General features: G+C 42.2%; 1 protein-coding gene across 1 annotated transcript; it reads left to right on the top strand.

Moving 5' to 3' along the window:
• The first annotated feature begins 15,813 nt into the window (after nt 1-15,813).
• Cd109 (CD109 molecule) lies at nt 15,814-119,455 on the top strand. The gene is made up of 33 exons (XM_021656485.2): nt 15,814-16,135; nt 17,119-17,291; nt 33,212-33,240; nt 34,867-35,097; nt 37,979-38,104; nt 47,370-47,409; nt 51,111-51,195; nt 53,163-53,259; nt 54,622-54,763; nt 55,399-55,508; nt 57,618-57,842; nt 58,767-58,868; nt 58,957-59,019; nt 60,487-60,663; nt 62,547-62,699; nt 68,396-68,470; nt 68,892-68,952; nt 73,167-73,308; nt 74,688-74,805; nt 78,017-78,130; nt 81,368-81,586; nt 82,371-82,515; nt 83,680-83,856; nt 91,722-91,803; nt 93,929-94,157; nt 95,261-95,426; nt 96,963-97,150; nt 97,667-97,822; nt 99,052-99,117; nt 105,662-105,801; nt 110,566-110,713; nt 112,776-112,878; nt 115,502-119,455. Exons 1-33 carry the CDS (start codon nt 16,065-16,067, stop codon nt 115,666-115,668), a joined length of 4,320 nt encoding a protein of 1,439 aa, XP_021512160.2. The 5' UTR covers nt 15,814-16,064; the 3' UTR covers nt 115,669-119,455.
• The last annotated feature ends 13,427 nt before the right edge of the window (nt 119,456-132,882 follow it).

Below are 132,882 nucleotides of genomic sequence, written 5' to 3'. Positions count from 1 at the left end.
TGATGTTGCTATGTTACATTAGGCGCCAATACTGGTGCCTAAGCCCAGAACGGGTTACTTTTTAAAAAGAGTGGATATTTTGTTTATTTTTATTATTTTAGATTTACTTATGCACCTGAGTTTTTTGTCTGTGAGTATATGTGTGCGCCATATCTGTATCTGGTGTCCATAGAAAAGGGACAGCTGTCATATCCCCTGTTACAGATGTAACAGTCGATTGTAAGATGCCACCTGGGTGCTGGGAAGTGAGTGTGGGTCCTTCTTTGATCCCAGCACTTGGGAGGCAAAAGTAGATAGATTTCTGTGAGCTCAAGGCCAGCCTGGTCTTTATAGTGAGTTTCAGGCCAGCCAGGTCTACACAGTGAGACCATGTCTCAAACCAACCAACCAACCAACCAACCAACCAACCAACCAACCAACCAAGCAAAACAAAGTTGGCAGGAGGATTTTCTTATTAGGCACCAAACTTAATACGGAATCATTTACCAGGCAGCGGTGGCATATGCCTTCAGGAGGCAGAAGCAAGCAGATGTCTGTGAGTTTGAGGCCAGCTTTGTTCTACAAAGCAAGCTCCAGGACAGCCAAGGCTACACAGCAAAACCCTGTGTTGGAATACCAAATTAACAACCCCCCCAAACCTGAATGAGTTGAATTAAAGCATGTAGTCTTTGTCTCAGTGACAGATAACAAAAGAGAAAGATCCGAAAGAGACTGTGACTCCTACATCAAAAGTTAGCGGAAGTGTAGTATGGAATTCATGTTGTTTTTTCTTTCAGTAATAATAATAATAAAAAAAATAGCCAGTGGCTTGAGCATTATTAGTTTTTCCACCTAACATTCCAGAGAACACTGGGGACCTAGATATCCTTTATTATTATTATTTTTAAAAAGCATTTATTCTCTGTGTGTGTGTGTGTCTGTCTGTTCACAATTTCAGGGAATATTCTCCCACCTCTAACCTTTGCTAACCTCTAACCCCAGCACTCAGGAGGCAGGAGGATCTCTGTGAGTTTGAGGACAGTATGGTCTGCACAGTAAGCTCCAGGCCAGCTTAGTGATGTAAAACAAAACAACAACAAAAAGCTAAATTTGAAAAATAAAGTTGTAGACTGAAAGAAAATTTAGAAAACACGTTTTGATGTGTTTGTAGCTTCCCCCCCCAGAAGACAAATAAAGTACAACTCATTAAGTTCAAATTTGATAAATTTGCTGCTTAAGTAATAATTTAAAACTTCTGTGCCACAAGTGACAGAATAAACAAAACAAGACACTGAAAAAGACATCACATATTAATAACATTTACAAATATAGAATAGCTGGACAGTGGCGGCACACACCTTTAATTCCAGGACTCGGAAGGCAGAGACAGGCAGATCTCTGTGAGTTCAAGCCCAGCCTGATCTACCAGGACAGCCAAGGCTATACAGAGAAACCCTGTCTTGGAAAAAAAAAAAAAGCTAAACAAAAATAGAATATACAATCTTTTCAAAATTTCACAGAAAAAGACAATCTACTCTAAACCGGGTGAAAGATTTCCCAGGCTATTTGTGGCAGACGAAGACAGAACGGTAGCCTGTGGCCAAAGCTCTCTTTGTAGAGTCCTTGTCCATTTTGCACAAAGTTCAGGACTATATAAAACCAGGCATGGTAGTGCATGCCTGTAATGCTGCAATTCCAGCACTGCAGATGTAGGGGGATCAGACGTTCAAGGCCCTCTTCAGTTATATAACAAGTCTGAGACCAGCCTGGAAGACATAAACACTGTCTTAAACACCTCCTTCCCCCCAATCAGAATGGCAACCAATACATGAAAATACACTCAGCTTTAACAGAAAACAAAACAAAACAAAACAAAACAAAACATTAATTGGAAGGATGAATAGCAAATTTGCAGGTTGCTTCCACACAGATAGTACCAAGTATCTAGTGAGGGAAGGAGTAGGAGTGGGGAAAAGCAACAAAGAGAAATTTAAAATGTTATATGGCTCTTAGTCTTTAAAAAAAAATGAAGGAAACAATACAGACTCTACAACCCTTTCTTTAAGACGTCCTCCAACTTTATTTACAACTTCATGGACAGGGCCATTGAGGTCTCCTTAGCCACAAGATCCTATCTGCACCAGAGAAAAGAAAGGCCAATGTGAAGTGCTGTGACACCTTTTCTCCCTAAGAACTATGTTTGCCCTGTCTTTTACCAGCATTATAGAGGAACATGGTCCTCTTACTTCTCTATAGTTCTCTGTGCTACCATATCTCTGTGAAAGGAGGCATAGGGATTGGATCTTGGCTTTAAACAGGATATCCACTGGCTTCCTAGATCTTCCTCTCCTTCCCTCCTTTCTTTCCCCCTTCTCTTTTCCTCCTCTCTTCTTCTCCTCCTTCCTTCCTTTCTTCTTTTCTTCCTTCCTTCTTTTTTTTCCTTCCTTCTTGTATATCACCCTGAGCTAGGGATCTGAAACATAGTTAGTGGCACCTCATGCATGGGTTGGACCTAAATAAATTTTCTGAAAAAAAAAAAAAAAAAAAACACAAAAAGATAGCATATACTAATAAATTATTTCAGGAAGTGAAAGCAGCACCCACCACAAAGTACTCATTAATATCCACACATCTAACATAATAACGGCATCTTTGTGTCACAGACCAAACATAAGACTAGTTTGCTGGGAGCACTGGGGTGAAAGATCGTCCAGAAATCTAAGGAGCACATATTTTATCTGATCAAAGGACAGCAGCTAAGGTACTTTGTGGACAGAGTGGACCTCAAGAGGGAGAGTGGCATCCAGAAGGACCTAAATGGTGAACAATCAGGTTGTGGTCCAGGGTGAGCTGGAAATGGATCTCTAACACAAAACAAATCAAAACAGGGTGGATGAGAAACTTCAGACAGAATTAGTCCAATAAAATATATTGTATCAGCAGAATATTGTGTGAAGTTTAATTTTAAAGCTAGGGTTTAGAGAAAATGGTTATATTCCAAGTTTCTCAAGTCCACTTCTAAGCGTCTGCACTTCACGGTCTTGTCTCCTTGGGTAATTAATAAAGGAGGAATGTAAGATTTTGTCAGTGTGATGGTTGAAGTTGACTATCAATCTGACAGGGTTTAGAATCACCTACAAGACAGTCCTCTGGATGTACCCATGAGAGAGTTGTCTTAGTTAGGGTATCCATTGCTGTGATAAGGGCCATGACCAAGAGAAACTTGGGGAGTCAAGGGTTCATTTGGGATAATATTGGGTGCCTAAGTTATTTTTCTATTACTGTGATAAAACACCACAATCAAGGCAACATACGAAAGGAAGCATTTAACTGGGCTTGTGGTTTCAGACAGGTAGATCCATCATGATGGCTGAGTGTTGGCATGGCAACAGGAACAGCTGAGAGTCACACCTTGAACCACAAGCCTGTGGCTGGAGGATACCGGTGATGGCTGGAGATTCTGAAACCCCAATGCCCACTCCCAGTGACACACCTCTTCCAACAAGGCCACCCCTCCCAATCCTTCCCAAACAGTTCCACCAACTGGGGACCAGTCCTCAAACATATCAGCCTCTGGGGGCCATTCTTATTCAAACTACTGTGCCTGGTCACAGACGATCAAGGGAAGTCCAGGCAAGAACCTGAAGGCAGAAACTGAAGCAGCATGGAATAACAATGCTTTCTTAATTGTCTTCTTATACGAGTCAGGATTACCTGTCCAGAGTATCACTCTCTGCCCACAGTTGGCCGGACCCTTTTTACATCAACCATTAATCAAGGAGAATGCCCACAGGCTTGCCTACGGGTCTTTTTTTTTTTTTTTTTTTTTTGTGGAGGCATTTCTCAATTGAGGTTCCCTCCTCTCAGCCAGCTCTAGCTTGTGTTAAGTTGACAAAAACTGTCCGTTACAGGAGGTTTTTAGATTTTGTTAAACAAAGCGGGAAGACACACCCTAAATGTGAGGAGTCCACCGTTCCCTGGGCAAAGGTCCCAGATTGAGTGAAGGAGAAAACGGTGCTGGAGGGATGGCTCATCCGTTGAAAGAACCTGCATTTGGTTCTCAGCACCCGTATTTGGTGCACATAACTGCCTGTGACTCTAATTCTAGAGGAACGAACACCGTTTTCAGACTTTCTGGGCCTCCACACACTGGGCGTATGAGCACAAACGTAAGTAAAAATAAAGACACAGACAGGGAAAGTGAGTTAGCATATATGCTTTGCCTACTGCTTCTCGACTGCACGTGGGTATGTGCTCACCAGGACTCCCTTGCCTTTACAGACTGCTCCCCCCAACTATGAGCCAGAGTAGAGCCTTCTATCTTCCTTGCACTGCTTTGGTCAGCTTTTTAGTTTTGCAAGACAAGTAACTAAGTAACAGAAAGCTGGTACTGGGAGAGGCGGCTGTCCCTGTGATTAACTAACTCCTTGACTTAAAGGGTGTTGTCATTGTTTTCAGGGAGACTATGGAAGAATTTGGAACTTGGGACTAGAAAGTTCTATGGTGCTGTAAAGAGAGCTTAATGGGCCGTTCCATTGTGAGTCAGAGGATCAGAATGCTGAGAGAAATATGGACAGACGAAGCTTCCCTCATGAGGTTCTAGAGGTGATGATAACTGCTTTAGGAACTGGGCTAGAGGTCATTTGTATGATATTCTGGCCAAGAGTTTGTTAGATTTCTGCCTGCTGTGGGGTACCCACCAGAGAAGACCACTTTGACACCATTTGAAACTGATAGAAAATCTTTATTAGCCTGCCAGGGATCCCACTGTAGATGAGAGCCGTTCTCAGGGTGAGCTTTCAAGCACACACACACACACAAAAAAAACTATATCCTGGGTTGACATACTCCAGTTAACAAGAACAGTTAGCCAGAAGCAGAACTACAGAAGCCCAAAGCAAGGCTAGTACATTTAGAGACTTTTCCAGCACTAGGGACTTTGATGGATCAGGTCTTTATTTTCATTTTGGCAGGTGTTTGCTGTCTACGCGCTGAGTTTTATGGGCTGGAACTCAGCCTTCTATCATGTAGTCAGTGGTGCTAGACTCTAGTTACATGCCCATGTCTTGAGAACCCACGCAAAGCTGAATGGAGGCATAATGGGCTAATTTTTCTGGCAGAGGATCTTGTAAGGCAAAGTAGAATTCAGGCTGTGGCATGGGGACTGCTTGCTGCTCTCACCCCAGCCTGGAGTGCAAGAGACAAAAGCGAAGCAGTTTGGAACGAAGAAGTGTGTGGAGGAGTTTAAGCTTACCGACCAGGCAGGCTTGAAAGCAGCTGTGACTATTAGAGGGGTTATGGCCATTGAAGAGAAATTTGGTGCTTTACACTGGGACAACATCAGAGGCTCCATCTGGTGACAGTTCAAATTCAGAAGGAGCCTGAAATGAGAATGGCGTGGGAAGAGTTTTCCTGCTCAAAACCAACTGCCTCAGAAAGTTAATCTGAACACACACACACACACACACACACACGCACACACACACACACACACACGTATGTGCTCAGCAAGAATCAGTATGCACAGGCTGCTGCAATTATGACACCATAAATAATTTTTTTTGCTATTTTTATAGCTGAAATTTTGCTGTTATGAATTGTAATGCAAATATCTGTGTTTTCTGACGGTTTAAGGCAAACCCCGAGAAGGGAGTTGCGACCTACGGGTTGAAAAACTCTGGTCTATGAGGTCACACTCCATCTTGAGCTGGCAACGAAATTCAGCAGTGTCCTTCATTCGGTACTGTTTTTACAGGCACGAAAGATGGAGGATTTATGGAGTCATGGAGTCTTGAACCACAGTTCCAAAGAGGCCCTGGGGCCAGGCAATGTGTGTCGGGGTTGGAGTCTTTAAACAGGCTGCTGTGTGCAGCTGTGAAGGAGAAGCCTAAGGAGAATCTAGGATGGTGGACCATGGGAAGTTGAGGCAAAGCTGTACGCAAGGAATGGACCAGTCCGAGAGAGAAGCAGTCTGGGTTGTGGCGGCCGAGCTGGAGTGAAGGGGGCTACCCAAGCACTTGGAATGAAGGTGATTCCATCAAGAGCTGTAGAGGCTGGATATGGAGCTGCAGGATTTGTGTTTTCCCTACTGGGTTTCAGTTTTGCTTCGATCTGCTCATTCCTCGATATGCTCCTATTCTTTGCTTTTGGAACGGAAATGCCTGTTTGGTGCCATTGTATACTGGAAACAGAACTTATTTTTTATTTTATAGGAGCTCACAGTTAAGAACTGCTAGAGTCTCAGAAGATACTCTGCATTTAGTTATTTTATTTTATTTTATTTTTTTGAGACAGGGTTTCTCTGTGTAGCCTTGGCTGCCCTGGATTTGATTTGTAGACCAGGCTGGCCTTGAACTCAGAGTGATCCACCTGCCTCTGCCTCCCTGAGTGCTGGGATCACAGGCGTGCCTCATTGCACCTGGCTGCATTTATACTTTTGAACAGTGTTCTGGAACTGCTAAAAACTATGAGAACTTTTGAAGTTGAACTAAATGCATTTTGCGTCATGAGATGACAATGAACCTCTCGGAGGAAGTTATGGCTTAAAAGACATGTGTTGGGTGTCAGGTTGATAAGAAGTGGACAGACTGTGAAAGTTACTATTGGCTGTCAGCTTGATCTAGAGTCGCTGGAGACAAATCTTGACACAGGTCTGTGAGGAATTTTCTAGTGGTAGGGTAGATTTTTGAGTTCGTGGCAGAGGCGGGAAGACACATTCTGAATCAGTGCATGGTACTTCATGGACTGGGATCCTTGACTGAAGAAAGGGGAGACAGTGAGCTGAGTACAAGCCTTCTTCACTCCCTGCTTCTTGGTCCTGGCTACTGTGTGACAAGCTGCCTTCCTTCCCTGTTGCCTTCCTTGCTGAGGTGAACTGCACTCTCAAACCATGAGCCAAAATAAGCCCTTCACAAGGAAACAAATAGCTTAAGTACAGGAAAAGGCAGCACGTTTCGATGTAATGGTAACCCAGGAAAGCAACAATAAGAGTGTAGCTATGTCAATACTGTTAGTTGTGTTCTTAATGAACCATGCTGTACATGGGAAGTTTAAGATAGTGTTATTTTAGGGGAAAATAAAGCTACATAAGGTTGAAAGTTACCTGAGCCCAAGGTCTGTACTCAGGGAACAAAGAGAGTGAAGCTGGGACCATAAATGCAAGGAGCTGGGTGATTCATAGCTGATGTCTCCTTTGTTTCTGGCTGTTTTTATGCGTGGGTGCACACATGTGCTGTCACAGCTGAGCACACATATGTGGAGGTCAGGATAACTCTGGATGTCACCTTCAGGAATGCCTTTCAACTCTTCTGGGAAAATGTTCTTCCCTGTTGGCGCAGAGCTCCCCAATTAGGCTCGACCCCCTGGGCAGTGAGCCCCCGGGATCCTCCTGGTTTTGCTTCCCCAGCACCGGGATTAAAAGTGTATGGAACTGGGTCTGGTGAAATGGCTCAGAACCATTGGGTACAAGGCATTTGTTGCCAAGCCCGAGAACCTGAGTTCAATCCCTGGGACTCACATGGTGGAAGAGAACCAATTTCAGCAAGTGTTTCTCTGATCTGTACCCTTATACCACGTCAGGCATGTATTCTTACCTACCTCCAATCAACAAAGTTAAAGAAAAAAAAAAAGGTGCATATCACCACACCTGACATTTTTACGTATGTTCTTGGGATCAAACTCAGGTCCTCATGCTTGCAATGCTTGATCAATTGAGCTATTTCTCCAACTGCCAATTTTATTTTTATACATTGGACCAAAGGACACCTGTTTTTTATATATATTAGCTACAGGTTGTGATTAAATTTATATAATTTTATTATTTCCTCGATGTAACTTCCTCTTGAAGAGCAGACACAGTTTTTTTCTAAACGTACAACACGCAAACACATTTTAGGAGAAGAAAGTAAATATAATCTTGTCCCAGCCACTGCAGTATAATTGGGTGACTAAAATACGACTGTGGAAGGGTGAGCCATGCTTAAAATAAAACATAAACATGCTTAGGGATGGGTGGAGAAATTGCCACTGTGCCAAGGAGGCTTAAAGCAGTAGAAATCACTGACCTCAAGGATATTTAGTGTTTTGTGGGGAGTGATAGGGCAGGAGGGATTAGCTTTCCCACTCTGGACAAGTGGGAAGGGAAATGGCTGCCATGGGTTCTGACACAAGAGGCTCCTACTTGACCCATGAAGGAGTCCTGGCAGTCTGGCTCTGACTCACTCATTCTTTTCAATGGAGGGGAATGACTGGGGAAGGGGGCGTTTGGAACAGGGTGGAGCCGTAGGAAATGCTCGGTGGTCCACTCAGCCATTAAGTACTTTCCATCTTTCTGATTTAAGATTTTCTGAAGTGTGACGTCGGTGCTGCAAATGAAAGAGCCAAAGGTTAAGGCTCCACTGAGAGCCAGGGGTGGTGGCGCACATCTTTAATCTAATCTCAGCCTTCAGGGAGGCAGAGACAGGCAGATCTCCGTGAGTTCAAGGCCAGTCTGCTCTGCAGAGTGAGTTCCAGGACAGCCAGGGCTACACAGAAAAACCCTGTCTTGAAAACGAAACAAAACAAAACAAAACATAACAGACGCCACTGAGGTGTTACCTCTATTTAGCAGAGACTGCTTTCCTTGGAGTCTTCCTTTTCCAGCTCATCCAGAATGTCATGTGACATTTGTCTATTTTAGTTTCCAGTCTCTTTGGAAAGGAAACAGACAAGAAAGGGGAAGAAACGGATAGCTTTTCAGTAACCAATCTACTCATTTCTAAGGCAAGTTGGTAGTCTTACAGAAGGCGTTTACAAGTCAGAAGTGAACAATGAGGTTAAAAGTAAGGTGATTCTAAGACTCTAGAATCAAGGGTCTAGAGTGGGCACGTGACATGTCTGGAATCTCTGCACTTAGGAAGATGTCGAGTTTAAGGTCACCCTGAGCCCCTGTCTCAACTCACAAAAACAGCAGGCGGTGGTAGCGCACCCCTTTAATCCCAGAACTTGGGAGGTAGAGGCAGCCAGATCGCTGTGAATTTGAAAAGTCAAATATATAGCGAGTTGCAAGCTACCTAGGGATATATATCGAGACCCTATCTAACCCTATATAGTGGAAAGAACTGACTCCTGAACGTTGTCCTCTGACTTCTACGCACGCATACCACAGCGCACACACACTTCCACACAGGCATACTGGAGCACGCACACACTTTTTTTTATTTTTTATTTATTTTGAGACAAGGTTTCTCTGGGTAGCCTTGGCTGTCCCGGACTCACTTTGTAGACCAGGACGGCCTCGAACTCACCTAGGCTGGCCTCAGACTCACAGCAATCCACCTGCCTCTGCCTCCCTGAGTGCTGGAATTAAAGGTGAGCACCACTACACCCCAATAACAGGTTTGTCTGTCTGTTTGTTTATTTATTCATTCATTTTGTGTAGATGAGTGCTCTATCAGCATGTACACCTGCAGGCCAGAAAAGGGAATCAGATCACATTATAGATGGTCATGAGCCATCATGTGTTGCTGGAAATTGAACTCAGGTCCTCTGGAAGAGCAGACAGTGCTCCTAAGCACTGAGCCATCTCTCCAGCTCCTGCACATACTTAAAAAAGCTGGCATATGAAATAATAGATCATGGTATAGCATTTTCATACATATATATCTTTGTATCTTGTTCATATTCTTTCCCTAATACCTTCTTCGGTCCCTTCCTTCACTGGTTTCCCTCCTCCCTCTAAAGAGTCCCCACTCTCCCTCCAACAACTATTTTTATGTTGGTATGGCAGTTCTGATACTTAGGTGACATTGCCTGTTTTTTAAAATGTTGACAGAGTCTTGGCTCAGCTTCCTTTACAAATACACACATTACAAATGAAATTCAATGTTTTTTCAAAACGTGAAATTACGCATGAACAGCGCCTAGGGTGCACAGTAAAGACTAAGCAAAAGACTAAGCAAAACTCAGCACTCCTCTCCTCCTATTGTTTGAAGGAGCACACACACACACACACACACACACACACACTCTCTTTACCACATTGTCCCCTCTTCATTGGAGCCTTAATCTTGCTTAGGATATGGCTATTTGGGTTACAGTTTTGACCTCTGTAACATTTTTTTTGTTGTTGTTGAGTATCAATCATTTTTAATTTTAAGTTGGGCCTTTTCATAACCTTATTCCGTTTTAGTACAAAAACCATCATTGAAAAGGTCAGCCATCCAGGAAACACAGAAAGAAGTGAATCTGCTGGCACCTGTAGCCAGTTTTAGACATTAGCGCTGGGCTGGATAGTCTCCTGTCTTTTACACTCTCAAGATACTGTGCCCTTATTTTCTACTGTGGTAGGAGGTACTAGACTCAAAACCATCGCAAGCGTGTTCACATCACTGTGCAGACAGCCTGCGCCATGTCTGACACCAGCACTCTCCCGTCTTCTCTGTCCGTTAAAGTGGGAATCTCTCGGTTCCCACTTTCCGTAGCCCAGGTCAACAACCGCTTCACTTTAGGAAGCTCTCGTCCTTGGAAACATGTGATACTGACGTTTTAGGACTTGATTACTTAACAGCGAGCAATGACCACGTTGCAGTGCGTGTCAGAATTTCCCTCCTTTTGAAAGCTGCACAAGATGCCATTGTATTTAACCTATCTTATTTCTCTGTTGAGGAACCTCTAGGCTGCTTCCGCCTTTTGGCTATGACGAACAGTACAGTCAAGAAGAGTGTGCCAACAGCTGGAGGAGCCAGCGCCTTCAGATTCAGAAGTGGAATGATAGAGAGGTGTGCTGATGTTCTGAATGGCTTCCCACAGCAGCCCTACCGCTGAACGTTTCCACAATCGGTACAGATAACATCCTGGTTTTCTTAATATCTTTCCTAATAATCTGCTCTTAAAATTTTTTTTGAGACAGGGTTTCTCTGTGTAGTCTTGCCTGTCCCAGAACTCACCCTGTAGACCAGGCTAGCCTCAAACTCATAGATCCTCCTGCCTCTGCCTCCTTAATTCTGGGATTAAAGGCCTTGTGCCATCACTGCCTGGCTATTTTTATTTTTATTTTTTAAATAGCCAATAAGCCTGGAATTATTTTCACTATGCACTTATGAAAAGCAAAAGGCCTTTAAAATTAACCATATCTGAGACAATGAAAACATCATTTAATATCCTGTCTTCTTTTTCTTATTAAAAACTAGATTCATTCAGTGAAAAAAATTTCTTAATTTCCCCCCCCCCCCATCTTATTTTCCTTGCTGGATGTTTCTTACCTGTTGCTGACTTCATCAATATTGCTGAATTTCTGACCTTTTAACCTTTTCCTGTATGTCGTTGCTTACTTTCGATTTTTTTTGACTTGATTCGTTTGCTTGTTTGGATCCTCTTTGAAGTAATTAAAAAAAAGTTTTACAAAATTCTATTTCTTTATTGCGGGTGTAAGAGCACACAAGCACAGGTGTCATGGCACATGTGTAGAGGTCAGGGGACAATTTAAGGGCGTCAGTTCTCTTCTACCGAGTGAGTCCCAGGAATTGGACTCAGGTCTCAGGCTTGGCAGCAAGTGCCTTCACCTGCTGAGCCATCTCCACGGACCCATCTCTAAATCGCTTTTCCGTGGCTGTGATACAATACCACGACTAAATCGCCTTTGAAAGAGTTTGTTTTGGCTTATGGTTCCAGGCAGGTAAGAGACCGTGGTGGCAGGGAGGCGTGGCAATAAGTGGCAGGCGTGGCTGCACTTGCAAAGCCTGCCCTGAGACCCTCTTCCTGCAGCGAGTCTGCACCGCCTTCCCAAACACCACCGCCAACCCGGGACTTGTCCAAGTAGCTGAGACTGGGGATTTTTCAGACCAACCGTTCCACCCCAGCTGACTTCTCGGAGGTCATTTGGAGGAACCACGTTGCCTCGTTCTTTTATGTTCATTGCATCCCTGCACTGTGATTTGAACGTCGGTTTAGAGCTCCTGTGTGGATTTGCATTTGTATTCTTATTGGACAGCACCCTTTTGGCAGCTTAATCCCCAGTGCAACCCAGAAAGGAGAAAACGAATTGTTTTAACAGTGACAACATCAAATTGTCCAAGATAGAAACATACAGAAATACACTTAAAATTGGTTAAAACCAGGGCTGGAGATATGGCTCAGAGGTTAAGAACACTGATTACTCTTCCAACGGACCTGGCTTCAATTTCCAGCACCCACATGGCAGCTCACAACTGTCTGTAACTCCAAGATCTCATGGCCTCACACAGCTATACATGCAGGCAAAACACAAATGCACATAAAATGAAAATAAATAATTAAAAAACTTTCGGGCTGGAGAGATGGCTCAGAGGTTAAAAGCACTGGTTGCTCTTTCAGAGGTCCTGAGTTCAATTCCCAGCAACCACACGGTGGGTCACAATCATCTATAATGAGATCTGGTGTCCCCTTCTGGCCTGTAGGCATCCATGCAGGCAGAATCTGTATACATAATAAAGATCTTTTTAAAAAATTGGTTACAGTATATATTACCACTATTCATGAAATAAAAAAACAAAACTGCAAAATTAACATAGAATGTGCTGCAAAGTTAAACATTATTTAGGGAAAATGTAGAAATTGTTAATGATATATAAGGAGACAGGTAAAGGAGAAAATGGAGAAGTTAAATAAATAAAAGGTAAATGAAGAGGAAAGTAGAAGAATATTATAAAAGAACAATCAAAGAAAAGAAAAAAAAAATCCCACAGTTTCTCAGAGATTTGAAAGAAAAATTGAATAAATGTAAGGAAATAATAGAAATGAGAGATTTTTCTTTTGAGACAGAGTTTCTCTGTGTAGCCCTGGCTGTCCTAGAACTCACTCTGTAGGCCAGGGTAGCCTAGAACTCAGAGATCCCCCTGCCTCTGCCTCCCAAGTGCTGAGATTAAAGGCCTAAGCTACCCTGCCCAGTTGAGAGGGATTTTTAAAACAATGACATAAAGTCAAAGTAGAAAGGAAAAAAAATGTGACAAAGAAGAAATAAAGGAAGAATAAAAAAGAAAGAAGTTGCCCAGTAATGAGAAAAATGTGTACACACACCATAAATAAATGTATGATCAGTAACAAAACACAATACATAGGTTTTTAAATGTAATAAAACGAGAGCAGTGCTAAGAGGGCAGTAACAGAAAGGGGGCGGGGCAAACAGGAAACGTGCAGAGCTGGACAGCTTGTGTTTGGTCCTCAGAATGAGAGATGGTGTTATATGGGGGGGATTAGATGAATCTGTGGACGCTTGTCTTTCCTACGGCTTATGCTGCTGTTGAGTCTGTATTGGACAAGTGCCCAATGTCTGTAAGAGGCACCTTCACTTTAATAGTTTCCCATCTATGAATCAGGGCTCTCTCTGGCTTTGCAGCCTGTGAGCCATCCCGTCCTCCCTCCCGTCCTCCCGTCCTCCAGCCATACGCCCTCAGTAGCTAACATCATTGCTGGGAGTTTTCTTCCGGGTGTGTTGGGACTGTGGCAGTCAGCACTGAGTTTGGCACAGGTGGAGGTCCTGTTTCCTTGCTCTCCAGATCGGCCAAATGTTAATCACCGTGCTACAGGGGTACTCTTCAGAGTCTTGGGTCTACGGCAATGCATCGCAGTTTCCTCTGTTCTCCTGGTCTAACTGCTGTGGGAATCACGTCTCATGGAAAACTACAACTGACTTAGAGGCTCCTGAGGGCTGTGGGCTTTTCTTGAGTTAAGAATGTCAGTTTTCTCACCAGGGCTGTGTTGCTTGCCTTTGGGCCGGGGCCTCTCCACAGTATTGCAGCCCTGGCTTTGCCAGGCTTTTAAAATGTACTTATCTGTTTATTTATTTACTTTTTGCGCTTTTCAGCTATCATTAAGGTTTTGAATCTCTGAAGTTTTTCCTTTCCTTTTTTTTTTTTTTTTCTCCCTCTTCAAGACAGGGTTTCTGTGTGTGTAACCCTAGCTGTCCTGGAACTCACTGTGTAGACCAGGCTGGCCTCAAATCTGCCTGCCTTTGCCTCCAGAGTGCTGGGACTAAAGGTGTGTACCACCACCACACTGTCTTCTTCTTCTTCTTCTTCTTCTTCTTCTTCTTCTTCTTCTTCTTCTTCTTCTCCTCCTCCTTCTAATAGAGTCTATTCTTTCTTGTAACAGGGCTAAAAGCCTACCTATTTGCGAGGCTAAGTGTGTTACCAAAAGTGTATTGTGAGGAAGAAAACATAAACCTGGAGATTACAGCAACCGAAAGTCTGCACAGTTGGATTAACCCATTGGTTCTAACCCTTTCTACTAATCTTGGAATGCAACTTTATCAACTCATATTTTTGGAGTCCCTCGCTGCATTACTTGTCCACCGCTATGAAGGCAAATCTTGGGAAGCAAATCAGTTATTCCAACTTGGTTTGCTCATCAGTGTTGTCCCTAATTGCCCCTACCTGGAGAGTCTCTGTGGACTGCCGTCTGGGGGTGGAAAGAAGAGCTGCAGTCCCCACTCGGGAGCTGCCGAGTCAGCATCCACATCTTGAGGTGATTCTCACACACTTTGGAGTGTGGCAAACACTAATCCACAACTTGGCTGGTTGCCCACACTTGAACCTGCTCTTCCTCCCTGTACGAGGGAGCTGAGGAAACCAGTCTAGCAGTAACAGCTGTGCCAAGAACCAGCTGCCCCCCAGGGCACATGCAGACGCTTCTCACCATACCCCAGTCCCGCTTGCACAGGAAGATGAGCACTAACAATAGGCCCTTAGAACAGGACGCAAGGGACCGCGTCTTCAGACGTTCGGCAGGGAGGACGAGGGCGGGACAGGAAAGGGAGGAAAGCCATTCCTGTGCTCCCAAACCGGCACTTTGTCCAGGTGCCATCCCCCCCCGCCCCCCACTTGTAGCACACAGCTGTGCCCACACGCAGCTCTTGGTTCGATGTTTCTCTAGTTGCATTTTGTCCCAAATTAGACCATCACCATCTAAAATTCCTTTTGGGAATGAGAAAGTCGTCAGGTACTGAATGTGCCCGTTTTCCTAGTCTTTGGCAGTTCCCAAACTGCTTTTGTGGTGTAGCCATGGTGAAACCTGAGTCATCTCTAGGCAGAGCTGGTGCCAAATAGGGTGTCAGGGGAGCAGCTTCAGAAAACCTGGGTTCAAAAGACTGGGGCTCAGGAACTGCTGGGCACCAGCGCCTCTGGCCACCTTCATTCCCAGCGCAGCACTATGCTGTGACAAATCGTTACAAACTCAGGATTCTAATGAGTACCTTCTGCAGAAAACGGGCTTAGCCATAGCTACAAGGCTACAATCATCTTCCCAAGCAGTTGCTTCTGACTTTCAAGTGGCATCACCTAACTTTTCGCTTGTGCCAGAATGTTTTTTTTTTCTTCCGCCTTGTCTATTTTTTTTTTTTTTTTTTTTTATTAAAAACTAGGTGCTGGGGTCACACCCAGGACTAGGCACCCTCTTTTAAATCAGAGAAGCCATAACGTTTTCTTAAAGAGCTAAGCATACTTTAATTTTTTTTGCCTTAAGAAAAAAAAAAAGTTTTCCTCTGCTCTTATACAGTAAATAACTATACACCCACCGGTGTGTCTGTGTATGTGTGTCCAGGCACGCGCGCGCTTGCCATTTCCCTAAACTTTTGACTCATCGTCTGGAGGACAATGATTGATTTTTTTTTTTTTTTTCCACTTAGCATAGCTGCTAGGAATTGCTGCTCACAAGGATGGGCCTGTTTTTTTTTTTTTTTTCACTCCGGGCATCCTTGGTAGAGAGCTAGAGTAAACAAGTCCCGGGTTCCCGGTGGCCGAGGAAGCGGGCGCCCTCTGTTCTCCCCCGGGAGCGGCAGGGAAGGTGGGGCCAGGTTGTGGCCACCGCGTGCAGAGACCGCTTTTTTCTCAGCCACGGGACGCCGCGACGTTAGCCCGGGGGAAGCCAGAAGCGCCATTGTGATGCAGCGGGATGGGTGGAGCCATCAAGGCTCAATTTAGATCCCTCTGCTTTTAGGCGCGCCCATTTCAGATTGCTAAACCGTGCTGCGAAGGGGGGCCGGGGCGGGGTGGAAAAGGCCGGCCGGAGGTGGCCAGCCACACCCCGCGGGGCACGCACTTGGCGGGCAGCGGACCCCGCGGGCAGACGCCGAGATGCGCAGCCGGAGGCTCCTGAGCGCTGCCCACCTTCTCTGCGTGTGCGCCGTCGCGCTGGCCGGCCCCGGGTAGGAGCAGGGCACGCGCGGCCTGTGGGGACCCACCAGGGGGCTTTCTTTAGTGTCCTCCTGCTGCGACAGCTTGCCGAAGGACGTCGTCCTGGCTTCAGTCCACGTCGCTCTGCCTTTCCCCTCCCCACTTGTTGCCTCTTATTTATTTTTTTCCAGAGACTTTCTTCTTCTTCTTCTAAACAGGATGTTCCTACCGGGACACTGTCAGTGTGAATGAACTGATGGGAAGAGAGTGAGAGTGCCGTATCGTGGGAAGATTAACAAGAATTAGACCCTATCAAGTGCTCCATTTGTGTCTTTTTAACCTTCAGCAAAGAAATTATTATTTTTATGGTGTGTGTGTGTGTGTGTGTGTGTGTGTGTTCACTTGCAGCTCAGGCTGGCTGAGGGACCCTGGACAGTCCTGTTGCCTCAGCCTCTTGAGGGTTATGAGGCTAGGTATGCACCACCACACTCTTTGAGGGACTTACATGCTTCTTTTGGGGGACTTACATGCTTCCTAAGCTGGAGATTTCATTGCTGGCATTTGTTTTCGGGTGGTGATTTCAATCAGTTAGATGGTTTCCTTCTCCTCTCTCTTGGGTGCATAGCCAAGCACAAAGATTTGAGCAGGAAAAAAAAAATCCCAATTCTAGGCCTCTCTCTCTCTCTCTCTCTCTCTCTCTCTCTCTCTCTCTCTCTCTCTCTGTCAAGAAAATAACGTGGAGATGAAGTCATCTTTAATGAGGCCTGGAGACTTGAGTGTTGCCGTGACTTCTGCATGCCTTGTTTTCCCCCTCGGCTCCAGCGCGTTCCAACTGTTTGAGGAGTTACGGTTTCTGTAGCATTTCGTGGCGTTACTAAGCAGCAGCCCCACGCCACATCAATCGCGATTACAGCCGGGGAGCAGCGCGGGGGGGACCTCACTCTTGCAGAGAGTAGGACCAGTGGGAAGTGTGCAGAGGAGAAACGTCGCTTTTCTTTTGTTGGGAACCCCTTAGGTCCCGCTTTCTGGTGACGGCCCCAGGGATCATCAGGCCCGGAGCAAATGTGACTGTTGGGGTGGAGCTCCTGGAAAACAGTCCCCCCCAGGTCACTGTGAAGGCTCAGGTGTTCAAGCAGGTTTCCAACAGAACGGTCTCCGTCCTGAAAGCGGAAGGAGTCTTTGAAAAAGGTAAGATGACCTGCGGGGTCTGACAGCCCTAGTTGGAATAGAATAATAGAGCCATGGGTTAGTCAGTACGAGCCAGGTGGCGGTGACCTCCACGGTGCCCATTTGATGCTCACGCTTGCAAAATCTGGAACTGTCCCCGAGCGTCCTACCAGGTTGACAAAGACCCCCGTTCCTTCCATGTGTGGCTGCATCGCATCTCATCTGAGACTACTGGGGGAAGAGAACTTCCGGAGTGTCCTACGTGGGAGGTGTTTGTGGGCCGGGCCTGGAAGCGGTGCTTGCCACCACTGTTCATGTACGGACACGGAGGCTGGGAAATGCAGGCGACCGTGTGCCCAGAAGAGAACCGGGCAGAGCTAAATGCTTGTCTTGCACGATGCCAAGCTTGTTGGGCGCGGTGGATTTTACTGAATAACCCAGTGGGAAGGGAAAAAAAAAGAAGAGCGACATAATTCGGTTTCGTAGAATAATAGTAGACCCAGTTTTATTGACCTTTCCCCACCCAGTGATTTAAAAGTGTGTGTGAGAGGGTGAAGAGGGTCGTGTGAAAGAGCGTCACCTGTTCGTAAGAAGAACCAACATCTTTTGTCTCGAAGTTGAATTCTAATCTGTCCCAGGATTATATTGGGCCCAGGAGTGTCCTTCCTCAGCCCTCCTCCCCCCAATATTAAGGGAAAACTAAATCTAGGGATTATTAATTAATATATAAAACATCTTTTTAAAAATGAAAATGGGTATTTATTGTGTTTTTTTTTCCTGGTTACAGAGCATGATATGCCCAGAGTGCAACTCGAGGTGATAAACTCAAATAAGCCGTACTGCGGCCCCCAAGTGCAAACACTGACCTAAAAGTGTACTCAGAGCAGAGCCTGAGGTGTAGTTCCTCTACTGTCGAGCTATTTATTTACTTGTTTGTTTTTAAATCACGTAAGAGCACGTAATGCAGGGTGGTTGGGATTCCACAGTTGTTTCCTATATAAAAGTTTATCCTTTAGCAGCATAGAAAGAAAGAAAGGTACCGTCAAACGGGATAAAAGTTTATGTGTTTCGGCGACTCTTTCTCTACAGGAACGTGACTTGCTGGGAAGGGAAATGTAAGCTTGAAATCCGGAAAGGAGTTAATGTGTGCTGAGGGTAGGCTGTTTTTCACTAGGGGAACAAAGTCAGGGAGACGGTTTATTTCCCTGGAGAGGAAATGTAGGTTGGTTCTTAAAGTCCCGGCTGTCTTGTGTGTGAGTGTGAGTGCACGTGTGTGCATGAGCTTGTGGCGGCCAGAGGACGACCCATGAGTCATCTCTCAGGAGCTAGCCGCCCTGTTTTTGTGACAGGATCTCTCATAGACCTGGGGCTTGCCGATGGCCTTGGCTCCTAGAACTACTGTGATTCTCAGCAGGTCACTTAGCTGTTGTGAGCGTCAGAATCCTCATCAGTGAAGCGGAGGCCAACGCAGCTGGCCAGCCTGTGAGGCCATCAAGTTAAACTCTTCTACACCCTACGTCTCCTAGACATTCGTTACAGTGTACAGACATTAGCAGCAATGGCCCTAAAGAAGCAGATACAGGGCACGTTCACACATGGAGACAGACCTTTGTAATTTTGGACTTAAAATTTCTGAAAATGACCAAACCGTTGTTTGTGGTAGTTGCTAAAGAAACACTGGAGTGAGTATCAAATCAAAGGCATTAAAACGTAAGCAGTTTCACCTTCATTATTTATTCATCAAGAATTATGATTTTTGCTGAAGTTTTCCTAGAATGTCCGGGTCAAGACAAATGTGAAGGATTGTGACAAATATTTGGGCTTTGCTTGGATGTTTAAATATTCTTTTTATATTTTATTTTATGGTTATGAGTATGTGCTTGCATGTTTGTATGTATACTGTGCACATGCAGTGCCAAGGGGACCAGAGGAGGGTATCAGATCCCTTGAAACTGGAGTTTCAGACAGTTGTGAGCCACCATGTGGGTGCTGGGAATTGAACCCAGGTCCTCCAGAAGAGCAGCCAGTGCTCTTACCTGTTGGGCCATCTCTCCAGGCCCACACTCTGCTTTTAGAATTCCGCTCTTTCCCACACTTTTCTTTATCACTTTCTTTTCTATAACAAATAGCAGCTGCACTAGGGAATGCATATTATTATGGCTCAGTTTTAATGTTATTATTAGATTTTTTTTTTGGAGGAGTATCGCCCATATGTTCAAGGTTAGAAGGAAAGACCCTGCCCTGGACTGGAAAGGATCTTTAAAAAGGAAAGTGGGAAAATGCTGCTTTTCCCACTGGGAGCCTCTTGACTGTTGACTTATTCAGGCCACTGAAACTCACTTTGCTAGAAGCATGCTTTCTCTTTGAAAGGAGAGTATTACTGTACCATGGGAGGCCGCTAATTGTTCTCTGAGCAGATGCTTCCTGTAGTGGTAGGGCTTAAGGATGAAGACATTCCTGCCTCCTTTTCCTCACATCCCTTGCTTTATCTGACTTCTGCAGTTGTGACAGTATGCAGATGAATGAGGAGTTCTAAATCTTCAGGGCCTGAATATTTACAGAATTTGTTTTATTATTATTATTTTTTTAATTTACGAATTACATAAATTCAAACAAGTTCATTTTCATTTGATTAGTTCATCAACTTTCTCACGAAAAGGTTGGTTTTGATAGAAAGTTATTGTCTAGCAGAGACAAGAAGAGGGATGCTTTTGAGTGATTAGAAAAATCCCTGGGTCAAGCTTGTGTGCCACAACATAGGGATGCATTTCTAGCTTAATTTGTGCCAGAAATATTATCATTACTGTTATTAATGGATTCAGAGTACATAGTGGGCTTAATTTTAATTTTTTGGTGGCCTTTATTTTAACTCGTGTGTGTGTGTGTGTGTGTGTGTGTGTGTGTGGGCTTGGGCATGTGTGTGTATGTTTTGAGACGGGCCAAAACTTTCCCAGGCTGGACTCATTTTGTAGCTGAGGTCAGCATGAACTTTTGGTCCTCCTGCTTCAGCTTTCTAAGTGTGAGACTTATGGGCATGTGCCATTAAGCCCTATAATGAGAACACACCATATTATAGACGGAAGAGTATGTCTTTTTTTTTTTTTTTGTGGAATAACTTATTTATTTGTTTGATGTGTATGGAGGCCTGATTTTGATCATGTCTGTGAATAGCAGTCTTTTGGGAAAACATTTCTTCTAAGTTTTATAGAGCTCTGTCTTTTCAGGATGTTCCTCAGTTTCTCACTTTTATCGCCCTCATCGCTGCGGCAAGTACAGCTGGGCTCGCGATTTTACTTTCCATCATGTGTAAGAGGTAGTCCCACTAACACGATAGTGAGGTCTCAGCGGTGATGTATGGCCTAAGAGAGGCTTGGCCTCCTACCGTGGGGCCAAGAGTGAGCCTTCCTGCCTTCCTTTTCCTCTTGTTAGTTATCTCTTCTTTGCCTCCTTGAAATCAATCTTTGTTTCTTCTTTCCCTCCTCCACCTGGAACATCTCTTTCTCTTTTTTTTTTTGTTTAATAACTGTTCTCTATTGTTTTTTCAAACAAGATTTACTTAAAAAACAAACAAACAAACAAACAAAAAAAACCAAATGATAACCTTTCCCGCAGTTAAAGAATTCACTGCCACTAGCTCCATGTAAAGCTGGGTTAAGAAAACAGCCTGGGGTAGGGAGGGGAGGGCTGGAGAGAAGGCTCAGAGGTTAAGAGCACTGGCTGTTCTTTCAGAGGACTCAGGTTCAGTTCCCAGAACCCACAAAGCAGCTTAACCCTGTAACTCCAGTTCTAGGGGACCGGATACCCTCACACAAACGTGCATGCAAACAAAACACCCAATGTACAAAAAAAAAAAAAAAAAAAAAAAAAAAAATCATTAAAAAGAATTAAAGAAAAGAACAGAAAAGGAAAAAAGCCTGAAGTGAAGATGCCAACTGGTGATGCCAACTGAAACATTTGGGAACTATGCCCAGGCATCTCTGCTGAGTCCCTGCACTGTTTATTTATTTGGTCTCTTTGAGACAGGTTCTCATTATATATATATCCTTGGCTGGCCTGGAGCTCAGTGTGGAGACCAGGCTGGCCTTGAACTCACAGACATCCCACTGCCTCTGTTTGCTGAGTGCTAGGTTTAAAGGTGTGTGTGCACCCCCGCTTCTACACTGTTTATTTTTCCTGTTGCTGGGTTCTCTGCCTTCCTGTTGCGATGATGGGATGGATAGTTCCTGTATCTGTGCTCTCTGATAACTTGCTTTTTGCTTTTGTGCTAAACTCTTGGAGAGTGAATAGAATCTGTTTGTTTATTTATTTATTTAAGAAGGAAAATCCCAGGACTGGAGAGACGGCTTAGCAGTGAGGAGCACTTGCTGCTTTTGTGGAGGACCTGAGTTCTGTTCCTAGCACTCACATTGGCAGCTCATCATCGTCTGTACTTGTCCTGCCAGGGTGTCCCATACTCTCTTCTGGACCCCGTGGACATGGGCACATACACGCACGTGGCGCACATTTATAGACTCAGGCGCACGTGTACGCGATAAAAGTAAGTCTTAAAAAAAAAGAAGATTTAAAAATCTCTCCTCTAATAGTTTTCTCTTTTTGAATATGGAATATTTTATCCTTGTAAGGAAGGAGGATTTTAAATATTAGCTGAGGTATTAGCTGAGAAATGAAGAAAAAAAAATCATCCAGATAAGTTAGAAATCATCCAGATAAGTCTTTGGAGAAAGTGCCGTCAAAGGCACCTTTCATCTGTGTAGATCAAGATTTGTCCCACAGTTCATTAATTAGTGTAGGGCGTAGGCAAATCCCAGGGCAGGTTTTTACAGGCAACTGTGCGCGCAGAACGCAGTCTAAGCCTGTGGTTACATGAGAATTGCTTCCAAAGTGTGTAGGTTCTTCATTCATGTATCTTTGCCACATGGGGTGGATTTCACATCAGGTGCTGGCCATTCCATCTAATGTTTTATTTTATTTTTTTTTATTTTTGACTGTGGGACATAAGGACTGCAGTGGGCTTTAATTTCATCACCTGGTAAATAATGGTTTCTGACTTAATGTGATTATATACTTACTGGACTAAGTGAAGAAACCGTTTTTTATTTTTTATTTTTTTTGAGACAGTTTCTCTGGCTACCGGGAACTTCCTCTGTAGACCAGGCTGGCCTCAATCTCAGAGATCCGCCTATCTCTACCTCCTGAGTCAGGCTGGGATTAAAGGAGTGTGCCACAACTGCCAGGCTGGAAGAAACATTTAAAGCACTCAGCAGGAACTGTTCAAGAAAATAGTAGCTCATGTTATTAGAGGAGAGTGTCATTAATTCATGTCCGAGGTGCTCATCAATCTATTGAGATGACTGAACTAGCAACTTAAAAAAAGATAAATATACCATTAGGAGGGAACGGGAAGGCATTTAGCACATTAAGTACTGTTTTTAATGCCAACGGCGCCGTGTTCAATTCCTACCACCTGATGAAATAGGCACTATTGCATGAGGGACTGACGCTAAGAGGGAACATTCAGTTTCCCTGACCAAAGAGTCAGCTAGTAAATGGTGAGGCCTGACCCCGAGGCTACTTCTGTCTGGGATGCGGGAGAGTGAAGGTTTATTGTACTCATCTTTCTTTAAATTGGTGCTTCCCAACCTTCCTGATGCCTGTGACCCTTCAGTACAGTTCCTCAGGTTGCGGTGACCTAACCATAAAATTATTTTTCTTGCCACTTCATAACTGTAATTTTGCTAACATTATGAATTGTGATGGAAGTATTTGTTTTCAGCTGGCCTAAGGCTACCCCCGTGAAAGAGTCTTGACTGCCAAAGGGGATGTCAGCTCACGGGTTGAGAAATACTGTTCTAAATCATCTTCAGACTTGCTTGCCGTAGATGAGACTTGCATCTTTATGAGACCGAATTTGGATCTAAAGAACTGCAAGTTTAGTTAGGCCTGGTGATACACACCTGCAATCCCAGCACGCTGAAACAGAAAGATGGAGTTTGAGGCCAGCCTGGGCTACATAATAACACAAAAATGACAACAATAACAAGAGAACTGTAGGATGAAATACCATCTTTTCTCTGAATTTAATGATGACCACTGTTTTGGACTAGGAAGGAGACATCAGAGCTAAGCCAATTCAATTACCTAATTTGTGGCTGAGGAGAGGCCTGGTGTATGGGGCTCCGCCCAAAATCAAATGGCTTCGCATTGGCAAAGCTGGAAATGCATCCTTCTTCTCCAAATCTTCAGTCCGGTGTTCTTCCCACTGTCCTCTAGAGAGCTCTCGGAATATATGCGGAAGCCATGTCTAAGACACAGGGTGTATTTACAAATGTTGATTCTTCTATGTGGCAGAAAGATAAGAGGCTTAAAAACACCTAAGTACTGTGCTAAGTGCAGGGTGGGGTCGGTCTTGCTGGAGCTGCTGGGAAGCGGTGGGAAAATGGGCTTGGGAATATCAGAGATCTAAGTCCTACCCTCGTGTTTCTCCAGGCGTGAACTGCGCTTGTATTGCGTAGCTTCGTGGCCACCCTTCGGATCCGGCTAAGGTCCAAGTACTTCAGTCTGCTCCCCCATCCTCACAGACGGTTCTCTGACAGGAGAGCACCTACCCGGTAGTGTCTCCCAGACTGTGCTTGACCAAGCTTTGGAAAGCCAGGGAGTGAGAGAGAGGCAAGCCCTTACAAGCTGGGTGACTCACCTACGTTTCTGTGCTTGCTTTTCAAGCAGCCCCCGGCCTTAAAGCATGGCTGTTAGTTTTGAAGTAGGGGAATGAACGTGTTTTTTGGAGGTTGATTGTGAATCAGTGATTGAGTGAAGTTGAAAGCCAGCACACTAATTCCTTAAACTTCAAGTTAGGCGTGCGTTGCTCATCGACTGTGGGATGAGGCACTGTGCTCATGACTCACTGGAGGGCTGGGCTGCAAATAGAAAGCAGACCCTGTTAGAATGTGGGCTGGGTCGCTGGTGGAGCTTTCACAGTTTGTTAAGTCGGCTTTGTAATGCTGGACATTGTCACGTTCTCCAAAGGTATTTCTTTTCATTCGCTTAATATTCCAGGGATGAACGAGGGCTGAGAGATAGGAGGAAGGACAATATCGGAGGATCCAGAGGAATAATATTTGAAATTGAAAGCATAAGGCCGAGTGAGCGTGGCTCACACCCGTAAATCTCAGAATTTGGGAGGCCGAGGCAGGGGGATTGCCATGAGTTTGAGGCCCAGCCTGGGTTACACAGTGAGTCCTTGTTTTAAGAAACCGGACCCACCAGGTGGTGGTGGCCCACACCTTTAATCTCAGCACTTCCAAGGCAGAGGCAGGTGGTGTCTCTGGGTTTGAGCCCAGCTTGGCCTACAGAGTGAGTTTCAGGACAACCTGGGCTACACAGAAAGACTCTGTCTCAAAAAACCGCACAAAACCAAAACCAACCAACCAACCAAACAAACAAACAAAGAAACCAAATTCTACCCTCCCCCAAAAGAGTGCAGAGAGGTGGATTGGTGGGTACTACCTTTTATGTACCTGGGAGGAAGAAGCTCTGGAGTGCTGTTTCTTAGTGGAGAGACTAACTGTAGCATAATGGAATTGCAAAAAGCTACAAAAGGTGCCACTTAGATGGCTGAGCAGGTAAGGATGCTTACTGCCAAGCCTAAAATCACACACACACACACACACACACACACACACACACACACACACACAATTTAAAAATGTAAAAAAAGTTGCAAGATGATCTTGAAAATCTATCTATCTGTCTGTCTCTCTGTCTGACTATGATTTACTTATTTAATGTGCATTAGTGTTCTACCTGGACTCATGTCTGTGTGAGGATGTCAGATGGCTTGGAACAGGAACTACAGACAGTTGTGAGCTGCCATGTGGGTGCTGGGAATTGAACCAGGGCCCCTTGGAAGAACAACCAGTGCTCTTAACCTCTGAGTTATTTCTCCAGAAAGTTTTAAACCACAAGGAGTTGGTAAGTATTTGATCTGTGAATTAAAAATTTGCACAATCTGTACCTGCACCGAAACTTCACACTGCATTCCACGAATGTGTGTGATTTCAGTGCATCTATTACTTTAAATAAAATCAGTGGTTTGAGAGATTGAGCCAGGTCTAGTCTCACACACTGAGGGTACCCTGACGGGGAGGTGTGTTTCCTTCCCGTGTGCAGAAGAAATGGTTTGCAAACAGCTCTCCTCTCCTGCTCTGGGCATGATATGTGTTACCTTTTCCTCTTAGAGGGCTACAGATGCCCACGAGTATACCCTCTCTTTGGCTATGGCATAGGTGGCAGTTTTTTTTGGGAACTGTTATTTCACACTCTAGAGAAGAGAAGGGTTGGCTGGAGGAAGGGGCTGACTTGCTGGAGTGGCAGTCGGAGCGGCAGCCTTGAGAGGCAGGCAGCAGTTTCTGTACGTGTTTTCTGAAAACATGCTTCAGTCTTCACTGGAAGTGAGTCTGGGCAGGCATCTGGCAGATGGCTTTGAAATTGTAGCTGGGGAAAGAATTCAAGGCATTGTTTTCACAGAGACTAATAGAACTTAAGATACCAAGACTACCTGAGCTGCACAGGAAAGACAACTTATAAGAAGAACAAGACTGCGGAGGGCAGAAACTTGGATGAGGAAGCAAATCAAACTTGTCATCCCCTTGCCTCTCTTTTCTGAGTGCTGAGATATACAGATGTGTATTCCCACCCCAGCAGCACTTTTTCATTTGAAATGAGAAAACTAAAGAGTACGGGTAAGGCAAGAAGCATTTTCTGAGCGAAGGATAAAATGAAAGTGGAGTTTTAGGAAGACTTTGCCATAGTTACCGCCTTCCTCTAAATTGTGTAGGTCTGGACACCTTTTAGAGAGTGGGGCAAGGGAGAGGAATGTCAAAAAGAAAGATGTGGGCTGTGAGCTCTTGCCCCGTGGTGCCGTGGCGTCCGAAGATGGACCGCTGAAAGGGCTGTTTGTGATGGAGGTGTGCCTAGAGGTCTCAGGGGATGGGATGCATTTATTCCCGCCATGAGTGCTAGTGTGTGAGGTGACATTCTGACTCACCATTTTTGACTCATCAGATTGTGGTCTGGGCCAAGATAACAATCATACGAAAGTATAGTGACAGAGCTGGAGGAGGACCGCGGTGGGTCCCAGTCTTGCTCTCTTTTTCACTCTTCACTTCTCATAGGAAAGTTCTAGGAACTGACTCTCTTTACATTATTAGTGTGCATTGCTTGTGCACAACGGTGCATTTCATTATGACATCTTCATAACCATCTGTCAGGTACTCGTTCCTATTTCCCCTTCCTTCTCCCATCCCCCTCCCTCCTAGCTTGCCTCCTTCCTCTCAGTCGTCCTCTTTTTCCATATTTCATACATAGCATCCAGATTCCGCAGGAGAGGAAACACATGGCGTTTGTCTTTACCCATTGCCTCAGTTTGTCTGCAAGGCCCTGGGTGAAACAGCTCCAAGGCCTAGCCGGAGAATAGTAGTGGGTTACTGGCAGGCAGGTCTGTGGGACTTTTGGCTCTGAGGAAATGACTCATGGATTAAAATCTGAAAACCAGCCTGAGTGGTGAAGAAGTTGGAATAAGTGGAGAGGAACGTTTTCTAAGAATGCCTCGGAGCTTGCTCTTAGGGATTTGTATTGATGAGCCTGTAGCTTGCAGAACAGATTAGCATTACTGTGTTGAAGTACGTGGTAAATATCGTAAGGAGCATAGAGAAGGCATTCATTATATTCAGTGTTTAAAATGTTCCTCGTGTGCCAAACTCGAGGAGATTGTGTTGTAATGACTGTTTTGGAAATAACGCCTGAGTCCATGCTGTTCTATCTGGAGGCACGGTGTGTCGGAACGGAATTCTCTTAAATTGCCTCACGAGAGCAGTTACCCAATGGCATTGTCGTGAGGGCTAAATGAGGTAATAGTTTTGGCACTGCACCATCTAATGTAGGGGCCCTTAGTTATGTGTAGTTTTTAAATTTAAGTTTTGTTTTATTGTTGTTGTTATCATTTAGACATGGCCTCACTGTGCAGCCTTGGATGGCCTGGAACTCGCTATGTAGACTGTGTTTTGCTCCAAATTCAGAGATTTACCTTTGTCTGCCTCGGGATTAAAGGCGAGTGTGCCACTGTGCCCCGCCTCACATGTAGAATTTGATTATATGGAATGAGGTTTGTGTGACTTGAGATGAGCCATGACTATAAAGTACACACTGGATTTTGAATATCGGTACCAAAAAAAAGCATCAAACTGATAACTTTTTCAAAATTTGTTTGATGATAGTGTTTTGAACATACTGGGTTAAATAAGATATGCTATTGAATTTAACTTCACTCAGTTATTTTTGTTGTTAATACATTGCGGCGTTGATCACAACAGCTGACATGCAGTATCATTTCAGATAGTTAGCTGACTCTCCCTTGGCATTTCCCAGGGGCAGACATGGAGGCTCCCACCTCCTTCTGAGTGCATACATGGCCTCTCTGTTGTTGGCCTTAGCGGACAGTCAGCCTTGTTTCTTAAGGAAGGAGGAGGGAATCTCCGTACAGCGCACCATCCTTTGGGGAGATGACAGACCTTCCCTGAAAAGGGCATACACATAGGTCTTGCTGTCTATTGCCATTACTCAGCACTACCTTATAGCTTTAAAGCAGCTGTAGATAAACAAATGAGCAACTTGAGAGTCTGTACACCTTTGACTCACAGTGAAAAATTGTTCTCCCCTGTCCCATCTGTTTAAAGACGAAACACTATTTTTAGATCATGAACTATACAAAAAGCACGGGCCAGGTTTTGTCTGCAGGCGTAGATGGCCCGCCTTGCTGCAATAAGAACACTGTACATTTAGAAATCAAGAATCCTGCCTGATGCTTGCTTTTCCATTTGTATTGAACCTCAGTTTAAAATTATATCACTTCAGTGGGTTCTTGTTTGACTTCATTTCACTGAATCACATGCATGGATTGAAACATGAATGCATATCATATTTATTGAAATATTTATAAGCAAGAAGAGGAAGGGGAGAGAAGAAAAAATTAAGAGTATTAAAGAGTGCAAAGGAGGGGTTTACAAGAGATTGTGTTATACTTGTATTTTCTTTCTTTCTTTCTTTTTCTTTCTTTCTTTCTTTCTTTCTTTCTTTCTTTCTTTCTTTCTTTCTTTCTCTCTCTCTCTCTTTCTCTCTCTCTTTCTTTTTTCTTTTTTAGTTTTTTGAGACAGGATTTCTCTGTTGTAGCCTTGGCTGTCTTGGACTCACTTTGTAGACCAAGCTGGCCTTGAACTCACAGAGATCCACCTGCCTCTGCCTCCCTGAGTGCTGGGATCACAGATGTGTGCCCCTACTCCTGGCTGAAACACTTGTATTTTCTGTATTGACTCAATTAGTTCCCCCCACCTCCAAAACCATTAAACTGTTAAAGAGAAACACTGCATTTTAAAGTCTTGTCTTCCACAGATCTGGGTGGAAAATGGTCCTCCTTTTGTAATTTATCAGGAGACGAAATAATTTTCTGCATAATGATAGAGTATTTAATAAACTGGTAAAGAGGTTAAAAATTTTAACAGTGGGGATAAACATAGTTTATTTTTGCACATGACTGCAGAGTAAAGAACAGCCAAAGATATTAAGCCTCAAATATTAAGTTGGGCAGATACATAGTGGAAAATCCTTTTTTTTTTTTCCATAGAGAGTGTTTTTGGACCTAATTTTATTTCTAAATGTACACTGCTTTTTTCCTGCTACCGATTCTCCAGAGCTCCTTGGTGAGGACAAGATGTCAGGTGAGGCAGCGGATGAACTACAGAATGTGTCAGAATAGTTGAGGAAAGGTTCGTTCTTGTGTGTGCTCACTACACATCTTAAAAATAGCCTCGCCTGTATTTGTAAATCAAATGGCCAGTTTTTGGCCCATGCCAAGTGTGAAGTCTGCAAACAAGGCTTCTTTTGAGTTGTTGCCTGCTGAGGGCGGAGGCAGCAGACTGGAAGGCTCTGAGATGGCTCCTCTCTGGTGGCTGTGAAAGTGATCAGAGGTTACAGTTGGTCGCAAGAGCTTTACCTAACGGAGCGCATCCTTAGTTACTGAGCGAGAGTGTGTGTGTTGCCTGTCAAGAGGCAGCCATTTCCCATGTCTGAGAACCTGGCCAAAAGCGGGGGGGGGGGAGGGAACGTTCAAAAAGGTTTACAAATACTATCTGCTTAACTCTTACCCTAGCAACAGCAGAGAAAGGGGTTATTATTTCCCATCTATGCTGCTTCCCCTCCCCCACCCCCACTTTTATGGTTTGGTGACCCAAGTTATTGTAAAATATCTTGACTTTCAAATAAGTTCTGTGTTAGGACTTAGTAAGTGCCAAGGAAATTCCAAGATGTATTTTTATTTTTGTTTTTTGTTTTCCAGACAGGGTTTCTCTGTGTGTAGCCCTGGCTGCCCTGGAACTCACAGAGATCTACCTGCCTCTGCCTCCCAAGTGCTGGGATTAAAGGTGTGGGCTACCACACCTGGCCCAAGATGTGTTTTTAAATCTACAGAAAAGACAGCATCAATAGCGATAAATAGCGTTGAGCATTTATTTAAAGTTGACCTTTTAATAGGGACTCATGAGACGGGTGCTAGGCCTCTACTGTGTCTATCTCTGCAGGGTCTGAGAGTCTCCTCGTATCCAGCGGGAAGGAGAGAGGCTGAGACATCTCTGCCCTTTTACTCTCACTGCTGCCTCTGTTTCTTTCCCGGTTCTGTGACTGCTACCACAGTGTGTCTGTCGTGGGACCCAGGCGTGCAACTCCTCCAGCTTTGCTCTCATGAGAAACACTTCAAAGGTCTGAGCTGATGAAGAGCTACACCCAGGACAAAACAAGTGCTACTGTGAAATGAGATTTTTAGTGAGCCTCTTTGGAACCTCCACCATGCTGTCCCTCCAGTTTCCCAGTGTGAAGGATTTGTTTATTGCAGATTCCCAGTTGCTTTCCTCTGCCTCTTTGCTTGATGTCACTTGGATAGAAATCAATACCCACATTACCACCCCTCCTCAGTCTTTGCAAATCTGGTGGCCTGTGTGTCAGACCAGGGCAGAAAGGAAGCACATTGTTTCTGACTGACAAAATAGCCAACTCTGAAGATTTGTCCTGAAGCGATGAAAAACCAGGTGCCTCTCAGGAGCCAGCTGGTTTGTCGGGCACAGTGCTCCTCAGTTCAGCTTTCCATACTTGACTCTGGCGTGGGACACTGAGGTGGCTTGTAGCACCCACATCCACTGCAGGAGAAAGGCTCTTTCATCTAAGCTGTAGGGTGTGGCCCAGCCCTCTGATCCTGTTAGCTGGAGACCTTACTTGCCCAGGGTTGCCGCCTCCAGGGAATGGCCTGTCTAGGTCCCAGGATCCACACAGAGGAAAGCAAGGAATCCGAGATGACTGAGATTTTAAAACTCTGTGATTAAGGACTTAGGGACATTCACAAACAGAGCAGCCGGATGAAACTCTGATGATAGCCAGCAATTGACAAGGGAAGGCAAACTGTTGACCAGGCTGAGACCAGCCAGAGCTGGCTCTAATTCTGGAACCCGGGAGTCAGGCTTCCAGCTGAGAGTCTCGGCTTTGAGAGTCAGGGCTCCAGATTTCGTTTGTTAAATAAGGGTAATAATAATTATTGGAACACATCCAGAATACCTCTGTTCATGAAGCTCCTACTTAGCACAGACACTTCTATACTAAACCTGACTGAAATGGCAAGGCCTGTGCTGTTGCAGCTGTTGAAGTTTGATGCAAGCTGCAGAAGAAACTCACCGGCAGGCAGTTTACTTGATTTCTGTCTTGTGAAGATAGTTGGAGTGTAGGTTTGTGGGAATATATGTATTGTATTGATTCACGAAAAATATCCTGTCCGATCTGTTGGCCATTTTCTTGTTTCTAAACAAAACCATCAGCTGGGCACAGTGGCACACACCACCCAGTACTGAGGGAGGCAGAGGCAGGCGGAGCTCTGTGAGTTTGAGGGCGGCATGGTCTACCGAGTGAGTTCTAGGACAGCCAAGGCTATACAGAGAAACCCTGTCTCAAAAAAATGGGGGTACAGGGGAGGTGTTGGTCAAAGGGCAAAAAAATTCTAATTAGAGAAGAGGAATAAGTTCCAGTGTATGTCATGGCTACAATTCCTAGTGACATTTTTATGTACTTAAAAATTGCCACTAAAGTAAAAGGCAGCCGCTCTAATAGCAAATATGTGTATCTGAGAGGCACCGAGTCTTGAGTAAGATTCCACATGTGTCAAAACATACTGTAGATCACAAATTTATTTCATTTTTTCATGTTAAATAAAATAATAAAAAAACATCAAAAGATATCAGTCAGTTTAGACCCATGTCATAATTGCCCTGTCCCAGCTCTGGGCTCAGCTCAGCCAGCTCTTGCCTCAGTGTAGTCAGTCACAGTGCCCTGCCCTGCTGTGCATTCCCTTCCCTGCTTCTTCACCTTCCTCACCTGACTGGTTCCTTCTCTCCCACAGCACTCAAGGTCAGCGTTAGTTTCTTGAGGTATCCCTTTAATGTGCTCCCTGTCCTCAGCCTCCCTGTATCTAACCAATTCTTTTTCTTCACTTTTTACCCATTTTGTTCAACATCCCATTAAGTCAGACTCCTCCTCTCTGCAGGAGTGCTCACAGTCAGTAGATAAGCTGATTCACGCTGCGTGATAAGCTGTGGTGGTTTCTGCAAACCTACCCCTATGCCCCTTGGGTCCACCGGAAGAGTGGGGTTTGAAGTGGGTGTGCACTCATCTGGGAATATGGGAGACTTTCGTAAAGTGAAGGTAGAAAATATGCGTATGCCACATGCTTTATTGATGGCACGTTTCTTCGTAAACAATTGGTGAATGCTGCCGTAGAGACAAGCTGGCATCCTGATGGACACCTCTCCATCCTGGTACCCTGATGAACTTCAAAGGCTTCCTGTGTGTCTGGAACCGTTCTGCATATTACAGGCAACAGCAGCCTCCCCACAAGCCACTGTATGAGTTTGGAACAATGGTTAACATTTTCATGCTATGGATGAAAATGCTGAGCTGCAGAATCAGGTCTGAGGACAAGGCAGGAAAAGAGCAAGTTTATGGTAGAACTCTGTGACTTCAGAGCCTGTTAATTCCTGCTCTGTACTGGCCAATGTTCTTGTATCTCCCTGCTCTCACGCGGTAGACTCATAATGGCTTCGTATTGAGAAGGACACCGTTGTTTGGTTCGTTTAATAGACAGTTCTTCAGGGAAGGAACCCAGGGCCCTATTATCACTTCTGATGGGGGCTTTGGATAAGCTTGGCAATTTTAACTTGAAACTATTTCCCCTTGAAATAAACGGGTCTGATGAGAAACTGGCACACGATAAATGATCGGCGCTATTTTTAGAGACCGTGCATGAAAAAGAGTCTGTACCACCCTGATCCTCATGAGTCACTTATGAGTCCTACCTCACCCCTGGCGTGACTAATGCCTTCCTTTATCATGAGTATATGAGAGCATGAACAGTGAGCCTCCCTGGGGACAGAGCTCAGTGCAGGGCATATGCTAGATGGCATGAAGTCCTGGGCTCAGTCCCTTGGACTGCAACTCCCAAGTAAAACAGAACAATAACAACACCCCTGTCCCCCAAGCTTCAAGCCCAGGTTTCCCCTGCCCTCTCTGAAGCATCCCTTGAATCCTGTAACCTTAACAGGGGCCAGAGTAGCAGTGACAGTGATAGTCATGTCATGGTGACAGAGGCAGAGCTTGCTGGGATTTCATCACTGGCTGATAATCTTTAAGTCTTGATCTTTGCCACAAGAATAGATTACAAATTCTTGGTTGTTTTGGGCATTAATAAAACTGTTTTGGTTTGGCCAAGTAAGTTTATAGTTCCATTCTATTCATATCTAAAAGTGTTAGAAGTTTTTTAAGTCGTGACAAATATATTTTCTTTCTTGTTTTCCTTTTAGGCTTTTTCAAGATTCTTACCCTTCCAGCAGTAAGTATCCATTTAAATTATTTGTTTTCAGTAAGTAAATAAATAAACACCAAAACTGGTTTCAGAAACACATTGTAGGCTGGGTGAGGTGGCACACATCTTTAATCCTGGCATTCAGGAGGCAGAGTCAGGCGGATCAGGCAGATCTCTGAGAAGAGGCCAGTCTGATCTATAGTGTGAGTTCCAGGGCAGCCAGGGGCTACACAGAGAAACCCTGTCTTAACAAACAAACAAACAAACAAACAAAACCCAAAATATCTCAAAACAACAATAAACACAAAATAAATACATTGCAATTTTGGCATATGTATTTTATTGGCTCTTTACATCACTTCTAAGTTTTGCAGTTTTCAAGTATTTAAGAACAATGTTACTTTAGAGAGATTGGCTATTATGTTTTTGAAGCTCCTAGTGGGGAGTTTTCTTTAAAAAAACTGGAGCATTAGAGCATTTTATTTTGTCTGGCCCTATTTCTGCTATAATGAACCCCCCCTTTATTTCCTTTTTTTTTAAACACAAGGCCTCGCTATGTAGCCATGTATTTCTGGCTGGCCCATGAACTTATAGAAATCTTCTTGTTTCTGCCTCCTTAGTGCTAGGCATGCACCGCCATACCTGGTGGCTTTTTAATTTTTAGATTAACATTTTAAAATTACACATAATAGTTTTCACTCTATTTTCACATATGTATATTCTATATTTTCATCATTCATCTTTCCTTATCATCTCTTGTTCCCCTCCTATCCCTGCTGGCCCCTTCCTGTTCTTAACCAGTTTTTCTCTTATTTCTGTGTCTTTGGTGACCCAATGCAGACTCCATTTTTTTTTGAAGGGAGGTAAATCATAGACTTTCTGGACAGATATAAAGTCTCCACATTAAGTTTCTACTGGATTAGTACAGTGTATGCTGGGTTTAGACATGAACTGGTGGCCTGCTGTCCAGGACTCCCTAAGTTTAGCTTCCTTGTGAAATGGTTTTACCAGGAGGATCCCATTGAGGGTTGGTGTGGAATTGGGTTGAGGGGTTATCTTGAGGTCAAATGATGTAGAACATGTGAACTTCCCAATATGGTTTCTGGTCTTTTCCTGCCAGATGGTAGGATTTGTGTTGCTATTAATAGTATTAAAAATGGCAGCCTAGCCAGAAAGACACATGGTGAACAGGAGAAGAAACCACCATCGCAGAGGAGGGCTTGAGAGAGCCCAGCCAGGAAACGAATGTTGGCATTTCGTAGGCTGATTGTCTCAAGCAGGGAAAGCCTGGGAAACTTACTGGGAGCTTAGGTATCCGGCCTCAACAGCTGGGAGTGAGACCAAACCTGAACTTAGAACAAGAAACGGCAAGCTGACGTAACTGATGCCGAGCGAGACAGCTGTGGGGCGCGTGTCCCTCATTCCAGAAACTCTCTGATCTAATTGAAGAACAGAGTACAGGATTTTGAAGGGGAGAAAACAAATTATCCTGCTTCGGTGCTTACGAAGGATAAATTTTCCCCAACACTGTAGCTCTTTCTGATAATATTACTTGTTTAAACTTTTTATTCTAATTTGTAAGTAGAGTTTTTTTTTTTTTTTTTTAACGGTAAAGTGGTAAGACTTTAATATGTCTGATCTCTCCCCGCCCAGCTACCTCTGAACAGTGCAGATGAGATTTATGAACTACACGTTACTGGAAGTTCTCAGGATGAGATTTTGTTCTCCAACAGCACGCGCTTATCATTTGAGACCAAGAGAGTATCTGTCCTCATTCAGACAGACAAGGCACTCTACAAGCCGAAGCAGGAAGTGAAGTTTCGTGTGCTCACACTCCACTCAGATTTCAAGCCTTATAAGACATCATTGAACATTTTCATTAAGGTGAGTGGCAGGCCGACATGAAGGGAGACCTTCATCCCACTAAAGCTGTCTTGAGAGGTCTGCTCATGTTAGTGACGCTCTGATTTCTTAGAAGTTCACGTCAGATGGGCTTCCCTTTCGCCATGGTGTTTCTGTGAATGGGAAGGGAGGTGGTGGAAACCCGGGTTCAGAAGTCAGGCTATGGAGTCCGTCCTTTCATGTCTAGCTCCGTCACTGTGATCCATGCGCTCATGAGTTACTTACTGGACTTTTGTATTCCAGGCACTGCCATAAGGTGTTTAACAGAACAGATTAATCCCCTGTTCATGCTGAATTCAGCTTTTAACGGGTAGCAAGAAGACAGACAATGCATGTACAGATGTACGCACAAGGGGGTAGATATTCATGTATCTATATGTACGTGTGTGTGAGAATCAGAGAATCAGAGATGGGACAGAGAGAGTGAGTTTATGGTTAGTGTGTTTTTTTTTTTTTTTTTAATACAGTTGCCAGAGAAGAGCTGTGTGAGCAGGGACCTGAATGAAAATACAAGAATGGACAAATAAAGACAGAGGGTCACCACATGCAAAGAACTGAAGCCTAGTGAAGGGATGAGTGTTAAGAGGTCAGGTTAGAGACAGGTGCTGGGTTGAAGGATTTGGGCTCGTGTTCTATCTTGTTGGCTGTAAGATGGCCCGAATTTTATATTGAGTGTCACTAGAATGTATACAGCCACATGTGGCTTTCTGGGACGGATGCAGAGAGACCTTCCTTTGTTAGCTCTGATACTAAGGGATCCAACTGGCCTGGCTAACATGTAGTGCTCCTGCCCAGGGGAGGACGTTTCCGCTGAAGTTCAGTGCTTAGGGACAGTGAGCAGCAGGGATGACCAAAATGCCCGTTTGGTCCTCAGCTGTAAGTTTAGGGAATGAAGTCTCGCCACACTCGCCACACTCCTCACTGCAGAGGCCAGGCGGCTGTGGATGTCTGCTTCACTGTTCTCCAGCTGCAGATAGTGGAGATAGACAGGTTGGCTGAAGTGGAGAAGGACATCTAAGATAGCCTGAAAGCCAGCTTGCCAAGAATGGCTGGGACTAAGATGCTAATACTCAAGGTATCATTGGTAGGGTCAGATATTTATCATGGTAACATAGTGAGGGGTATTTGTGAGGATCATTGACTATCATGTATCCACCTTTCTTTGTCTCAGTAATTGACCTCAAGCAGTCAGCCTTTTCAACTATAAGGAAAGGATAACCCCACCTCATGTCTCACATGCACACACAAACACACACACACACGCACACATAATGCATGCACACACACTCCTTTTATATTGAAATGTAGACTGCATGTATGAGAGAAAATGTGATGTTTGTCTTTCTGAGTCTGGCTTAGTCACTGAAGGGAATCATCTTGATTAGAGGTAAGCTGGAGTGCCTGGCACAGTGGGCCTTTAATGAACGAGGATTCTATCTCAGCAGTGAGGATTAATTTTATCCCCTCCCTTCCTCTTTTTCAGGAAACACAGTGTTATTTTTACTACATTTTCATACATGCATATTATCATAGTTTATTAATAGTTACCCTCCATTACCCTTTCTCTTCTGTCATCCCCTAGTTCTCTTCCCGCCCCTAGAGAGTCTTTCATGTTACACGTATGACATGAATATATATCTGCATACAATGGCCAAAGTGGTATTCATTCTTTTCCCTCTCATTTCTCTGTCCTTGAGACTTCTCCCCCTATATAGTACAATCTCTACTTTCAGTCTCTCTGTCTCTGTTTCTGTCTCTCTCTCCACACACACTCCCTCTACATTGAAATATAGATTCCATGTATGAGACAGAATAAGCTATTTGTCTCTTCGAGTCTGGCTTATTTCACTTAACCTATTCTTTTCAGTTGCATCCATTTTCCTGCAAGTGGAACTTCATTCTTTATTGTGCATATAGACCACATTTTCTTCATCCATTTCTCTGTTGGTGGCCATTTAATCTGGTTCCATATTTTGTCTATTGTGACTAGTACCCTATAAACATGGATGTATAAGTATGTGGACACTTTTGAATGCACGCTGAGGAGTGGCAGAGCCACGTGGTAATTCTAGCCTAGCTTCTTGAGGACCCTCTATTTTGATTTTCATATGTGTGCACTAGTTTGTACTTTAGTGGGGGTTTTCTTTAAGCTGTCCATGTAGGTTTGTTGGAATGCATGCTCTGCGTCCTCTGTAGAAGGAACTGTGGTGTCAGGAATTAAATGGCAGATCAGAATCAACATGGTCACAGGAGAAGTAACTCGAAAGAAATAAATTTTGATTTGTCTTCAGTGGTACAGATCTTTCATTTTTCAAAAGCTCTCTGTATTTTTTTTTTTTTTATTTTTCTCATTGCTATGACAAGATACCTTTCAGAGCAACCTTAAGCTCCTAGTTTGAAGGTACAGTCTATTATGGCAGGTGGTGGTGGTAAGAGCAGCTGTCACCATGGTGGCAGGAGAGAGAAGCAGCTGGTCCCACTACATCCATGTGCAGGAAGCAGAAGGAGATGAGCTCTGCCTGTCTTCAGCTTCTCTCTTTCTTCCCCCTTTATTTATTCTGGGTTGCTAGCCTCCTTTTTAAGGTGGGCCTTCCATCCTTAGGCAAACCTCTCTGCAAACACCTCCACAGATCCACCCACAGGATCTACCCAGGGCTGTGTCTCCTGGGTGATCCCAAACTCTAGTCTAGTTGACAGTGGAGTTTAGCCATTACACTATCTTAGTGTCATATTTTGGGGCAAAGTTTTGGATATGTCCGGGGAGGTGGGTCTGGTAGTCCTGCCAGGGACTGTCACTAAGTTGAATCCACTTGCACTTGGACACTCTTCCACAGTTAACAATGTGGTTTGGCTTTTGTTTTAGGATCCGAAGTCTAATTTGATCCAGCAGTGGTTTTCTCAGCAAGGTGACCTCGGGGTCGTTTCCAAAACTTTTCAATTATCCTCGGATCCAATACTTGGTGACTGGTCCATTCAGGTTCAAGTGAATGTGAGTATAAATATATTTTTTGGGGAGGACAGAAAATGATTTAAATTGTTCATATGGTAAAATTTTCTCCTAAGTCATTCTATGGACAGAAGTAAACTACTATGAACATCTCAACAATTTAAGTGACTCATTGTTAATCTGCTATATTTTCCAACAGACTAGCCTTCATTATAGTCATTGTCTTTTTTCTATCATGGGATTTTTTTTTTTCTCTGTGTAGCCTTGGCTGTCCTGAACTGGCTTTGTAGACCAGGCTGGCTTTGAATTCACAGAGATCTGCCTGCCTCTGTGTCCGGAGTCCTGGGACCACAGGCATGCGCCATCAAACCTGGCTATCATAGGATGTTTAAAGGTTTGAACATTTTGGCATTTTACTCTAAAACTGATTAAATATTTGCTTATTAATTGCATTCACAGACTCATTTAAGACTGGGTACAGAACCCTAAGCTATTTGTTTGGCACATTTTGTGATTCAGAATAATAATTAAAATGGATGATTGGACAAACTTGCTTTGTTCCTGTTAAGAGAAAAGGCAGCTTTGAAGAGTGCCATGGACTCCTGCTCTGCAGGCCTTTCTCCTCAGTTTCTACCTGCTCCGTTATTTACTTCCCTCAGGTGCATGACCTAACAGGGAGGGACAGTGCAGTGACCTCCGTTGCTCTCTGCCTCAGCTTCTCAGGAGTGCATCACTTCTCTTTAAAATCTATTCTTGTGGTAAAATGCCGTGATCACAAGCACTTTGTGGAGGAAATGGTTTATGTCACTTCCACTTCCGCATCACAGCCCATCACTGAAAGAAGTCAGGGCAGGAAATTCCATCAGAGCAGGAGCCTGGAGGCCACGGAGGAGTGCTGCTTATTGGCTTGCTCCCTCCATAGCTTGCTCAGCCTGCTTTCTTACAGCACCCAGGACTACCAGTTGCCAACCCCAGCTGGCATCAGCTGCCAACGGTTCCCCAGATAGAGGTAGGACCTTATGAGTTCTCCCCTCACCCATGGTGGGACTTTGGCTGGCTTGCTCTTGTGCAGGCATTACTCACGCGTGTATAGCCACCGTGAGTTCTGTGTGCTGTGGCCCTGTCATGGTCTTTACCTCCGGCTCTTCTACTCTTTCTACCCTCTCTTTCAGGATGATACCTGAGCCTTGAAGGTGAGGGGGTGTGATACAGATGTTGTGTTTGAAGCTAGTCATTTCGTAATCTTTTGTTTTAGGCATGTTGCCTAGCTGTGGGCTTCTGTGTTCATCACTGTCTACTACAAAAAGAAGCCCAACTGATAAGGCTTGAGAGATGCATTCATCTATGGGTTTAAAGATAAGAACGTAGGAGGTAATTTAATTTTGTGCCTGCTTAGCGGAAGTTAGGTTATTATTAGGTTTTCTTCTAAGGCCTGCGACCTAGCCAGCCATGTGCTTTTGACCTAGTTAACAGTACCTGGCATGAGTTTTGTCTTGTGGAGCAAAAAGTGGTTGGTTACTTGAATAGTATTTGAGCAGCTGCTGCACACATTTTGCTATTGTAGATACAGGGTCACAACTGAGTAAGACTTGATTATTTCCCTCCCTTAGTAGCGCAGATAGAACCTTCTAGAGAGCCATTAGGGAATAAGCTTGCAGACTGGTGCCAGCTTGACTTTTCCATGTCCTATAATTCGAATATGTGGGGTCTTCTGCAGTAGGGCCTTGTTATCAAGTTACGGAGGGTAACCAGGGACAGTGACAATAGCCTGTAATATTCTGTATGTAGTAGGTTTCTATATGGCCTTTTCAAAGGTCTTTAGGATCAGGTTGTCCTTCCTCCCCCTGTCTCATGCTCCCTTCTCTACAACACAGATATTCTTTATTCAAATATGACTTATGTGTGATAAGAGGATTTTGGCAAGCATGTAGAAATGTGGGTTTTATGACATCTTAGACTTATAGTTGTATTACTAAGATATTCATAAGGGAGCAACCCAGAGGAATATTGTACTTTAGTTTTTGAGGTATTTAAGATATTTAACTTCTTGGGTCTTTCTGGTTGGTACTTTTGCTATGTATGTGTGTATGTGTATATGTATGTATGTATGTATGTATGTATGTATGTATGTATCTATCTATCTATCTATCTATCTATCATTTTTTGATATAGGATTTCTCCATGTAGCCCTGGCTTTTTTGGAACTTGCTCCATAGACCATGCTGGCCTCAAACTCACAGGAATCTACCTGCCTCTGCCTCCCAAGTGCTGGCATTAAAGGCGTGTGTCTCAACTGCCAACTTATTTACTTATTTTAGAGACAGGGTCTCATTTTATGTCTGCCTCTGTATCTGGGGTGCCAGGATTACAGGCATGTACCACCACACATGGCTTGCTCTATTTAAAAGTAGCATGTCCAGATGATGGGTCAGGTTGCCTGTCATGTCTCTGTCTTGGGGTGATCCTTTGTAGGCTCCAGCCAAGAGGAAATACCTGGTGTAACTGATAAGCTCATTGTCACCTACTTATGAGATATGTTGGTCATTGAGCATGTAATATTTATATTACTCTATATTTTATGATATACAGATGAATAATATTTAATTAGTTTTTATGTAAATGCCAGAAGATGTTCGCTATGATGGGTGAGGTGGGATGTAGGAAGGAGCGCTTGCCTGAAGCAGCATAATGAAGGAGTCCTATGGAAAACAGTTGTGGGAACTGACTTAATGGTAAGGAGTCAGTGCCGGGGTCCTACTTGGCTCTTACATGAATGGCCAGTGGTGTCTTTCAATTTTAACCGTGTTCGTTTAGCTGATCTTACTGAATGTGTGATACAGTTTTAAAGAATATTGGAGGCAGTGTTGCGAAAGAGCTCTATACGTGCATCGAGTAATTAATAAATATTAAAATTAATATCTGAAAAATTGTAGTGAGGCATTTACTTATTTTCCTGATTCATACTTTAGTGTACTAATGACCCAAAACAAAAATCTAGACATTAGAAAAATATAAAACCGAAGAAGATGCAGGAGCTATTGGACATGATGAGAAGTTCTGATCTTCAAGTGCCTCTCACTATAAGCAGTGGGCTGACACACTTTTATAATGAGATAAATATTTATATTATATAATAAGCATGTAGTGTAGTGAATTTTATGAGGGTTGACGTCTGCTACCGGGAAAGCAAGATGCAGTGTTTCTATATTGTTTCTATGTTCTCATTTGTTCTTCATATATAATTCTGTGATATGGACATGACCATGTCCATTTTATGACAGGAAGACCACATCCTGGCAAATGAACGTCTCAAGTATACTTATGTAGGAAAGGAGAGCTTTTTTGACCTTCCATTTGGTCTTCAGACCCATCCAGAATCAGTGGAAGCTTTCTAGTCACTATATTGCTTTAAGACTCAGGCTATCCGCACTAGAGTAATGACCAGTAATGATAATTTACAAATATATGATGATTGTGGTTCCAGCCCCCGGACCTGGCACAGTGCTTGCATATAAGTTAACAGTTATTAGATGTCCTTATCTAAATGCGGCTTCCTCCCATTTACATTTTAGAAGGTATCGTCATCTTTTTGATAAAGACAAACACCAAGTGCTTATTTATGAAATGTCAATATGAGGCGTACAACTAAGAGAAAAATAGACTGCCTTTAACAAAATTGTCGGCCAGCAGGTGTCAGTGTACTCAAAGGCATGTTTGAATATTGGTCCTGGCAGAGGCCTCACTTCTGGTTTTTGTCTTTGTTTGACTCTTGCTTTACATTGAGGGCTTTATATTTTATTACCTTCTTTTGTTTTAGCAGTGAGTCATGACCATGGGTGGAATATAATGTTTCAGCATCATATATGATGGTTTATTTTATTTTATTTTATTTTTAAATTTTTAAATTTTTATTTTTTGAGGCAGTAACCATTCTCAGTATAAAACTGGGGAAAATTATTTTCAGGAGAAAAAGTTGAAATCTCATTTTATTTGTAGAAAAACTATGGAATGATATCAGCACCCCAGTGGGAAGACTGTGCCTTAGACTTGGAGGCTTTTATGAGGCGTCTGATGGGTAGTGACTGTGGATAACCAGAAAGTGGCATTTTTTAGTCACACGTTTCCCTAAGTCAGGAAAGGGGTGCTTTAGAGAATCACTCTGTGGGCCCTTTGCCATTGATCCAACTTGTTCATTTATAGCATCAGATCTCAACCTGTGGGTCAAAACCCTTTTGTGGGTAGAATGACTTTTTCACAGGGGCTGCCTAAGGCCACTGGAAAACACAGGTATTTGTATTACGATTCATCACAGTAGCAAAATTAGTTATGAACTAGTAAAAAAAAATAATTGTATGGCTGGTGTTCTCCACAACATGAGCAGCTGTATTAAAGGGTCCCAGTGTTAAGGAAGTTAAGAAACACTGATTTATAGGATAAGGCAGTCGTTTACTGACTGTTAACATTTCTGGAATGAGTTAAATTGCATTTGGTCATGGTGTATTTCTCTCATTTTCAGGATTTTGAAGTAATAATGAGTGAGCGTGTGCTGTGTGTGTGTGTGCCTTTCTCTGAGAGGTCTCTGATTCCCAGACTGCCACCATCCTTGCGATCTTCTCCCACCATATCTGGCTCTTTTCCAGCATTTTCAACTTTACTGAATTATTCCACCCTCCTGCCAGCTGTGCTAGTTGAAAAGTTTGGCATTCTCCTTGACATTTTATGCTCACCACCCACCCATAGCCAGCCTCCACGACTTCTGTGCCATTGACTCTTATGTGCATTTCCGATGGACCCGTTTCTCTTTCCTGTTCTACATCCCTTGTCAAAGCTGCCGCCACAGTTTCCCTAGAGATTATCAGTGTTTCTTAGTCACCTTCCGTAAATTTACTTATTTCCTCACTTGCGACCTGTTCTTGCACACAGCAATAAATGTAATCTAAACAGTAGCTGGATCACGTTATCCTCCAGCTTAAAGCTTTCCAAACACTCCTCATTGCTCGAAGAGTAAAATCCATGCTTCCCCATTGCTTAACCAAGGCCTTACTCGGTCTGATTCTACTTCTGCACCTCATCTCCAGTTTTAGTCTTTGCAAATTCAACCCGTACTGTTCGTTATAGTTTGTAAATTCATGTAAATATATTCCATAAGCTCCTTTTCACTAGACCAGACTCTCCTTTCAGGGGAGGTAGAGCCAATTTCCAGCATAGCTCCTGATACTCGATTTTTATTAAGGAGTACATGAATGAATGGTCAAATAAAATGGATGATGGGTGAATGGATCCATTATGTGTGCACTCCAGCCTTAGTGATTCTGATTCAGTGGCTCCCGGGTGGAAACTGGACATCTTTTATTTGTTAAGCCCATCATAGATGACTCTGCATGATTTGGGTTGAAATTCCTAGAGCAAGACATCATAACGACAGTTTCGAGCACAGATGTTTGGGCTCCAAATACAGCAAGGAAAGGGCAATGTAAATGTTAATAAACATTTTCAGTCACTTGGCAAATCCTTTTATTAACTGTCATTCCTCCAAGTAACTCAGCATAAATATAGTGACACTTTTATATTGTGATGTTTCCATCGTGATTTTTGTTTATTTTTACGCTTTTTTTCCAATTTCATGATAAAAATAAGAGGAAAAAAAAAGGAAGAAGATTGATTAATACTTTATAGATAATAGATTCAAGTGTATTCAGGTTAGAAGGGATTCCAAAGGATGCTGGAAACATGGGACTTATCTCTTGTGTGAAAGACCAGAGGCAACCCCAGTCACTATACATGTGGAAGTGGCTTTTATGTAACACAGAGCTCTAGATTGGGAGTCACAAGGACCTCAGAGATCCTAGGCTTCCTGTGTCAAACATAGAGAGCAAGATGCTCCAGGTCTCCAGACCTCATGCACAAATGCAGAGAGCACTGGATTGGGAGTCCCTAGTGATTCAGCTGAGGGACTACGGGAAAAATCACAGTTCTATAAGTGTGTGCTGTAAGTAGATGGACCAGAAGGGGTCTGAGGACTTGGAGGGCAGCAAAGGAGGCGGAGATGGAGGTGCAGTGAGGCTCTGAGCTAAGTGACAGAGATAGACTCCAGAACAGCCATGTGTCACAGACAAATGCTTGTGGCAGTTAGAGAAGATTCAGTCTGTGTGGGGAGCTCTGGAGAATACTGGGTCTTAGGGTCTCTAGTGCTGTGACAAAAACACCATGACAAAAAAAAAAAAAAAAAAAAAAAAAAGCAAGTTGGGGAGAAAAGGGTTTATTTGACTCACACTTCCAAATTATAATTAATCATCGGAGGAAGCCAGGACAGGAACTCAAGCAGGGCTGGAACCTGGAGGCAGGAGCTGATGCAAAGTCTATCACCTGGAGGAGTGCTGCTTACTGGCTTGCTTCCCATGGCTTGTTTAGCTTCTTTCTATCTTTCTCTCTCTCTCTCTCTTTTTCTCCTTCCTTCCTTCCTTCCTTCCTTCCTTCCTTCCTTCCTTCCTTCCTTCCTTCCTTCTTCTTTCTTTCTTTTTCTCTCTTTCTTTCGATAAAATTGGTTAAAAAAAAAGCATAGCCTGCTCTCTTACAGAGCCCAGGACCACCATCCCAGGAATGGCACCCCCCCCATGGGCTGAGCCCTCTCCCACTGATTAGTAATTGAGAAAATGCCTTACAGCTGGATCTCATGGAGGCATTTTCTCAACTGAGGCTCCTTCCTTTCTGATGACTCTATGTCAAGTTGACACACAAAAACCTCTGGTATATCAACACCTGTGATTTGTCCAGGTTGAATTAGATGAATTTAAAAAAATTCCTGCTTGATGTATAAAGATGAGACATAGAATAAGCTGGTATCTGTCCTCCTAAAATATGGCTGACTGTGTTTATTGATCTTCTGACACTGGAGTCTACTGAGGTCATTGCCATTGTCTTTTCCTCTTCCTCCTACTCTTCCTCCTTGTTCTCTTTCTCTTTCTTCTCCTCCTTCTCCTTCTCCTTTTTTTGTTTTTCAGTATGGGGAATTGAACCTAGGGCCTCACGCATGCTAGGCTAGCACTCTACCATAGAGTGGTCTTTGCTTATTCCTATTAATTTTTATTTCCCTATTATTTTTGAGATAATACGCAGACCGGCTTTGAACTTAACTCATGACCCTCCAGCCTCGGCCTCTTGAGTCACTGAGATTGAAGGCCTGAGCCACCACAAGCAGGTCCTTTCCTTCTTTGAACTAGTCTGTGGAAATCTTGACACTTTTCTTTTAATTGCTGGGGGATATTTTGTTCTAAAGAAGCTCAGAGACTTTTGACTGTCTCCATTGATTGGCAGCTCTTAACCCCTCTTTCAGCTCCCGTGCAATTGGAGTGCACACCTCCTTTTCTTCTCGACATGGTCCCACCCGGCCTGAAGTTGTTTAGGTCTGTATAGAACACACCTGTGATGATTTATACACTCTAAGTTCAGGGGAGGGAAATTCTTAATGCCTTCTTTGCTTCAGCATTCCGGTGGTGCAGACCAGCCCCAACACAGCGTATGCTCCTTTCTTTTTCTTTCTTTCTTTTTTCTTTTATTTTTTTTTTTGAGACAGGGTTTCTCTGTGTAGCCTTGGTTGCCCTGGAACTCTCTCTGTAGTCCAGACTGGTCTAGAACTCCAAGATCCAACTGCCCTCTGCCTTCCGAGTTCTGGGATTAAAGGTGTGCACCAACATAGCAAATACTCTTAGCCCTGCTGTTCCTTGTAGTTTGTCAATGAGTAAACTCCCTTTCGTTTTCCAAGTGCTCCAAGAACACACACACACACACACACACACACACACACACACACACACACACTCACACTCACATACACTCACACACACTCACACACACTCACGAATAAATATATAAACACAACCTGCTGCATCTATTTAGTGTTGCTTCTATGTACAAGTCTTCAAGGCTGACCACTTGGTATTAGATAAAGCAATTTTGGGAGGGGTTTGTTTATCCCTAGGGAAGACTGATTCTCCCTCTCTCAGCGGTTGCTGGTTGCCTATAGCTCTTTGTCTAGAAGTGGGGGTCCATGAGATTTCCCCTTCCATGTTATCAAGTCTGTTAGTGCTGTCATCGGGTGAGTCTTATTTAGGCAGCCATGTTGCTGCAGTATGCTCTTAGCACCCTTTCTGCTCCCTCTTTTGGGATGTTCCCTGAACCTTAGATGCAGGAGTTGTACTGCAGATGTATCTGTTAGGATCAGGCAACTTTGCTCAGCATTGGCGATTCAGCCTGGAGCCTGGTCTGTGCTCATCAAGGGCTCCTTACTGCTCTGCATCCCAGACCTAGAAAACTATTTGTCAGCGTAGAGAGATTTGTTTTATGTTATGAAGTTTACTGCATCTTTCTTTAAGGTTAAGTAATACGAACCAGGTGTGGTGCTGTGGGACACAAATGGAAGGATTACCCCTGGTTTTAGGTTACACACATACATAATCTGTTCCAGGCTGTCTTTGGCTACACAAAGAGAGATCCCGACTCAAAACAAAACAAAACACAAACAAACAAACAAACAAACAAACAAAAAAACAACTTAAAACAGACACTTCAGTTATGATTTCTAGGAAAGCTGCTGTTTTATCATTGAAGCTCTGTTTCTATGACAAATATAGATGATTAGGTTTAGAGAGCGCAATCTTTAATGAAGTTACTTAGCTGTTTTAGCAAGGTTTTTTGTTATTTAGAATTTGTAGTTAGAGTTCTGGGTTAGAAAATGATATATTAGGAGACCTGTTTTCTTGTGAGTCTTGAAAAAGGGATTAATTAATGATATCTGTTAAAGTAGGGCAGGATGTATTGATTTAAACGTTACAGTAGAAAAGTACTTCCAGGAATTAGAAGGTGGAATATGTTGGTTCATGATAACTTTGTCTTACATATTTATAAATAATTTTTATTATGAGTAATTTTATTTTTTCTGTTTTTTAAAGAACTATATTCAGAACAAACTTGAAGTCATTTTCTGTTAGTTTGATATGTGTTGTTATGGCTTTATAAATTTATGAACTCTTCAACCTAATTTTTGTTTTGCAAATGATGAAAATCAGATTAGACAACTTGTTTAAATGACTTATAATTATTTTCATATAAACAAATTAGTAAGAAAACTCCATTTCACAAACCTGAGATTGCAGTGGACTAAAAGCAAATGTCCACAGATGAAAATAAATGGTTTTGATCCTTTAACCATTATAAATGTAATTCAACATTAATTTTCTAAGATTTTTTTGCAGATAAGAGGATAAAATAAACTAACTCATCTTTGGTTTTTGTCTTTTCTTCCCAATAGGATCAGCATTATTATCAATCTTTCCAGGTCTCAGAATATGGTAAGAGTTCTTCTTCAATTTATTTTGATGGAAAAAAAATGTCCATTTATTACTTTCTCTAGAGATGAGAAATTTTCAAGAGACATGGCATTTAAAATAAAGATCCCAAGAAAGAGAAAACCTTAGTAATCCTTGTAGGATTGAACATATATTTCCTCTGCAAATGTTCTGAAGTTACATTATGAAGAAAAACGAGGCAATATCTAATGCTCAACAATGTTAGTTTTTTTGTGATAAATTTTCTTTTTCTGTTTTTTTTTTTTGGATTTACTTACTTTTATTTTATGAGCACGGATGTTTTACCTGTCATGCATGTCTGTGCCCTGCATGTGTGCTATGCCCGAGGAAGCCAGAAGAAGGTATCAGTTGCCATGGAATTGGAATCCCAGATGGTCGTGAGCTGCCGTGTGGTGCTTCCAATCAACCCTGGGAAGGCAGTCAGTGCTTTTAAGTGCTGGTCATCTCTCTAGCCTTGTTTGTTTTCAGAGAGGGTCTCTTCATGCGGTGCTGTCTGGAACTTGCTTTGTAGACCAGGCTAGCTTCAGATTTGTGGTTTTCTTCTCACCCCAGCCTCCCAAGTACCTGGCTTCCTGCTTCCTGTACTGCTGTACTTATAAAATGTTAATTTTTTGACTCTCTGAAAACCGAACATTGGAGCCGGGTCACAGTTCAGTAGAGAGCATGGGCAAAGCCCTGGGTTCAGTTCCAAGGGCCACAAAAACCCCAACTGCCAATTTTGCCATCAGTTACCTTCTGTGTATCTTTATCTGTCAACACAGTGAAGACAGGTGTTTCTCTCCGGTACATCTTCATCGTGGAGACGGCACATTGCATTTATAAGTGCACACAGGAAAGCAGTGGGTCTGGCTGTTCTTGGTGGATAGAGAGGACGCAGAGAGGAGCGAAAGCCCAAGACCTGTGGCTTCAAGCTTACAGATGAGCCCTTTAATTTGATTTACATTAACACCCTATGATCACTTTATAATTTAGGCAAAAGAATTCTGAAACACAGTTTGTTACATCTTTGTGATTCCATCTCCTCTATCTGCAATAGTATTTTCTTCTTCTTCTTCCTCTTCCTCTTCCTCTCCTTCTCCTCCTCCTCCTCCTCCTCCTCCTCATCCTCATCCTCCTCATCCTCCTTGCGTTTTGAGACAGGGGTTTCTCCGTGTAATAGCCCTGGCTGTCCTGGACTCACTTTGTAGAGCAGGCTGGCCTTAGACTCACAGAGACCCACCTGCTTCTGTCTCCTTGAGCGCTGGCTTCCCCCAGTATTTTCACATCCATACGTCATGGCCTGGAACAGAGACCAGTGAAGTATTTTCCTGTAATGGGACTGAAAGTGGTATTATGGACTCTGTAGGCCATAGGTTTCTGCTGTAACAGTTCATCGTTGTCTCTGTAGAATGATAGTGGACACAGTACGTAAGCGAATGCTGCTGTCATGCAGTAAGCTTGTGCATTACAACACATTTCTCTCTTGTATTTTCCAACCAGTTATAATTAGTAAAAGCTGCTCTTAGCTTATACTGCCCTTACTGTTCGGCAACCCCTTGCCTGGAACCATGTGTGTCACGCAGAGCCCCTCACCCTACACAGGTGTACAGTCTTTGACATGTATCTGGTTTCAGTAAAGATGTTTTATACATGTAAAAGTCATACCAGATTTCCAATACTTAGTGCAAGAGAAAGAAAGTTGGTTAGCAGTAAGTTTTAAATTTTGACTAAATATTAAAACAATAAGATTTTAGACAGGTTAAGAAAAATATTACAAAACTGATTTTTTAAAATTAATTTATTTTTTTATTAATTGCAGTTTATTCACTTTGTATTCCAGCTGTAGCCCCCTCCCTCAGCCCCCCATCCCCCTCCCTCCCTCATTTCCTCCCATGTCCCTCCCCAAGTACACAGATAGGGGAGATCCTCCTCCCCTTCCTTCTGATCCTACTCTATCAGGTCTCATCAGGACTGGATGCAGGTCTTGCTCTGTGGCCTGGTAAGGCTGCTACCCCCTCAGCGGGAGGTGATCAAAGAGCAGGCCAATCAGATTATGGCAGAGACAGTCCCTGTTCCCCTTAGTAGGGAACCCACTTGGAGACTGAGCTGCCATGGGCTACATCTGTGCAGGGGTTCTAGGTTATCTCCGTGCCTGGTCCTTGGTTGGAGTATCAGTCTCAGAAAAGACCAGATTATTTGGTTCTGTTGTTCTCCTTGTGGAGCTCCTGTCCCATCTGCTGTTTCTTTTCTAAAGATGTGATCACTAGAAATGAAAAGTTAAACACGTAGCTCACATCTGATTCCCTTTGGTCAATGCTCTACTGAAATCAGCGGGAAGTGTAGCCTCGGGGTGCTCCCTGGGCTTCAGTTCCTGAAATAATGACCCCGAGACTGTATTATTTATGAATAAATGTCTAGGCCATAAGCTTTGGCTTCTTCCTTGACTAGCTCCTAACTTAAATTACCAGTTTATTCCATTCTACGTGGCTGGATACCCTTCCTCAGTTTCAGGACTTCTTCCTTCTCGGAGTCCCAGGCGACACTCCCTACCTCTGTCTATCTTCTTTGCTGGAACTTACCCCCTCTTTATTTCCTGCCTCATCTAATAGGCCGTTAGCTTTTTGTTGACAGCTTTTTGTTGCTTCCACGGAGACACAAGAAATTCCTTCTACAAGGAATCCTTCCATCCCATTATTATTATTATTATTATTATTATTATTATTATTATTATTTTTTTTTTTTTTTGGAGAAAGAATCTTAATGTGTAGCTTCTGCTCCTTGGAACTTGCTAAATAGATTAGGTTGGCTTCGAACTCACAGAGATCCACTTGTCTCTGCTGGGATTAAAGAGGTGAGCCACTGGGGCTGGCAGGAGCAAAATTCTTGTTTGTTGTTTTCCTATTTCACTGTATTGGTGCTGGGTGTTGACACAGCCTTGACGGGGTACGGTTGTGGGTGATTGCTGGGCAACATGCAGTATTTGAAGAGAGAGTTTTTGGACTTCTTTGGAGAGGGGAGTGTGTGTGTCTCACAGGTCCCCTATGTGAGTGTTTTGAAACTTCCTCCTAGACTGGTTTAGAGTTTAGCATCGTCTTTGCACATTCGGTGTCTTTGGCCCCATAGGTTTGGAGTATATTACTGATTTATCAGTCTTTTTGATATGTAAATTGCATGGTGAGGTCCCTTATAGGAGTCTTATCTGTTTCTTTGATCAGTGACATTATAAAAACATTTCTATAGGCTCAAACCAAAAGTACAAGCATTTTTCCTGTGGTAGAGTACTTTATTTAAAATGGCGTTAATTGTAGAACATTTTTACGGGAGCTGTAGAAATGGTTCCGCGGTCAAGAAGGCTTCTTCTCCTGTAGAGGACCAAGGTTTGGCTCCCAGCACCCACATGATGGCTCATAAACACGTATAACTCCAGTTCATGGGGCTCCCCTTTCTCGTTTCCACAGGCTCCACAGACGCCTGCACCTGTGGAGTGAGCATACATACTCTCAGGCACTCACACACACACGTGCAAAATGGATAAGTAAGCAAGTAAAAGCGAACAACTATGTTAGTATGTGTGTGGCTCCTAATAAATGTTAAGTTCCAGAAATACCAATTAGCTACTGATTAGAACAGTTCTTCATTTTTATTTGGTTCAGCTAAAGAGGCTGGTAAAACAGATTCCTTAAAAGATTGCTTTTCTTTTGCAGTGCTACCAAAGTTTGAGGTCACTTTGCAGATGCCGTTGTATTGTTCATTGAACGCCAAGAATTTAAGTGGCACCGTCACAGCAAAGTAAGTTGCATTTGTCTTTTGGTATGGCTCTAGACTGTTGTGGAACAGTATGACAAAAAGCTTTTCATATGCACGTAAGAATACACGCACAAGGTTTTGCTTTTTAAAAAGTCCCTAATGCTTACTATAGTAAGCAACTGTCTGCAATACTTCATTTAGCGCAGGACAGATGTCCACAAAGTCTTGACATCTGTAACTCTACTTCCAGCCGCCACTCCTAAAATATTTCCCACATAACAGTGACTAAGGAAGGTTATAGAATGCATTGTCACGTTTCAGAAACATTGTGTATTTAGGGACTGGGGAAATGGCTCAGATTGGGAAAAAATTTACCACTGAGTCATTTCTCTGTAGCCCCTGGTTCACGTTTAAACTAAAAGTAAAAGAAAATAGCCCACGAGAATACATTAAATTATTATTTTAAAGTACACTGAACTACCATATGAAACAACCATTTAACAATATAATAATCCTGGCATTCTGGTTTGGCCTTTACTTACATGTTGACGAGACATAGCCCATGTTAGGCGCTGTGGTTTCCCGCCAGGTCCCCCACTAACTTTACTCTGCCTGTTTGGAAGGTTGGTATATTTGAAAGTGGATTTTTTTTTCTTTCTCTTAATTTGGAAAATTCTAAATTTGCTTGGAGTTGGCCCAGAGGAGAGGTTACTTCTGTGTCTAATTGACAGATTCGGGAAACATCAGCTTACTATTACAATTTGTAAGATGCAAAGCAAAACTGGCTTAAAGGGTTGGCCCAGGGTTTGAAATAGAGATGGGAGGAACCCAGGACACATGTTTTAAAAAGACTTTCTGGCAGTGGAATGATTTACTGAGGATCGCCTTTCCTTTCCATGAAGAAATGTCGCATTACGAGAGGACGTAATTAAGGGAATAAAATTAAAACTGTGAAATGGCAGAGAATGTGTTTTGAGGCAAGCAGATGAGTTTTAAACGGTAGTTAAAAAATATTAAAGTTGCTAAAAAACAAACTCAGTGTTTTGGGTAGCTGTATGTGTATTTGGTCCTCCATAGTGTAAGATCTGATGATCCCTCCTGGAGAATCCTTGGAGGTGTGACAATTGGCTGTGGTGATTATAACTTAAATTAACATGTAAATATTTTTACAGGCTGTGAAGTTTGTAGACGTGCAGGTGGTGGCCAGTCCAGGTTTCTAGAGATTTTCATAGTTGTGTAGAATTCGTTGTCCGAGAAACTGTGCCTTTCTATAATGCTCGCTTGCCCTCCGTGTTCTCTCAGTGGTCGGAGGCCACTGACAGCTGGTGTTGGAACTGATCATCTAATTCAGTGTTTCATTTGGAGACCTTATCTGAAGAGTCGCTATTTGTTAAGAACATTCTTCATTCTTGCTGTGTTTGTTCTTTTATGTTTTCTTGAGCCAGATCTTTGAGAAGTAGTTCAAGCAGCCCTGAAATTTGTCTTGTCTCAGGCTCCAGACTGCTGGGATGACAGTGCTAACATGACTGGCTTGTGTCTTTTTTTTTTTTTTTTTTTAATTGTAGGAGAGGTGAGCTTTTAATGCAAGCTTTTCTGTTGAATTGCTAAAGTATGCCTATTGAAAATGATATTTTTTTAGAGAACCATAGATGCTATGCTCTGCTCTCACAGGCTCTAATTTATAGTTCTACCTGAACCTGGATAATTCCTGCTTTTTGCCACATAAATATGGTGTACTCAGATTTCACAATTTAACCTTTCTTCTAGTGTATTTTTTGTAGCTCTGGTGCCATTTTTTCTTTCTATACACTCACTATCCCCTTTTAGAATGGACACACATATGATGGACTCTTGTGGGTACAAAATCTGTAAGACCATGAGAACTCCTGGAGATGGATTAAATTAAGTATTGATTATGAAAAAAAAAGGAAAATGATATTTTTGTTGTGTTCCTCTGACACCAGTGGGTTGAAAATGTAATAATACAATATTTTAAAAATTGTTTTCAGGTATACATATGGAAAGCCAGTGAAGGGATATGTAACACTTACATTTTTACCTGTATCTTTCTGGGGAGAGAAGAAAACTATCACAAAAAACTTTGAGGTAACTTTTGCAGATATTTTGTAATCTACAATGGGGACATTTTAAATTTTGATTAAGAAATAGTTCTAGCATCCAGTTGGGTGGGTGACACACACCTATTGTTTCAGCTCTTGGGGAGGTGGAGAAAGGAGGATCCGTAGTTCAAGACCAGCCTCTGTCATCTAGCAAATCTGAGGCCAGCTGGTGCTTTGTGAGACTGTCTCAAACATTGCCAATGAACAAAAACCAGAAAGTGATTAGGGGAACAACAGGAGAATTCAGTACTTCTTGAAAGTTTATACCCATTTTCAATGTAATGTGATACAGAGGGCATAAAAAATTGTGACTCAGATGGAGCAGCTGAGAGTGGCCATTGTCACGGTAAATTCTACCAGAGTGGATGCAGGACTAGCCACAGGATTATCATCATGGATTGCTGCAGCCATGAATCATCTGAAGGATGGGCGGGCATGGGAGCGTTAGCAGGCCTTCTGGTGTTGGTCTCCTTGGTTTGCCTGTGGTGTATATGCAAGATTAGAGTCTCACAACAGCGTAATGCAGCCATGACCATTCAGGCCTTTACAGCCATTGAAGCAGGACAGTCTCCCCAAGCATGGTTGGCTACCATAAAAAGCTAAAATGTTACACTCAGGATGCGAAGCTAAGTACTGCACTCAGGGTCAGCCACTTTGGACCCAGAGAAGAGCATGTCTGATTGCATGCGGGTTGATGCCCCAGGTCCCGCCTCTGAGAAAAAGGTATTGGACGGGTCTGATGCTCTTTGGGTGGATGACACCTAAATGAACATCGGTACAAAGTCCCAATTTATTTCTAATATCAGAGATCAGACCTCTACTCTTGCCTGATGCATCTAAAACAAAAAGGGGGAACTGTAGAGAGCTGCGTAATGCTGCACCTTAAAGATGGAGCTGGTTTCCACCTTCCACCTTCCCGATGGTGAGTGCTCTCTGTCACAAACAACTCCATATTTGGCTAAGGCTGAGGATCTGGCTTGCTTCCATGTATGTGGACCTATCTGCATTGCCCACATGGCACGCTGGGGTTGGCTACCCAGAGGCTATTTAAGCTGTGGGCTGGCTTTCCCCAGGGTCAGAAGATTGTTCGAGGTTCCTGAATAAACTGCATTGAAAAAAAAAATTGTGACTCAGATCACAGTGTGGAAATTTTAATTTTTTTTCTAAAAAAAAAAAATAAAGTTTTGTACAGAATTACTAAAATAAGACAAGAAAATTAAGAGCGTCCTAGCATTAGATGAATGAATAAAGTAAGCCAGAACTGTCAGGTGCGACTTAGTTTGAGTTTTGTTTCTAGAATGTGAATTCCTAAAGTTGAAAAGTGAAATGAAATTTTTAAACAAAACAGATAAATGGATCCAGAGACTTCTCTTTTGATGATAAAGAGATGAAAAAGGTGATGGATTTGTCGGATGGGAGTTCTGAACACATGGACCCCTCCATCCCTGGGCCCATAGAGATCGTAGCCACTGTGACAGAAGCACTCACAGGTTTGTGGCTTTAGAGAAGGTAGACTCCTTCGCTGTCTGTTACCCGCTAACTGTGCCAGCGCTCTGGGGGGGGGGAGGGAGCTACACTGCTTTTCCAGGGAGGGAGTTTAATGTTGAAAACATGTAGAGTTTCTAGGACGCTTTCTATGAAACCTGTACTCTAACCACATATGATAACAGTGGCTTTCGCATCCCCTACCCCGTCTAAACTCTGTTTTTCCAGCCTGAAAAACAACACAGGAGGCCTGCATTTTCAGCAGACTGGCTTCCTCCCCTTTCTTTTAGCCTTCATGACTTATCCTCTGACATTTCACCTCTTTCGCAGACAGTTTACTCCTCTAATAAGGATGTAAGAGTTAGCGGTTTGGAGCCTCTGTTACTGTTTCAACAGATCCATTCAGCCGACCCAACAAACAAAACCTATCCTGTCTGTGCTTTCTTCTCCTGGTGTACAAGCCACCGAGGGAGAATAGCCTGCTCAAATTCTGTGTTTCTGTGGGTCCGTAGTCAGTAATGGAAGTAGGCTTTCTGTGCCCTGATGTCTTCAGTCCTTTCGGCAGGAAGCTTAGGTGGATATAAGCCAAAGGTGAAATAAATACTCCCTTTACAGTCTAAACGATGCAACCCTCATACAGGTATCTCGAGAAACGCAAGTACCAATGTGTTTTTCAAGCAACACGATTACATCATTGAGTTTTTTGATTATGCTACCGTCTTGAAGCCATCCCTCAACTTTACAGCCACTGTAAGTTGGTGTATTTATTTCTAGTCCATAATCGCGAGTGTCTGTGAAATGAGTCAGAGTGGGAAATCATGTACTCAGTGTCTTTAAAAGGAGACGGGTTACTTTTCCTCTTTAGAAATGTGAATGTGAAATTGCTTCCAAATGACCTTTGTCTTTTTTTTTTAAAGGTGTTTATAAAAACAGCCAATTTTTTTTCTCAAAATTTATTTAACTAGCTGTTAATTTGATATAGATTACAACATCAAAGCTCTTATTAATGAAGAAATGACAGTCACAATTTTTAGTTTAATGTTAATTTTTATAAGGACTAAATTTTAATTTTACCAAAGATATAGTATTAAAAATTATCAAGGATGTTCTCTTTTTTCAGAGAGAATGTTGAATTAATTCTTAGTATTTGAGTTAACTGAAAAAAAAAAAAAAAACTTCTAGGAAAAACCCAAAATGCTGTGTTTCTTTATGACATTTTCATATGTATGCCATTTATTCACTGCTCATATTTATGCTCCACCCCTCAAATAAAGTGAATTTTTACATCGTGCAGGGCACAATGTGCTTGGACAGGCTTATGAAGGTGAGGGAGACCTAGGAAGGGAGAGTTGGCTTTGGGGATGGGAATGGAGGTTATTAAGGGTTGCCTCATGGAATAGGAAGCCTAGAATGAGGACGAGATCTGAGGCAGGGAGCAAGATGAGGTCATTAAAAAAGAGCTGTGGCTGGCAAGATCAGAGTGTATTCAGAAAAGTGACTGGACCTGGGCGTTGGCAGCTGAGGACTTGGCTTGATTAAACAGGAGGCAAAGCTTAGGAAACTCTAGAAACTCTGAGCTTCAAAGGACCTCCTGGGTGGGTTGGACTTTATGCTCTAGGCAGTGAGAAGACTTGGTGCCTGTGAGCACAGGTGGGGTGAGAGTGGGATAGAGTGCGTGCGTGTGTGCGTGCGTGTGCGTGTGTGTGTGTGTGTGTGTTTGTGTGTGTGTGTGTGTGTGTAGATGGATGGGTAGGAGGGATGCAGTGTTTGAGGAGACCTGCTGAAGGACTGTGAGAAGAGGGCAGTCGTTCTGTGGTGGTGACTACGGGGGTGGAGAAGGAGGGCAGAGAAATGTGGATCTTGGTTCTCACTGAGTTTGGGAGCAGCTGTGATGGGTGTGTGTGCATGGGGTGAGGTTGGCGGGCATATTGAGATTGCCAGTCTGTCAGGATTGTGGTGGTTAGTAAAAACAAAACAAAAACATATGATGGTTGCTTTCATATTAATGTGCAGAATTTGGAGTGATTGAGTATCAGAGATTTCTGCAAACGGAGCAATTAAACATGAGCTCCAGGGTAAGGTGTAATCACAAAGAACAATGAAGCTAAGCCAGCCAGAGTGTTGGAAGTTTTGAAGAAGGAAAATGAACAAGGAACCAACAGGGACACAGAGTGTTACCAGACGTGGGGCCATAGCGAGTGACTCTGTAAGCCATGTTTGACCACCTGTCCTCAGATTAAAGCAGTCAAAGTAGCGGTGAAAAACAAAAAGGTGATTTATTTTAATATGGCTACAGTAGGAAGAGGTACAATGAGATCCAGCGACTCCATCCCTCCAGGTCTGCTGTTGGGATCATCAAGTGAAGGCTTGAGTAGAGAGCAGTGTTAGGCATATCTAAACAGTCACAGGTGAGGTAAGGCATGGTCCCTCTAACAGATGGCTTATCACGGTCTCTATAAGGTATCTAATAAGCTGGAACTCTGGGAGAAAAGTTTCTCCTCTGGCTGATGCTGGGCTTTCTCTTCTTCCAGCATGAGATCCCTGCCGGGTGTGTGTGTGTGTGTGTGTAATCCAATGATGTGTGTTCCTCATTTTAATAGTCTGATAGCCGAAGGGCAGGATGTAAGTGTGTATTTACAAAAATCTTCATTCTTGCCAGACTGCTGGCGATAGAACAGAAAGAGGGCTATGACGCAAAGGAGCTGTGGGGGCCAAGTGCCTCCTGGAGAAGGGTTCCTGCATGTGGACTGGGGAAGTTCAGCATTATGAGCATGGTACAGACAGAAACTACAATTAGCTGGGCTTAACTCTCTTGCTTTTTCTATCACCCGCCTTAAAATGTTTTGTTTTAACAATTAGGTGAAGGTCAGCCGCTCTGATGGCAATGAGCTGACCAAAGAAGAAAGAATAAATGACTTAGTCATAACGGTGACCCAGAGGAAAAATAGCAACATCTGGAGAAGGTGGTACAGTGAAGACCAGGAAACGGATGATGTCCAGAACATAAATTACACTATCCCTCAAAATGGAGTCTTGAGGATCGAATTCCCAATCCTGTACAATTCCAGTGAGCTACAGCTGAAGGTGCAACCTGGTTTCATGTCCACAGGGGCAGCATGACTGCTGTTGTCATTTTTGTGGGGGACAGTTACTTCCTCAGAACTGAGAGAGCACAGGAAGTCTTAGAAGTCATTTACCACTGTGGCCAAGGTCTGCTTTGGGTGCTTCCTTGTAATTTCATTTTAAGGGCCACAGAAAAAGATCGCAGTGTGATGGAGAGGCTCCTCAAGCCCTCATCTTCATTGGTTTTCAGTTAGTTGAAGTCACCTTTCCTGAGCTTTCTCTCCCAGCATGGTCTGTCTGGGAATGTCCCGTGGTTCGTGCTGCCTTTCTTGTGGTTATCAGCACTGCCAAAGTCAGAGCCTTAACAGGGTAGGGAGCAACACTGGCCGGAGCCCTTTCATCTGTGCTCTTCCTTTGTGAGATAGAGTCTCATCACACAGCCAGCCCGGCCTGGAGCTCACTGTGTAGGATAAGCTGTCCTCAAACTCACGACCCTTCTGCCTCTACCTCCTGAGTGCTGAGATTAAAGGTGTGTGCCACTGCCCCAGGCTTGCTGGGGCTGATATTTTGACTCTTGACTTTGGAGGGTCAAGCAGGGTGTGATGTTTCTTGCTTCTGCATGAGCTTTGTATGGGAAGAAGGAAAGGCTTTATTTTATGTTTAATTTCATCTTCTGCTAGGATTTAATAAGACAACTTTGTTTCTAAGTGAGGACTATGTTTTCTTCTTCTGGGCTACAATGTCAAAACCCTTTTCTTATGTGTCAAACCTATCAAATTCTTTATAGTTCGACCTTTAAAATGAGGAGGAACTGATGTCTGGTGAAAGTGTTTCTGCATGAAAGCAAGAATGAAAGAATCTGGCTTTCCATAATTACTCAGAACTCAGCCTTTCTCCTCAAGTTACTGAAGTTGAACATTTATGGATTTTTTTCTTTTGTTGCAGGCTTCTTTTCTTGATAGTGTAAGTTCTATGGCAGTTCACGGCATGTTCACCTCTCCTAGTAGGACATACATCCAGCTTAAAACCAGAGAGGACCATGTAAAGGTAACGCTGGTGACTCGCCTGAGCATTACAACATGATTTGAAATTCTTAAAATTGGGGTGTACATATTAATTAATATTTTTTTCCTAGGTGGGATCACCTTTTGAATTGGTGGTTACTGGCAACAGGCAATTTGAGGACTTAAGCTATATGGTAATGTCTTTATTTTAAGGTTTTGTTAATTATTATATGTGTGTGCACATGTGGACTGTGCATTATAAATGCAGCCACATGTGTCATGGCTTATATGTGGGGGTCAGAAAGAACTTTTGAGAGTTGGTTCTCTCCTTCGTCCATGGATTCCAAGGGTTAAACTGAGGCCACGAGGATTATGTAGCGAGCACCTTTACCTGCCTCGCTGCCTTGCAGGCTAATAGTGTCTCATAACTTAAGTTTACACCTGTTTATAACCATCTTGAGTGACATTTACCTTACATCTTCACCAGACTTGACTAACTTGTTACAAATTAGTCTGCTCTTTTTATTGCGTAATCAGTTTTCTCTCTTCAACTGTATTTAAAGTAGATAATTAAATTTTGCACAAAGAGGAAAATGTAAGTTTCTGGTATATAGACAACATGGACCCACCGGCGAGAATTATGAAATGTAATAAAACTTGCCATCACGCCTTCATAGTTTTGCTAAGCCCTACCATTAGAGCTCTTTATTCTTTTTCTGTGAAATAATAGGTTCAACATGAAGAAATGGTCAGTGCAAGCAAGCGCTCTCTCAGAAATGACACTTATCTGACACACTGAACTCCATGCTGGGCTGGTGATGGCTCAGTTGAGAGTATGCACTGCCTTACCAAAGACCCAAGTCCAGTGTGGAGCATACCTGTTGGGTAGCTTACAGCCACCTATAACTTCAGCTCCAGGGGATTTGAGGAATCTGACTTCTGTGGGCACCTGTATTTAAATATACAAACCTTTATGCAGAAACAGACATAGACACATAATTTAAAAAGTACAAAATATTAATGTAGCGTGCTAATATAAAAATTGCACTTGCCTCAATAGATGCAGAAAAAGTTTTTACATCCACACGTTAAAAGTATTTAACAATGTTTTATTGGTAGGAATCACTCAATTTGACTGAGGACAATAATAATAAAAATTTCCGCTGCACTGAAAAAAAATGTTCAATGTATGAGGGTCTAGATAGACGAGTTACCTTAATTTAGTCATTATACATTGCATACATGCACTGAAATGTTGCAGTGTATTCCATAAACATGTATAGATATTATGTGTCAATTGAAAATTAAAAGTGCAAAAAAGAAATGAAAATTGAGAACTAAAAATAAGATTTGTAAAGGATGACATGAATGTTACTGCAAGCTAGTATTTGCTTTAATGTTATTTTTTTTCAATGTATGTAGATTTTTTGTCAACTATCATTTATTTTTCATTGATTCAACTGATGGTCTTAACAATCACAATATCTATTTTTTTTGTTGAAATTTAACTCCTATCTCAAGATTTATCATAGAGAGTTTTTGCATGTAAAAAGACTGAGAAGAAGAATTTATATGTATCCTTAAATTTATTATAAATATAGCTTCAGTTGAAATATGACAATCTTTAGCAAATAATTACGCTCTTGTTTTTTTATCTTTAGGTAGTATCAAAGGGACAGTTGGTGGCTGTAGGCAAACAAAAGTCGAGAACTTTCTCTTTAACACCAGAAGCTTCCTGGGCTCCAAAAGCCTGTATAATTGTGTATTATGTTGCAGAAGACGGGGAGATTATAAACGATGTTATAAAAGTCCCTGTTCAGCTTGTTTTTAAAAATAAGGTAAGGATTTATGTGATGGTACTTAAAGCTTCCTTTTAGGGATATCTGAGAAATGTAATGTTTCTTTACAAAGGAATCAGCTCTCCGCATTGCCTGGAAACTTGCATTTTCCCTCTATTCAGCACATGTGCATTTTCATGCTAAGCTCTCCAGTTATTGTGTGTCAGCTGTGATCCCTGTCTTTAAGACTTTAACTCAGGTTCACTGAAGTCGCTTCAGTATTGTGTAAATAGTTGAGTCAATATTGCTCTGGCCTGGAACGCCAGTGGCAACACAGACCCGGGTTTGGGGTTGACCTTGGTGTGGCAATGAGACGGGTGTAAGGAGAGAGGGAGGACTGTTGCAGCTGTGTGCCGAAGCAGAGCTGGGCTTTGAATTATCTATTCCATCACCCGGAAGCTGCTGCCGACAAACTCCCAGTGATCCCAGTGCTCTGCTTTTTCGGGTTCTGTGTGGAGCCTTATCTCCGGTGCATGAGTCCTGGGGTACTTTTCGCCCCAGTAACCACCTTGCACCGGAGAACACTTCAGCCCGGCTCAGAAGAAACCCAGCCTAGTCAGCTCACCGATGCCAGGATGAGCTGTTGCTCTCGCTCAAGGCTGCTGCATTGATCTTTCTAAGAAGCAATTTCAGTGTCATGATCTGTAGAGTATAGCCCTTTTACTATTTCCTTTAAAAATGGCTAAAATGTTGGGTTCATGCTTTCTCTTCTTTAAAATGGTTATTTTATTTTATCTTTTTGTATGACAGAGTGAGTCTAGGCGAATGAACTGCACCCCAACCCTGAGTAACACTAACTTCCTCTAAGTATAATATAAACTTCTATTTTTTTTTATCTTATGAAAAATTTTTGGAGACATAGCAATATGTTTTTTAGTGTCAGTCAAAAAAGTCACTTTATAATAATTGCCTGAAACAAAGTTAATTTTAGGAGGGAGTTATGGAGGCTTACATAGGGAGACAGAGGGAGACATAGGGAGACAGAGACCTCTAGGGACAAGTCTAAGATTGGTGTGTAAGATTAGCCACACTGGGGAAGCACAGGATAATAAAAGATGTCTCCAGGAAATATTTTTTTTGGACAAATGAAATAGAAAACTTCAATTATATTTTCAAAAAGAATATTTCAAATAGGATTCTCTGACTTTTCTATGATGATGATAAAAAAGACTGAAGGGAAAGCAGTTTGGGACCGTACATGGGAGGAAGCCAGTCAATGGTTCAGCCACTTGGAGGGACATCTTGGTTGGCCAGTGTAACCAAGGGCGCAGTTTGCTGTTGGGATTGAGCTGGATGACATGGAGGTCCTCAGCAGGAATGGAACTTTTCCCTCATGACGGAGTCATGGTCTTTATGAAGTATTAGTTGGGCCGTATTTTGTCCGACTAATAGATAAAGACCAATGAAGTTCAAGGAGCCGTGGAGAGGGTAGAGGAGCCTGATGAGAGTGTGGTCTGACCACTCCCTTTCTGGAAAGAGGTGTTTTTCACTCACACCCTGGATAGTTCTGTGAGAACTGTTCCAGAGAGCTCTTATTGAGCTTGTTCCTGAGTGAAGTCACCAACTTGTCAGGACCTACAGAAGTTTTCCTCTTCCCCATCTCTTCATTTAGAGGGCGGCCTTCTCCAGGTAGTTTAGATACTGTTGTCCTATGTTCAACATGAGCTTAGGGCTGGGAAATGGAAAATGGAGAAAGGAAGGAAGCAAGGTAGAGAGGTGAAGATTAATTGGTGTTTATACCACAGGGAGATGTTTCATTAGAGCAAAGTTGTATATGGTTTTGGAATTATCCCTGGGCCAAGACAGAGGTAGAAACAATGGGTTTTGAGACATTGATCTGGAGAAAATGAAATAAGTTAATTTTTGCCTTCTCCATTTCTTAGGTAAAGCTGTTTTGGAGTAAATCTAGTGCCAAGCCGTCCGAGAAGGTCTCTCTCAGGATCTCTGTAACACAGTCTGACTCCATAGTTGGGATTGTAGCTGTTGATAAAAGTGTGAATTTGATGAATGCCTCAAACGATATTACAATGGAAAATGTAAGTTTAACTTTTTTTTTTTGTAAAAAATGTATGTTAGTAACTATTACATTACCTTAAGTATTTAAAGAAAATTCATTAGTCCCTTTGGATAGTAATGAAAAAGCCTTTGAAGAACGCATCTGTGTTCCAGTGTAAGCTGGGCAAGAACACATGTGTATGGGCACATGTTTTAGAATAGAACATGCTTATGTGCTTTAAATTGACTGTCTTTTGGCATCTCTTATATTTTTAATACCTGTTATTACCATTTGGATCTTAATTTTTGTTCTTCATACTAATTATATATATATATAGCTAATGCTTCCTTGCATGCCTTTTGTATATTTACCGCGCTTACTCTAAAATTTTTAATTGTTTTTAAATATTAATTTACATTTTCTAGTTATAGGATTTCGATGATCAGTGTGTTTTCTGAGCACTTTTGGACCCTATGAGTCATGTGTTTGTGTGTCTCTGTGTATATGGCCTTAGAAAGTCAACCTACGACGTTGTACCATGCTAGGCAAGTCCTCTGCCACCGAGGTACATGCTGTGGTTATTTGTTATTGTTGTTGTTGTTGTTGTTAGTGTTATTAATTGTTTGTTTGCTTGTTTTTTTTGAGGCAGAGTTTCTTTGTGTGTTCTTGGTTGTTCCCAAACTAGCTCTGTAGACCAGGCTGGCCTCAACCTCACAGAGATCCGCCTGCCTCTGCCTCCCTAGTGCTGGGATTAAGAGCCTGTACTGTCACTTTACTATTGCTATTGGAGACAGATTCTTACTATGTGACATAGACTCAGGATTCTCTTGCTTCAGCCTTCCTCAGCATGGGCGGACAGCTGGAAGCCTGTAGGTAGCTCAGTAGGTTGGAGAATGCCCAGGCAACTCAGCTCATCTCTCTTTCTTCCAGGCACCTTTGATGATCTGCCTCTTCCAGGCGACTCGGCTCCTCTCTGAGTCTTCTAAGTGTCTCAGTCTCCTTCCTGCTTATATCAGTGGCTCTCCACCCTTCATGGGTCGAACAACCCTTTTACATGGGCCGCATATCGGATAGCCTGCATAGTAGATATTTACAATTCATAACAGGAGAAAAATTACAGTTATCATGTAGCAGTGAATATATTTTTTTGTTTGGGGGACCACCACAACATGAGGAACTCTATTAAAGGATCACAGCATTAGGAAGGTTGAGAACCACTGGCTTGGCTGGAGAGATGGCTCAACAGTTAAGAGAACCCACTGGCTTATACGTACTTGGGGAGGGAAGGAGCCTAGTGAATCTGATCAGTTTCAGGGACTTCCTAAAGCCTTTGGGTTGCTTACTTCCTGAGATAAACGAATTCTATGCTAGATGGACTGCTTCATCCCCTGTAGAACATTCTACTGTGCTTCAAAGAGCTCCCCTAAAAGATGGAAGGTTCATTTCAAAGGAAGTTGATATACAACATTGGCTTCTCCATGCACCTTGTCACGTACTATGGTGAACTGAATCATATGATGTGAAACATCTCTCTGCTTCTAAAAGAGAAAGTCAAGTCTTTCCTCTTTTCTGGTGATTAGGAGTATTTGGACCAGATGAAGATGCTCACTAAGGAAGCTTCCCCTTCATTCCCTTGCATTTCCATTCTTCTCATGAGGGCAAACTCTCTTGTTCTCCCTATCTCTCTCTCTCATTCACTATTTACTTACCTATTTATTATTTCTTTATCTATCTTTTTATCTATTTATTTATTTATTTTTGAGATAAGGTCTTTTTATGTGCCCTGGCTCTCCTGGAGCTCACTATGTAGAACAGCTTGGCCTCGAACCCAGAGAACCACTTCCCTCTACCTCCTGAGTGCTGAGATTAAAGGTGTGTGCTAGCATGTCAGGCTGTTATTCTCAGTCTTAGTGAAGCTACCCTCCAGACTTTTTTATTTTTATTTTTAAATAATTTTATACATTCACTTGTATCCCAGCTGTAGCCCTTTCCCTCTTCCCCCCCAATCCTCCCCTCCCTCCCTCATCTCCTCCCTGCCCCCTTCTGAGTCCACTGAGAGGGGGTGTCCTCCTCTCCTTCTGTCTGGCCCTAGCTTATCAGTTATCTTCAGGATGGTTGCAATGTCCTTATCTGTGGCCTAGCACGGATGCTCCTCCCTCAGGGGAGAGGGGAAGCTCATGAATTCATGTCAGAAACAATTCCTGTTCCCCTTACTAGGGAACCTACTTGGATACTGAGCTACCATGGGCTATGTCTGAGCAGAGGCTTAGGTTATATCCATGCATGGTCCTTGGTTGGATAAACAGTCTCATAGAAGACCCATGTGCTCAGATATATTTGGACCTTGTGGGGCTCCCTGTCCCCTCTAGGATATATTAATTCCTCCTTCCTTCATATGATTCCCTACACTCTGCCGAAGGTTTGGTTATGGGTCTCAGCATCTGCTTTGATACACTGCTAGGTAGAGTCTTTCAGGTGCCTTCTGTGGTAGGCTACTGTCCTGTTACTTGTTTTCTCCTATTTCTAATGTCCATCCCCTTTGTCTTTCTAGATGAGGATTGATCATCTTACCCCTGGACCTCTTTCCTGTTTATCTTCTTTAGGTGTATATATCTTAGGATGTTTATCCTATCTTATAGGTCTATATAAGTGAGTATATACCATGTGTGTCTTTCTGCTTTTGGGATACCTCACTCAGGATGATTTTTTTCTAGATCCCACCATTTGCCTGCAAAATTCATGATTTCCTTGTTTTTAATTGCTCAGTAATTCCATTGTGTAAAAGTACCACAATTTCTGTATCCATTCCTCCATTGATGGACAACTGGGTTGTTTCCAGGTTCTGGCTTTATGAATAAAACTGCTACAAACATGGTTGAACAAATGTCCTTGTTGTGTACTTGAACATCTTTTGGATATATGCCTAGGAGTGGTATAGCTGAATCTTGAGGTAGCACTATTTCTAATTGTCTGAGAAAGCGCCAGATTGATTTCCATAGTAATTGTACCAGTTGACATTCCCACCAGCAATGGAGAAGGGTTCCCCTTTCTCCACATCCTCTTCAGCATGCGTTATCTCTTGAGTTTTTGATCTTAGACATTTTGATGGGTGTCAGGTGAAATCTCAGGGTCGTTTTGATTTGTATCTCTCTGATGGCTAGGGATGTTGAACATCTTATGTGTTTCTCTGCCATTCTATATTCTTCTACAGAGAATTCTCTGTTTAGCTCTGGGTTACTTGAATTATTGCCTTTTAACTTTTTTAGTTCTTTATATATTCCAGATATCAACCCTCTATCAGATGTTGGGTTGGTGAAGATCCTTTCTCAATCTATAGGCTGTTGTTTTGTTCTAACGACAGTGTCTTTTGCTTTATAGAAGTTTTTCAGTTTCATGAGGTCCTATTTATTGATTGTTGCTCTTAGGGCCTGTGCTGGTGGTGTTCTGTTCAGGAAGTTGTCTCCTGTGCCAATGAGTTCTAGAGTCTTCCCCACTTTTTCTTCTAACCGATTTAGAGTATCTGGTTTCATATTGAGGTCTTTGATCCACTTGGACTTTAGTTTTGTGCAGCGTGATAAATATGGATCTATGTTCATTTTTCTGCATGTAGACACCCAGTTGGACCAGCACCATTTGTTGAAGATGCTGTCTTTTTTTTCCATTGAATGGTTTTGGCTTCTTTGTAAAAAATCAAGTATTCATAGGTGTGTGGGTTTATTTTTGGGTCTTCTATTCAGTTCCATTGATCTACCTTTCTGTTTCTATGCTAGTACCAAGCAGTTTTTATTATTATTGCTCTGTAACACAACTTGAGATCAGGGATGGAGATACCTCCAGAGGATCTGTTGTTGTACAGGATTGTTTTGGGAATCCTGGGTTTTTTGTTTCTCCATATGAAGCTGAGAATTTTTCTTTCAAGGTCTGTAAAGAATTCTGTTGGTATTTTGATGGGAATTGCATTGAATCTGTAGATTGCTTTTGGCAGGATGTGGCAATTTTCACTATGTTAATCCTACCGATCCATGAGCACGGGAGATCTTTCCATCTTCTGATATCTTCTTCGATTTCTTTCTTCAGAGACTTGAAGTTTTTTCAAACAGGCCTTTCACCTGCTTGGTTATACTCTCCAGGCTTTAAAGCTAAACCTCTTCTTCCCTTTAAAGCCCTGTCGTGTTTAGATATGTCCATATATTATATTGTTTCTGTCTAATGCTGTTCTTATTACCTTGAGGCAAATCATGGCCTTGATGACATTTCTCTATAATAAACGTCATCCTTGAAGGGAATTTATGTGTCAAGTCCCCGGCTCCTCACCATGGGGAAAAATCACGGGGGCCTCCTTTTATTTCTTTTTAACAAAGGCATAATTTGTGCTGTAATTCCGGGGTTTTTAGAAAGAAGTAGTAGATGGAGGCTTAGGGGCTGTAATATTATCCTCAGTCCTCAAGGTTTCCTGCTTTTATTAAGTTCACCCTTAAGCATTTAAGGAAAACCAGCACCGAGTCTCCAGGCGTTATGACCCACCAGCCTGGAGCGTCTGGAGAACGGAGGAAATGTGGATGTTTGAGGACTGTTTCCCTCACTTTCTCACACCCCAGGGTAGAGAAATGCTGAACTGATATCCTCAGGATTTCTGAATGCTGCTGCGGTTGCAGATTTCAACAAGGAAGTACCCGAGGCAGCTCCATCTCCCCAAGCGAGAACAGAAATTAAAGCCTTTCTTCCAGGCTGCAGTCTCCTGACTGCTGCTCTAGCTGTCTTCTGCCCAGTGTCAACCCGCACACTGCCATCCGCCACCAACACTTTCCACTCTCTGTTTACATTCCACTCACTCAGGTTTCCTGTTTGCTGTTGTTGTTTTTCCAGAGTTGACTCTGAAGTGGGGCGTCAGTTTTCCTGACTTTCCCGCGCTGCAGTGTGCAGTTCTGTAGGTCAGAACCGGGTCTCATCCTATCGCTGGTATCCGCTATACGTGTATGCCACATTTTGTTTAACCCTCTAAACTTTTGGCTGCTGTGAACGCTGGTGAACACTGGTGTAGAGGCCCCCCTGAGTCTTTGCTTTCAGTTCCTTTGAGTTTATATCTCAGTGTAGAATTGCAGGGTCAGATTCTGGTTCCATGTTTACTCTTTTGAGGAAAAGAGAAAGAAATTTTATCAATCATTCTAGTCTGTTTTACCCATTTTTATATTGTTTTTAAGGAGACTTAAAAACAATTGTATTGCTTAAGTGATGTCATCAAATAGCTCATTATTAAAAAAGAACTCTTCCTGGTGCAATTCTAATGCTTTGATTACCAGTGAAGCTGGGTATTTTTTGAATATTAAAAATATAATCATGCTTTTGTGGATTTAAGTGACTGTCTTCTTACATAATTTGTGTCAACCCTCTCTACGTTAACCCATTTGTGTCTGTTAAAGTCATGGATAAATTTTGGTGCTGACCTCTATGTGTTGATCGTGCCAGTGACATTTCAGTTTCTTTCAGGAAAACTTCATGTTTATATTTATAGGAAACTCTGTATCACTGAGCAGAGTAAACATAATTTTAAAGGAGAAACGTAATTGTGGGTGACTGAATAATAAACAATCATTCATATATTCATGGTACCTGGATTTGTGCCATTTTCAGTTTCGGTAACGCTGGGACTGTATACTGAACGGCTTCTAAGAGGTGGGTCGGGGGCAGGATAGGCTGATAAGAATCAGTTCACTCTGTGTCTTCTCTTCCGTGCAGCTGGTCCATGAACTGGAACTTTATAACACAGGATATTACCTAGGCATGTTCATGAACTCCTTCGCTGTCTTCCAGGTATGTGGAGTTGGCCAAATAACCTGAAAGGATATTCGTGCCTTTTACTATTATACTCACTTTCATAATTAATTATCACACTGAAGACGAACCTCTGTTGGGGGTGTGACTGAAGTTTACTGTTCTATAAATTTAATCTGAGTGGAGAAATATATCCTTTTGGTTTTAAAAGCAAATGGATAAAAGTGACTGATTCTCCATTAGATCAGTGGAATTGTCACTAAACATACTTTTCTTTTAAATTACAATATTTGACCTTGAAAAGGATGTTTTTATGAATGTGCATGAGAGAAAAAGGGTGGAGGGAAAGACACACACACACACACACACTTGTACACTTGCCAGATGGGCTTGTGGGAGATTTCTATGATTAGAGAACATTTATTTTATTTTTGTTTAATTTTTAAAATTTTCTCTCTAGGAGTGTGGTCTCTGGGTGATGACGGATGCAAACCTTGTAAAGAATAACATTGATGGTGTTTGTAAGTAAAACCTGACAACATGCCTCACTAGTTGCATTTTACCTCATATATTGAATATTACCTACAATGGGACAGGTGCTTTCTGGTTCAGTATGACTGCTATGTGCAAAAGAGTTGACTTAAAATGTATAGGAATGCGTAGATTATCTGAATAGGACTTGAACATGTGGAGATTGTGGCATCTGTCCAGGATGCTGCGGGTAAGGAGTGGAGGACACCACCTATTGTATCCTTGGCTGAGGATCTTCTACTGTTTCACCACAAGAGAGACTTTTAAACTCTCAATAGCAGGTTTGTCTCCTGGCAGCTACCCAAGTGATGGACATTCATTTCTCCTGTTCTGTCTCGGAGTAAGTAGCTGCCATAGGGGTCAAGATGTTCTTGGCCATTTTTAGATCACGCTGAGAGAAGATCTGCCTATGGTTTGAAGTCATCAAGCACCACTTTCAGCAATCCCTAATGTCATCAACTCCCCTTTACATCTAGGGTACTGTGTCTTAGTTTTGATACCCTTGGTAATTGAAAGTCCATCTAACTTTACCATCTTTTGACCATTACTATTCACTACTCTACTATCCATATAGCATATTGTTTAAGTAGCTCAAGATGCTTCACACATGCTTGGTGCTTTGGTATTTTCCGTTTATCTTATCCCTTAGATCCAGATCATCTATTCACTATTCAATAGATAGTGATGAATTGTCCCTTAAACTTTTTTAAAGTTTAAGCTTTTTGTTTTCTTCATTTTTAAAAATAAAAAAATTGAAATCATATAATTTTCCCTTTCCTTTCCTCCCTCCAAACCCTCTTATACAGCTCTCCTTGTTCTCTTTAAAATTCATGACTTTCTTCATTTTATGTATATGTATGTGTGTGTGTTTATGTATTCCTAAATAGATAAATACAACCTTCTAAGTCTTTAGAATGTTACTTGTATGTATGTGTTTTCAGGGCTGACCATTGGTACTGGATCACCAATTGGTGTGCTCTTCCCTGGGGAAGACTGTTTCTCCTACTCTCAGCATTTCTTAGTTGCCTGTATTTCTTTGTGGAGGGTTGGAGCCTCCTGGGCTTTCCCTGTCCATATTAGCATGTCCCTGTTTAGCCCATGTTTAGGCAGATGTGTTGGTGAGAGTACGCTGTAACTTCTGACATTCCTAGAGGAAAAGACACAGTCTTACTCCGTGTTCCTCTGGGTCTTACAGTCTTTTCATCACTTCTTTCTAGAGTGGCTGGACCAGTCTATAACCCCACTAACAGTGGCTGAGGGTTTTCCACGATATCCCTTCCATTCTGACTGGAAGAAAATGAAATCTCAAAGTTGTTTTGATATTTCACTTCCATAATTGCTGGGGACAAAGGACATTTTTTTTTCCTGAGGGATTTATTAGACTTTTTTTCCCCTCTTTTGAAAACTTTATTCAAGTCGCAGGCCCTGGAGTGGGTCAATTATGTTTTTGAATCTTTGTGTCTTGTTCTTTGTATTTTCTGGAGATTCTCAGTCAGATGTATAGCTGTTAAAAGTTCTTTCCTATCCTGTAAGCCTCCTCCTCTTCACCCAATTGTATTTTTTTTTTTCAGTCATGCTGAAGATTTTCAGTTTTATACAGTCCCACTTGCCAACTGTTGGCATTCCTTCTTAGGCAGGTGGAGGTTCCTAAGGAAGTCAGACAGTCTTCCTATATGTATTTCTTCTAGCAGTTTCAGGTTTCACAGTTAGGTCTTTGATCTAACTTTGGTGCAAGGTGATAGATGCGGATCTAATTCATTCTTTTCATGTGAACATCCAGGTTTCCCAGTTTCATTTGGTGAGGATGATTTCTTACATATATATATATATATATTATATATATATATACTTTTTTGCAGCTTTGTCAAATATATTGAGTTATGTTCCCTCTAGTCCTACATCTCTAAGACTTTTATCATAAAGGAACATTTTATTTTTTATTATGGGCTTTTTTTTTTTTCATCTGTTGAGATAATCATGTGGACATTGAATGCATTGCTCCAGGCCTTTCTGGCTTACGAAGTTTCTGCTGGGAAATTAGCTGTTCTTTTGATGCTTTATCCTTGTTTTTACCCTTGCAGCTTTCAGTTTTCTTTCTTTAGTCTATATTCTCGGTGTTTTAACAGTGGTAGTTGTGGGAATGTTCTTCTCTGGTCTTTTCTCTTTGGTATTCTGTGTGCTTTTTGTATCTGTATGGGTATATATTTCCTTACATTGGAGGTGTTTCCTTCTATGACCTTGTTGAAGATCTGCTCTATGCTATTGACTCAGAATTCATGCTACTCAGAAGCAGAGTACATGTACTTCTTAAATATGTTTTAAAAATTTTAATTAAAGACATTTCAGGTTCTTTGAGAATGTGTTTTGACCATTATCTTCCCTGTCCAACCCCTCTCCTATCCACTCCCCTCTCTACTGACCTGCCCAATGTTATGTCTTTTTTCTCAGGTCTGGGATCTGTGGCTTTGCACTGGAATGGTTGCCTCACCAAAGGGTCCACTGCAAGAGCCATGAATGGTCTTAACTGCTGATCTCTTCAGCTCTGTTATAATGTGTGCGTGAGTGTGTATTTCAAGGAAGCTTCCAAGGTAGTAGCAGGTTTCCATTTGATTGAGTGATGGTTCGTGTAACTTCTCCCTCTGCCTACTCCTTCTTCTGTCTTGTCTTCCCACACCCCACTGTGACTTAACCTTCACGTTCCATTTTTCCCCTTTAAGCCTTTATGCCACTGCTTCTTCCCCTTCAAAGTGCCCCCTGTGCCCTTGCACTAATTTCCTGACCTCTGTGTGCATTCCAGATGAAACATACACATCTGAAGATTCAAAGCTAACATCCGAAAATGAGAGAAAACGTGAGAGAAAGCTGTCTCTGACACTTTCATATCTGCCGGCTGCCAGCTGTAATCTTGATTTCCTTGTCCACTGCCACCTAAAAGTTTCTTATCCAAACCATTTTTTTTTCATATCGATGCCAGAGTTAACATTACAAAATGTGGGTTACTTTGTTTTCTTTTATTTTAAACCTCGGTGTTCATAATTTACAAAATGCAGTTCAAAGCCGTTAGTATGACTTGAATATTCAACATCTGAACCCATCCATTCTTTCTTCTCACCGATACCATTGTTACCAAATACTCACTGTAGTATTCTGGAGATGGATTTGTACTTGGGTCAGTTTTCTTTTCTGCACAGGCTGCCCTTTATCTTAAGAGTTAAAGAAAATGGAGTGCCAACAACTCACTGCCAAAGGAAGAGTTATTTTCTACTGAAATTCTTTTCAGCTTTCAGATTCCTTGTGTAGTATTTTCTGTTTAACAGACCTTCCGTATTATCACCCCTCCACGTTCATTGCAATTTTTATCCTTTTAAAAATATAACCCTTTCTTTATTGCTTTTCCTGAGACTCTTACATTAACACCATAATATAAAACAAAGTATATTTTTTGTATAGGCTTTAAAGTGATTGCATTCTAGTCACCTTCATAGCCTAGGTACCTACTTGGTACCTACACACTATGGTGTTATTTTCTGATTTTTAAATTAGAATTTTTGAGACAGGGTTTCTGTACATAGGATTGGCTTTCTTGAAAATTACTGTGTAGACCAGGCTGGCCTTGAATTCACAGAGATTCAGCTGCCTCTACTTTTTGAGTGCTGGCATTAAAGGTGTTCACATCCACGCTGGCTCATATTTTGCAATAATTTTAGACTTACAGAGAGAGTGAAAGAAAGGAGTTAGATGACCCAAAAGTCTATATAGCTGCACGTACTTTTTAATGCAAAATGAACTGACTGTAATGGCTCAGCCTGAAGAAAGCCACCAAGGAGCTTTTGAAGAAGTGTATAAAAATCATAGGAGCATTTAAAATGTGACTTAACTTAAATTGATATAATAATTTAATAACAATATAACAATTTTAATAAATTAAAATAAATTAGGCAACCGAACACTTAAGTTTTCAGTTACTGATCGTTGGAACAGAGAAGATTGAGAAAATATTTTTAGCTCTGAGGTCATTGTCCATGTGGTTTTGGTAAATCAGACCAAAAGTCTGCTGTCCAGGCTTCTTCCTCAGAAAACAGAGAGCTGAACAAGATGAAATCTTAACTTCATTCTGCTGCGAGGTTGAGGGTTCTGGGAGACATGCGCAGTTCTCTCTCTCTGGTGCCTTTTCTTTCCTCACTATTGGCACCGTTCGTTGCAGACGACACCGCAGAGTACGCTGAGCGGTTTGTGGAGGAAAATGACATGAACCAGGTTGATTTTCAAGGCTTTTCTTCAGTCAGCAATCCACACGTCAGGAAGCATTTTCCAGAAACCTGGGTTTGGCTGGACTCCCACATGAGGTAAAGATCTGTAGAGGTCTTTGTCCGTTTATGTTTTGCTTTGAGTATGCTTTGAATAATGTTTTCCTACTTTCCAGCATGTTTTAAGCATAAATGTTGTGTATCACTGAACTAAGCAGATCAAGGAGTTTAGGTTTAGAAGGTGGGTGATTGGCTGTAGTGTTTGGGGTTTAGAATGATGGTGATTCCCACTAACGGTAGTGTTTGGCGGAACCACGTGCAGATGGTGGCCATAAAGTGTCATCAAGGAAAAGGCTTTTAAATAGGATGGGTGAATTAAACTTCCTTGAAGTTTCCTGGTTTCTGTTGGAGGAAAACCCATAACAGAATAGATAGGGACCCAGACAAAACCAAACACCCGCAAACTTATCTATAAATTGAGAGATGAATATTTTAAGTAAAGCTTGAAATAAGATATGATAAACATAATGAAATCTATACACCTAAAGAAGATAAACAAGAAAGAAGACCCGGGGTAAGATGATCAATCCTCACTTAGAAAGACAAATTGGATGGACATTGGACGTAGGAGAAAACAAGTAACAGGACAGGAGCCTACCACAGAGGGCCCCTGAAAGACTCTGCCTAGCAGTGTATCAAAGCAGATACTAAGACTCATAACCAAATCTTTGGCAGAGTACAGGGAATCATATGAAAGAAGGGGGAGTTAGTATGACGTGGAGAGGATAGGAGCTCCACAAGGACCAAATATATCTGGGCACAGGAGTCTTATATGAGACTATTTCTTCAACCAAGGACCACGTATGGAAATAACCTAGAACCCCTGCTCGGATGTAGCCCGTGGTAGCTCAGTAACCAAGTGGGTTCCCTAAGTAAGGGGAACAGAGACTATTTCTGACATGAACTCGATGGTGGGCTCTTTGACCTCTCCATCCCCCAAAGGAGGAGCAGCCCTGCTAGGCCACAGAGGAGGACTTTGCAGCCAGTCCTGAAGATACCTGATAAAACGGTCAGATGGAAGGGGAGGAGTTCGTCCCCTATCAGTGGACTTGGAACAGGGCAGGGAGGAGATGAGGGAGAAAGAGTAGGATTGGGAGGCAATGAGGGAGCATGATACATCTGGGATACAGAGTTAATAAAATATAACTAATAATAAAAATAAAGTATTTAAAAATGTTTGTGAAAATATAGTAGTTAATTGAGAAGGTACAAAGTTTGTAGAAAGATTTTTTTGGAGTGTGCAAAGTATGATATTACAAACTTTCTCTGGAGAAGTTGAAATGCTCAGCTATTTTAAACAGATGTAAGTGATGTAAATATGAAAATTAAAACTTTTCTAATGATTGTTAGTTATGTTGAGTTATTGGAGATTGTGAGAAATCTTGGTTCTATAATATCTGCATTTGTCTTGACTACAGCTCCAAGGTTCGCCAAGACTTTGAAGTTACTGTCCCTGATTCCATCACTTCTTGGGTGGCTTCTGCTTTTGTGATCTCAGAAGACTTGGGTCTTGGGCTAACAACTGCTCCAGCAGAGGTAGAAAGAATACTGGCGGGGGTGGGGCGGGGGCGGATCAGAATTCTAATGAAGTGAGGCACAGAAAATGATTGACTATCTATCCATTGCTTTACTGATTGTGGTTTACTGTGACTTTACATGTTTGCCTTCATCTGTGTCCACGTCTTTGAAAAATTATTATGGTATTATTATTTATGACTTTATTTATTTTAATTTATGTGCATTGGCATTTTACATATGATGACACATATGTCTGTGTGAGGTTGTTAGATCCCCTGGAACTGGAATTATGGACAGCTGTGAGCTGCCATGTGGGTGCTGGTAATTGAACCTGGGTCCTCTGGAAGAGCAGCTAATGCTCTTAATCACTCAGCTCTCTATTTATTATTATTATTATTATTATTATTATTATTATTATTATTATTATATTGTGTGTGTGTGTGTGCACGCACACCAGAGCACACACATGGCGCTCAGAGGGTAACTTTGTGGAGCCAATTCTCTTGATTTACATTTACATGAATTCTGGGAAGGGGAATTTAACTCAGACTGCCAGGCTAGACCAGCAGGCACCTTTACCCCCTGAGCCATCTTGCTGGCCTTGTGTTAAAATTTTGAATCTAAGTTATATTAAGTTGATAGATTTGGTCATAAGGTTAAAAATATTATTACTTAAACATTATTACTTTTTACCTTCCAGGTTTTTATTTCATTCTTTGAGGCAGAAGTCTTTTAGTCAAATCAGAAAATGCAGACCTTGTTCTTTTGAAAACGAGGTCTAGTCCAATGTAAGAATGCCTGTGTATAAACTCATAATATAAGAGCGTGGTGTGCCCCAAGTGGGGCTCAGTTTAGTGGACCCACATTTTCTGTCTTTACTGTAGGTTATACTCAGTGTTCAGAGTTTTTATTCACAGAAGGAAATACTAGAGTAAAATTGAATGTCTTGTAAATGGTGCTTATTTTTGGAAATAATAAATGCATATAGGCAGTTATCATTAATTAAGGTAAATGAATCACACTCTGCTAATAACATTCAATAGTTCATGTAGTACATCATACATGTATCTACAATATGCAAATTTAGGTAGCATAATATTTTATACAATTTCTTACATTGAAATTTTAAGTCACGATTTGCCTAATTTGCCCTTTTCAGCATTTTGTAAGCCTTAATTTGCCTTATCACTTATTTGTGGATATTTCTTCCTAATTATCTAACTCAAGTGATTACTATCATACTTATTATTTCTCAAAATTTCAATATTGAATTAATTTTTTAATTTTATTACTGGATATTGGTCACCACCTTCACCAGGATAAAGTTCCATATTATGATCAATTTAAGATAATTCAAACTGTTATGCTTGACTTTGTTGATAAGCAATACTATATATGAAATGAATTCTTTTATAAGCAGAAATTTCCTTACTCATTGCTGGAAACAGAAAACCACATATCATTTTTATTATAATTTACTTGTAAGCTTGTAGTAATAGAGAAAAATTGGCCTTTTGACTAAGATCAAGGGTAACATTTTAAAATTTTATGTATATGAGTGTTTTGCCCACATCTATGTTTGTGCACTGTGTGTGTGTCTGGTGCCCAAGGAAGCAAGAAAAGGGTGTTGGGTTTCCTAGAACTGGAGTTGTGCGCTGACTTGTGAGTGCTGGGAGTCAAATCTGGGACCTCCATAAGAGCAGAGAGTGTTCTTAACCTCTGATTCATTTCTCCATCCCCTGTTTGGGTTATTAAGTTTACTATTGACCTGATGGAGTAATTTACCATGGACAGATTACTTTAAAGATGAGCACAACTTCTCAAGGGGTCTCCCAGAAGACATTGCTTCATGTCTGTGCTCAAATTTCCTCACCCTTTGCTTCTAGTTCCTAATAGGAATACCAGGATCATGAATGGCCTTAGTCCAATAGCTATCACTCCTATTATACCGGAAATCTACTATACCAAATATTTTGCGTTGCCTTCTTACTAGTTCTAAGTGAAATTTGTAGAAATAAAAGTGCTTTGGGTTTTATTTATGGAATTTTGGTGGAAGCCCAGGCCATTAGACAGATGGCTTTAATAGTGTGAGTATCTAAGCAAATATTCAATATCTATATAGATACCATGGCATCTTACAGTATAAGATCTGTAGAGTCATATGCGCCTAGTCATGTTTCAGTGTCCCAAATAACAAACCACATGCTCGTAATAAATACGTCAAGAATCATGAGGAGAACAAGACAGTGGTTGCTCATTGTTTGGGACAACTCTAGGTATTGAAGAACTTCATTTCCCAAAGTGCCACTGCTGTCCTTCCATCACCGTGATAATCTAAAATGTTGCAAATGTCCACGCAAGCCTGGCGGGCTTGTCCAACCTTTTGACATTGTGAGATGGTGTTGCTCTCTGTAAAGTTCACACTCGAGAAATATGCGATCAAATTACCCTCACCCCCTGCTTAATTTTGTATTGGGCCACATTCCGGTTGGCTGTGGCATCAGGTGGCATCAGGTGGCCCACAGGGACATGGGTTGACCGTGCCCTATAGAGGGACTTACTTCTGCTATTTTGAGGCCACTGGCCTAAAGTAACCAAGTTAAGTTCAGGCAGGGGAGGGGGCGTGGCCTCTCCTGTACGTCTTGACAGTTTCAGAGTTGGGTTACATACACGTGTGTGTGTGTGTGTGTGTGTGTGTGTGTGTGTGCGTGCGCGTGCACGTGAGAACACATGTAGGCAGAACATTACTGGGCTGGCCACACTGACATTTCCCCACCTGAGTCTCAAACAGGCTGTTCGATTGGACAGTAACTTTTGATGCAAATCATGGAGTCAGTATAGCATAACGGAGCAGCAGCTTCTTTTGGTGTCAGAGAGAATGGAATGTGCCTCTGGCATTTTTGCTTGTAGTAGTTACAGAGACTTCGGAACACCATTTAAAAAAAATAAAATAGGAGCACAGCACCCTTATGGGGGTATAATGATTGCATGAATAATTTATGATGTGCTTACTAGGTCCTTAATACAGTACAGTAATTACGATGTTAAATAACAGTCAGGTCAGCTTGCCACCATTAATTTGGTGTAAGCTGTTGATGGGTGAGGGCTGATTGGCGAGCGGATACCTCCAGGTGTTAACGGCTGTAAAGGTTCTGTGGATGTTGGTCTTATATATAATGTGAAGCATCTTTCTCTGAACCCAAACATGTATTCATTATGTTCTTTCTAGCTGCAAGCCTTCCAACCATTTTTCATTTACCTGAATCTTCCCTACTCTGTTATCAGAGGTGAAGAATTTGCTTTGGAAGTAATCATATTCAATTATTTGAAAGAAGCCACTAAGGTAATACGTTCAGATTTTGTTGATTATTTACACTCCTTGATTGGTTGCATTGTAAGTACTTGAGCATCAGGATAACTAAGCATCTTTAACCATCTTAACCATTTTTTTTTGGCTTATATATGTTTCTATTGGTTTTTATCCTTTTAACTTGGTAATTTGAAATGTTAAGGGAAATTTAATTTACTCTTTGACAATTTCATAATGTAGCAACATTAACTTCACCCTCTTTCAGTCTTCTTCCTCTCCTCTCAGTTAGGTTCCTCCTCCCCTATCTATGTCTTTTTCCTTTCCTTTCTTTCTTTCTTTCTTTCTTTCTTTCTTTCTTTCTTTCTTTCTTTCTTTCTTTCTTTCTTCTCTCTCTCTCTCTCTCTCTCTCTCTCTCTCTCTCTCTCTCTTTCTTTCCTTTCTTGCTTTCTTGCTTTCTTTCCTTCCTTTTTTTTGGTACCGTGGCCAACTTGCCTTTAACCAGGGCCATCCATATGATCATGTGTGTGGTTCACCAATCGCATTCTAGCGATTGAAGACAATGTCTCTCCTTCTGATAGCTCCTCAGGGATAGTTGGATCCTTTGAATTCCAAGTGTTGCCATGAATCTCTGTTCGTTGCTTTGTCGGAGGCTGAGAACAGCACTAGTCTGGGTATAAGTAGAGTGGGCCTTAGAAGTAAGCAGAAGGCAGTTTGCCATCACGACTGTGTCCCACATTGCGCCAGTGGGTATTTCTTGCCTGACAGATTGGGGTTGTAGCTTGCGAAATCCACACACAGGTAATTATTGATAATTATTCTCACAAAGTTGCCCAAGCAGCAGCTTTTGGCATTAAGAGGGCTAGCCAACGAGGGGGAAGCTTCTGGTTGAGTTGTAGCATGATTCGCCTTTGTAGTATAACTAAAGTATGTGGTATCTTCAGCAATAAGGCCTTAACTTCTGGTGGGCAACCAAAACAATGGCAATAACCTGGGGGTCCTTTGAGCCCCTTTGACTGACAACTAACAGCTCCCTGACTAACCGACATAGGGAAGACTCACGCATCTGACACTCCTCCATGCATTTTGCATTTTGCTGGGAGATTGAAAGTATACACACTCTGATAGTGATTTCTTCTGTTAACTAACATCTGGGTATATCATTAGCATGTATGCACATTTTCTTAGTTTTCCAGTACAGACCCTTCCGTTTTGCCAGGGAACTTCCTTTTGGCCTTGGGGATATGCCTTTCTTCCTCCTACCTCCCTGCATTTCTTTCTGGCCTTCTTCCATTATCTAGAATGTGGTTTTTCTTCTCATTACCATTTTGTACCCACTGCAGCTGGTAAGAATTTATTCTCCCTGAGGTAGGTTGCAGCTAGGATTCCCTTCCCAAGGAACCTCACCCGCTCTGTTATGTTTTCAGTTTCCATGGTTATTCCGTATATTATGTTTTCAGGGAAATATTTTGTGAGTCATATTCCTGTCTCCTTAAGCAGTCAGTTTGCTGCAAGGCAAGGATTGGGACTTAACTACTGTTTGTGTTGCATTTAGAGTTGCATTAGCCAAATGGTTTAGTTTTCCTCCCTAAAGTAAGTAGGCAGAGGCTGATAACTTTATTGTATGAAATGCTGTAATTTCTTGGAGTGTATGCAGCTGCAGAGTAGATCAGAATTTTTACTTACTTTTTCTCGGTGTTGGAGATTGAATAGGCACAAGTCAGCCACTGAGCTATGTATGCTTTTAGCGCCATTGTTTGTTTGTTAACTGCTTTTCAGTGTGGTCAGAATGTGACTGTGTTACTGAGAAGATCCAACCAGAAACCCTAATATTGAGTTTACTGCTCACTAGCAGATAACTTAATAACGTGATTGCAGTTTCTCTACCTATTTTATGAGAATCATGATTATCATGTGAACAAATTATTGTGAGGAAATAATTTGGAAAATACTTTGCAAATTGTGAGGTCCATGCTGATTGTGGTGGGACACACTGTAATACCAGTCCCTTGGGAGGCAGGGGCAGGGGGATTGTTGCAAGTTTGAGGCTAGCCTGATGGACATAATGAGTTCCAAGCCAGCTAAGGGAGCTCTAAACAAGTGGTTCTCAACTTTCCCCATGCTGTGACCCCTTAATACAGTTCCTCATGTTGTGGTGTCCCCATCCATAAATTATTTTCATTGCTACTTTATAAATGTAACTTTGCTTTTATGAACCGTAATGTAAATATCTGATATGTAGGTGGTCTTAGTCGACCTCTGTGAAAAGATTGTGTGATTCTCAAAGAGGTTGGGGCCCACAGGTTATGAACTCCTGCTCTAAACCCTCCCTCTCCTCTGGGAATAGTAATGTGCATCTTTAATCCCAGCACTTGGAGTCAGAGGCAGAGAGGCAGAGGGGCAGAGGGGCAGAGGGGCAGAGGGGCAGAGGGGCAGAGGGGCAGAGGGGCAGAGAGGGGCAGAGAGGGGCAGAGAGGGGCAGAGGGGCAGAGGCAGAGGCAGGCATAGCTTTGTGAGTTCAAAGCCAGCCTGGTCTCCATAGCAATTTTCAAGCATGCCAGGACTACATAATAAGACAAAGCAAAGCAAAACAGAACAAAACAAAGCTAAATGAAATGAAACAAAACTAGACCAAACTAAACTAAACTAAACTAAACTAAACTAAACTAAACTAAACTAAACTAAACTAAACTACACTGAAAAAAGCTCAGGCCTGGAAGAATGCTACTTAAGGAGAGTAGAAACCTTGGCATTTTAATAAAAGTTTGTAAATATGATATGCTTCAGAACTAATCTAGTAACCATAATTTTCACGGAATAAATTTTTGCAGAAACTCTCAGCAGATAAAAACAGTATTTTAACCTGTTTGTCTCATGCTTCACTAATGGGACCTGTGTCTCCTAAGATGTCACAGTAAAGTCAGGAGGTAGTGAAACTGATATTTGAAGTGACCTTTTTGTATAGTCCTACTACTCAATGGCTTTGTGTAATGAGAAAGATTAGTGGAAGGACTGTAAATGAAGACAAAAAAATGCTTTTTCCCAGATGTATCTAGAGATAGAAGAGGTATGCATATAATAAACCCGTTTTCTCTGATTTCCTTTTCAAGTTTTCCCCTTCTTGGCCTCATCTTTGGCCTATTTTTTTTTTCTGGTTCTGCATCTCATACTTGTAACAGCACTTAAAATAGCAATAGAATTTACAGAGACCATTTTATTATTATTATTATTTTATAGAAAACTTTCGGGTTTCATTTTTTTTTTTCCTCCCAGGTCATAGTACTCATCGAGGAAAGTGACAGCTTTGACATTCTAATGTCTTCAAGTGACATCAATGATACCATATACCGGCAGAATGTTGTAGTTCCCAGCGAGGATGGGATTACTCTGCATTTCCCTATCAAGCCAACATGCTTGGGAGAAATTCCCTTCACGGTGAAAGCTGCCTCACATGCTGCTTCTGACACTGTCACCCAGACAGTTTTAGTAAAGGTAAATATTTGGGGTTTAGATGGTTACAATGGAAACAGAATGTGGAAATGAAAAACAAACAGGAGAAGGTGCTCGTGTCGAATTTGTCGGTAATCCTAAAATGCCCTCTTCTCCACTCACCTACTAATGCCTAGTTGTTTTCTCATCTGTCTGTAAACATGTAATACACACGTTATAAAAATATTGCCATTTCCCTCTTTAAATTTGAGCAGAAACATGACTATTATGAAGATCAATTATTTTTAAGTAGTCATTTACACTCACAAACTGTGTTACATTGGGATCTTGTTGGATCATGGTTAGGTTGGTAACGTAGAGTAGGGCATTTTGGAACTCCTCAAAGTAGATTTTGTAGACTGTTATTTTGAGAGGACATTGTTTATAAAAACACAGCTCAGCACAGTGATGACCACTCTTGTTCTGGGCGGAATTGCCTTGGATTTGAATCTCTGTCTAATTAGTGATTTCAGTTGAGGTACTTCGCGATTCTGTTTGGATAACAACAGATGAATCTATTCCCCTAGGGTTTTCTCTGTCATGTTTTCATCTTTCCCCCTTGTCATTCCCATTCCCATTCCAGTTCCATGAAATGCTTTCTTCTTAGCTAGAAAGTAAATGCTGACCATGTTTGAAGTCAGAATCAGGATATGGTAGGTGGAAGGCAGGTAGGTTGGTAGGTACTGAGCAGCTTTGTCCATAGCAGACTAAATACTTGTCTTCATATCTGCACGCAGCTCTCTGCTAACAGATAAGCAGATGCTGTGCTGTGTTCCTTTCCCCACAGGCTGAAGGGATAGAAAAGTCATATTCACAATCCATCTTACTGGATCTGACTGACAACAAAGTACAAACTATCCAGAGAACATTGAATTTCTCGTTTCCTCATGATACAGTCAATGGCAGCGAAAGAGTCCAGATCACAGCAGTTGGTAAGAGTCGTGTGTGTTGCCACATACTGGCTGATTTGCATTCGATAATGTATTTTTCATCTGCTTATAGCTGTGATTTCTTACTTAGCCCCAATGGGAAGAGATCGTGAAAGGCATCAAGGGGTGGAATCTAAATTCAGCGCTTTTCAACATGGAGCATGCATGTGTGTGTGGTGGTCTCATTTAACATGTAGTTCTGATTTAGTGTGTCTGGGGTGAAGCTGATCTTGCCCTTCTTTCTTTCCTTCCTTCCTTTCTTCCTTCTTCCTTCCCTCTCCTCCTTCCTCTCTCCCTTTATCTTTCTCTCTTCTTCCCAAGATGAAACATTGGGCTTTGCACTAGGGCTAGGTAAGTACTTTACCCATGAACTATGTCATTGTCTTTTTGTTTTATGAGAGAAGGTCTTGGTATGTAGCCCAGGCTGGCCTTGAAATCCGTATCCCTGAAGCTCAGCATTTTTGCAGGGATTATGGGTATGCATCACCAAGCCTGGCTGGAAGTTTTGATTTTCTGATGGTGTACAGAAACACTGTGAGTAGGAAGACCACACCCACTGTGGCTAGAGGGAGCCGTGTCTTCTAGAGAAGAGTTCCTGGACTGTACCTCTGGGCCACTGCTGAGGATACTCAATTTACATAATACATTAAAAAACACAAATGTCAGGGTTTTTCTCTAAATCTACTAAAGTAGAATTTCTTAGACTATGGTTAGGTTAAGTATGGTTTGAAAACTTTCCACCAGAGAGTCCGGTAAGCAGGGCTTGAGAACCCTTGCCTAGAATAGTTTTCCATGCCAGATTCTAGTAATTACAGTAGGAATGTCACTTCCTTCTAGTTCCCTTCCAGTAACCTAAAATGCTTTTGAGTTAAACACAGCTTTTTTTCCAATGCACCCGAGTCTCCTTCTGAAGAATTAAATGTCCTGATGTTTAATCCCCGCTATCTCTGACATTTTGATTTAGAGGAACACTTAGTTTATACCCTATCATTATTTAGGCAGAAGCATCCTGACTCACCACATAATCCACAGTGCTCTTGTGATTGGCTTTCTGCTCTGTCCCACTTGCTTCTGTGACAAACACGTACACTGAGCTGAGACTACCTGCGGCCAGCATGTGAGAGCGAGTGAGCACTAGCCGTTGAACCAAATGCTTTGTGCTTTCAGGAGATATCCTTGGTCCTTCCATCAATGGCTTGGCCTCCCTGATACGGTTGCCTTACGGTTGCGGCGAACAGAACATGATAAACTTCGCCCCAAATATTTACATTTTGGATTATCTGACGAAACAGAAGAAGCTGACTGATAATTTAAAAGAGAAGGCCCTTTCATATATGAGGCAAGGTAAGCGTTAATGCATGCCTTTACTTGTGAAAAACTTGTTTGCCTTTGCTTACAGGTCAGGATCTCCCTAGGCCAGGTTTGGGAACAGGTGGTCGTTGTGTCTGTCCATGCAGAGCGGTGTGCGTGAACGAATGCTTGCGCCTCTGGAGGTGGCAGATGTGGTGCTCTGAGCTGTGGGAAGTGCTCGGCGCTGGTGCTGATCCACTCATGGCAACCCTGACATGGGTTGTGTGCTGCCCGTGCCGCAGGCAGTGTTCCAAGCACTCGCCATCTGTCAGCTGAAGGAAGCCGAGACACGGGGAAGTTATTAAATAGCTTGTCTAGGGCCATGTGGCAAGCTAGTGGCCCATCAGGGATTCGGACCCAACATTTGTGTTCAGAGTCCTTGCCCTCAGCATCCGTGGCTAGAGAACTTGGGGACTGGTGAACTGTTTCTTCTTCTTCTTTTCTTAAAGTATAATTTGTTCTTATTCTTGGGAATTCCATAGATATATACAATGAAATATGATCATATCATTTCACATTTCCTTCTCTGATTCCCCTAGTATTCCTCAACATGTCCTCCTGGCTTCATTTTTTTTTTTTTTATTAATTCAACTTACATCTCAGTCATAGGCCCTTCTTACCTCTCTTCCCAGTCCCAATCTCCTTCCTGCATCCCCCTATTTTTGAGCTTAGGGGAGACCCCTACCCAGACGCCCCAGCTCATTTATTCACATGAGGACGGAGTTCATCTTCCTCCCCTGTGGTTTGATAGGGCCGTCCCACCAAGAGGAAGTGATCAGAAAGCAGGCACCACATAGTCCATGTCAGAGCTACCCCCACCCCCTTTCCTAGTGGGCTGACATGAAGCCTAAGATGCACATCGGACTTATCTTTTTGGGATATGAGCTTTGCAGTACGTCTATCCTGTACTCTATGACTAAAATCTGCTTATGAGTATATACCATGTGTGTCTTTCTGGGTCTGGGTTACCACATTCAGGATGATCTTTTCTAGTTCCATCCATTTGTCTGCAAATTTCATGATGTCCTTGTTTTTAATGGGCGAGAAGTATTCCACTGTGTAAATGTACCACAGTTTCTTTATCCATTCTTAAGTGAGCTGTTTCTGATAATAACAACAATGTGGATTTTGAGTTTATGAAATACTGCAAAGTCAACCTCAAATAACTGTCTCAGTCTGCTTTTGCCTGAAGGTAAGCAAAGTGTATGATATCCACGGTATAGGAAACTCATGAAGATGGGAAGGATTTATACAAATGACAGGGAAGTGCTTACTAAGCACAATCTGGGAATGTGTAGTTCATCATAGTCACGTGTGTGTCTCTGTCTGTGGTTACTTTTCCTCTTCCTCTTCTGCCTTCCTCACCTTCCCCTCATCCTCCTCCTCCTTCTCCTCCTCCTCTTAGATGAATGGGTTAAATTGTCAAGCTCAAGTAATGTGACTGTTTTGATATGAACCTTCATTTTAGCGCCTCTCATTATACAGAAAACTTTTTATCCCAAACTACGTCTTCGGTGATAATAGAGAGGGTAGCTAATCCTGTTGAAAATCTTTACATGTTTCATTCTCACAAAAAAACCATGATAGGTGCACTACTATGTCCATATTATAGGTGAGGGAGTTGAGGCACTGGAAGGGTAAATAAGGCGTGGAAACCTCAGGAGATGAGCTGTAGATTCCACGCACCCACAGGATGTCCAGTGTGCAGTGTTCTTGGAATTTTAGAGAGAAGCAATAGGTTAGAAAGATGAGGACTCAGAGTTGGACCAAGATCCTTGAGTAGGTAGACTGTCTCAGTGGGGGTTCTGATAAGGCACTAGGGGAGAAACACAGAGTTCTGCTTGGGACAGGAACAGTAACGGCTGGAATCTGCCTGGTCAGATCACATCAGTATGAGCTGTAAGGTACCAGTCCAGGTGCAGCAGAGCGGAACCCTAGAGTTATACAAGAAGCGAGGCAGTGAGTGGGAGAAGAGGCAGAGGCCACCAGGCCTTGGGATCCAGGCTCAGGTGAGGAGGGGATAGGGTCTAATTTTCCAACCACCAGGAGCACACGTGATGCTGACCTTCTGGCTGGCTCTTCGACCCAGGAGCTGATAAGTCCCGACCCCAGAAGTTCTCAGAAATCTAGCAGTTGCTGCTTTTTATAGAGAGATACTGATTTAAACATGCCATCATTTTAACCCGTTTAGAGAGCATTTATCTGTTAAAGGTATACACACAGGAATTCTTATTTTCTGAAAATTCTATTATAATTAGCTATAAGAAGGGGCCTCACGTGCTGTCTGTGGCAAAGTGGCACGTTGATCTTCACATCTTGGTTTGACAGTCATGGTAAGGAGGTGAATAAAAACAAATACAGGGGGGTGTTAAAATTTAACACTGTACCTTTTGAGAACAAGATCCCAGTTTGTCCTGAGATTTGTTAGTTTATCTGGTTTCAGCTGGAAAATGAATGCAGATTACATCACCATTTATAACTTGATATGTATTCATCGCTAATCAAATATATTTCTATTACATTAAATGAATGTCTGCATGTGAATGTTTTGTACAGACTCGGGTCTGTGCGCCACATGTGTGTCTTGGTGCCTGCAGAGGCCAGATGTTGTCAGATCTTCTAGAACTAGAGTTACAGATGTTGGTAACCTACCAGGAGGTGTTATGAACTAAATCTGGTTCCTCTGCAGGAGCAGCAAGTGCTCTTAACTGAGGGGCTGTTGTCCCAGCCCTTTAAATTCTATTTTGGGTGGCCTGAGCCACTTGAAGAGCCGACACATCCCTTGGAGGTGACTTGCCTCGTCCTGTGACGCTTTGCTCAGGGTTACCGCCGCTCAAACCCCAGCTCTTGCTTTCCCAAAGGCAGCACTGTGACACACATCCGCTTTGGCCCGGTTGTTGTCAAAGCAGTTTTTCAAAGCCAGCTGGGGATGTAGCTCATGGGTTCCGTTTTTGCCCAGCATGAGTGAGGCCCTGGGTTTGATCCCCATCCTGGAAACAAAAAGGTTCCAAGTAGCCCTCTGGGGCTGTTCTCTCCTGACGCTTAGTGGTTGCTAGAAGTGCACATTGACCAGATGGAGAGAAAGCTCGGGTCTCCAGGGCACAGAGAGTCTTCCAAGTGTACAACATGGCAACCTTTCTTGCTGTCATGGGAGAAAGGGGAGAGTAGTCGTTAAGGCACCAGCCATGGGCTCTATCTTGAGTCCATTTGCTCAGCCTCTCAGAGCCTCATTTTCCCACCTACAAAATGAAATAAAAGCTGTGCTTACATGGCTTTGAGATACCAGGAATTAGACTCCCTGTTAAATATACAGATAGGAAGAAAGGCAAGGCTAGGTAATAAAGGACAACTTTCCAAGATTCTACTTCACTGTCCTGACTTGAGGCAAAAACCTGGCTTCTTAAAACAAAGGCCTTGCAGGCTTTTGTCTCCTACCAGCAGGACGTGCTGTGCATCTCTGGGCCAGTCATCTATCCTATCTTTCTTCAAACCGATTAACCCTAAATTAAGAGAAAAAAAAGTTTAGATGCTTAAAAATCTCCAGCCCTTGAGACTGGATCTTTCAGCTTTCTGAGTAACCCGCTCTGTTCTGCGGAGGGTCTTTTTTTTTTTTTTTTTTTTTTTTTTTTTTTTTCTGCGGAGGGTCTTTTTTTTTTCCTGCGTGCCTCATCCCCCATCAACAACTTTCTTCAGCTTTTGATTTCTGTCGGTGGCGTTTGACATTTCTCTGCTGCTACCTGTCATGCTTCAGATTTCCCCCACTGTTTAATTCTTTAATTGGCAGAGGGAACGGGCCCAATCAAGAACCCCAGACTGTCATTTTGGGCACTCGTCTTGGCTTTCTTAAGATCGTACCATTGGTATGGCTTCATTTTCTCTTCTCCACTTAACATTATTTAAAACCACCCCGATCGTCATCTGTGTTAATACTTTGATGGTGGGTTCTCTGTCTGAACCCTTCCTCACCATATCACGTGGGCACTTCAGTGAGTGCGGAGGGGGCGCCCGAATGATCAACGTAAACTTCTTGGGCTTTTGCGTTCATCCTTTTAGCATGAGGTCAGGTCCAGGAGCGTTCTGACCCACTTCCACAGCGCGCTGACCGTCCTACCCAGCCCCGGCCCATTCTTAACAGCCAGGAAGTGCGATCCGTGTTTCTGGCTTGCCCAACCAGATTCCATCTGCAGGAGAAGGTGAATGTTTCCTGACGTCACTCTTCGGTGTCACATCAGCGTCTCACGTCAGAGACTGCCTTTTCTAAGTCTTGTTAAATATAGTGTAGTTTTTGTTTTTAAAGACATTAGTGTAGCTTTGGTGTGAATTGTGATTATTTAAATGTCATGTAGGAAGAGCGCATTGTCTTACTTAGGTCTTGGTGGCCCAGGTGTCCCGTAACCAATAGCTCCATCACTGAATGAAATATACATTATTTTTTTGCTGTCAAGAAAAGAACTGTAAAAAGAAAGCATTTCTGACAATTCCTGGAAATCCTGATAATTGAAGGGTTAAACTGCTGATTTCCTTCAGACATTTAGATATTTTTTTAGCATGTTATCCAGAGATTCAGTTTTATTTTATTTTTCTGACTTAGAGTCCATGTCAGAGATAGCCCCTGCGTCCCTTACTAGGTGATCCACATGGACACTGAGCTGCCTCTTGGCTACATCTGAGCAGGGAGCCTGGGTCCTCTCCCTGCATGGTGCTTGGTTGGTGAATCAGTCTCCACCAGACCCCTGGGCCCAGTTTTGTTTGCTCTGTTGCTCTCCTTGTGGAGCTCCTGTCCTCTCTGAGTCCTTCTATCCCCAACTCTTCCAAAAGACTCCCTGCACTCTGCCCGAAGTTTGGCTGTGAGTCTCAGCCTCTGCTTCTGAATGAGAATTAAATATCCTCCCTAGGGTCCTCTATGTGACTTAGCTTCTTTAGGTGTGTGTATTGTAGTATGGTTATCCTGTATGGCAGATATCTGCTTATAAGTGAGTAGGTACTGGGTCTGGGTTACCTCACTCAGGATGGACATTTAGAGCTTTTTAAAATTACATTTTATTTATTTGTATTTTGTGTATGTAGGTGTGGTAGCATATAGTGTATAGAGGTCATAGGATAACTTTTGGGACCTGATTCTGTTCTTTCCCATGTAGATACCTACATGGGAATTGAAATCAGGTCTTCAGGCATGGCAGCCAGTGCCTTTATCTGTTTAATCATCTGGATAATTCTTTTCTTTACACATTTAAGTTACAATGCCTGAAGTTTCTTTTTCATGTGAGATTCAGACTGAGTCTAGTTGAGGATATGTTTCCTCTGTTAAAACAGTCTCTGCCTTCTCTCAGAACTGAATCCTGGGAAGGTGCTGTACTGCTGAGCTATATCCCCAGCTCTGCTTCTCTGTTCTGTTTTGTTTGTTTTGGTTTTTGTTTCTGTAAGCAGTACTTTCATCTTTAATTTTATGAATTGTGACTACTTTACATTCACAGTTAGTTCAGAGAACTAACTCATGACCCAGAAAAGTTTGCATCTTATCTGGACCATTGCAAATGGCAGTTTATTGGTTGTTATGCCAACAGGTTCATGACTTCTGCATTTTAATTTTCAGAGATGTCTGATAATTCTGACTATATTATTATTTTACAAACCAGAGAGCCATGTGTAAAACATTGAGCTTGAAAGTGATGTTCTTGTTTCTTTGTAAACTTTTGAAGAAAACCAAGCTTTTGACTGGCTTATCTATCGTGATGAAAAATCTCCAACTTAGGTAACTACAGAAGAATGAAGATTGTTTATGCTAACAATAAACATCACTGCCATGTCATCAGTATCCTTTTCTACTAATTAAGTAGAAATTAGGCCTGAAGTGGGCAGGAGCTTGGAGGACAAGCAGCCAAGGGTTCTCTAAGCATTCATGGCCAGCGTAGAATGAGAAAGGGGGTCTCAACAGAGACTCCCACAGAGAGTCAAACCAGCTCTTATCCCAGGCTCCTCTTCTTTCCTTTGTTGTTCCCGGGGGGGGGGGGAAGCAGAGCTGGAGGGATCTGTTTTACTAATCCACTCTGAAATGGACTAATACATGTTAATAATACAGCTAAAGATGCTGCAGCTCCCGTTTTCCTCCAGATCGGCTGCCCTCAGTGAAGGAATAAGGCTCATTTTTTTTTTTTTTTTTCACTGATGAGTGATGTTGGAGGACATTTGCCTAGGTAGTTTCCATAAATGCTAACCTCATGCCTTGATCTCAGCTCTGACCCATTTTATAGTATCTTATTAAAAAAGCTAATAATGACATCACATCTTAGGGTTATTAGACTCACCCATGTTAATACTGATAAGGAGCTCTCACAGTTCTTCATACATAATGAATACAAAACCAAGATTGCTATTGAACTATTCAACAGTAATGTTTTAGGTATAAACATAAAGATTATAATCCAATGTTCCCTTCTTAAAATTAAGAGAAAAATTGCATTTACTTTAAATATATATATTCTTTTTTACTGTCAGTCTCAAATATCACTCTGAAAAACAGTGTTCTGTCTTATACATTAATCCAGAAGCTCTCAGATGCAGGGATTCTAGTGGAAAAGCCAAAGGAGAAAAGCTCGGGTCTTCCCAGGAGAGGTAGAGTGTTCAGTGAGTCCCACGAGCTTGTCACACGATTTTATTTTATTTTTTTTGTGTTTTTTTATTTTTTTATTTATTTTTATTTTTATTTTTTTATCAGTTACATTTTATTAACTCTGTATCCCAGCTGTGTCCCAATCCCTCATTCCCTCCCAGTCCCTCCCTCCCTCCCTCCCTCATCTCCACCGTGCCCCTTTCCAAGTCCACTGAGAGGGGAGACCTCCTCCCCATTCATCTGATCCTGTTTTATCAGATATCTTCAGGACTGGCTGCAAAGCCCTCCTCTGTGGCCTAACAGGACTGCTCCTCCCTTCGGGGGTGGGGAGACCAAAGAGCCAGTCATTGAGTTCCTGTTAGAAATAGTCCTTGTTCCCCTCACTTTGGGAAACCAATGTCACACGATTTTAAACATGGGCCTTGGAACTCTTTGCATGGCTTTGCAAAAGTGAATCAATTTCTCTTTGTTTGGGAATAATTTATTTGCAAGTATGTGGTTTCTGTCTTCATTAAAGCAAATTCATTAACTTCACCCTAAATATACTTATTTGTGTGTTATGTATTTGTGTACGTATGCTGTATACGCGGGCACACGTGTTCCCATGTGGAGTCCCTAGGCTGACCTCTTTCTTAGTTATATATCTTAGTTATGTCTTTCTTAGTTATATCTCCACCTTGTATCTTTCTGAGACTGGGTTTCTCACTGAGCCAGAAGCTTGCTGACTGACCAGCAAATCCCAGGTGTTCCTCAGTGTCCACACCCCCATTCCTGCAGTTACAGGTGTATGCATCCCTCTGTGCCCAGCTTCCTGGGTAGGTGATTGGGGTCTGAACTCAGTCCTCATGCTTGTGTGGTGAGCACTCTATGACTGAACCGTCTCCACAGCACCCCTAATTTACTTACGTAGTAATATGTCATTTGTGTGCTTGTGTGTGTGTGTTTGTGTGTAAGTTTGAAGTGTGGAACTGATATCAAAGCAGACCAGTTGGTTTTATTGTTTGGCCTTAAACTGTAGTTATGTTAAGACGGGCAGTGTTCTCCCGAGATAGCAGACAGTCTTAGATAGCTAAGCATCGAGACCCTTCTGGTGAATTCTAGAAGTAAGTGAGGCTCAGCCTTGGCTCTGCCTGCCTCCAGATGACCAGAAGTGTCTTTGTTATCACTCCTCATTTCCCCTGTCAGCCAATGGCACCCACATGAAGGCATAGCAGGTGGATTGATTACACATGGATTTTTGTGTCTTCAGGCTACCAAAGGGAGCTTCTCTATCAGAGGGAAGATGGCTCCTTTAGTGCCTTCGGGAATAGTGACCCTTCTGGGAGCACTTGGTGAGTGATTTCTTTTCTAATTAAACAATTTTGTCCCACGGGACAGGTGTTTATTAGGCTACAGTGGCTGTGGGGCTTCCAGACATTCCTTTTCTGTGTGGACATTGCAGCTGCGAGACACAAAGCGTGCCTTTCATAGAGGGCATCTCATAAGCAACAACAACAACAAAAACAGTTCTAAAGCATTTGCAAATCAAGAGCTTTCTATTTAGAAAAGGAAAAAAAATACAACCCCTCTTTTCTTTTTGAGGGGAAAGCTACAGCAAAAATCCTTTAAGATGACGGTACAGATGGCAAGAAGAAAAATGCTATTGTGACATTGTTCTTGCCATATCTGATTTAGTAGTACAAGAGCTTTATTAAAACAGTCTGTGCGATTTCTTTAAGGACATGTTTCTTGAAGAGTAAACAGTAACGAGATTGAATAAGGAATATGCAGTGCCCTTCCGCATGGAGTCCTCATGGTTGATTTGGGACAGTTAACTTCATCCCTTATTCTGCTCGCCATCAGGACTCAGGGAGATCTCCTCTGGCTGCCTCCAGTGGAGGGGATCTGGGCGTTAGCTACTGAGTGTGTTCACTACGCTCAGCTCTGATGAGACAGAGCGCTTTGGATTGTCTCTGTCAGGAGTCAGGTGTCAGTCTGCAAATAGGTTTCTATTCTTTGTTCTTCACTACTGTTCTTCCTGGGCGTAGTGGCTCATGCATGTAATCCCAACACTTTGGATGTGGAGCTAGGAGGCCTGAGGCCAGCTTGGGTTGCATACTGAGGCCCTGTCTCACCTTTATGCCTCTCCCCACAAATACAGTGTTTTGTATCATGGTTCTCTGAAGTGTCACCCAGTAAATAAATACTAGACATTTTTGCCATGAGAGGTTTCTGTTGTATAATCTCTTCCCTTTTGCTTTCCACTTTTCTTTCTTTTCCTTAATATCTATCTATCTATCTATCTATCTATCTATCTATCTATCTATCTATCTACCTACCTTCTCTCTTCCCTTATTTTTCTTCCTTATCTTCATTCTTTTTCCCCTCTTTCTACAAATCATTCCTAGGGCTGGGGAGAAGGCACGCTTAGTACAGCGCCTGCCATGCAAGCATGAGAACCGAGTTTGTAATCCATAGTCCATGTAAAAAGTGAGCATGGTGACATGTGCCTGTTACCCCAGGCTTGGGGTAGGAGGTCTTGGGACACAAGCAGGTCTCTGATGCTCATTGACCATCCAGCTTGGCACACTTGGTAAACTACAGGCTCAGTGAGATATACTGTCTCAAAAAATAAAGGTAAGAGTGAAAGAAAAAAGCTGAGGAGACATACAACATTTACCTTGGACTTCTACACAGGTACATACATGCCCCATAGGTAATAACACACACATACACACACGAACATACAAACACACACACAAGTATGCACACATTCACACACACACACACACACACACACACACACACACACACACACACACCTTTCCTAGATTTTGGTGGGTGGGTCAAGCAGTGTTGACCTTAAGGCTACAGTTGTATAGGACTGAAAACTACCCATTTCTAGCATTTAAGTACTGAACTTTGCTTGTGAACTCCAGATGCTTATACAAAGCTGTGGGCTGACATGTGTGAAGGTTTTTTGTTTGTTTGTTTGTTTGTTTGTTTGGTGCATTCCAAGAACAGTTAGAGGTGTGTACCACTGGAACCATTATGGAAGGTTGAATTCTCAACTTGTAAGATACCGAGACAATATTATTTCTTTTGGATTTATTTGTTTCCTCCTTAGAATTGGAACCAGGGATGGCTGTGAGCCATCATGTGAGTGCTGGGAATTGAACTTGGGTCTTCTGCAAAGGCCACCTCTCCAGCCCTATAAGATTATTTCTAAATAACAATATGATTCCTTAGTTCATTTGCAAATGTGACGTTTTGTGAATTGATCTTCATTCCTTAGCCACACTCAAGGAGAACTAGGTTCACCAGCTAAGACAAGTTTTACATGTAGTTTCTTTGCTGTCTTCCCTTTTGTGTTACGCCTGGTGAATTTTCTGAGGGGGAGACCCCATTTTGTTTCACATGCTCAGCGTGAGCCCCCGAGACTTACATGGATGTGTGCTTTTCCCTTCTTTTTCCAAGGCTGTCAGCATTTGTTTTAAAGTGTTTTCTGGAAGCTGATTCTTATATCGATATTGATCAGAATGTGTTACAAAGAACATATGCTTGGCTCAGAGCACATCAGAAATCCAATGGTGAATTCTGGGAGCCAGGACGAGTGATCCACAGTGAACTTCAAGGTGGCAATCAAAGCCCAGTGACACTTACAGCCTACATTGTGACTTCTTTCTTGGGCTACAGAAGGTATCAGGTACTGCTTTTTTGTTGTTGTTTTGGTTTTTTTTTCTTCTTCTAAAAATAGAAGGAAAGTGGGTCTTGATGGGTCAAATACAGAAAGTACATAGTTTTATGTTGCATTTGAAACCTGCACTTGGATAGCCCTGTGCTTTGCATTTGGGGATATTTGGGGACAAGTTCCAAAATTTGAAGAAAAATAATAACCTACTCTTATGGGACTCTGCAAGACTTTTTAATATATGTGTTGTGCTTTTTACTGGGAACGGAAGTCAGTAATATTTCATTGTTAGGAGGAAGCATGTACTTTAAAGTTTGGGACTGTGTCCTAGTAAGTTGAGGTGAAGGTTTTTTTTTTTTTTTTTTTTTTTTTTTTTTTTTAACTTTGCTAAGGATTGAGCTCAGGGTGTGGCTTATAAGAGGCAAGCACCCTGCTAATTTATGTCCTCAGTCATTTTGAAGGGTTTTGTTTGTTTGTTTTTAAGATCTTTAATCTTTTAGGGAGGAATTGCCGTGTCCATTAATTTAGTGAGAACTACTTACCTCTGAACTCCTGCGGAAGGAGGTGTGGGTGTGTGGATGAGAATGGATGTGGGTGGAGAGGTAGAATGGTCTTAATGTTGCCATAGAGCTCTCTGGCTGTTTGATGCCTTATTGTTTATTGAACCCCATTTCTCAACATCAGTAGCCATTCTCTTTATTAAACTCTATTTTCTCAGGTTACTGGTAGGCCTGTGCAAGGCAACTTTTTTTTTTCCCCTCAGTTTAAAGATTCAATTCCTAGGGTTTTGTATGAAGTATATTTCTGATGCTTTATCTTCTTTTGCCACTTGGACTTAAAACACTCAGCAGGATAAAGAGGTTACACAAGTTATTATTGTTTTACTCTTTTTAAAGAATAGTGTCTACTTAGTTATAGCAACTGAACATACTGTTATTTTCAGATGGTACAGCAGATACTTCAGTGTCAATGAACATTGTTGATTCCCATTGCCTACACTGAGGTCAGACACTTAACAGGTCTGAAATCATTTTTTTTTTTGAGTGGATGTTTCAATGTGCCTCTCATTTACATGTGGAGAAGTAATGAAATATGTATGGTTTTTTTTTTCTTCCAAGCCTAATGTCAATGTACAAGACTCTGTCAAGTTTTTGGAGTCTGAACTCAGCAGAGGAATTTCGGACAATTATACCTTAGCGCTTGTAACCTATGCCCTGTCTTCAGTGGGGAGTCCTAAAGCAGAGGATGCTTTGCGTATGCTGACTCAGCAGGCAGAAAAGGAAGGTAATGCCTGGGACCCTCCTGAGGCGGATAGAATGTTGGGCTTCCTGGGATCGATGTGGAAAAAGCTTGTACGCTTTTTTCAAAGTATGACGTTGATAACATTTGCATGGAGAGGATGAAATGAAAAATGCTGAGCAGGACAAGACCAGGATGGGGTCTGCATGTTATATCGTTCCTTGCCTCCCTAGGATTTGGGGCATTTTATGTATTTATGTATTTGTATATGTATGTATGCATGTATGTAGCCATCCACCCCTTTGAGTGTTTTGCCTGCACCATGTACGTGCAGTGCCCACAGCGGCCAGTAGAGGGCAGCGTATCCCGTGGACCTGGAGTAACAGCTGGTTCGGAGCTGGCAGAAACCAGAAGCTCTGAAGAGCAGCCTGTGCTCCTAACCAGTGAGTCAGCTCCCCAGCCTGGCACTATCTTTTAGATAGGTTCTCCCTTGCATTTCCCCTTTGAGTTAGTCACTTTGGAGTTTCTGGCCTGTGCAGCACAGGCGTTACTCCTCCAAAAGACCCTATCACGTAGTCAGCGAAGCGTGTCTTAGGGTGAGTTGGTACCGGTGAGTAACTTTAGATAGTGTCTCCAGATGCAAAGTTCCGTTCATTCAAAAAGGGATGGCGTGGTGGGGCTGGAGAGGTGACCTGGCAGTTATGAACACTCGCTGCTTGGGCATGAGGACTGGAGTTTCGATCTCAGCACCCAAGTAGCTCACAAAGACCCCAGCTCTAAGGGAGCTAGTGCTCTTCTCTGGCTTCCATGGGGAACACAGACAGACAGACAGACAGACACACACACACAGAGTGAGAGAAAGAGAGGAGAGAGAGAGAGGGAGAGAGAGAGAGAGAGAGTAATTCTAAAGGAGACTGTAGCCACTAACGTTGACGATTAGATTCAGTTCCCACTCCTCCTTCCAGAGGCCGAAGTGGCACGTGACATTTGTTCCGTGCTGGGCTGCGACGCACGTTCCACGGAAGTGTGATCACTATCTTTGTAGATGAAAGCGAGTGGAGGGCCTCCACCCAGGGCCGGTCTAGAGGGTTAGAGCAGGATTATCTCAGGAAGGTTGACCTGGGTGGAGCCGCGCCGTTTTTCTCGGGGCTTGGGCTTTGGATTTATAACATAAGCTTTGAGAAGACAGAAAAAGGTATGTGTGTGTGGGGGGGGGGGGGGGGGGGGGGCGTGGTTTCTCACAGAAGCTGAGAGCTGGTTACTGATATGTTCCCTGGAGCAGGAGTCTTCCCCAAGTGCCCTAAACATTTGTAGAAGGGAAATTTTATATCTGTATATTTAGCCTGTGTGTGCTTTTTTTCCCCCCTTTTTACTTATAACTGTTTCGTCCTGCATTAAACATACGGCATTTCCCCTGGGAAGAACATTTTAATCAAAACCGTCTCAAATGCAGGCAACGAGAAGAGGATGAAAATTGATCCACCGTGATAGCTTCCAGTGTAACGTGTATTTATGCTGTATTTAGGGGTTGTGAAACATAGCCTTTTGGTGTTCGCTCACTACGGTATACTTTTTTCCCAGGAGACACGCAGTTCTGGTTGTCATCCACCCCCTCGCTTTCTGAGTCCTGGCAGCCCCGCTCCCTGGACATTGAAGTTGCAGCTTACGCACTGCTCTCACACCTGCAGCACCGTATTTCTGAGGGAATCCCGGTGATGAAGTGGCTCAGCAGGCAAAGGAATAGCCTGGGAGGTTTTGTATCCACGCAGGTGAGAGATGATAGGTTTTTCTTTCTTTTTTGTTTTTGTTTTTTTCCAGGAAAAATTTATTAAAGATTTTAAAGATTTTTTAGTATCTATGAAGATCATAGCCGCTTTTTCATACAGCCATAAAGTCGCTTAGATTACAAGTTCAGTAAATTAAATGAAAGGCTCAAGGCGGTGACTTTAACACTTTTCTTACCGGAGCCTCATATCTGGTGTGTACAGGGAATACTTGGTTTCCCATCTGTATTAGCTGTTTTGTGTTTGCGGTAGCTCACTTAGGCGTGTTGCTCACGTCTGTGTTGTAGTAGCAGTTTGTGCAGCCTCTTATGTACTCCCAGCAAGACGCCCACAGAGGATCGAGGGAGAAATCTCCTCCCTGGGAAGGTGGAACGCCATCCAGCAGGTTCCCAAACGTTGCTGAGTGTTTTCTTTAGAGATCTTCTTGGACACGCCCCCCACCAAAAAAGAAAAAAAAAGAAAAAAAAAAGAAATGCAATATCGTTTTGCTTTTCTCAACAGGATACTGTTGTGGCCTTGAAGGCGCTATCTGAATTTTCAGCCCTAGTGCACATGGAAAATACAGACATACAAGTGACTGTCACGGGGCCCAGCACACCGCAACCTGTGCACTTCCGGATTGACACACAGAACTGCTTTCTCCTCCAGACGGCAGAGGTGGGGAGAGGCCATTTTAAACCCGGTGTAGATGGTTCTTTATTCTGGGAAACTACTTTAATTTTTGTCTCCTGACTTTAATCCAGAGTTGTTCCCAGAGCCCCATAGAAAGACGGAGATGGGTTGTCCCCCACCTTTTGGCTGGACTTTCGGAACTAAGGAAGGGTGTAAGGGATGGATCCTTTGAAAGAAAGATGGGCGGAAAAGAAGAAAACCTGCATACCTTCACTGTGGGAAGGAGTGATTCCCACTGAGTCCCAAACTTTACATAGACACTGCGCTAGGTTCGAGTAGATGTGCTACTGCATTTATGCCTCAGGCCAAGCATGCTTTCCACAGTTTTGACATATGTGAAACCTGGCCAAGGAGCCATGTGGCAGAAAAGTAGAGCTGGGATTTAACTCCTTTAGTCCATATAATTATCCTTTTCAGCTACACCTCTTGTTCTCTTAGAAGAAATGAGGTTCAGGAGTAGAATTATTATTATTATTATTATTATTATTATTATTACCATTATTATTATTGGGACAGGGTTTCACTGTATAGCTCTGGCTGTCCAGTGACTCACTTTCTAGATCAGGCTAGCCTTGAATTGACAGAGAGCCACATGTCTCTGCCTCCCAAATACTGGGATTAAAAATGTGCACCGTAACCACGCAGCATTATTATTCTTATTCTTATTATTATGTTTTCCCCTCTTTTTGAGGGAAGGTTTTGCCAGCTGGCCCAGGGCAGCATAGAAATTACTATGTAGTTCAGAATGGGCTTTATCTCATAATTCTTTTTACCTCTGCCTCGGGGTGCTGGGATTACAGGCTCAAAAATCTTACCTTAAAATGCAATAGAAGATTATGCTAAGCGATAACTGAAGAAGAGGAGTAATGACACAGGGAAAGAAGGATGAAGCTAGGCACAGTGATTATGTGCGATTACATTCATGGTCAGCCCCAATGATGGGAGGTTAGGGGGGACGTGTTTCTTCAGCTCCTACAGGAGGGCAGCCTGGTCAGGAGCACTGGAGTGCCTCCCCAAGGGCTTGGGGTGAGGGAGCCTGGAGAGCTTGGGGAGCACAATTTACCCAGGTTCCCGGTTGATGCAGAGTTCCCAGCATTCTCCAGCACTGCCTCTGCCGCAAGAGTGGGATACAGCACTGAGATTTTGTGCTACCAGGAAAGATCTGTCTGTCGAAAATTTGCCTCCCTCACTTTCTCTCTCTCACCTTTCTTCAGCTTGCTGCAGAAGAGCTCACTGTAGTGAATATTTCTGCACATGGTTTGGGATTTGCTATCTGTCAGGTATGTATATGTGATGACTGTTTACTTTTTGCAGTTAGGTATGACTTCAGGTTACAATTCTTTGCACAGTCTTTAACTTAGATAGCTTGTGTGAAATTCTTTTTTTGAATATAATTTTTGTTTATTATAATTTATTCACTTTGTATCCCAGCTGTAGCCCCACCCTCATCCCCACCCAATCCCGCCCTCTCTCCCTTCCTCATCTCCTCCCATGCCCCTTCCCCAGTTCACTGATAGGAGAAGACCTCCTTCCCTTCCATCTGATCCTAGCCTATCAGGTCTTATCAGGATTGTCCTTCATAGTCTTCTTCTGTGGCCTGGTAATGCTACTCCCCCCCCCCCAACCAGAGGGAGGTGATCAAAGACAACCACTGAGTTCATGTCAGAGATAGCCCCTGTTCCCCTTACTAGGGAGCCCATTTGGAGCCTGAGCTGTCACGAACTACATCTGTGCAGGGGCTCTAAGTTATCTCCATGAATGATCCTTGTTTGGAGTATCAGTTCCAGAAAGGACACATAAGCCCAGATTTTTTGGTTCTGTTTCTCTTCCTGTGGAGCTCCTGTCCTCTCCAGATTCTATCTCCTCCTCATTTCATTAGATTCCCTGAACTCTGCCCAAAGTTTGGCTATAAGTCTCAGCATCCGCTTTAATACCTTGCTGGGTAGAGTCTTCAGAGGCCCTCTGTGTGAGATGGTTCACTGGATAAAGGCGCTCGCGGCCAAGCCTGAGTTTGATCCATGGGACCCACATGGTGGAAGGAGAAAACCTATTCTCTCAAGCTGCCCTTTGACCTACACACATATGCCATGCCATACATACCCCCTTTACACCAAATGCATGAAAATATAATAAAAATAAAATTCATAATTTACTTCTGTGACTTAGGCATGATACGTATCTTTCTTTAATGAGAAGTATTGGAGAAGTTACTAACTAGAGACTGGAATTATTTGTATTGACAGTCTATTTGAAAAACATCTCTTAGAGACTGCTTGCTTTTTGAAGTTACTGTTGAAATCCTCCAGTGTGATTCATGTGAAACCCTTTTCCTGTGAGACATGGGCTTACTATGTAGACACAGCCAGCTGTATACTCAAATTATAGCCTGTAAAAAATGAGCCTTTACATCCACAGGGTCCAGGGTGGCTGAGGTGGGACAGTAGCATTGGAGAGAAAGAGGGTCCAAAGGCTTTTGCTCTAGGCCTATCAGGGCTAGGAGCTGGTTGCTTTTAGCATTTCTCTCTGTACTTTAACTCTCAAGCTTTTTGGCTATTTGGGGCTCTGTGGCCTCAGGTCACGGCAAGAAACTGAACTTTCTTAACTCTTAACTGTTAGCTCATGGCTCTGGGTGCTGTACTTTAACTCTTAATCTTTCAGGCTTGTAATCTTGCTATTGGGATTGCTGGTTCAGTGAGAAGAAAGAAAGGAGAAAACCATGCATTCACAGAAACATAAGGAGCTCCCACAGATCGTTCATAAACAAACATAAAGACATAGACAGTCAGACAGACAGACAGACACATATTTAGTGGATGGTGAATGGAGGAAATCTCCAATCAACCAACAACTTTATTTCTGTCCTGGGTTTTTATATGATCTATGAAAAAAATACCTCATTCAAAAATAGATACAATCGTTAGGTGAAAAGGGAATTAGAGTAGGACTATAGATTCTAAGTTCTTTCATTAGAACTATATTTAACGAAATATCTTTAATCATTATAAGTTTAAAGCAGTGGTTTTATCTATAGTCTCATTATGAGTTCAAAGCAGAAGTTTTATGTTTTTCTTATTTATGTGTTCAAAGCAAGAGCTTTTTATACTAAGGTTTTTCCAAGAAACGGGTGTCTGTCTGTCTTGCATAGATAACCATCCTTTGTTTCTGTATTCATTTGGTCTTTCTTGTCACAGTGTAATCCTGGGCCTTATCCTTGGGCTAAACCTAGAATGAATGTATTTCCTTGAGTATTTATTTGTTTCAATCTTGTTTTTCTTCTTGGTGTAATCCACACGAAGCTTCACTGAGCTCCTAACAGCTTTTGCTATACTGCAGGAGGGTTTTAAAACTTACTTGAATCAATTCAGGAAATGCTCTCAGGAATTATAAAATCATCTGCAGGAAATCTGCCTCACAGAGAGTCACGCCCATGAAGGAATAATATGCTATAAGACAGTGAGGGCCTATTCATGGTGAGTTGCAGTATGCCAGGCATCTGAGACAAGCATTGGAAGGCAATATAGCAACAAAAGCAGCACTGAGGCAAAATCCCCTGGGGCTTTGCCTAAAACAGGGGTACATCCACTCAGTCAGACAGGCACAAACGAGTGGGCTGCCTTCAGGAAGCTCATTGCTTGCTTTTGTCAATCTAGCATGCAATTGCTCCCAGCAATAGCCCAGGCTGGTCTCAAACTTGTGATCCTCCTGCCTCAGTCTCCCAGGTGCTGGGATTTCAGACGTATGCCACCTTGCCTGGTTTGTACATGTTTGTTGTATTTGAAAGTACAGTTCAAAAATTATGATGTTGAGGGATACAGAGATGGTTTAGTGGTTAAGGGCAAATGCTGCTCTTCCAAAGAGCTAATTTCCAGAACCCATGTCAGGTAGCTCACAGTTGCCTATAACTCCAGCGCTACAGGGATCTTGCACTTCTGTCCTCTGTGTGTATGACACACACACACACACACACACACAAACACACACGCAAAATCTAAAATGAAGCTAAAAACACATGTTGGTAGTTGATAGAATTTATGCTATGATGACCTGATAACAAATACGTATTTTAATTATAAATTCTTAATATTTATCTAAGAATATGAAGGTCAGTATGGCTTTATAAGTTGTCTTGATAGACAATGTGTTTCTTTAAGGTAAAACCTCATAAAATAACAAGCTCAAAAATTAGAGCATGGTTATGTTTGATGCCATGATATAGGATGAAAATGCTAATAAACCTATTTATGATGGTACAATAAGCGCTGCAATTAAAGGGGAGATAGTATGAAAAGTACTAACTGGAGTAATCATACTAAAGACATATAAATATCACGGAACCCGTAAAAATAATCTTCATGGAAACCCAGGAGAATAAGTGATAGGGCCAAAATGACTACGTGCTTGGGTGAAACAAACCAAGCAAGCACCTAGAAGGTAATGAAACAGCTGCTAGAGAGAAAAGCCATTTTTAGAGCCTATGTTAATTATGTTAAGCAGCAGGTTTTAGTTTGGCGTTTTCATACAAACACACAACATATTTTGTTCACATTCACACCCTTAGTGACCCACACTTTTCCCGAGCACTGTTTCTTCCAGTTGTTTCCCTTTTTCAAAATGGTTCCAAAAGGTACTTTTTAAAAATACTGGTACAGTGGGCTGGAGGGATGGATCAGCAGTTAAAATCACTGACTGTTCTTCCAGAGAACTCAGGTTCAGTTCCCAGCACCCACATGGCAGCTTATCCACCGTCTGTGCCTCTAGTTCCAAGGGATTTGACCCCTTTACACCAATATGTGTGTTGTGTGTGTGTGTGTGTGTGTGTGTGTGTGTGATAAAATAAATAAATTATAAAAAAAAATACTGGTACCGTTACTTCTATTGAGAGACTAGTATCTCCATTTGCTTCCTGTTGCTGTGTGGTAAAATACTGTAGCCAAAAGCAACTTGGGTTTGTCTGGCTGTGTGGTAAAATACTGTAGCCAAAAGCAACTTGGGTTTGTCTGGCTTATCTCAGTTACAGACAGTCAGTGAGGAAAGGCAAAACAGGAACATGGAGGCAGGAACAGAGGCCATGGAGGAGTTCTGTTCACTGGCTTTCACCCTTGGCTTCGTCAGCTTGCCATTTTATACGATCCAGGACCACTTGCCCAGGTTAACTGAGCCTCTTACAGCAATAATTAATAAAAAAATGCCCCTCAGACATGGCACTGGCCAATCTAACTTGAGGAGGCAATTTCTCAGCTGAGAGTCCCTCTTTCCGGATGTCTACATTTGTGCCAGACTGTAAAAATAAACTAATCAAGTGTGTGTATTGCTCAACAGGGAAGACAACTTTGTCAAACAGATATAATTTGGAAACTGTCATATAATTCTTAAGAGTTTTGGAAGGGATTATTCATTTTAGGTGTGTATGCATGCATGTGTGTGTGTGCGTGTTGGTGTGCATGGTGTGCATCTTAAAAAAAAAACAGGGAAAAATATAATGAAGTGGAATGTTTTCCAGTGAGAAGTAAAGAGAAATAGGAAATGATTTATGTGGTTCTTTGCAAAGAACCATGGGAAACTCTTATTCCCAAGACTGCTGTTTGATGCAAAAAGTTAATCCAAAAGTAACTATGCAGCATGCTTTAGACAAAATTGGAAAATTGATACTCTTAAATCACTACATTTGTTGGAATTACTGCATGGGTTGGAAACAGTTTTTGATCAGTGACAAATAGATAAGTCATTGACACCAAGTGATGGGTGCTTGAGGTTTGAAGAACACTGGTAAATATGGACCTTTTGGTCTGAATGCTCACTAGTCTGCTGTCTGTATCAAAATTCAGAAGACAAAGGAGAGGGACTAATAGGCATTTCTCACAAAAGAGGGAAAATGTAAAAATATTAATCACCCAGAAATATTTTTATAAGTGGTCTGGAAAGAGTGCCAAGAGAGCAGCCGGGTTTGTAGTAAATGTTACCTCCTCGGGCACTAAAAGTCTAAGCAATGATGAATAAGTTCTTTTGAAGCTGTGTGAGTGGATGGTCGAGCTTTATTGTCAGCCGACTATAAACGCCAATCCTTATAGACAGATGTTAATCATTGCCCTAGTGACAAGCCTCGTCATCCTGTCTGATGACACCACTCCCTAAAGGAGCAGCAGCATGCCATGGAAAGGCTGAAGACAACAGACAGCTTTTAGATGTTAGAAAACTGCTCTTCAACGGCTCCAGGAATAATCTTAGTTGCTATTATATGTAGTAATTAATTGTTGTAGGTAAAAAAAAAAAAAAAAGAATTAGAAAATGTCCAGAGTAACACATTCAGAAGGAACAAGTGATTGGAAGATGATGTGAACTTGTATTGTGGCAAAACAGAAAAATTAGGATTTCTAGGAGGCTTAACAAGAGATTTTAAAGTGTTTAAATCCAAGAAGGATACCAGATGTTTGCTTCTGAGATGTATGAATGTTTATATATATGTTTCAAGTAGAATAAAGGAGAAATGCAGCATTACATGGAAACATTAAATTCTACCAAGTCAGTTCCAAAATAAGTGGATGAATTAAATATTTAAAAGTTTGGGATGAGTTTGGGATGAGGCAGTGTAGGAAAACTTGAGCACCTTCCTAAGCTTCAGATTTAGGGGGCTTTGAGAAAGATACCGGTCCTTGCATTACTCCAGTGTTCCAGTGGGGCCTTCCGTGTTAGAGATAGCACAGAGGATGTGCTGAAAAAGACTCAGTTGACCTGAAATTATCACTTATTTTATCATCTTTGAAATCTGCTTTATGAAGAAAAAGAATTCTTAGTAGTTGGACAGGTATTTTAATTTGCTCTGTCTTTTTTTTTTAAATTCTTTATTAATTACACTTTATTCACTTTGTATCCCCCCTGTGGTTCCCTCCTCCTCCCAGTTCCTCCTTTCCTCCACCCTCTGCATGCATGCCCCTCCCCAAGTCCACTGATAGGGGAGGTCTTCTTTTCCTTCCTTCTGATCCTAGTCAATTAGGTCTCATCAGGAGTGGCTGCATTGTCTTCTTCTGTGGCCTGGTAATGCTGCTTCCCCCTCAGGGGGAGGTAGTTAAAGAGCAGGCCAATCAGTTCATGTCAGAGACAGTCCCTGTTCCTATTACAATGGAATCCACTTGTATACTGAACTGACATGTGCTACATCTGTGCAGGGGTCTTAGGTTATCTCCATGCATAGTCCTTGGTTGGAGTATCAGTCTAAGAAAGACCCCTGTGCTCAGATTTTTTGGTTCTGTTGCTCTCCTTGTGGAGTTCCTGTCCTCCCCAGATCTTAATTTGCTCTGTCTTATTGGGAGTTTCTGAGCTTCCATTTTGGTAGGAAAGCTTACAAATTAGTAAATTAATTATAAAACAGTAAATGCTTTCAAGAAAGTTGTCTGTAGCTTTCTTTTTTCCTCAAGGGAATTCTTTGAGGAAACAATAAAAAAAACATTATCTCCAGCATTCTGACATTTACTTTGGGATATTACCTAATAATTTTCTTAATAAAAATGACAAACATTATTAAGCACATTGGCTAATGATGTCTTCTTAGCTGGTACTTTTTTTTAAAGTTTGAAAATTATGATATTAACTGGTTTTATTACCAAAAGAATCATTTCCTACTATTTAGATTATTGGAAACATCTTACTGTTACCACATATGCTAATTTTCAAAAATAGTGAAGGATGAGAGCTATGCTTATCTGTGGGTATAAAGATAAATCTTTACAATGTAGTTAAAAATCTTGGTGGTTTAATAAAGTGGTAGCTGTTAATTCTTGTCCAAGATCCATAATTTCACCTATGCTAATCTGTAAAAATTTATTGCAGCTTAATGTTTTTTATAATGTGAAAGGTTCCCGTTCTTTGAGAAGTTTGAGGTCTATCCAAGAAAAAGAAGCTTTTGATTTAGATGTTAATGTGAAAGACAAGGATGATGTCAATCATGTGGATTTGAATGTGTGCACAAGGTAGGTGTCTGTTTAACAGCTCCTAGAAGAGAATACATCTGAAGGCTTAATTTTTATGGTTATCAAATGCGATCAATTCAGGAGTTACTTTGAAGAGATGTTTCTTATCACCACTCCACAGATTCCAGACTAGAAGAATAGGTAATTACGTTTAAGCCAATCTTAGGCAGGCTAAAAATGTACACAAGTTTTCTTTGGATAGAAAAAATAAATTTCTTACAATTATTTTATGTTACTGAGGGAAGCTGAGAAAGCCCTGAGTGAGCACATTGTTGACATGGCATTGCCGTGTCAATGACTGATTCCTCAACCCATGGGAATGGCAAAGCCTCTTCTGTTTTAAGAAAAAATGTTGGCAGTATTTTTTTTAATTTAAAATTTTTTTAATATTAATTACAGTTTATTTACTTTGTATCCCAGCTGTAGCCCCCTCCCTCATTCCTTCCCAATCCCACCCTACCTCCCTCATCTCCTCCCATGCCTCTCTCCAAGTCCACTGATAGGGGAGGTCCTCCACCCTTTCCCTCTGACCCTAGCCTGTCAGGTCTCATCAGGACTGTCTTCCTCTGTGGCCTTGCAAGGCTGCTCCCTGCTCAGGAGGAGGTGATCAAAGAGCCAGCAGCTGAGTTCATGTCAGAGACAGTCCCTGTTCCCCTTACTAAGGAACCCACTTAGATACTGAGCTGCTATGGGCTACATTTGAGCAGGGGTTCTGTCTCCATGCATGGTCCTTGGTCGTAGTATCAGTCTCAGAAAAGACCCCTGTGCCCAGATTTTTTTTGGTTCTGTTGCTCTCCTTGTGGAGCTCCTGTCCTCTCCAGGTCTTTTTATCTCCCCCTTCTTTCATAAGATTCCCTGCACTCTGCCCAAAGTTTGGTTATGAGTCCTAGCATCTGCTTTGATACACTGCTGGGTAGAGTCTTTCAGAGGCCCTCTATGGTAGGCTCCTGTCCTGTTCCCTGTGTTCTCCCTCTGCAGATATCCACACCATTTGTCTTTCTAATGTGGATTGATCAAAACAAAACAAAACAAAACACAAGGCTTGTGAGATTTAACCATGTCATTCTCTGCAGTGATAATTTGTTCAACATCCTTACTGAATAGTGTCTAGTGTATCAATATACTAGTATTTATCTGTTCCTTGTTTCGTCAGTACTGAGATCATCTGAGGTTTGAGCTATTACCAGCAATGCTGCAAGAACCATTCCTTTATAAATCTCTCCATATACATATGGTTTACTTTAACATCAAGTGAAATTATGGTTAATGTTTATTTTCAAAAGTGCTTTGTCAGATTTATCCATTCATCGAATTTTATCATCCTGATTGCTGATCTGTAAATAATTTACTATTTTTGTGCCACACACTTATCCAAATAGTCAATGATATTTGAAATTTTTCCTTTCAGATGTTTCAATATTTTGTTATGTATTTTCTTTCTGAAATAATACCACCATTTCCAACACAGAGCTGAATGTAAATTTCAAAGCTTCAAGTTCCACACAATAAATATTCAGCACGTTTTTTTAAGAAGAGTTATTTGAGGAAAGTTTCAAGAAAGAATTATGTGTATCATTTTAGCATAATATTAATAATATATAAGAGCACATTTACATATGCCAAATTGTTTATTGCATCAGATATTTTTATATATCTTGAGGTCATTATGCGCTCTTTCTCCTTCATTTGGTCAACATGGTAAATTGTGAAAATGACTTTCTAATAACAAAGTTTTTACAATAAGAGGAGAGAAAATGTCGGCAGTGTGTGCAAAAGCAGGCAACAGCAGCTCCCTCCTCCAGGATGGCTGCGCCCTTCTGCTGAGATGAGCTGACCCATCCCCCTGTGCTCTACATATTACAAGTGCTGAGACTCTGAATTGCATTGTTGATGCTGCTCCATCAGAGCAAGCGCAGCCCACCTGACTCCAGCTTCTGTGTCTGTGTGTTTGCCCTTTCTTTATTCCCTTTAGTCTGGGTTCTGGGCACAGACCGTGCTGCACATGGTGCTTCATTATTTTAAAATCTGTTTATTTATTCATTTTTTATATGTAGGAGTGTTTTGCCTACGTTTATGTCTGTGTACCACATTTGTGCCTGATGCTCACGGAAGCCGGGAGAGAGTATCAGATCCCCTGAGATGGGAGTTACAGACGGTTGCGAGATACTTTGTGGGTGCTGGGAATTGAACCCAGGCCCTCTGGAAGAGCAACAGGTGCTCTCAACCACACAGCTATCTCTCCAACCCCTAAAATTTCATTGTTTCTTTATTTCTGCTGTGTTTACGATATGTCTCTGTGGCGCATGCATGTGGCATGGTTGAGCGTAAGGAAGCCAGAGAGCAACCTTCTGGAGTTCATTCTTCCCTCCTGCCTGGGGTTCTATGGCTCAGACTCCAGTTATCAAGCTTGTGTGGCAAACTTTTTTTTTTTTTTTAACCAACTGAGCCAACTTTCAAACAGGAACCCCAGCACCAGTTGTGGAATGTGCTCCTAGGAGTTGATGGCTGGAGAGGTCTCAGAGGACCCTAAAAGTAGTCAGGCTATTGCCATTGCTCTTGGTTGCTCATCAGAACCACATGGTAAGACCCGATTGTTGAAGACACCATACATTTTGGATACAGGACACAGAGAAACTGAGGTGGAGTGAGCTGGAATCCCTGCCCCTTCTGGCTAGTGTTCATTATGTTGGAAGGTGCCACGTAAGGCTGTAGGTAGAAAAGCTCGTCAGTTATATCACTCTGCTGTAGATCGTGTGTGTTACAGGTCTAAGCCACCAGGCGAGATGCGCCCACTGGCACGATCATGGCACAAGTATTTGGGGGTGTAACTAGCTGCTTTATGATTGTGTTGTAGGTGACGATTAATATTTATTATTGGTTTATCTTCTGGTAATGTTGCTGTTAATCCTCAGCAGCTGTATAACCAAATCACCACACAGAGACTGGGTTTTTAGTTAACCTAGAACACAATGCTGGGCAATATTTACTCTCCTAAACCTCCAAGCCCTCAGTTTCCTAACTTTTAGATTTCCCACATTATACTTGCTTTTTGTGAAACCTTAGGTCTGGTTCATGCTCCATGTCCTCCAAGATCTCTCTTCCAGCTCCCTCTCCTTGCTCTCCTCTTGCCCCTTCTTCTCCCACTCATCTCCTGCCTTCTGGTTCCTCCCCTCTTTCCTGTCCTCTGGCTCCTCCCTGCTCAACATTGTGTCTAGTTGCTTTATTTTGTCCTGTTTATACAAGAGTTGAGACAGGATGCTCAGAATGGGTATCACAATGCAATATTCAGATTGAAACCAGAGAGTTGGGGGTGGGGTGGGGGAGAAATCAGTATTTGAATGAACAAGGGTAAGGTGTATAAATTAAAAAAAATTATACCAACATGATTGTATTTGGGGCTCACTCCAAGGGATGGGGGATACACACCAAATGCTATAAACCTAGTCAAAATCCTGTGGTGAGTAGTGATAAAAAAATATAAGCTAATAAAAGTTAAGTCTAATTTAGGAAAACTGTAAAATATCCAATCATAATTCATGCAACAAATGGTTATTCTTTGTTGAAATAATTTCATTTGGCTTCAGATTTACCTTTTACTTCTATGCTTTCGTTCCAAAATTTATAACAGCATGCAAATCTAGCAAAAAGAATAGTTTTTTTTTGGGGGGGGGTGTACTGAAAACACTCCAGTGTAGAAGATTCTGGCCTTGGGTAGTTGTGTACTGGTATTGGTTTGTATCTGAAGCACTTACGAACCCCATTCCTGCAGACATGTGAAGCCGTCTTCTCCAGGTTCTTGCTTATTCTTGTGCACACGATTTTGAGGACAAGCCCGAGAAAGTTCCTGAACCAAGAGGCTTTGCAGTTTCTCCCCTGTCAGTCTGTCTTCTCACCCCAGCATTGGTCGGTGTTGAGAGTTAACTTTACTATTCTCCGTTCTATTGTTGGACCTCATCGTTTGGCTGAGATGAAATGTCCCATGTGTTTGCCCCATTCCTCCCCTTTCGTGCATTTCGACCGGCAGCTGGGGCTGTTAGCATTTCTGCAACACCTTCCTTCTCAGCCGGGAAGAAAACGGGACTTCCATTATTCTTTACTTAACTTGCAGCTGGTCTCTATTAAATAATAAAAACATCAAGTTATTATTTACCATCAGGGGGAGGAACCTACATGTATCACAAACCTACATGCCGGACCTTAAACAAAATCTTTACATGCATCTCACTTAGGCCTTACGAGAATAGTTCGAATCAGTCAGGAATACCATCCCTGCTTTTTCTGTTTGATTTGTTTTATTCATTTGTTCACCAAATGGTGAGTGAGTATCCGCTGTGTCCTCTCAGGCTGGAGTCTACACCGAGTGGCTCTTAATTTGTTGGTTTCAACTGGGTAGATTGGTACTACCAACTTTTGAGATGAATGTCAGTGTTTTGAGAAATGCTCAGTTTAGAACCAGTACAGAGCACCACTAGACTCTACTGAACGGCTACGCACTGTACCCGCTCTAACGTGTATGCCCACTTCATTGCAGGAACTTCATCCTAGCCGAGAAACCACCGTTAGCTGTCAGCCCATGTGCCACTGCAAGTTATAAGACTCTGACAGCTGTAGGAAAATGATCATTGTTTTAAAGTTTCCTGTAGTGAATTTTATTGTGCTTGAGCAGTATTTAGAGTAAAATTTGGCTGCTTTAATTTTTACATAAAGATTATTTGTTGAAGTTTTTCTTAAAGGTTTTCTTTCTCCCTCGTCTCTTTGATGCAGGTTTTTGGACTCAGCCAGGAGTGGCATGGCCCTTATGGAGGTTAACCTTCTCAGTGGTTTTATTGTACCTTCAGATGCAATTCCTCTGAACGAGGTGGTGAAGAAAGTGGAATATGACCATGGAAAAGTCAACCTTTATTTAGATTCTGTGAGTAGTAAGATGCTTCATAAACCTTTACTGGTGAAAGCTCTATGTATTGCGTTTAGAGGCAGGCCCCCTGTTAAAGTATTAGGTCATTATTATTTCAGCTTTTTTGATATGGCGACCATATGTTTTTTTCTATTAAAAGACATCCCTGGGACTAGGAGATGGCTCAGCGAGTAAGAGTTCTTTCTGTACAAATGCGATGGCCTGAGTTCCAGTCCCCAGGACCCAAAAAGCTTAGGTTACACTTGTACCCTTGTCACTGTGGAGGGCACAAACAGGAGGATCCCTGGGTCTTACTGGCTGTCAGCCTAGCTCCAGGTTCAGCATAAAAATAAAGTGGAGATTGATAGAGCAGAATGCCTGATGCCCTTTTCTGGCTTCCCTGTGCACAGGTGATGTATCCATTCCACCATCCACATACACCATCCACATACACCATACAGACATATGCACACCACATACACTCACAAGCTCGAAAAACAGATATTACCATGACATTAGCAAGAATTACTTTAATAATGAACCCAAGGAAGGTATTTTGAAAAAAGAGGTTAGTAATTGTTTAATATATATGTATATATATATATATATACACACACACACATATATATATGCAATACTTATATATGTTCAATATTTTACAATCATTTGGAAGATAAATAACTTCTTTTGTGTGTACATTTGGTGCGCATGTGTATATGGTCTTCAGAAGCTGACACTGGCTGTCCTCCTCTGTCACTCGCCACCTCTTTGTTTTGAGTTAGAATCTCTCACTCTGGGGCTTATGGTCCATGTAGACTGGCCAATCAGTGAGCTCCAGGGATTTGCCTGTCCTCACGTTATAAGTGCTGGATGGCAGGAGCATGCTGTCATGCGTGGCTTTTGTTTTTAAATTCTGGAGTTCTGCACTTAGGACCTTGCGCTTGCACAACAGACACGTGGCTTACTGAGCCGTCTCGCCTGCCCTGATGAGCAGTTTTCTTTTATGTCATCTTCTTTTGATTACTTTTTGTAGATAGAGGCAATGGGTTTCATTATGACACCTTCATATGTACGTGATTTTATGCCTTTCTTCCCTGCTGTCTTCCTCTATCCCCCTGCTCACTCTAGCCAACACTCTTTATCTCGCCCAATTTCCTCTCTATCTGCTTTCATTTTGCATATACTCCATTACCCTTTCCTCATATCAGGACCCTTTGTCCCCTTTTTCACGCCCCTCTTTCTAGTTTAATGTCTTACATCACCTCCTCTCATGCATAAAAATCTAGGATATTCAGATGAGAGAAAACATATGGTATTTATTGATCACTCTGGGTCTGACTTTGTTTAACAACAATTTCCAATTCCATCCCTTTTACTGCTAAACTAACTGGCCTTCCATTGTGTATGCATACCACACATATCCTTTACTCGTTCGTCTGTTGATGGCCATCTAGGCTGGTTCCCTTTCCTGGCTGTTATGAATAGTGCAGGAAGAAACATAAATGGGCAGGTTGTTGCATTAGAGTCCTTTCGGCACATACTCAAGAGTGGTATATTTGTGTCATGGGATAGTGTACACACACACACACACACACACACACACACAAACACACACATATAATTTCCATGAGAGCTGGACCAGTTTTCATTTCCACCAGCAGTAAATCTTCACCTAAGCACCCCTTCACCTACGGTCGCTCTGGGCTGCTTTTATGGGCTGGCCACTGTCTGCAGAGTTAGGCTTCTCTGGATCATTAGCAGTAGCTGGAATTGAGAAGCACTGCCTGAGACATGGATTTGGGTGGTCCCAGGAGCAAGCTGGTCGTTTACTAAATAAGTCTAAATCTCAACAAGCTCTTTTGAGTAAAATAGGACTAAGAACCATTCCTATCTTTTAAGTGTTGTTTTGGAATTAAATAATATAAGTTTATAGTAAGTTCTTAACTGTAGAAACTAAAAAACTCTTCTTAGATATTAGTTTCTATTTATTTCCTAAAATGAAAGAAAACAATGTCTTTGACCTTTTTTTTTATGAGTACATAGTATGCCAACTCATTCAAATCTTTTGTACTTTTTTAAGGTAAATGAAACCCAGTTTTGTGTTGCTATTCCTGCTGTGAGAAACTACAAAGTTTCAAATACACAAGATGCTTCCGTATCCATAGTGGACTACTATGAACCAAGTAAGTGGGGTCTGGGGCTCCCAAGACTTTAGAAATCAAGGCAGGCATTTTTCTCACGTAAAGCGACCATCTCACTGGATTAGTGCTGTGGGGCGAGTGATTGAGAGGAAGAAGTGTGGACGGAAGAGATGCGGGAGGCAGGCTGTCTGTAAATAAATACTACCGGCAGTTTATGAGGCTCACAGCGCATCATTGAACAAAGGAGTGTTAAAAAGTGATATTTTGCTCGTAGTGTTTTAAGCCACAGTTACAGACTTCACAAGAAAAACCGACAGTGTCTAGTTATGTTTGGTTTCCAAGGTTTTGCCTCTTTCCAATCCGAATTCTGTCTGACCCCCCTGCTGTGAAGGGGGCATTCCTCAGGAGTGGAGTAATGGCATGGGGTTAGTTCTTCACCAGGAACCTGAGTGTTTTGGTATAACTCGTACATTATAACTGTGTGTGTGTGTGTGTGTGTGTGTGTGTGTGTGTGTGTGTGTGTGTAGAAAAACTGAAGGCTTGGGACGATAACTCAAGCTTCTTTCGTTTGTCTGGTAACTCTAGGCATAAGGTTATTGTGTAATTCAAATGCTGGTTTCTATATCCCCCATTATCTGGTTGCAGTCCTTGTTCTAAGAAACTCCTGTCTCCATGTTGTTTAAACACTGCTCCTCAATTCTCCCAGGATATGCCAACAAGGCAGCTTATAGCCAGTTGCTGAGCAGGGGAGAAAAGAAGGCAGGACTTCTTGCCAGGCGGGGGAGGAAGAGTTGGAGGAGGAAATAGGGGATTTGGCCATGGGCAGATGTCCAGTAGTGCCTAGGAGAAGGAGCTCAGCAAGAAAAGCTACGAAGGGCAAGCATCTCTTGGATATGCGCTAGGAGGAAGCCAAATTAGGTGAGATGGTTAAAAATAGAGTAATAACTGCTCAGTTACTATGTTATGAAACTTATTATTAAAAAAATATACAAGAGTTTTGATTATTTATGTGATAGCCAGTTAAGAGAGAAACTAAGAGAAACAAACACAAGTTTAAAAAAATTAACCATAACAGGTAACCTTATTTTATAGAATAGAATTAACTGATTTAGACCATGAAAGGAGTCAGCTGGCCTAGCAGACTCCCAAGTTAATTATGAAAAATTGAACTCACAGCAAAGCTGTGTGAGTGTGCGCTCATGGCTACAGTTATGGTGTTCAGAGACATTGGAACGCACAAGAAGGACGAAGATAACCGCAGAGCAGGCAGTTGCAGTAAGTTTCACTTGAAATAAGGTGAACCGGCTTGCAGTTTTGGTAGTGCCTGATAGAGTAACCAAGACAAAGGTCTAGTGCTGGTAGTTCTCTCTGCTAGGACAGAAGCTGGGCTCTCATGTCCTTTGCTTCCAGCTACTGTTGATGATGAGGATGCACCCAAGGTCTTGTGGGATATTTGGTAACACAGACATTAAACCTTTTTCCTGAAGTGAAGGGACAGGATATGCCTAATGATAGTCTCTTTCTAGCCAAAGCATTATTTAATCTAGTTGCAAAAATCCCACAGATGATATTCTTTAGGTGTATAGAAAATATTTTAAGCATTTAAAAATGAAAAGGTTCAAGATATATATGTGTGTGTGGGGGTACTTTTTGTAGAAAACAACTTCTGAGGGAATGATTTTACAATGAAATTAATGAACAGAAGAGAAATTCAATGTACTAATTTTTCACAAAGTACCTGAAAATACATTTGTGGTATCAAAAAACAATCCTTAAAAATCATGAAAAATAGAATTGTATTAAAATTTTTTAAATGCAATGTTTTGTTTTTCATTGTGCTTTTTATAGTGTGATATGTACCATATATATATATATTTCAAGATTTATTTATTTATTTATTTTATATATATGACAGCTCCATTTGCATGTACACCTGAATGCCAGAAGAGGGCACCAGATCTCATTGTAGGTGGCTCACAACCATGTGGGTGCTGGGAGTTGAACTCAGGACCTCTGGAAGAGCAGTCAGTGCTCTTAACCTCTGAGCCATCTCTCCAGCCCCTACCTTTTATATTTTTAAAAATATTATCCATAATATAAATAGTACCCCAAATGGAGCAGTTATTAGTTACTATGCATTCAGTGTTTTAAAACATTGAAATGGAGCTGTTTTCCTTTTGGTGAGCTTATTAGATATAGGTTATTTATGCAGTACTTTAAAAACATTAGTTTATGCTGTGGAATTGTACCTTGAGCGAACAGTGTTTGATAGCCTGTCCCTGGGTTGGATACTCTTCCCAGGAGTTCTAATGGAGTGGACAGTGCCATCCCCAAATAAACTCTTGAGAAGATTAAATGGCTCAAGATTTAAGATTCTTCCTTCTCCAGTTAGAGATTAAAGTAGTGTCTGCAGCTGCCATGCGCAGCTGCAGGCTATTTGCTGCCTTTTAGTGCAGGCCAACTGCTTGTAGATGGATTGTGCCAAACACATCGTTTCTTGGCATTTGTCTGCAATCTGTGCCCCCCTTTGAGCATTCCGTTTGTTTCTGATAAAGAAAAATAAACCGCTCGAAGAACAGCCGCCTCACGGTACACTTAGGCTCAGCAGAATGACGCTTTCTCAGCAAAGGAGACACGTAACCCTGATGTCTGTCTCTTTGAACAGGGAGACAGGCAGTGAGAAGCTACAACTCCAGGGTGAAGCTGTCCTCATGTGACCTCTGTGGAGACACCAGCTGCAGTCCATGTGAGAATGGAGCCATGGGCTCCCTTCCGCGTTCTTCAAGCCTTTTTGCTCTTTGTTTTATTCTTCTGTACTTGGTACAACATTGATTATGACTTATTTTTCAAGGACTCCATCTAAAACTAGTATTTCCGGAAAGTCAAGTGTGATTGTTTTCTTTCTACAACTGATGATTGCTTCTGATGATTTTGAAAATCAACTGTTTCCCTTTCTTGGGGGTCCTGGGGGGGGGAATGTCTGCAACAGGCCGGAGCTTGTGTAGGCATGTAAACCAGTCTACCTGATCTCTTTGTGGAAGGTGGTCAGAATGAAGACACTTGTGTCTCTTTATTTCTCCTTGAAAATAATTTTTTAGATGCTTTTGTTTTCTCCAGAATAAAAATGTTATTTTCCATTATTCCTGTTTTGTAAAAGATGTGGGAGTATGTGATGGAGAGGGGGGAGGGATGGGGGCTTGTGCGCTTTACACAGCTTGACCTTCAGCATTTGCTTTGGTGTCCAGGGAGCAGCAGCCTGTACTTGCTCTGCGTTCCCTCCCACATCTGCCCTGACTCTGCTGCGGGCCCATCCCGCCGTCAGCGAAGCTTTATGATCAGCTCATTGGTTCTTTTTAGAATGTAGGTGGTAAAATTCCGAAAGCAAAACGGTCTTTTTCTGCTCCAGATCCGATGACACACCCTAGACTTTACTCTCCCCAATTTCTTTATAGAGGCCCGGTGCATTTTCAATGTCTCACTGCTCCAGGGGTGACATGACACTGGAAACTGCCCTTAGGGGTGCTGGGGTACTCTCTTCTGTCATGTGGCAGTCTTGCCCTGGCTTTTCTTCAGGGGTGAGGGTTGGCAAGTCCTGTAATGTGCGCCTGCACGCCTCGGACTGAAGAGTGACCAGGAAACACCATGGACCAAGGGTACAAGAAATACTGCCCATGTCACAGCCGACCACCTCCCTGGGTCTGGGAAAGAAGCTGAGGTTGGAGGTCTCGAAGACTATGGACATGATTCCTGACGTATTACAGTGCTGGCCCTGGCTTCTGTTCAGTCTCCTGCAGCCACAGGGTCAGGGCATTGGGCTGCCAAGGGTCCTGATGCTGCAAGTCATTAAGAAGATCCCAAATTCCGAGTTAAACTTGTTCATTTATTCGTGTGAGCACTTAAAGGAAAAGTTCTCTTCTTATCTCTTTACCCTTTTGTTGGCGGTTGGTCTGATGCGTGTTACTGGCCCATAAATCTGGTTACACCTATCTTTGTTTTGTAAATCGGCCTAAGACATATCTGATTGGTTGATTATACAGCCTTAGGGCAGAATGGGGTAGACGTGGCTAAGCTTCCCTGGCTTGGGGTTCAAGAGAGGATCATGGGAAACAGATGGCCTGGAAGAGTGGAAGAAGGAGGATGCCATTGATGGGTTAGCCTGGAGAAGGAACTTCGTGGGGCCTGGAGGAAGGACTCTAATAATGGCATGAAAAGCCCCACATAAAGAATAAAAAGCAAGTATTTATAAGATTATGGATGGAAGGTAGAATGGTTAAGGAGGATGGCATTGGATGGGGGCTGGGAGATGGATGGTGAGGTGATTCAGACAGTGTGGGTAGGAATATCTGCCCAGCCCAAGGTAAATAAGACAGTTATAAAATCTAACAGGTGTCTGTGTCTTGTTATTTGTGATAGTGAGTTAAGTAATACTGCCATGATAATCTTGGAGCTCATAATAGATACTATACAGCCCAACAACGTTTTAAAAATACAACACGTCTTCTCTGCCTTTCAGCTTTCCCTCCTGAGTATACTGAAATGTTAGATATGTAAAAAAAAAAATTAAAGATTTTAATGAAATAAGTCTAAGAAGTGGTTTACCCACTGCCTTGGAAACTGACGATACCAGCATAACTCACTCCCACATTTGCCGGTGCGCCGGTTGTGCAGGCTGAGTACGGTGATAAGCAGCAGGTGAAAAGCATGCAGAACAGAACAGCGCTTCTGTGTGCTGGCCACCTCGCCACATTCTGTTCCGGTTCTAAAAAAAAGGGGGAAGGACGGCTAAGGTGTTACCAGTGAGTGAGATGCTCAGGAGACCACGGCACTCCTCTGCAGTCCATGCGCACACTGCTTTTTAAAAACACTGGAGGCAGGATCTGTGGGTTGGCACTTTAGCTGTAAGATGGGAGGGAGTTGTGCCCGTGTGGACGCAGACACACGGCTTTCCCTCAGTTTGCTGTTCACACAGACAGTGCTACAGCCGGTACGTGGGAGGTTTCAGAACTGTAGGTGTAACCCTGGATCCTGGTCCCTTGGGCCTAAGTTTATTTTCTGTTTCTAAAATCATGCTCACCCTGCAGTTTTCTTGATGTAAATATAATTATATATATTTCCTGGCCAATATATCATCAGTTATTTTTATTTTGATTAAACAGTTCAGTTTGTATTTGACATTTCTGGCTGTCCTATGACATAAAAAAAAAAAAAAAATGGTGCTACGATTGCTTTTTGTCATTATCGTCTTAAAAAGGGCCAGCATTTCTCCCCTGCTGTCATATAACTCTGGAGTTCTTTGTAACAACCCTCCTTTCTTCTGATTTGCATTTTCGAGCTACTGATGCTCATATAAAAATTCTGTCTTAGGATTTTCAGCTTAAGGATGATAATAACTATTATGGGTCTTTTAAGAGGGTACGGTGACTCGAGGTACCGTTGCATTTGCTTGAGGCATCTTTCTCACATGGTAAACTTAGGACGCGCACGGTTACTAGGCCCACTCTTGGATAAGTCTCAGAACCCGCTGCGTTCTCGGCAGAAGCTTCCGTCATGCAGAGGAACTCACTGTTTTTTGTTTAAAACTCCGACAAAGTATGGCTCTTTTAAGAACTTGAACTCTCCCTGCCTATGCAAATGACAGTCACATTCGTATTAAATACTTTAGTTATATTGGGAGCAGTGTAAGCCTGCAGTCTTTGTTAGCATTTTGAATAGTGGATCTTTATACTACTTCAAGAAACTAAGGAAGGGGTTGCAAAATGTCATTAAGTATATGACGGTGAGAATAAGCTTGTTTAAGATCTTTTCTAGCCAGTGAGTTCTGTTTCACGTGCCTTATCCAAAGTCAGTGTCACACTGTATTATGCCATAAAGTATATGGTCATTGTCATCTCAGTTATAAGAAGAAAAAAACCTTAGAAGAATTCTGAGTCTCTTACTACAGGGCAGTTATACATCGGTACCTATTTGCCTGTAGTAGAGATATATATGACCCATTGGCAGATTGTAAAGAATTATCTTTGATATGGTGATGGTAAATTTTTGATTGTCAGTTTGACAGGATCTGGGAACAAAAAAGGGACATGCCCCTGCCTGGGTGGGTCTATGAAAGCATTTCCAGAAATGACTAATGAGTAAACCCTCCTTAGAGGGAAGGCCAAAGAAACTGGTGTCTGGTATCAGCAAAGGGCGGCAGCACCGGACTGGGATATACACACCCAATCAGCAAGAAGTGAAGGCAGGCAGGCAGGCAGGCAACACTCTTTCCCAGATCTGGTCACACCAGTTTCTTTGGCCTTCCCAGTGTAACTGTTTTTGAGATGTCAGGAACCACTTACCTAGGCTTTGTAAGTAAGTCCAGTAAATTCATTGGTTTCCCAAGTGAACTTTGATAAAATCAGACTGGTTTGTTGCAGGTACCTTCTGAGGAAGGGATTCGGCATTGCCTACTGCCCCCAATCAGGGAACAATTGGTTCTCACAATGAATGGTAAATTTATTAATGTTATTGTGACTCTAATACGGTATTAACAAAGACAAGAAACCTGCAGATAAAACAAAATGTTAAAAGAATGTAAACATTTAAGTTGTTTTAATAAAAAGGATTTGTGTGTAAAGATTGAGATGGTTGCATGTTTCTAAACTTCTACAAGGTTTATGCAGGTTATAAAAATGAGATTTAGAGATGATGTATATGGTATTAAAGTTTCTAAGGTCAAAGATCAACCATTACAAGGACTGGCTAGTATGTGTGTCTAATCAAAGTTTTAAAAGTATCTGGTCTTTACATTTTTATACAGTAGTTAAAAATATTAAACTTATTTAATTGATCTTCTAGATTTTCAATAATCATACTTAGAGGTTTATACTGTGGTGGACAGACATATATATATATATATTTTTTTTTCTTTTTTTAATTTTATTTTTTTCTTATCAGTTACATTTTATTAACTCTGTATCCCAGCTGTGTCTCTATCCCTAATTCCCTCCCAGTCCCTCCCTCCCTCCCTCATCTCCAGTGTCAGAAGACAATGATCTGTGGAAATACAGAAAGGAACACACTGATGCCTTCATGAAAATTATAAAGTTTATGTGGACAGACATATTAAAAGGGACAATATTTTCCTATTTGTCCTCTAAGGTCAGCTAAGTCCCAGAGGGCTGTGGGACATCTCTCAGTTGTCCTGTAACTGTGGGGTATCACCTGCCGTCTTGCTCAGGGAGGACTTGAAGCGGGCACCAGTGAACTCTAGTCAATTTCCAGTCTACAAAGATGATGGTCAACAAAGAGGAAAACTATTTCCTCTACACTTCCCAGTAAAGCAACAGCCACCCAAGGATTTTACTTATCCTCACATCCGTGGAGTAACTGGAAAGAGGAAGACTAGGGGAGCCAGAGGTTTCAAGCTCAAGTGATGCCTGGCGACCAGATCTTCAACTGGCCTTGACAGCTGAAATGATTAGTGTTCACCCCTGCATGGGCTAAAGCGACCAATAGAAAGAGGAACCAGGGTTAAAATGATTGGTACATTTCTTTAACATTTCAAAGAACTATACTCCCCAGACGTAGCTATTTCTCACTAATGATGTTCTTCTTTAAAAAATGATATATTCCTAGTTCAGAAAAACAAAACAAAACAAAACTACAACTGGCCAATCTCTTCCAGTCAGATTTCAACCCTTAGCCCTAGGACATCCCTTTATGGCACAATAAAAAAGCGAGTTATCTAGTAACCTGCTCTGACCTCATGCCGTGTCTCTCTGACTACATGGGATGAGGACTTGTAACCGGCCATGCTCTCAACTACCAGATACCCCACCCCTACACTGACCTCTATCCCAGTAAAAGGAAAGGGCTATCCATAGCATCCCCTTCTTACTGGCTTTGGGGAGTCTCATGGCAAGGGCGGTCATGCTAGACATTTTTCCATCAATTAACTTTTCTGCCTCATCAGCTCTTAGCTTTAAAGAAATTTCAGAACATCTTGACATCTTTAAGATCAATTCTACTTTTTGGACTGCTACGGTGCTTCAAAACCAGAGGGCTAGGCATCCTTGACTGCTGCTCACAGCAGAATTCCTGCCCTCCTCAGGAAACAGAACTGTTTCTACATCACAGCAGATCAAAACTGGTTCAAGATGGGGCCCAAAGACTTAGAGACCAGAGACTTCAGCGATGAGTCCTCTTCTCTGATTGACTCCTTGTTCTCTGCCATCCTGGCTTATCTCTTTCCTTCCCTCCCTTTTTTCCTCATTCTTCCTTTCATCTTTCCTCCTTATTATCCTCATTCTTAACGTTTTTACTTTATTCGTAAACTACTCACAGAAACTTTTTTAGATTGCCTCCTACCGTCACTTGGTCTATCACACAAGACAAAATAAAAACTATGTTAGGTTACTCCAGGCCCCCAAACCCTAGGATGACACACTCTCCACCGGCAGGAAAGAGTCTGGAATAAACGATTCCCCAAACCCTAAGCCAAGGCCCTAAAACTGAACTCAGAGTTCCAGAAAGCCAGACAAATGACAAATGACCCTGACTCCAGACACCTGGTAGTTTCAAAGAGAGACAACAGGCTCTAACAGGTATGATAGAGGCAAGGGCTCACAAAGAAGGGAACTCCCAGCCATAGGGACCTGAGAACACTATTTCTGTCACAACTGCCAAAAGGTATGATGTGAAACAGTGACGTCGGCCCAACTACTGACCAAGTTTAGCCAACTGCAGATGTTGTCATTGATGTAGGAGTTAGCATGAAGATGACAAATACCTATCTCAGAATCAAGTGCAGAAATGATGTTCTGTGCCTCTCACACCTTTTCTTTGCCCCATCTATTCCCTTCTTTTCAGGGTATTTCTCTAGGAGTTTTCCAATGACACCATTTTTGGTAAATCTGCTTTAAGCTAATGCACAACCTTAAAGCAAAGCAATGACATGGAACTTTATAACACAGGAAAAATGTAAAAGTTTATGGTAGGCAAAGAATGCATTAGAATTACCAATGACATGAAAATATGCTGCCGCTAGAGGGCAGAGGCGGGGGTAAGGAACGCAAGTAAATCCCCAATACAAATTCCAAAACTAAATTCCTGTTTTGAACTAAAAATAAAATGAGATCTGAAGTCGCCCCAACCCATCTTGCTTCTGTGCAAACAGATACCCTGGTTATCAAAAGCCTGTTTACGTAGATTACCACACACTGTCTAGGACACATCCTTATCTTTGGCATGTAACTTCTGCGTACTAATTTGTTATTCTCAGCGGAAAAAAATCCTGCCAGAGTGTGTGTGTGTGAGGGGTGCTTTTGATTTCATAAAAATAAATCTTGGTGTTTAAAGCCCTGATGATCGTTAACCTTTGGACAGTCTAGAAATAGATATGACTGCCAAATTCCACTATCATTCTTCTAGCGTGTTTTGATTAGGGAATAAGTTACGGCAAGTGAAGTTTGACCCAGAGTTTGTGGAATTTTAATCCTCTAATGGAATCAAAGAGTCTGGGTTAATCATCTGACAAATATTTATTGCTGTCTTTTCATACCTACTTCTGCCTTGAGCCTTAACTCCTGCTTCCCTCCCCCCATTTTTTTCCTTTCATAACCACAGCTAGAGAAAGAGTAAATTCGAAAAATAGATGTCTGCTGGTGGCAGTTTGGTTGCTGTCAGTTTTTCCAAGGTCTGTCTTCACTGTAGGGCATCAGCCTCAGACATGCTCATTAGTTCATTTTGAACTAATTTACTTGTGTAGAAATAAGAGGAAAACTCCTTTCATTCTGGAGCATTGTCTAAGTTCTCTGAGGGGAAAGAGCCTTGCTGGGTTCAACACTCTATGGAACGGACCTCCTCTCCACAACCCTCCCACTTCCTTCAAGCAAATGTCTGTGATATGATTTTCCTGGTGAGAGGCAGAAGGTACTTGGATGAAGGTTGTATCTCTCCAGAAGGGAAATTCACTCTGTAGTCATATTTCAAAAAGCCGTGGGTCCTCAGGAAACCAGAAGTCAGGAGATGAGCGAGGCAGCTTGCCTTTCTATGGGTATACCCCTGTGCTGCCAGGTGTGTGTGTGTGTGCAACAAAGCATCTGTGAGAAACGATGAGAGCAGAGGGTTATTTCAGCTCACGGTCTCAGGGCCTCCATTCCTGTGGTGAGGCAGAGAATGATGGAAGGGGCTTGTCTGGTGAATTCTCATGGAATCCAGGAAAAAAAAAAGAGAGAAAAAGAGAGGGGCCAGGGTTAGAGATATCTCCAGAAGAAATGTTTCCAATGACTGAGTCCTCCACCCAGGGCCCTCCCACTAAGATTTCTAGAACATTCCAAAATAACATTACCATCCAAAGATCAAACCCTCCGTACATGCGCCTGTGTGGGATGTTTCACTTTCAAGTCAGGAATTAACGGCACTAATAATGATTGCTTATCTGCACTGTGTCCAGCATCATTCTAAGCTTTTCACATATTTTGTGACAATATTTCCCACCCATAAACACTTACAAAGAAAGTGCTTGTACTGGCTAGTTTTTATGTCAACTCGATACAGGCTAGAGCCACTTTGGAAGAGAAAATCAGCTTCGTGTGGTGGTGCATGCCTTTAATCCCAGCAGAGGCAGGTGGGTTTCTGAGAGTTTGTGGCCAGCCTAATCTACAAAGTGAGCTTCAGGGCAGCCAAGGCTGTTACACAGAAGAACTCCTATTTTAAAAACCTGAGAGAGAGAGAGAAAGAGAGAGAGAGAGAGAGAGAGGGAGGGAGGGAGGGAAGGAAGGAAGGAAGGAGAGAGAACCATAATTAAGAAGATACCCCTATCAGATTGGCCTGTGGGCAAGCCTGTGGTTTATTTTCTTAATTAGTGATTGATATGAGAAGACCATTGTGGGTGATGTCACCCCTGGGGAAGTGGTCTTAGATAGTATAAGAAAGCAGGCTGAAACTTTGGGCAGAGTGCAGGGAATCCTATGAAAGCAGGGGAGATAGAAAGACCTGGGGCAGGGGACAAGGAGAGAAAAAAAATTGGGCACAGGGATCTTTTCTGAGACTGATACTCCAACCAAGGACCATGCATGGAGATAACTTAGAACCCCTGCACAGATGTAGCCCATGGCAGCTCATTGTCCAAGTGGGTGTCCTAGTAAGGGGAACAGGGACTGTCTCTGACATGAACTGATTGGCCTGCTCTTTGATCACCTCCCCCTGAGTGGGGAGCAGCCTTACCAAGCCACAGAGGAAGACAATGCAGCCAGTCCTAATGAGACCTGATAGGGTCAGATGGAAGGGGAGGAGAACCTCCGCTATCAGTGGACAGGGGGAGAGGCATGGGAGGAGAAGAGAGAAGAAGGGTAAGATTGGGAGGGGCTGAGGGAGGGGAATACAGTTGGGATACGAAGTGAATAAACTATAATTAATAAAATTTTTTTTTAAATTTATTTAAAAAGAAAAGAAAAGAAAAGAAAAGAAAGAAAGAAAGAAAGAAAGAAAGAAAGAAAGAAAGGCTGAACAAGTCAGTAAGCAGCACTCCTCCATGGCCTATGCATCGGTTTCTGCTTCCAGATTCCTGCCCTAGGTTTTTGTCTGATTTCTTTCCCTGAAGGGTGGTGATATGGTAAGTAAAATAGACCCTTCCCCCTCCCCCCAAGTTGTTTATGATCCAGGGTATTTTTTTTTTCACATCAATAGAAACCCTAGGACAATGATTTATCAGAGACAAAGATACTGAGGGAGTGAGGTTAAATACAGACCAGGTGATCACAAGTGGGGGTTCTGGCTCATTCCTCGCAGCCTGGATCCTGACAGCATCACCCCACCTGACTTCCACGAGCTCAACGACAGTACGGACGGTGTGTTAATCTTGCAGTTTATCCACAGTCCCTCAGCTTCTAGCGTGACCATGTGCCTGCAATGTGCCTGCTTGGTGTCGGGAAGGCAACGGAGTAAAATCTGGATTTGGGTGATAAAGATCACTCCAGGGCCATCTCAACAATAATGTGACCTGGAGTGCTATCCCTTCTGTAATCAACTCAATATTATTTACAAATGATAAAGCTTATATGTCTATTGGATTATTATTTGGTTCTTAACTAAATACTTTACGTTTATTATCTCTTGCCCTACTCAGTGACGAACTGAGCGAGCACTATAATTCTCCCCATTTTAGATATGAGTTTAGGGCTAGTGAGTTATTTCCTCATATTATAGAACTTCTCAAGAGGAAGAAGTGAGATTTGAACCCAGTACCAGTGCCCTTACTCTTCGTTAGTGTTGTATTAGTGTCCTTGTTTTCTGGCTTGCACTTGAGAACAAACATCATTCCAAGCAGCCAGTCTTACTGTGAGCTTGGGCATGGTACAGCCTTGAGCTCTGTGTTCCTGAATTTTGTTTTGCTGACTCTGTTCCACTCTTGAACCATCTGTGAGCTATTTTTTTCTCTTTCTTTAGTGTTCAAGTTTTATCATCTGGCTTTGATTTGCTCAAACTAATTTCTCTGTGAAATTTGTATTACTTTAGTTCCTTATTTTATGTGGAAACCTTTTTGTAGTTAGTTTAATAATATACATTTTTATTTCTTTGAAGTTCTACATTTACATGATGGTAAAGACATTTACATAGCACAGTGACTGGTATTTTTAGTAAAAAATAAACACAACTCTACATGTAATTTTAAGCTACAAAATTTTAGCCTTTATTATAGAAAGCGCTCCGTTGTCCTTATGAGTTATTGTTAAACCCCATGATTCTCTAAAACTTAGTTACTGATGCTATCTTTTACATATGGTAAGTAATTACATAATTTAATGTAGTAAGGACCAGTTTTTCTCTAAGACATTTAATAGGAAAGATAAAGTATAATATCCAGAAAATTCTGTGAAAATGCAAACAAGGCCATGTAAGAAGGACGAGGCACTAGCTGAAGACTCAAATGTTTTGTTAGAAGTTCCGGAGAGAGGTGGGGGGTTTTGGTGAGAGGGGCTTGGGACAGAAATATTCCTTCCTAATGCAGAGCCTTGTATTCATGTCACGTGTGGGCTGGTCAGTGAACTGGGGGGTGTGAGAACCTTGGAGGAAATGGGCAGCAGCAGGAGATACTTTCTAAAAGGCATTTTAAAAGTGTGCAAGAGCGTAATGGTCATGGAGTGGCCATCCGTATAGCGGCCAAGCCAGCTCAGAATTGGCTGCCCTTTGCTGGCCACATCTCAGCTCTGCCCCTGTCCTTATCATGCAGTTACAGTGGGAACAGCCAGGCCCACACAGCCCATCTCGGTTCTCACAGTGGACAGGGTTAGTGTGGTTGAAATAAATGGTCCTACTCAGCTTTAGCTTAGCAGACCTTCTAGTGTTCAGCTCTTCTCCCAAACATAAAAGCTATGGCGCTGCACTTGAGTGGGAGAAATGAGGCGGAAGTTGGGCAGTGACAGAGACGAGGCTGAGACACAGGGTCTTGAGGTCTTTTCTGCCATCCACTCCCTCATATCCTGACCTGTCTCCAAAGACCACTTGTAACTCTGCCTTTGGCACTGACCGTCACTGTTTTATAACACACCTTCCTCTTCACACAAATTATTTTCTTTAACTTCACCTGTGGTTAATGCATCACAGTTTCGGAGGGATAAAACACGTGCACATACAAACGTAGTATTTAAACATTCCGGGTGTGTATTCCGGTTTTCGAGTGGGTCGACGCCACTGGGCAGCTGTTACCATTATACATCTCCAGGGCTTTTTTTTTTTTTTTTTTCTCTTTCCTAAAACTGAAACTCCACAGCTACCAATTGGCAGTTCCCCGCTCCCCCCTCTCCACACCTCCAGAGACCACCATGCAACTTTCTGTCTCCAGGTACCTTGTAGAACGGAACAGTCTTCGTGCCTTGTGACTGGCTTACTTTGCTTAGCACAACAGCTTCAAGATTCATTCATGTAGACGTGTGAGAATTTCTTTCCATTGGCTGCATCTAGCGTGTTTTCCGTGTTCGCTCACCTGTCATTGGGCGCTTGGATGGCGTCTCCTTTTCGGTTGCTGTGAATAATGCTGCCAGGGACATGGTTATGCACCTATCTGAGTACCTGCTTTCTGTTGTTTGGGGCGTGTACCAAGGAATGCAATTACTTAATGATGTTTTTGTGTTTAGTTGTGCTTTGTTTCCTTGAGGGAGGTTTCAGGCAGGCCAGGTTGAGCTGGAACACACAGTAGCAGAAGATTGAGCCCTGAACCACCCGGCTCCGCCTCCGGAATGCTGGGATTTAGGCATGGGTCTCCACACCTGAAGTGGGCAACGCTGGGGATGGAACTCAAGGCTTGGAGCATGCCGGGCAAGCACTTCACCGACTGGGCTGTCTCATCAGACAAGCAGGTCAATTTTTATAGGATCACTCTCCTGTCGTAGGTACGTCAGCACTTTTCATCCCTGTCGGCAGCGGCCAAATCTAAGGATTTAGGCTTGTTTATCGCTGCCATCCCCTTTTACATTGTGCTTTGATCTGCGCTCTTTTGGTTGTTGTTTTGATTTTAGAGACAGGGTTTCCCTGTGTAGCCAGAGATCCACGTGCCTGTCTCCAAGTACTGGGATTAAAGGTGTGTTTTACCACGCCCGGCTTAATGAGAAATGTCTGTGTGAGCATTGTGGGATATAACCCGCCTGCCACCCCTCCCCTCTGCCTTGGTTTCTCTCTGGGATGCCCTCCTTCTCTCTCTCTCCCTCCCTTTCTACAACAAACTTCCTTCTTATACCAAATATGTTGTGGCGGATTCTTAATCAATATTATGACGATACCAACTGCATACATTTACCTGTTTATTGCTTTTCTTTCCATTGGATCATAATTTCCTTTCGGTTTCCTAATCTCTATTTATTCTTGTTGCTGAGTTATCCCAATTATATTAACATGTTCTGGATTATTATTCTCATATGAGATACATAATAAATATTCTTTCTTGTAGTTTTTTTTTTTACTGTTGATTGTGTTCTTTTTTTTTTTTTTTTTGGTTTGTGTATGTATACCGAGTGTATGTATTCTACAAACTCTCTTAACCACTGAGCCATTTTTTAAAGCCCGAATGTACCCTTTAATGCATAAAATAAAAATATTATATGTATTTATTTTTTTGCCTGTATTTTTGGCATCATATCCAAGAAATTATTATAAAACCTCATGTCATGAAGATTTCCTCGATTTTCTTCTAAAGGTTTTAAATCTTAGGTTTAGGTCTTTGATCCAATTAAAATTTTCTTTCATGGTACAAGGTAAAGACTCAACTTGATTCCTATGCATGTAGATGCTAGTTTTCTCAAAGACGGTCTATGAAACACAACCCCTTTACCACTGAATGGTATTGTATTATATAAAAAAGAACTTGGTCATATATTTGTGGATTTATTTTTGGTCTTGCCAATTTATTACCTTTGTCAATATATCTATCTTAATGGTAGCATTATACTTTTTAAAATTACTATCAGGGTTCAGGAATAGCCGCACACTGACCACTTAGACACCAGACTCAGATCAAAAGAAGTTTATTGAATAACGAACATAAAACTGACTGGCCAGGATCACCTTTGGTCTCAGGAGCCAGATAGTGATGCTGAGCCATTTTCAAAGTGAGTTTTTAAAGAGAAAAACCACAACCAAGCAGGAAAAAAATTTTTTTTTAAGGTACAGTGTGTTCATTCAACTGAGAAGAATTAATTTTTCGCTTCATGTTTACTGTATCTAGATAACTAGGCACAGCACTTTAAACTGATTGGCTGATACAGGGTAGGGGAGCTCTGGGGGGCATTCCAGTTTTCTGGGAATATAGCAGGTTTTTGCAGTCTTACCTCTAACAGAACGCGCATTTATCTTTAACTCAAGCAGAACATGCATTTATCATCTATTGTTTTATTTTAAGCAGCGAGTATGGAACTATTGAATTGTATCATGGTCTCAGGTATGTAGGTAGGGGCCTGAGAACTTGAACTTAATTTCACCTTATGATCAACATGGAGACAGGGAAGGCAAAATGGCTTCTGATATGCTAAAGGTGATAGCAGTTGTTAACAAAGGAGCTACAGTTATGCTAAGAGTTAAAGCAGGCCTCAAGGAGGGGCTAAAGTCGATTACAACATTACTACACTTGAGACTATAATGTAATTACAACATTTCCCCCTTCCCTTTCCTCTTTTTAAACCCTCCCATATACTCCTTTCTGCTCTCCTACAAATCCATGCCTTTTTCAATAATTGTTATAACATGCATATATGTATTAATATATATATATGTATATATATAATCTCTTTAATTGTGATCGGTTTAATCCAAATAATGTTCCTTATATGTATGTTTTCAGGGCTGACCATTTGGCGCTGGAAAAATAACTGATGTGCTCATCCTTGGGGAAGACCCTTGCTCTCCCTCCTCACTTTTCTCAGAACCGGTAGTTCTTGGTGTAGAGTTGAGACCTCACGAGATTTTCCCTTTTGTAGAAACTCCTGAAATCCAGGAAGGATGAGACCTTCAAATTCACTTTCCTGTTCACGTTTATTTTGGCTGTTAAGGATCCCCTAAGCTTCTATATAAATTTTGGGATAGATTTTTCTATTTATGCAAAGGAAATAATTAGATTTTGATGACCCGCCCTGCTTCATGAAAATACTTTCCTTTGTCATTTGTTATTCTAATCTGTCCCTCTTTCCCCATTCTCTTTCATTTCCTACTCTTTAACTACCTTTTATCTCTCTCACATGCATACATATGCATGATACACAAACACACACATGTATACACACACAGTTTCTAGTAATATTTAGGTGAGATCTATCCAGCGACTTCCTTTTCTGTTTATTCTTCACTCATCCTGGAATGAGTAGAATACCTGTACCAGCTTTTACAAGAAGCTTTTTTTAATGAAAGGGTGATTGGAAAAATTTCTAGGCTTATAGAACATTTTCATAGAGTAAAATTCATTATAATAGTAAAGTTCCTTATAATAATTCCAGATATCAGAAAAAACAGAGAACTCTTTGCTTTTTAAAAAGTGACTTATCCACACTGTGAACATACACATTCTGGTTCTGGTATCATAAACATGGGCGTTGCAGATGAATGTCAAGAATGCGTTTGCCTAGAAACGGAACATTCTGGGAATGTAAGTAAATGGTAGAACGGAAACTTGATGGGGCACAGGGAATAGAGCTATTTAAGATCTCGAGTTACTGTGAAGTTACTGCCCCTTTGAGAACTGGTAAACAAGAGAGCTGTATTTCTAAAGTAGATGGAGCCATTTAACAAAAGGTTCAGCATCAGCAACAACCTGGCTCATGTCCGTGTGAAAAAAGAGAGATGGTTATGTGACGTAACAGTTAGAATAATTTGCTTCACTTAGAATAAGGGATTTTCCTTTTCTTTCTTTCTTTCTTTCTTTCTTTCTTTCTTTCTTTCTTTCTTTCTTTCTTTCTTTCTTTCTTTCCTTCCTTCCTTCCTTCCTTCCTTCCTTCCTTCCTTCCTTCCTTGCTTCTTTCTTCCTTCCTTCCTTCCTTCTTTCTTCCTTTCTTTCTCTCTTTCACCAACATATCTTGACATTATTTCTTCTTATATTTATGTGTATGGTTGTCTTGTCCACATGTGTCTATGTACCATGTGCCCTTGTCAAACTCACTGTAATATTTATTGTCGGTTGGGGTAGAAATGGGGCTCTGTGCCCTGCAACCATCTGAGGGGCATGAAAACCATTAGTCTATTCTAGGCGGGACCTGCTGGCCCTGGGAACCAAACTCTCTGTCGAGGCTGATGTTGCCTCATCTCTTCCCCGTGTGAGCAGTGCTATTCTGTCAGACACAGACATGGTGAAAATGCATGCTGACCACATTAACTCAAAGGCCACTTTGTTTTTAATAATAACAACAAGAAAGCATTCCTTTTCCAATCCTTAACCAATGTATGTTCTGTGTTAGTTGTTAGGTTTCAAACCCGGGTTGGATGACTGAGGTGCCTATTTAACATATCAAAGCAGACACTGGCCACCAGGTTCTCCCAGCATCCCTCAGTCCCTACCTGTTACAGGGTAACCTACCCTAAACTTCTCCAGCCCACAGGCTGGGCTCTCCTTCCCCCAGCTACCCTTCCCTATATAATCCAGCCATTTTGCTATGCCAGTTCTTTTTGGTCCTTTCATCTACCCTTTGCCCTCCTGGCCTCTTGTTGTGGTTCTCCTCTCTCTCTTCCCTCTCCTCACCTGGCCCAGCCCAGTCTGGTCATGTTCACTCTGGACTTTTCCCAGATGGTCCTACCTCTGGTTATGCTTTCCTTTTAGCTACGATAAACCTTCTTTCCCACCATACCTAGGAGCGCTCATGTCCTTTCCTTTATTTTTCATTTCTTTTTTTTTTTTCATTCACTAGTGAGTGACTTTAGACATGTTGACGAACCGTGAGGTTGGTTGTGACAACAGCTCTCTCCTTAGAAATACCAAGTAAACTGTGCAGCCAGCTCAGGGCTGATGATGTATCCGGTCCATGTGTAGTAGGGAGCTGTTACGAGGAGACCTTGTGTTCCTTCCCTGGCCATCAGACTATTGAAACAGTGAACACTAAAGAATTAAAATTTCCCTAGGAGTGCAATGATGGGGAAAGATAAAGGCTGAAGGCCTGGTATAAGCCAGAGAAAAGAGCTGCCTTCCAGGAAGGATTTTCCTACAGCTCCAACCAACTTATTGAAGGACCATATAGGATAGACAAGAGCTGAGATAATGATGGGTCAATGGTTGAGGACAGGAGCTTGATCAGGACTATTTCTAGTTATACTTCTGACCCTCTGTTTAAATGTACATGTCATGTTAGTCTATTACATTATAGACTTGGTGGGGGAGGGGAAGGATACCAGAGCCCTTTATTTTTCCTCTTCTCAGTGTGGCACAGTAAGTCAACACCTTTTCTCTGCTTGTAACGATCACTTGTCTCTTTAATGGGAATGTTGGGGTGGCTGGTTGACCCTAGTTTTGAGGGCTTCCCAGAGTCCACACTTTTGACCTAAGACCCTCAGTAACTCTGGCACTAAGGGGATAACTCTAGCATCTTGAGAGTTCTCCATCATATTAGAGCAACCTATTTGCTTTGCAAATTTGGATGAGAAAACAGGGCAGCCTAAAACAAAAACAAAAACAAAAACAAAAAACACCTGAGAGCTATTGTGCTGATAATTGAATCCTTTCCTTCGCCTGCTTTTTCCACGCAGCTTCTATGAGGATGCCTGAGACACAACACAGCTTTCGTAGAATGCTCCCTGAGATATGGAAAGTCAAGGTTAATTAAGCTTCACCCTGACTGTGCCAGGGGGGTTGTGTGTGTGTGTGTGTGTGTGTGTGTGTGTGTGTGTGTAGTGGAGAGGGAGGAGGGTCTCCTCTGATCATTTGGATCAGCCCGCCCCTCTATATCTCAGTCTCAAATGAGAGATTCAAGTCTGAAGTGTGTATCTCGGCTAGCTTTCACCATGCTGCTCCTCCCATTTTTGCCCAAGGTCACCTGGGGTGAGCCTCTCAGAGCCCACATGAATCCAGTTCCATTTCAGGCTGTGTTTAGTTGCACTGAGGCGAGCCTTGTTGAATGACGCCAACCTAATATCTCCTGGGCAATCATTTAAAATAGGAAGGGTTAGGGCTAGACTTCAGGCTGCGGTGAAGAATTGAGCTATATAGAAAATCTTTCCATCACTGTCTTTCATTTATTCATGGGGGAGTGCCAAATGAGCTGCATAAACTTTTTTTTTTTTTTTCCAGAAAGGAACATGTAGCATACACATGATTATGGGTAGAGAGAGGGTTGGTTTTGGAGTATGTGTGAGGGTTTGGGAGACTATTCCAGCCATCAGGTTAGGGTTAGGCCCCTGAAGGTAAACTTTGGGGTGTGGGGGGGTGTCACAAGATCCCTTTATTTGCTCCTCTTCTCAGTCTCTCCCGCCATCAGCACTTAGCTTTTGGGGCCTGGCTAGAGTCCAGATGGCATAAATTCCGAATGATCCTCTAATAAGCCACAGCCTTATGACTCAGAAGCAAAGTAAGGTGTTCTGGCTGAAACTCTACAATTCCCCCCA

This window comes from Meriones unguiculatus, chromosome 6 (assembly GCF_030254825.1).
Source record: "Meriones unguiculatus strain TT.TT164.6M chromosome 6, Bangor_MerUng_6.1, whole genome shotgun sequence".
NCBI classification, from domain to species: Eukaryota; Metazoa; Chordata; class Mammalia; order Rodentia; family Muridae; genus Meriones; species Meriones unguiculatus.
This window is presented reverse-complemented; position numbering and strand designations above follow the sequence as displayed.

Coding starts and splice junctions, on each gene's coding strand:
- Cd109 (XM_021656485.2), top strand. CDS start 16,065: ATGCGCAGCCGGAGGCTCCTGAGCGCTGCCCACCTTCTCTGCGTGTGC. Junction 16,136..17,118: donor GTCGCGCTGGCCGGCCCCGG/GTAGGAGCAGGG, acceptor GGAACCCCTTAG/GTCCCGCTTTCTGGTGACGG. Junction 33,241..34,866: donor AGATTCTTACCCTTCCAGCA/GTAAGTATCCAT, acceptor CTCCCCGCCCAG/CTACCTCTGAACAGTGCAGA.